Raw genomic sequence first — 144179 nt, 5'->3', positions numbered from 1 at the left:
TAAAATTACAATATTAAGACATAAATCCACAAAAGGGGAATTCTAAATTAAGTCAAGTCTTTGCTTAATGCAATTCTTATAAAAATGACACTTTTCCAGAAAGATACCTTATTCCCAGCATATTTTCTTTCTGTGTACCAGGCCATGGAGTAAGAATGAATAAATGATTATTTCCGCCGTTTAAGTAATGCTCCACCTCTCACATTCACCTATAAATGTGTGGGATTTGAGGCATGCAGCAATACGAACAAGCTACCCGGACTGCATTTCACTACCACTGTGTCTCTTCCCGTCACCCTCCAGAGTCCAAAGTCACTTCTGCAGGGGAATCGGTGACATTTATGCCCCGCTACCCCATGATCCCCCCAAAACCAAAAGCAAATAACAAGCGACAGAAATTGTGTCACCTTTTGTTCCGCTGCTGCCCTTCCACAGGGAGAAGACGGGGGGTTCGTCTCAGCCCCCTCTCCCAGGTGCTCCTCCTTGCCCACCCACGGCAGAGGTTCACGGCTGAGATAGAAAGCCACGTGGACACTGGTCCCTCTGCAAGGCTTGAGGGCACCCATGGGAGATGCACCACGACAGTGTCAGGGGAAACCCTGAAGAGAGAAACAAGTAAGAAGGGGTGAGCCAAAGACCCCAAGCACCATGGTTTCACTGAAACGGAGTTGAAGAGCCATGATGGGTGACATCTCGCCCCTGTTGAGGGCTGAGCACTGGCCTGAGCTACCAGCACTAGTGAAGCTGTGCCTGGCCGTTGACAGAGCAGTGCCTGGCCAGGAGGCGAGGGAGCCCAACCTGAGCTGCAAAGGGAACCTGAAGCACCGTGGGCAAAGGAGCTGGTATCCAGGAGGCCTGGGCATCAAAGCGATGGTGGAGAGGAAAGGGAGAAGAATGGGGATGGAAGTGACAGGGGATGCACACGCCAGGTGCGAAAGGAAACAAAACAGGAGAACAGTGGGAGAAATGTGTGAAAGAGGAAAGGATGGAGGAAGAAAAATTGAGGAAAGGAAGGTGAAATGAAGGAAGGTACTTACTTCATTTGAGGAGGAGGCACTGGACCCTGGAAGACTCCTAGTTAGACAAAACCCTCCTTTTGTTTCCAAATTCCTCATGCAGAAACACAGACAAGAAAAATTTTCCTCCTGCTCTTGACGAAACAAATTGGGACATGCCCTATAACAAAAGCTCCTGAAGCAAATTCAGCACTGGCACAAGAACAAATGGGTCCGAACTGGCCATGAATGTGTTTAAAGGTGGCAGCAAGAAGCGTGGCTCTAGGGCGGCAAAGGGCAGGAGCTTAATTCAGCATGAAATGGAGCTTGATGGATTCACTAAAGGAATTATATAGTGCGATCACCTGCAAAAACACGCAACTTGTTTCAACAGCCCCAAAGACCCCCGTCTCTATTCCCAAATCCCACTGCGCTTTCTGCACCTCACTTTTGCCAAGCTCTCCTGCTTTCACGGACCCAGCAGCACCACGCTTCAAGAATAAAGGACAAAGGCACAAAACAAATTTAGAAGCTATTAATGTAGCGCCATACATATTTATACTCTTACATGGATAAGACCAACTTTTTCACTTAGGAATATAGGGCCAATCAAGGATTGCAAGAGCACATACAGATCCATCCCAGAATAATGCTTTCTGTATATTTCAGGAATGAGCCTTAACTATACTTAGGGTAAGGAATTTGCCTTCATGTGATGAGCCTGACCTCATCATCTACAAAGGGAGAGGTTGTGAGCAAGCAGACACTCCTCTCATCTGCAAGGTCCAAATCACCAGTATATTTCATATATTTAAAGTACTGATCTGGAACCCATTGCCGTAGCGTCTGGGTGCCTCGTAGTCTGCCTAAAAATAAACAAATATCAGTTACCCAAGTGGGTGACTCATAATCATACATGAGCACCTTCCATGAGCGGGTTGGCTGGTTAATTAACTTGAAGTCTGACTAACAGATGATCCTAATACTATCCTTAAACTATCATCAAACCAGTGTGAAAGGGCCACGGTGCACAAAACTAGTAAACTAATCTCCCCCTCCAACATCACATGCTAGAAAAAAATCCCTGTTCTCAGACCAGAATTCATCTCTATTGACAAGAAACGCTCATAGAGCTCTTTCTGTCCCACATTCAAAATACGGGCAGAGGGGCAGGTTTTCATCGTAGCACCAGTGAAAATATACTGGTGTAACCCTTCACCAAACCAGGAACCCCGCATAAAAGTCAATCCGCTCTTCAAATACTTGCCGTGATGCTCACATAGCCTATCGTTGATATTTCTGATAGCTTGACCTTGCCCTCCATCCCCTCCACGCTCCTAAAAAATACAGTCTATTGAGACGATACTTCTGAATCTTAACCTCATAGGAAATTTGTTTTTAAATAACATAAATATTTCAAAATAAAAATATTTTTGAATGAGCAGAGCCCTTTGGGATCTGATAAGCAGTTTATTTCCTTAAGTTCAAGTTTTTTGTTTTTAAAAAAATCTGTCTACATATAGGTATATACGCACACACATGAGAATGTGTGTATGTATATGTGTGTGTGTGTGTGTGTTTATGTGCGCACACACACATACATATAGATGTATGAGACCATATGGAACTCTTTTTGCCAAGCCAGCCCAGGGGAGCTTTGCTGGCAAGCCCAGGAACCTTTGCCGTCCTTTGACTCAGTAGCAGCTCTCTCACTGCCAGCATCATTAGTTTAGTTATCATTCAAAAATGCAGAAAGAGAATCTGGGTTTAATTTCCTTAAAAAGCCACCATACTCAATTGTTCCAAGAAAAATCAAGTTCGCCTTATTTTAAAATAATAATAATAAAATAGATCTTGTGGCATCTCTCTATGAAGTGTTACAACTGGCCACCTTTAAAAGACACTTGAAGTGTAAAGCCATGTCATGGACTATGTGCTGGTTGCTTTCCAGTCCAAGCAACTCCTCTGGGCTGGAGAGGAAAGGAAGGGGGATCCCGACAGACACTCCTCATCTATAATCAGCAGCTATAATTGCACTTTCCTTTAGCTGGCTCTAGCATTTTCCAAGCGAAACCCCACCGTTCTCATGCAGGGAAAGCTCTTTGGAAGTCAATACAGAACTGCTGCTCTGAAGTCAATGAGAATTGACTTTTTCAGCCTGTCTGCAGGTGCTGGCCACGGTCGCTTTCTGACATCCCCGCATTACACCAGCTTTGTGTGTACAAATGAGTGAAGTCGCGTCCCGGTGACTGACTTGAAGAGACTTATTACTACTGACAGCTGCAGGAACTCTTTTTGCTCAAGAGATAAAAATGTGTGTTTTTGAGCCAAAGAACCAGACAGTCAGAGTAAAACACGCTGAAGTTGATGAGAAAACTCCTACCAGCTTCAGTGGGACCAGGAATTCACCGTTCTCCTGGTGGCTAATGGGTATCTGCCGTTGCGCCGCTTGGCTTTGTGGCTTCTCTACAGCTCACACCCCGAGGGTCTGCTCTGCAGCCCCGCAGACACACGCACGGCACCATCAGGGGTAAGGTCAGAGCTCAGATCACAAACTGGTCTCGTAGCTACATCAACCCCAACATTTTTCTGCACAGAAATTCATGCCGGCCAGTGCCATCTAACGAACGAGAAAAACATCTGGTCTCATAACCACTTCTACGGGCTCCGCGGAGCTGAACCGAGATGACTCTTTAGGGCTAAATGCGCACGTACAATACTTCTCTTGGCGCTGCTACTTGAGTTTTCTATCAGCATTCCAAAATGTGTGAAAACAAAGATAATTCAGGTTTTCACCTTACTTTATTGACTGTTTCAAAGCGATGTTCACCAGTGCCTACATAATTATCTAAGTGAGATAATACAACAAACACCTTTCGAGCCCCAGGACTGCATCGGTGGATGAATTGTGCATATTACTCATACCGTGAAAAATACTGTTGGAGTAAGTAGGGTTTTTTTCAAAGTTATCCTTCAAAAGTTATTTTTTGGTAGGAGTTATGAAAATACATGAAAACAAATGGAAAAATGTGCTGTAGAGGCAAATACAATGCTCACCACAAAAGCCAGCCCAAAGGAAAAAAAAAAATTCCCAACATTGTTTTCTGGGGGTTTTGTTTCAGGGAAAATAATTAGCATGAATAGTGCAAATAGGCAGTTCTCTGACCTGACCGGAGTCTGAACAAAGGCAAGAAAATCTTCATGTCATGGGGGTTTTTTCCTTTTATTTTAAAATGCTTGTGAATTTCATGGCATATTTTCAGCCAGATGTTGGGAAAGCGGTAAAAAATACAGACAATTTCACATGCTACACCTGACCCTTTTCTCTCCACTGAATGCTTTTCTGGATATGTAATTGCAGTTTCCTTTTGAGCTTCCCGCTTACTCTAGAAAAGAGTAAGTCACCCAGAGCTACAAGGGAAACAAAATAGCTGATTTTTACATGAGAGTAGCAGCAAAACCACTTATGCAGAGCATATCTTTTAATATATCCAGTGAACACAGGAGAAAAATAGAGACATTTTAATTATTTGGAGTAAAAGTAGCGTGATGCTGAAATTGGTAGCATCCTTTCAGCATTAGCAAAGGCTGCCAGTTTGCACAGGGGGTCAGAGTGTTCTTTATCTCTACGTAATGGGGTTTTCTCGTTGAATGAAGGTACATACACCTCCCTCTGCCTTCGAGCTGGGGGTTTTTTCTATTTCTGTTAAGGAAAGTGGGAGATGAAATAAAAAATGAGAAAACCACTGGTACAAAAACAAGGGATGACTTTATAAGGCATTCAAACTACAAGTTTTATTTCTGTCTAAAATATGTCGTTTGTGCCAATGTACCGTGTGCTGTGACATTACACTGCAGTCAAGTGAATTCTGCCATGAATGTTACTAAAGGAAAATAGTTTCTATTGTAACTTCCACCTTGGGGCTTGTGTCTGGAGTTGTTTTTTGAACGGAGGTTTTTTTCTTACTTTAAAGTTCCTATGTAAAAAATACCTTTAGGGATTTGGTTTTGTTTTTTTTTTTCTTAATTTCAGCATCTAAAAAGGAATTCATCCTTCTTGCTTGGGTGAAGCCCTGTGGTGGGGTAAGAGCCCATGCCTAGGCGACTGCCCATAGCAGCAGCCTCAGGGTGAGCCCTCCCCTTTGGCTCCCTGGCACCACGGGGGAAGAGCTCCCCACTTCTCCCTCACCTTCCCTCTGTTGCCAGGAGCTCAGAAGCGGTGCTCCCATGTGAGTACCTCGTCCATTGCTCATCTGCCAAGCAATTCCTCCAGGATCCAGAGGACATGGACTTGGCCCATCTCTCTATATCCTGAAGCAAGGAGAGAAACGAGTTCTACCTTCAGAGCCTGCAGAAGTGCACTCAGGTAAATGTGGTTACGCTCCATGTAGCACACACATGCTCTGGACTGTTTCAGCTCATGGGGATCAGACTTTGCTCCAAGCAGAAGCACTTACCAGGTGCTACACATTGATGGCTGACCCAGATCAGAAATAGGATCTAAAGTCCATAGAGAGCCCAGAGTCCAGAGAATTTGGCACACATTTTTTTCATTATACCAGTAATAGAGGGGCTTGGAATACCCTGTGATCGTCTGGCCACAAAGAAAGCACTATCCTACACCACTGCTGCTAGCGATAGCACCATTGGTATCACTGATGGCAGGCAGATGGATTTCAAAAATCCCTTCCCAGCCTTGGTCCCTGTGATTCAGTAAGCAGCTGATCCTGGAAGACCCGTGCCAGCCCTGCAAGCCTCAGAGGCACGTCCGCTCCGTGCCAGAAGTACATGTGTCTGCATGAGGCTCGGTCCACGCTGCCCTGCCTCACACTCATGTCACAGCCCTGAAATACCTGCTGAGCACCATCAGCACCAGTGAAACTGTGTCAGTGCCGATGCTGGTTTGTAGCTGGATTGAGAACAATCCTGAGGTATCTTGGTACCTTGGCATGAACCACGTCTCAAGCTCTCGCACTCATCCTCCTTCTGAGATGCAAGAAGGAAAGTACAGGCCGTCATCAGCTCCATCTCCACCAACCTGTCATCATCCAAATTTGACTTTGTTAGGGTCCTTCCCCAGGCACATCCAGGTTGTTGTTACCTTTCTACTTAATGGACTTCTCACCTGATTGTTCATGCTGCAGGCCATCAGCGCTGGTCAGCATCTTCAGGCTACACCACGGGCTCTCTTGAAAGACTTGTCCATAGGGGACATCTGAAGAGCAGCTGCTCCACTGTTCACCCCTCACCTCCCAACACACCATGCCATGATGAAGTCCAACACACACGTCGGCTTGGCTGTCCTACCCTCGGGCTTCAAACAAACCCTGAGTCTCAGCATTGTGGAGCCCTACTTGGGATCTTCATACAGTAAAACAGACAAGGGCAATCAATCAAAGAAACAAGTAAAACCGTGCACAGAAAAATAAATTAAGTTTTGTTTTCTACAAACAACATCTTAAAGGTAAGGCTGGATTCTTCCCAGATGCCCAGGGAAAGATGAGTTGCTGCCCCTTCTCTGTCCTAGGACTGATAACAGGTCTACGTATTCATGGAACTGAAGGAGATTGATACTTCTGAGGTCCCTGAAATTTTGCCTAATTTGGTCACATGAGTTTAAAATCAGAGGCAGACAGAGTGATAATATGAGCACAGAATCTCACTTTCACAGGAACCATTAGCCCAAGTCACATCCCCCTTTCCTGCAGCTGTCCCTCTGCAGGAACTGAGGGCAGGGCAGCAGGACATGTGCTGCTCAGACTTTCTTACTGTGGGAGGTTCTCAACTCCGGCGTGCTGCACAAGAGCACAGCACAGAAAATGCGTGTGTGTCACACACCTCAAATGGAACACCTCTAAGTGGGTGAGTAACCGTTGCTATTTTTTCCTGCTGGCCCACTAATGCCAGGGGGGCTGTTCACAACCGAGATAGGGACTCCCGTTCACTGCTACACAAGCAGTAACATCCAGCAAAGACTGGGGCGGTCAGATAGAGACAAGCAGACTCCAAACTGCCACCATAGGACCTCCTGGAGCTCCTCTGACAAAGCCCTTGGTCTCTGTGACTTAGCCATTCTCGTGAAGATGAAACTACTCCCGCTCTCCTGCTTGCGCTTGTCTGGCTCTCTCAGTAACTGCAGAGGTTCAAAAAGTATGTGGGGGAACACCCCAAAAACCTGGGGTTTGTTTCTTCTTTTTTTTTGGTAACAGAAATGCGTGTAAAATTGCAAGTGGCTGATTCATGTTTTTTAAAAGGATATCTTTTCCTTCCTGAGCATCCCCACCTTCCCCAGCTACAGATCACATCTCCCAGCAAACACCCTTTTGGAAACGCAGCTTATTGCAACGTCCTTCAGTGGAATATCTCAGACTGGCTCTTGAGAGAGAGCAAATAATGCCAGCAAAGTCCTTTTCAAGTGATACGACTGCATCAGCACTGGGACGTTTGCCAGCACAGCTATTTTTTGGCAAGAGAAGGGTAAAAAGCCACTGCTCCAACCAACATAACGAAGCTGGCAAAACAGAAGCACAGGCCGTTGCATCTCTAATAGCATCTGTCTCCTCTGTTCCCCCTTCTCCAGCCCCACTTTCTCCCACCACCACTTACACACAGTCTCGGGTCTGCCCGGGCAGGGATGTACTGCTACCTTCTCATGTGGCTAAAGCCAAAATGTCTCACGTAAACAAGTCCAAAGGACCTGTGGGAGATGCAGACCGTATGCTGCAAGTCAATTCATTCACTCAGTCATTCATCACCTCATTGAGCCCGTAACCTGGCAGCATCTCCTCAGAACTCCTTCCTAACTACAAAGCTTTTGTTTCAAAGGAAAATGGTTTGAATGATCTCTGTGCAAAAAAGATACCGTGCCGGCAATGAGAGCTGCAGCGCTGCCGCTTGGTCTGTGGGGCACTGCTGAAAGAAGCAAACAGCCAAAAGCGTAGCTGCAGCCTGTTCGCTTTAATGAGCAGTGAACTTCATGGGTGAGCTGGGACTGGTTCATCAATAGCCTTCTTAAGCAAAGCTCATTTGCCCTCCCACCTTCCGCCTATGAAAAAAGGAGAGAAGTTCAATACCCAACTCTGAGCTAACACAACTGCAAAATTACAGTTTAAAACAGAGCTCAAAAAGGGGAAGCTCGAGGGCTTTTTTAGCAGCCTTGCTGCAGTGGCCCAGGTGCGTTTCCCTGGGCGAGGGCACGCTGACAGCGTTACAGCTTTAATCACGATGCTTCGGCACAGCAGAGAGCGCAGGGAGACCTGGCGCAGCCCGAATGCAACTTCCAGTGCCTCTGCAGGCTCACACCTTGGCTTTCATTTCAGCAAACTGCGCGTGGTGCAGTCTGCCAGTGCCTGGAAGGAGGCTGTGCCGTAGCTACGCATGCATGCAAGCGAACCGAGCAACAGATAGGAAAAACAAAGTATATGTAGCCACATCTCTGTTGACGTGCAGGTAAATCCTGACGACAGACTCTAATCCTTCTTGTTAACGCACCTAAATTTCTTCCTACAGTTTAGCAAGTTGATGCCATTTGGGCAAAATACGACAATCAACATATAAGTTGGCAGGCACGGCAAATTGAAAAGGCTTTGAATAATGTTGATCCAATTCCTAGCTTGAAAGCTTACAGCTTACAAACAACATAACATGTAACAACACTGTGTATTGATTTCATTAAATAATAGCATTGGGTGGGGGGAAATTGCTCTGAACAGCGGCTTTTAGGAAAATCACTTTATAGTCCATAGTATCTGATAAAAACGTAGTGCTGGCAATCGAGACCAAGGGGAGAAAGAGCTGAATCAGAGGCCCCCGGGATGCAGTGCCAGTCTCTGCTGCAAGGGTGTGGGAATCCTGCAGCAAATTTTAGTAATTCTCCTCCAGCCCTGCAGTAGCAGCATGTGACTGCAATCCCCCGGCCCCCGGGCTGCCGCCGACAGCCCCGCTCTGCCCTGCGTCCCCAGGAACCGCTGCTAAAATCCCTCACGGCAAGACACGGCATCAATCCCTCCAAGCAGCGCTTGTGCTCCGACCGCTCAGGCTGTGCCGCAGAATAAAACGTTGCTGGGGCAGCCAGAAACATTTTGGGTAGGGGCTGGAGCTGCGCTGGCGGGGTTTTACCGGGATAGCTAGGCCAGACTATCCCCAGGCGAAGTGGTCTGGGTGCCCGCACTGGTCATCTGCAAAACTGAATTTCTTCCAGATAAACGTTCCTAACCTCTCCTCTGCTCACCTTACCCCCAACAAGCCCTGGTAGGGAAAAAGCTGCTGGGGGCACATCCAAGGGGCTTTTTCCAACACGATTCTCTCAAGCACCTCCGGCATCTCATCACACCTCTGTGGGGTGAGACCAGAGCTCGGCCTTCAGCCAGATGCGAGGGAAAAGCCTCAAATTCATCAAATTAGCTCTCGCTCCAAGCAGGGCGTACTGCGTCAGGAGCCGGCGGGGCAGCCGTTTAACCTCACCGTGAAGTTTCCATCAGGCGACGCCGCTGCCCCTGCCAGGGTGGAGCCCGGTTAATTGGGCTTGCGACCTCCCCGTTCCCGGGCTCCTCTCATTCAGAGCCGGCTCGTAAAAGCGCAGACGTTGCCAGCCAGAAGCAGGCTATTAGTAGTAATAGTAGTGGCGCTGTTATTATTAGCTAGTCTTTTATTTATTTTTTAGGAAGTTATACTGCTGGACTGCAGACCTGCCTGTAATGCTTTTCTAAGAGGGGGTTGGGGAGGGCAGACTCCCCGGCACCAAACCCATCATTAATCTATTTTGAAAACAAGATCGTATTTTCCAAATATCACTGCATGACTCGCTCCTGTTCTGCCAACACATTTTTATGGTGGTTTCGGATTTTTAGGGAGTTTCTTAGTGGTGGGGGAGGAGGTTAACAGCTGATAAGCGTGCTAGCCTGCTTCGCAGTGAGCCAGGAGAAGAGTCCGTGCCCTCGCCCTAGGTGTGCTGAGCAAGTAAAGCCCTTGTGCACCGGGTGGGGATCGGGCCCCCGGGAAGCCCTCTCCACAGACACTGGCTATAATCCATTCCAGCCTGAGGACGTGCCCGTTTCAATACGCCGCGATAGCTGGAGGCATCACCAGCTACGCATGCAGGAGGTTTGCTCGGTTGCATGCCCCGGGAGGGTGGTTAACCCCTCAAAAAAGCTAGTGTGACTGCAGCCCAGCGAAACACGGGGCTGGATTCTCCGCCGATGCTCTGCAAAGCTGAGCTTTAACTGCCACGTCCCCGCTGGAGCAGCTGCCTCTGCAGCACACAGCCCTGCCAGCCCTGCAAGCCTGTCCCCACAACCCGCGGTGGAGGGGAGCTGAACCCCACAGGAGCAGCTCTGCCCGGTGCCTGGGGTTGGTTCCTGCGGGCCCCAGCTGGGTTTGCCAAGCGGGTCCCGTCTTTGTCACCGCTGTGATTAAAGAGGAGGCTCAGCTACAGGCTCCACGCCAGAGCTGGTCTGAATGGTGTACAGTGCTTGAGTGCAGACGGATGCTCCAAATCCGAATGGATTTGCCCTGCACCTCAGTAAAGACTAGCTCAGGATGGAAAGCTGGTTCAGTCTCTAACTGTTATTTAAGGGAGATGCGTATTTAAGAAATACGCTGGCTGCTGGCAGCCTTTGTGGGCAGGAGCAGCAGGGACAGGCAAGGACCAGCAGCCTTGCTGCGAAGACAGCGAGAAACGCAAAGCACGAGCATTTTAGCTCATAGCTTGGGACCCTGTTTGGGGAATTCCCAGTATGAGAGACGCTGTTTGCTTTCTCCTGCAGTCCCTCAGGAGCTTTTAGGCAATTACAAATGCATGTGGTGGAGCACAAAACCTGGCTTCTCCCTGGGATAGACAAGGCAGCCTCGTCCTGCACCAAGGGCTTTTCTGCAGCTGGAGGAGCCGTGCTTACCATGAGTCCTCTGCACCTCCCCTGCCTCCAGCCGGCACAAACGTGGGTAAAAGGTGTCAGCAAGAAGTAACACAGAGGTGAGAGCACAGACCTACAGCCCAGGAAACACAGTCTCTGCTTCCAGCACCACCTTCGCCTCCCAAAGAGCCTGTGCAAGTGCCTGCCTCTGTGCCTCAGTTTCCCTCTCTGTAAAATGGGCTAGCAGCCACACTTCTGGTCAGCTGTCTGACAGGTAGGGAGGGGAAGCGCTGCAAGTGCTATCACATGGGTGCTGCCCTGGGGAGAGGGCAGGGGTAGGGGGCAGGTAGATGGGCCAGCCGTGTAGCAGGAACAGCAGAAACGGCCTGAGCACCTGGGGTTTCTCAGTTTGAAAAACAGGAATCCTGGGCAAGGGAAAAGAAATTAACGGTGTCAGGTGAGAAGCCAAGTAGCTGGCAAAGTCACACAGCTGGGGAAACTGAGGCAGAGACAAGCTTCAGTTGGGAATCAATTCACTGACACTGAAAAGCCTCTTCAGCAGAGGGTCTCATCCACTCCTGAGACTGGGGCAATCCTGGCAGTGAGAAGTCCATGTGCTACTTCTAAATATTGCAGAAAGTCCCAGCTGCTGCAGGGAAAGGAGTCCTCCCCCTAGGACAGAGCCAGGCTGGCTCAGGAGAATGTGAGTGTGCTGCAAAACAAATCTCACGGAGAGGCCACTGGGTGCTTTCCTCATTTAAAACAGCGTTGTGCTTATTCATCTTTGTGCAATGTCCCCTGCGATTGCACGCGGCTGCATGCAGTACTGGAGAAGTTAGGAGAAATTCAATTATATTGATTTACAGAAGAAAGAGACAATAACGAATGTAATGCGTAGTTGCTATTCCATATTTTATCGTGAGCCATTAAGACTTCGGTTTCTAATATTCTCTACCTTTAGCGTGAGAATGAAATTAAAACAATCATTTTCAGGATGAGGCACTTCTCCACGCAAAGCCTGGAGCTGCCAGCTAACCAAGTGTCGACACACATAAGTCAAGACCTCCTCAAATCTGGGTGCAGTCGGATCCTTGCTGGAAATCAATTGAAGAAGGTTCCTCTCAGAAAAGGTGCTTCTCGGCATAAAATATGCTAAACAGGCGTCCCACTCATTGTGCAAATCTAGTTGTACACTGGATAAATATACAGTAGGAACTGAATCTGAGGAGGCTTCTGTTTAATGTCCATGCTTGGAAGATCCACCTTCTAATTACTAGGTAGGTGACCGCAGCCTACAGCAGGGAAATAGAAAACTCAAGGTATTAAACTAAAGCAAGCGGAGAATTGTACTGGGCTGTAGCATGTTCCAGGTACCAATGACCAAAACTTGATTGATTTGAGGGAAGACTTGAAACAAGACAGATTTTTGAGAGGTCTAACAAAAAACAGTCATCCAGACTTGAGGTTACGAGCTAAGAAATCGCTGGCATCTCCTGCTGCTGGATACACATACCACTAATGACAGCTTAACGTGCTGCTGCTCCGTTGTGGGGTGCACGGCTCCACTTCCACACGGCATGAAGCCCTGAGCCTCTCCTAACCCGGCTTTCCTCCTCTGGCTCACCTTGCACTGGGGGTCGCACGCCATGATGGCCCAGATGGAAAACACAGAGCAACCAATTCTCCAAATCTCTTCCTTTCAGCAAACAAGATCTGAAACTACCTTGTTTATCGGTAGGCTGCTAGCAGAGGAGTTTCCCTCCCCGATATTCAGATTCTGCTGGGAACACCACGGCCAGGCAGCTGCTTTTTCTAACTCAGCCTGAAAATGCCTGCTCTTTAGTACGAGCAATGGTAAAAGGCTGCTGAGGCACATTCCAGCCTTGTACTGTTGCTCTGAATAGAAAAACAATAGGATGCAACTCTGGCTTTTGAGGTAGAGCATTTTTATGTTAATTGTGGTTTAGGAGCCCGTCTCAGTAGTTGAACAAATGACCATTTGTTTGCAGCGTCTTAAGCTACAACTGCATACAGTTTATGGCAATTTAACAGAGTATTTATAGCCCAGGTTAATTTCCCTGCGGTTTTTCTTAGTTCCTTGCAATCATTTGACACCTTGAATGACTCCTCCCTACCCACTGCCTGGACCAAGCAGCGGCGTGCTGCCAAAACAGCAGTGATGCTTCCTTCGGCACGCTCCCACCTCGGCTGAGCGATGGGCGCAACTTTTACCAAGCTAAAACGTTGCCCTCCGTTCCCAGAAATCAGTCTCGGAGTCACACATCTCTCTCCCTGGCTCCATCAATGCCGAAAGCGTCCCAAAAGCCTCCCCTCGGAGACACCAGGGCAGCCTGCATCCCCCCCTGCACAGAGCCTGGTGGGACCCCGGTGTGGCTCCTGGGGGACGTGAGGAAGACTGCCAACCTGCCCAGCCTTCCTCCGGTGAGCAGACCGGGGTGCTGCTTCAGCTTGCAGCTGTCTGGCACTTCTCCAGGTGATGCTTGCTTGCTTTTTTAAAAGCAAGCCACCCACAGCTCTCTCCCCAGCGAGGTGTGATGTGCGGCAGCATCTGCTGAGCCTCCGCCAAAGGTGGTCTCCCAGCCCCTTGATTTCTGCACAAAGCCTGGAGGCACCTCGTGGTCCAAAAGCATCAGTGGGCAGAAAGCAGCTACCTGAGCCCCGGACATTGACCCTACCCAGAGCATTGCCCCTGCAGGAGGCCTCCAAAAGGCTTGTGGTTTCTCCCAGGAAACTCCATTCTACGGGGTGGGAAGAGCCCAGAGAGCAGCTCCATCCATCTGGCTCCTCCCTCTGCCCCAGAGCACAGGTTTCACACTCATTTAGGTGGGTGGATGGATGGATGGATGGATGGATGGATGGATGGATGGATGGATGGATGCTTCAGTGCCTCCACCTCCTCAAGGATGCACAGCTCCTGCAGGGCAGGTCACTGTGTTTTCCCGAGCCCGGAGCTCGTCCCATGGGTTCCTCCAGCACTCTCAGACCATCTTTGGGGACAGAAGGCCTGAGGTTTGGGTGGAGGCCAGGTGGGTGGGAGGGGGCTCCGGGGCATCCCCAGGGTGTGGGACCAGGGTGCGAGGGGAAGCAGCAGCTGCACGCCTTCCCTGGGGAGCAGAGAGCTGAGAGACAAGTTTCAGTGCTAGTTTCAAAGGCACACGCTTCTCAGAATTAACCCTCTGACCTCCCAGCACACCCTGCGCCAGCCTGTTGCCACTGTCCTTGGTGTTTCGAGGGCCCAGGGCGTCCTCCTTGAGCTTTACAACAGCTACAATGCACTAGTTGTGTCTCCAAGCAAGAGGAGCAATGGGACGAGATGATTTGCGATATCAGGATGGCTGAGGCTGTCAGAGACCTCTGGACTCTGTGTGTCCACTCCCTGCCCAGGGCAGGGTCAGCCAGAGCAGGATGGTTGGTCAGGCTTTGTGTATCTCCTTGAGTGGAGATGCTACATCCTCTCTGGGTGACCTGTTCCTGTGTTTGACCACTGGTAACATCCAGGAAGGCTGGGATTTAATCTCAGTCAACATCTGAAAATGTCATCAAAGCTTGGGCAGAGCTGGCCACCTTCACTCTTACCCCAGGTGTCCTCCTTTTCTGTATAAAAGTGGTACCCTCTGCAGGGCCCGTGCTCCAGCTCTGCTCCTTGATGCCTGCGGGAGCCTTCACCACCTCAGAGGTATGACCACATCAGCACAGGAGACTTGGTCTTCCAGCTAAACCTACTCCTCCCTCTGAGTTTACCATCCATGTATTTGATAATTCACAGATTCAAATATTCTACCTTTTGCCATTTAACCTTTGTCAGCAAAGTTAATTTGCAGGCGTGGATTGTGAGCTCTGTGGGACAGAAAACACATTTTTCTAGTGTGTTGTACATAGTAACAGTTTCTATGTAATATTCCATAGAAATAAGAGTCTTTATAGGACAAGCTAAATATAACAGCTCTAATGAAGTTACCTCTGGTCTTAAACATAACATGCCGCCTTCCAGCCCGCAGGGCTTCAGCACACGTATTGTTCCCCTTCATCAAAAATAGGGGAGTGGGATGGCTGTTTTTCTATCCTCAGGCAGCTTTACCTGCCTCCTTTTTAGCCTGGGGGCCGCTTCAATACATCCTTTGCTTTCTAACTATCATACGGTGACTCCTAGGAAACGTGATAGCCCTGCTTTGCCACCTCCTCCCGGCCAGACCACTTCCCAGTTCTGTCCCAGCACTCCGTGGCCTCCTCGACCTCGCCTCTGCCATTGCAAGAGCCCTCTACCCCTGCCTGTCTCGGCACCTCCATCCCTCAGCAATTCCCAGCACGACCCAAATCTCAGCAGCAAACAGGTCTGCCACCTTTTGCTATGCTCATGTTTTTTATTTCCCATTACTATCTCTAAAAACAGAGAGATAAAGCTTATGTGAAAGAAAACAAAATCGTCCCCCAACCTCAGGCTGAACAAAACTGAGCATTGCCTGGTTAGGTAGAGCGGAATTGAAACTTCCCTCTAAAAGCTCACAGCATAGCAGCTTCAAAACCGAGGAAACCTTAATGACCTCAGCTAATCATGCCTATGAATTAGGCTGCTCAGGTTGATTCCTGCTCGTGAATTATACGGCATCACACACAGCGCAGCGACGCAGCCATCCAGGTTAAAAACGTGCACAATCACTTCCAGGGTTGCAGACAGTAATGGCAGACAAGGGATTCCTGCCTGGCCCGAAGAGCGAGTGCCTTGGATCACTGCACCCTAACGTATAAAGTTATTAAATGCATTTATTGGGACCATCTGCTCCGAGAGCTGCAGCGTGAGGGCAGGGGAAGCTGCCTGCAATAGCTTGTTGTCTCTAGCTGCTTATCTGGAACCCGAGTCACAGTTGGCTGGTGGTCCAGAACTGAGAAGCGAAAGACACCCAAATGAAATGTAGTCGGCTCGAGCACCGCTTTAGCATTTCATTAACGAGCCGCCTCGCTTAAAATCACTTAAAACTTCTGTTCCACATGCAGAGGGAAAGAGCACTCCAGAAGTTACAGATACTCTACAGATGCACAAAAATAAACAGTGGCTTAGCTAAAATTGTGTATAGCTAAGGGAGGAAAAAACCCGGTATTTCTATTATGCATTTCAGGCTCACAGATAATAAGAATCTGATTTTCCTTTCCTACCTCCTATCTGCTTTCTCTTCCACTGCAGGCAATATTTGGAGAACCCAAATGAGCAAAGAGCACCTGATGATGTGCCACTGCAGGTGCAGTGGTGGCACTTGTTATTCGCACAGAATTGTCTTTACCGTGCAAGACTGACATTGTGCTTTTATAAGAGCACACTCCCTCCAACCCACGCTCCTTCACTGTACCTACTATAGGTGTACCCATAGAACTCTACCTGTTCTACAGGTAGAATAGGTACGCCTATTCTCCGTACCTGAAGGATGTGCTGGACGAACAAGGGGAGAAGTTCCTTTAAAGCCCCCATTTTGCATTCCCTGCAAAGGCCAGACGCAGCCAATAGCGCTCCGTGCCGCATGCATTGCAACGAGCTGTAGATCATCATTTGGCAGGAGACTTACCCGCAGACTGCCAAGCTGTCCAGGAGCTAGTAACAAGAGATCTCGTTGCCTCCGGCTAACCCTGATGTGCTCAGGACCTGCAGACCACTGTGCACAGCTCTCCCCCATGAAGCAAGCACCGCTCGATCCAGGTCATATGAAGTCACTCTCGTTGGCAACGGTGACCAACGCATCTGGCTGCATCTCAAGTCACAGCTGAAAGCCTCTTGGCTGGGGTTGTTTTGTACAGTCCCTCATGGGCTTCCTTTGCAAAGGGTGACCGGGCAGGGTGGAGGCTAATGCTGCTGGTCAGCTGGCTGGCTCCCGGCTAGTGTTCCAGACAGCAGCAGCGGAATATCTGCCTCAGGGGATCTCAACTTGGGATGTTCAAATTCCAAGTAATAGGTCAATTTACTGAGCTAGACCCAGAGCTCTGTGCTTGCTGGGGCCTGGGATGCTCTTTTGGGCACCATGCTGTTCACCAGGAGCCAGCTGCCTGCCAGCCCCAAGGTCTATAGGTTGGGGCTCAAATTGAATCTGGAAAAAACCCACCAAAATCCATGCAATATTCTCATTTTTTGTTTTACCAGTCTGAAACACTGTGTTTGCTCAAGTGGTTGACAGTGCTCAGCCATCACCACGAACAAAGGCAAAGGCAGCTCGGCAGCTACTTCTACTCTGACACTCATGGCACAAACCCACCACGCAACTGGTAAGAAGAGCTGCACTAGAGGGACAGCAGAAAAGGTAGGAGAGGGGATCTTCCTTCTGCTTTGCTTTCTGTTCTGTCTTTTCTCCTTTTATTACTTCATTCCTGATTTGCTTTTTTCTGCTGTTTTCTTCCTCCTCTCTCCTTGGTCATGAGCCCTCCTTTGGGTCCCACCAAAGTCAGGTGGGTCCAGCCTCTGATATTTGGAGCCCCCAGCACTGAACTAAGCCATGCTTTTTCTCATGGATGGAGCATCATCTCTCCCACCAAGATTGGTCCCGCATCTCTGCGCCTCCATTTCCCTCCACAGCTTCTTCCCCACCAGTTCCAAAGGACATGAGCCATCTGGGCGAAGTTAAGATTTGGAAACTGCAAGCAGGCACCCATAGTGGCGGAGGACAGCCTTTTGCTGGGTCACTGGAGCAGAGCACTGTGGACGTCTGAGCTTAGATGCCAAATCCACATCACCTGTGGGTGCACATGGGCATGGTGCATCCCTCTGCCCAGCTGTGTCTGGACCTGCAGCTCTCCCCTCCCAAGCTGGCATCTCTACTCACATCGTCACCACGTGCTCTGCTTCCAGCACTTGCCAGTAACTCAAAATCAGGGTACTCACAGTGATTCAGTGGGAGGTACCTATCTCCTTCATTCCTAGTGTTTCACCATGCAACAGTGAGCAGGTACTCTTCAGATTCAGTTTATCATAAGAATTTCTTTAATTAAATCCTCTCCAGCAACCCCTCACATTATCCATGCTGCTAATGCAGTGCAAGACTCGGCATCAATCCAACACACAGCTACCAACAAATTCAGTTTTGTTACTAACAAACGTGAGGAAATGCTTGGCTGCTGATGCATCCATGACCTTGTGTCATGGTTTAACCCCAGCTGGCAGCTAAGCCCCACGCAGCCGCTCGCTCACTCCCTGCCCCCCCGGTGGGACAGGGGAGAGAATCAGAAGAGTAAAAGTGAGAAAACTCATGGGTTGAGATAAAGACAGGTTAATAGGTAAAGAAAAAGCTGCGTGCACAAGCAAAACAAAACCAGGAATTCATTCCCCACTTCCCATCAGCAGGGAGGTGTGTTCAGCCATCTCCAGGAAAGCAGGGCTCCATCACGTGTAACAGTGACTTGGGAAGACAAACACCATCACTCTGAACATCCCCTTGTTCCTCCTCCCAGCTCTATATGCTGAGCATGACACCATATGGTATGGAATATCCCTTTGGTCATTGGGGTCAGCTGTCCCGGCTGTGTCCCCTCCCAACTCCTTGTGCACCCCCAGCCTACTCGCTGGTGGGGTGGGGTGAGGAGCAGCAAAGGCCTTGGCTCTGTGTAAGCACTGCTCAGCAGTAACTAAAACATCCCTGTGTTACCAACACTGTTTTCAGCACAAATCCAAACCACAGCTATGGTGAAGAACATGAACTCTGTCCCAGCCAAAACCAGCACACCGTGTCTCCAGCATCACAAGGAATTACTGTTTTCCCCTTACCTGCTGCCTTCTCTTCCATATTCCAGGATGTGAAACAATTAATCGGGGGGGGGGGAAGTGCTCCCCCTTGCTCCTGGAGAGGGGAAGAAAGGAGCAGCAGGACATTTCTAGCCCAAGTAAAAGGCATCGGGATAACAGTCTGGCACCAAGTCATTCTACAGAAAAATTAGTAATGATCACTGCAACACGAACTGGAGCTGGCTGGATATTTGTCAGGGTTTTGGCATGTGTGGGTTGGGGTTGGTTGGGGTTTTTTTGCTTTTATATAAATTAATTTAGAAATGGAATGCAGAGGTGCCTCTTTTATAGTGGCTCAGCTCAGAAAATGTTGATTTGCAGTTTTTGTGAAAGTTTAGGTGATAAGGCTCCTCTTGCTTTCACTGTAGCAGCCCCTTTCTAGACCATGGGCGCACCCATTTGCTTCCTCTTTGCTAGCTTGCAAGGAATATATATCATATATATATATATATATGTTTGTTTGCCATGTTTGTATTTCAGACCTCCTTTTTTTCCTCTCCAGGCATCCTTATTGACAGACTAATAAATATTACAGCTTCTCTTCCCCATGGATTAGGAGGGCAACAACTATCTGTTCAAACGCTCAGAATAATGCATTTTTTCACTGCACATAATAGGGGAGGGGAAGAAAAAGCATCATAACCCACAATGGGCGATCAGACAGGGGAACAGCATCTACACAAAATGCTCCGTAGTGGCTCTGGAATTACACTGTGCCTGTTTTCGAAAGCTTAATTTGTCATTTCAGGATTTTGTATACCAGAGGATCCAGCTGCAGGCTTGAATCATTGTATTCCCATCAGGGCAGCTCACAGAAATCATCTAGGAGGTAAATCATACACCAGCATCGCAAGGTGTATTGTTTTCGGCAGGCCAGGTAGGAATGGGTTTGCTGAAAAAGGGCAGTTTCAAAACAGCAGTGTGCCCACAGTTCTGGAAATGCAAAATCAGGTCTGAGGTTCGTGAGTCAAGAACAATCTTCTGGTCTCCTCAAGCACCTAAATATCTCAGGATGCCACAGGCTCATCTCCCTTCCCAGAGGCAGCATTACCCTTGTAAGTCCCATGCTGCGGTTTGGGACCAGACACAGGAAAGCCACACTAGATTTGCCGGCAGGATTTGCATCACTGATGTATTTTGGCTGCAAAGCTCGATGCTCTAGGCAAGACCAATGCAATGGGACTTACTAAAATCACTGCTTTTCCTCAAAAAAAGTCATCTCTTGCCTTTATCATGGGAAAGTTACCCACTGACACTTGGAGCTTTGAGAGCATGGGGCATTCAAGTGGATAAAACAGACAGGGGTAAAGGAGAAACAAGACATTAAATTACATAATGGATTATAACACTTGCCTGCGAGAATTTGGAAAATAAGAGACAGGAAGGTGCCTAGCACCAGAAATACCATCAAAAAAGGCTCATGCAAGATTTTATTTTTATGAAGACATGCTCAAAAGGAAGACAAGCAAAGCATGGCTCTAAAACAAATATAATTTTTCACAGTCAAAAAGATTAGTCTTGCTCAATAGTCTACAGCTAAATGAGAAGAGCTGGTTATTAGGCGACACTAGAAAAAAAATAGAACACTGCAGTCTTAAAAAAAAAAATTGGAAGGATATCAGTTTCATAAAAAGACAGAAGATTCTGAGGTCTGAGATGGGAGGTTTACGTCAAACCCACAGCCTAGTGAAATGCCTAGTTTAAGGCTAGATTGTAAGGGCTGTCCGAGACACAAAGCTGGAAAAGAGCCTGCTAAAAGAGCCCAGTAAGGATTCTCCATTGCTGTAGATCACAACTGAAAATCCTGGCCAGAAAACCACAGTGGACCAAGCGAGCAAATCCCAGCCCTGGGGACTAGGGGTGCAGAGCCAGAATTGCAAGACCCAAGATTTGCAAAGCCCGGGGTATTTGCACAAAGGTTTTCCATCCAGCGTGGAAGTATGCGTGGGCTTCTGCAACTCCGCTGCGTTTACAAGGACGTGGTGAGAACCCACAGAAACATACCGTGAAAGAAACCCCAAAGGTCCATCCCTGCAGGGAGCAGATGGCCTCGGTACAAAGATGAGGAGGGGAACTGCTCACGGGGATTTCTCAAGAAGCCGAGGCACCCAGCGAGTGAAACATCAGCGTGAGTGTGAAGGTCTCTTATAAATTGAACGCTTGTGTGAGTGGGTTAGATAGAGTTTCAATAAAAGGGTTGGAAAGAAAATGTAATGGTGCTCATTGCTGAACTCAGCTATCACAGTAGGAAAATAATTTCTATCATAGATAGAAGCGAGCTAGATGTCAGAGGAAAACAGAATATTGAAGAGTTTCTTTCAAGTAACAAGTTCCTATTCCAGGGCTGAAAACATCTTAAGCTTCAGCGTATGGGTTTGCCTCCCCCAAACTTTCAGGCTGTCCAGTATGGAAACCTGCATCTGCACTGCCTGTCCAGGGTCCCTCATGGGTTAAGGGAGGAGAACGGGCACCTCTGGCATGCAGTTCATCTCAGCTAGTTTAGACATCTCTCAAGCTTCGGAAAAGATGAAATAGGTGGTATCCCAGAAGCAGGTGTTTTTCTCCATGGGGTAAAAAGGGAGGCTTTACAACACATGAGCTGGTTAGGCATCCCCATCTGAAACGAGGGTGGGATTCATCTTACCTTGCTGAATGAAACTTCGTATCATAGGACACAAGCTTGCAGGGAAAAAAAAGTAAAGAGAAGCAGAACTAAAAAAGGGGGAAAAATCTCCAAAAATAAAAGCCCAATTCCCAGTAGTAGGTGAAGGCAATGCAGAAAGTGATACCTCTGAAGTAAAACAAAAAAGAAACAGAATAAAAAAAACACCTAAGCTAATGATTCTGAACGTACTAAAAGAAGCCAGATTCACAGGCCAAGGCTGGCACAGGCCTGCTTATGCTGGAAAAATATATATTGATTTTGGATCATTGTTCTTAGAATCCAAAAATAGCATTATTAAAGATTACAAAGCAGTAACCATGTGGTCTCCTGTCTAAAAGTCTATCTGCCAGTCATAGCATAACAACTACGGAAACAACGGATAACAAACCACAGCTCGAGTGTTACGAGTTTAAGTGTTTCAAGGGGAAAGACAAACAAATTATTGTGAAGAAACTCCTCTGAGCCCAAAGTGATTTGGCTCGGTCTGGGATCTCCAGCTTATCCACTTCATGGGAAGCGACGCTCATTGTCCCAGCCCAGCATACAAATGTATAATGAGGTGTTATTGTGGGTGCTGGGGGGCAATTCCACCCTTCGAGCCTCCGAAGGGATTACTGGAGGGGACCAGACCTAGGAGAGAAACAAGAAACTCTTCATCGAGTTCATCCAGAAGAAGAGGAGATGGCAGCTCTGGCTCTCCAAGGCAAGGCCGGCTGGGGCTGGGCTCCTTGTGCCACGGAGGGGGCTGAGGAGGTCGGTGCAGGGACACCTGGGACGTACAAGAGCGAGAAGGCCAGCGCTGAGCACAAGCAAGTCCCGCTGATTCGCTGTTTCAATGCTACGCAAGTTCTGCCTGCCTGCCTTCCGTCCTTCCATCTGTCTGTCTGTCCCTCCTTCAGGTGGGGCTGAAGCGCAGTGTCCCAGAGCACCGTCAGAGCAGTTTTGCGAACAGTAAGAGTCTGCAGCCAGAGAAAAGCAGCCGATGCCTTTCTTCAGCTGGCAGGAATATTTTTAAATTTCTCTCTTACGCTAAGAGGCATCCGGGTCATTAGCTCAGCACCTGCACTTACTGCCCATGTGAAGGAGCTGTTCCCACCACCTGGACATCTCCACCCAACGCTGTGGCCGTACCTCCCTGACCGAGGTACCCAGGGGGAGCGGGCTGGTCCCACGGGGGCCAGCGCTGCTGAGGGGCCAAGCAGTCGCTGCCAGAGCTGCAGCCCCATCTGGGTCACCGGCGGCTCCTCTGCGTCCGGAGCGCTGCAACCTCCAGGGTTTGCCACAAGCTTGAAGTTCATGTTCGGAAAATGGGAATTTTTAGCCTTTGGCAGAGGCACAAGAGAGGATGGAGGAGTGAGAGGGGGATGGAGAAAAATTTGATGCTGTTCTGAGCACAGTGAAAACTAGAGAAAGAAAAAATAATCCTGCAGAGGTAGAAAAGCTGATTTACAGCCAAGCTCGTTTCTAGAGTGGCAGCCACCAACATCTGCTAATGGCAGTACAAGTCCTCCCTCTTTGGCTACGTATCAGCTCCTCTATAAACTCATCCCAAGGCTGACAGGCATCCTGGGTTGGCTGTTTCAGTACGTCTTATTGCTTCAGCGCCTGCAAAGGGAATGAATTTGTGTCCCCAGTGGCTAAGAGCCACGTGTAACCTGCAGCCTCACCTCTCACCGGGGTTTAAGGCCCCCTGCATCCCTGGCGATGCTGCCCCAGGCCCCCAGCCCAGCACCCACCTTCACGGCAGCTCCACCAGGCCCCCGCTTCCTCGCAGAGGACGTGCCGCGGCAGCCGACCTGCCTTTTACCCGACCAGGGGCTCCGTCAGGAGGAAGGCTCCAGCCCAGCATTGCCTGGAGCTCGCAGCACGGGGCGAGCCACCCGGAGTGCTTCCAGCAGGGCAGGGGAATAGCTGCAACTTCTGCTAAAACTCCTCTGCAAAGTACTCGAGATGCTAATGGGTTTTAATTTTCCATGAATTTGCAAAAGCTGTATCCTGCAAAGCTGCAGACGATTGTTCATGCTTCCTCACCTAGTCTAACATTTATTATATTTTTCAAACAGACATTAGTATTAATTTAATCTTGATTTTTTTTTTTTCCCCCTGAAGCAGGCTATAATTAAATGTCCTTTTCCTGTGACATTTGCTGGGATACAGTGAGGCCAGGGCATTTTTAAAGACTCATTCAATATAACTAGCATTTCAATTAGTGTAAGTGCATGAAGTAAACATTAAAAAAACTAGCCTAGTCACTTCAACTCATACACATGGGACAGTTTGATTTTTAATTGACCGCATTTTTTTATTTTTTCAAAGGAGAGGAAGTCTGAGTGGTGGAAGTCCTAGCAAAGTATGCATGTTAAAGCATGCTGAATTTCTTTTCATTTTCTCCTCAGAGCTGTAATATATTTTCCTTTCCACAGCTGAAGCTTCACGTCGACACTTCATCTCTGTGCTGCTGCCCTTACTCGGGGAGATTTTCATATAGGAAATTTCCTACTGAGCAACACTGTTTCACTGAAGAAAGCTTCTTCTCTTTTGGTCCATCACATCAACGTGCCCAAGCATGGACTGGCAAGGCATGCACAATATTTTTCAGCAACTCACCATTGCTCTTTAAAAGCAATTACATTCCTATTTTTCAGGGAACATCTCTTAAAAAAAAAAAAAAAAGCCTCCTTTGGGGGTTCACAGATCCCAGCTACATACTGAGGAGGAGGTCATTAAAGCAAGAGTCACATCTTGCTGTATATTAGTGCAGCATTATTAGTGCAGCATCTCACACAACAGACCCCTGACCTTGCTCGGGGTGCTGGGCACGACGCGGCAGTGCTATGCAGCAGCAACTGTAATTGAGCCTTTAATAAGTTGTCTCAAATTACCATAGGAGATATTAAGGAAAGGGACATTTAATTACAGTTCTCTGTTAGAGGAAAAAAGAAAAAAAGCAAGCATCATTTTAATCCATCTCCCACAAGTGCGGAAAAGAAAAGGCATCATCCCCACGCCATTGAAGTCTCCTTTCTGCACCGCTGGCAACCGGAGCCGAGGGCTGGTGGAAGAGGACACCAGCCCACAGGCTGACAGCGGCTCCTGGAGAAGCAAAGCGGAAGGCTTGACTTTTCCAACCCAATATAAAGGCACTTGTAATACAGCACGTGGAGACACGGCCTGCTTCGAGAAAGCTCCCCGTGTTCCCGCAAGCACCTGCTGGTTGCCGAGCCCCAGGGGCGACGTGTCTGTAAGAGGGTTCCAACACTTCTGGGCCTGTTTCAGGAGCCACAGGGAGAAACGATGCGCTGAAAGGGAAGAGGCGGCTTGGGAAAAAGACGAATCCAAGCTTTCCCTGCAGAAAGTGGAGGCCTCGGGGCTCCCACGGTAAGAGGGGCACATCCCCAAAGGGATGGCTCAAAAGCACATGCAGGAGGCTCCCAATGCGGCTGCAGCAGCGGCGAGGAACGCTGGGTGCAGATACCTCATCCTTGAGTAACACAACCAGGCCGCAGTAAATCGGGCAGGTCTTTGGGCACGAATTACCACCAAGACCTGGAGAAACATGGGGACAGTGCTCAAGAAGAAACCCGGCATCCGTACCACTATTTCTCTTCCCAATAATACTGTTGCAACACCAAAATGAAGCATGATTACAAGAGCCAAGAGTATTTCTAAAAATAAATACCAGTAAATGCCTACATATGAAATACAGCGTTTTATCTAACACTACCAACTGAACTAAACGCTGCGCTGTTTGCTCTGGCGTTCCCAGAATAAGCACGGTGCATCTCCAATTGATTTACCCTTATTACTCATTTTGTACCGGGGTTTGCAAATTCCTCTCCCAGCGCAGAACATAATTTTTCTCCGTTGCTGACGGATGGCAGCAGGCTGACTCCGATAAATCCCACTTGGTCAGAATCGAGTATCTACATAATCATTCCTCCTAACCCAACGGCTGAAACACTGCCGGCACTGCATTAGCGAGAGGCAATTTCAGTAGTTGCATTTATCCTTCCTTTAGCCTCTTCCACAGATCCCAGAGCTTTCCCATTATTTCAGACGCTGGAGATGCTTTCCCCAACTTAGGTGCAAAGCAATCCTCTCCAGGAGGAGAGGGGATTTGAATGCTGTCGTCTCTGAGTAGAGTCATCTTTAGGAAGGCTCAACCCAGGACCGTCGGCCGCTCCCGAGGGGAAGCGAGCATCTCGCCACCCTTTTCCTACTTCGACCGATGGCACTTGGCGTGAGCTGGAACCCAACAGACCCCGTGGTCAGAGTAAGATTTACGAGCAATTTAGCAACATGTTTATTTTTGTGCAGACGGTTACTACAGTTACTACAGAGTGGCAAGTGTCCTTAATGTGACACCAGGCTCTCTTCCTGCCCAACGAGTCTACGCGGGGGCTCTTATTAATTAATCCCTGGCCATGCTCAATATTTGCTGATGGGAGGCCTGACCAGGAATCCACACTCCCTTTTCCTGGGCACGGAGAACCTCATCTCCCCCCGCTCCCCCCCAACACTTTTTTTTTTTTTTGATCAAACTCGCAACACGTGGGTACCAGAGATAAACAGGGGAGGAGGAGGAAGACGACAAGTTAAACGCTGAAGCCGACCTGCCCAGCATACTGATGAGGCTCCTCGGTGTGCTGCCACGCTAGCCGGCAGCAAACCATTTCCGTCTCTCCCTACGGCAGTGGAGGAGAGGCGGCACGGAGGAGCACTGCAGGGAATGCAAACCCGTTAGCGGTGCATCTTAGTTAAAGGCAACATCTGGAAAGGTCCTGCCTGCGGGAGGGAGGCAGCACACCTGGCCTGCTGTGCCCCTCAGCATCGTCGGGAAGGGATGCGGGGACTGGAGCCTCCCCCGTGCCCTTACCAGAGGAGCCTAAACCCAGCTCCCCACCTCCCCCGTCGGTTCTGCCTCGAGATCTCGGTGCCCCCCAGACCTTGATAGGAAACCACTCTATTTTTTTTTTTCTCTCAGGGACTTCTTTTAACACCTGAGGCCTCTCTTGCCTAGACTTTGCCAATTAGAGACAGAGTTGCAGAGACTGCGGAATTGTTCTCATTTTGTATTTCTATTTTCAGTTAGATTAGTTCAGGGATCAGAAAATGAATGAGCTTAGCTCGAGTCCCACAAGCGTGCTTTTCCTCCAGGCAGCTAAACACGCTGCTCCGCTCGCTAGACAAACATTTAATCGCTTTCTGCACTCAGCGTCCGCTGCCATGCTGGGAGATGGGCTCTTGCCAGGTTCCTCAAACAGGCAAAACCACCACACACGTACATTTATTTCCCATGCAAGTTGTGGCCAGCGCACACGGACAGACACAAAGAGAGGAAAATGCCTTTTGTAAAAGAGAAACCTTGTAAATAGGATCAGGTTAAACAGGCTCTCTGACTTCCAGAGCATCTTCAATGCAACTGTAAAACAGGAACCTATCTGATAACGTATTTATCAGACAATTTATGCCAGGAAACATAGGGGAAAGGAGATTCACTTCCACGTGTTACCAGTGCCAAACATCATGGATTTCAGAGGAGGGCGACAAGAATGATTTCAGTTCTGTAAAGTTTGCCTTTTCATGAGGACAGCAGAAAACTCATACTACTCAGTTTATCCAAAACGAGACTATGATGTAGGTTACTCATCATCTACAAGTACCAGGTTGGGAAGAGGTGTCTGATAATAGTCTTTAACCTAGCAGAAGGAGATGCAATGAGATATACCGAGTCGAAGAAAAAAAAAAAAGAAAAAAAAAGATGCTGGGCAAATTAAGGCAGCAAAGGTAACTTACTATTGAAGCAACTTGCTTAGGGACCTTGTGAATTCATTGTTGCTTGAAGTCAAACCTGGGCATCTTTCCAAGAGCTACGTTACAGCTCAAGAATAAATTACAGGTGTGACAGAGCTGATGTTCTGGAAGCACAGAGATATGATAAAGGCTGTGGAAACAGTCATATCAAGCAGAAGTCATTATGAATAAATTGGTATTCCTTACCTGATGGGAACTGCTGCAGTGCGTGGGTGAGGAAAGGGGAGAAAGGGATAATTAGGGCAAGCTCCCACAACTGCCTGCAGAGATGGCTTGTCCTCTTGAGACATCGCTCCCTGAAGAAAACACCACCGCTTGGCTCAGGAGGCTGGATGGGGCCCTTGAGCTAAATGCCAACGCTGCTGGACTCGGAGGAACCGTCTCACTCTGGTACGAAATGCCGAACGCATGCCCCACATGCACCACCCGCTCCCACCGCTGTCCTGCTCACCTGAGCACTTGCCCACTTGCTCCGTGGGGGACTCTGCGCCGCTACTGCCCCCGGCAGAGCCGACGTGTGGAAATCGCCATGGTAAATCAGAAGGCAGCTGCAGGTTTAAAACCCATCCCTGGAGAGACATGAGTGTGGGACAGAGACACCAGAAGACCTAGAGGAGACCCCGAGGAGCTACAGAAGAACTGTGACTATGGCCAGCCTGGGGGTCTGAATGGGGTCTCGGTGCAGAGGTCACTGGGCAGGTTCTGAGATGTTTTAGGGCTATTAAAGCCTGAGTGGTGGGATAAGCCACACAAAACATGGCTGTGGGCCTTTCTGGCCTTCAAAACCTACAAGAATTCATCCCACTTGATCATTTATCACTAGATGATGTCCTTCATGCCTTCCAGCACAGCTTGTGCCTCCCCCTCAAATTATACTCATCTAGACTTCTCTTCAGAGAAAACCCCCAAATAAATCATTTGTGATTCATAATTTATTCAAGCAGTTCCCAATCCTTTGGACCAGGGATTGCTTGGGTTGTCATCTGACAAGATTAATCGCTTTTCAGAGCCACTGGGAACACTTTCTCCATCCTCTCCTCCTCAGAGCTTCACCGGCTCTGGCAAAGTACAGGCTGGAGGTGCCACCTGGCACTCCGGCGTTGAACACAGGCTGTCGAGAAACAGTTTGTGTGGAAAGACAACCAAACCCAAAGTTTCACAGCAATAAAGAACGTGGCACATCTGTCACTCAGCTCTGCTAATGATTAATTCCCTTTGCTGCTTCATTTCCAGGACTTCATCAAGAGCTAATTTCTAGCCCTACCACACAGCCTGGGCTGAAGCATCCACCTGTCCACCATCTCCTGCAGAAATGCATCATCAGCTCAGCGCTCTGAGCTGCTCCCTGTGCCCACGGCATAGCCTACACCCAGTGCCACCTTTCCATCTGCCGAGGACTTGCACCGCTTCCCTCCGGCCCGTCGTCGTTCCTGCCATCGCTCTTCTGCAGCCTCAGCTTCACCACCAGACAAGAGGTGGATTTTTTAACAGTAGATTTCAGTATCTTCGAATGGCTGGAGCAATGCGGACTTACACCAAGCTTCCCACACAAAAGATCTTTTTTCTTACAAGGAGGGTAGGAGGGAGCAAAGAAGAAATGTGAGGACACATCCATGCCCCCTCCTCCTATAGGGTCTACAGATTCTTCCCAAGCTTCTGCTGTAGGCAATATTTAAGACAGCAGCAGGCACTGCCCAGCTTCCAGCCACAAACACATGGCTTCCAAAGGCTTCTGCAAGCATTAATCAAACACTTCAGGACACACAGTTTTCACATACTAATTTACTTAAATGACATGTTACTTTGTCTTCACAACTGAGACACCTAAACAGCTGAACAGAAATCACAAACTGAATCTCATAGGAATAATTAGTACATGAAAAATAAACCAAGCCAAGCTAGAGACACCCAGGCAAGTGGCCCTTGGGGTCTGCCTACAAAACAACTCATTTAGGATCAAAAATAGTCACACACTGAAGAAATTTGGACAGCGTTCTCCGAAGCTCCAGTTATTCTAGGAAAACAACTTTCTATAAAAGGCTGTTGTGAAAAATGGGTCTTGTGATGTACAGCCGGACCCAGCATGGAAAACAGACCAACCTGCTCACCTGTTACTCAGGAATGATTGTAGAGGTGGGACCATGGCAGAGGTCCCAAGCCCCACCTTCCCCACAGGCTGTGATGGTGCTCCCACTACTCCCAGTGTAGGTTCAGGGAACCTTTTGTTGATTTCTAAACGCCCACACTAGTCTGTAGCTGGAACAGAGCCCAATCTTGTTGATGTGTATAATATCAGGACATTCTTCTTGTGCTCTCCACAAGAGCTTTGATTATCCCTTGTTAGGAGTTTCCAGAAAAACCTGCTATAAATACCGTAACTGCCAAGAAGCAAGCCAACACCAAGGGCAAAACCCTTCCAGCATCAGAGAACTTCGGCCTTCAGAAAGCCAGCCCACCCAGACATCTCCCTCCAGAAGCTTCTTGCACCCAAGCAAGGACCCACCCCTCCAGTCTGGTACTCAAACACGCAACCTCAGCCTCTGCAACGTTCCTCCAACAGGGTCACACTCACAACTACGCGCAGCTCCTCAAGTCAGCCCCCTTCCCGCCAGCATCGACTTTTCATAGGGCTTGTTTTATACAAGTCAAAAATAACCCTTTGCTACCAGACAACATCTACCACGAATCTCTTGTGCAACACCTTACTTGAGTGCCCTGCCTAAAATGACATTCTGGGGCCTTTGGTGGTCATGTATCACAAGGACTAGGAAATGCCTTCTTCCTTAGGTACATAATTGCTCCTCTACAACCGTGCAACATTAACTAAGGGTTTTACCTCCCAAACACCCACGGGCCGGCAATCCGAACCCTAACTGGGTATTATTCTAGGACTTACTTAGCCATCAGAAGGACACATCCTATCTCTTCCCACCTGCAGACATCAACGCTTTCACACTGACAACACTACTCTCTACCCTGAGCTCACAGGTGAGTTAACGTTGACTTAGTTTTGGCAGAAATTAGCAGAAATTATAGTTTTGCTCCTCCTCCATGAGCACATTAATAACTCTCAGCAGTGCTGTGAGTCCCCCCAAGTGACCAGAAGTTGTTTGAAGCCTTTAGTAGGTTCTGAATTTTTAAACAAAGATGTGTTCTCCTGAGTGTTTACAGGGCATTAAGTAAGCATTAAACTTTTTAGTAAAATGTAAAAACATTGAAAGTCATCTCAATCACTCACCTTTCATTTACACAGCACTGTGACCTCTCTGTCCCAGGAGGCTATAGAAACAAGACTGAGTTACTAAATGAAAAAATGCACCTTTACAAGAAAAGTAGAGATGACTCCACTGCCTTTTGGCAACCTTCAAGCGCAAGAACAGCAACAAAAATAATATAAACCCTCTTCGCTTCATTTTACAGATTACTTTTTCTTTTCATATCAGAGCAAAAGCAAAACATTGCAGGACAGAAAACTGGACCACATCCAGGTTTGAAGGCACTGCCCTCTTGTTAACACATATTACTAGTGAAATCCTTGAGATTAACGAGTTTGATCCAGGAAATAAGCATCTCTAGTGGACAAAGTAAAAAGCAAAGAGTTTCCTGAATGCAACATAATTCCCTCCTCCAAGTCCTTAAAACGGGTTCACGGACCAACAAGGAAGCAATTCAAAGGTGCTAGATGCTCTCTCGAGTCGATAAAGCGTTGCTGAAATCTTGGCTGCTTCTCACAGTGTGCTGATGCTTTCCTTCATTAGCAAGGCACATCTTTCCTTGTCAAGTTTCTGCTTGGCCCCAGACACTAATGAGAGGCTGACGGGTAATCATTTAAAACTGCATTTGCTCTAACGTTATAAAGTTATTTACTATCCGCCTGGTCCAACTCCATACTGCAGACTATGTAAAAGTACCTAACCAGGCTTGGATTAGGCTCCCTACTATTTATTTAATGCCAGTAGCGGGGGCATCCTCATGTGGGGAAGCATTAATACAAACATATATTGGGAAATGCAGCAGATGTTAGGGACTCATGAGTAATTTTTATTTTTTTATATACATATATATGTATGTAAAAATTAAGTTTTCTCCTCTTATTGCAAGAGATTTTCTCTGCACCTTGAGAGACAGGCTGGCAGAAGAGGACTGAGTGTATTTCACATTATGGAGGCACTAGGCAGCGCACATTCAGGGCAGTGAAGATGCAAGTCCGTTCAGAGTTATTTATTATGGCATTTTTTTTCTTGACACTGGATTGTGAACCACAAATCTGGAGCCCTGGGCAGATCTCAGTGCTCACTGCTAACAATGCACAAAAACAAAACCAGGAGGAAGAGAAGTTATCCATCCATGCCTAGGGCAAAAGGCATTGTTCCTAACAAATTGCTTGACTAGTTTATCTTCCTTGCGTGCATAGCACAATTGTCTTAAATTATTTTTCTGCTGCTAAATCCCACTGTGGTTCTGGGTCACTCATTGAAAGTCAAACCGAGAGGCTGCTTGTGATGGAGCACAGACACGGGGTATTGTTTGCTTCCTGAGTATGGCGTGGCGCTCAACCCACGGCCTCCCACGATTAATTGCAGAAACTGGAATCTTTATACAAATACTTTTAAAGGAGAATTTAATTAAGCTTAAAAGTTATCTTCTCAGAATATTTGTACCAGTGAGACTTGATCGTGCAAGGAGGAGAGGACCAACCATGCAGCAAAAGGGAATTAGCTTAAACAGAACATCCAATTAACTGCTTTTATTTGGGGGTTTTTTAATACTTGTTTTGAATTTTTTTTTTTTTTAAGGGAGAACATTAACAGCACAAGACACTGATCGAGGTGCAAAGCTACTTTTAGCATCAGAAAAGCTGCCCCTAAAATTGTATTGGAAATGCAGAAAGGCCAAAAATGACAGGAAATACAAAAGAACAACATTTTTGGCTTTAGTGAATGATGACAGTTCTACCCAGAGCTGTCTCTTCAAGAGAGGTGGGACACAGGGCCCAAAAGAATGGAAATTGGGTCCAGCGAGGTTCCCCCCCCAATACAGGTACGTTTCTCAAGTACTGGAAAGGTACCAAGCCAGAGGGGAGCTAGTGCTGTTACCAGAGGCATATTTCAACAAGTAACTAAATTTGGGACCTTCAGGAGAACATACTTGTTTAAAAGCCCCAGAAGTTTCCAACTCTGTCCCAGATTTCCCGCTATATCTTGTGGCAGGAAGCAGATTTAATCCTCTTCACAAGGAGAGAGCACAGGACAGGCGTAGGGACCCTTCCTACAGGAAAGCAGGACAAGCAATGCAATTATCTGTGATGGGGACAAGCCTACAGGACATGCCACGCTGCAGTTTGGGGAAACTCAACAGCCAGCAGCTACTGAAATTAAAATAAACAGAATCCTTCAAGCCAATCTTTCCTATAGGGAACCCAACTCATCTTACATGAGGAAAAAGAAAACATAAGCCGACAGAGCAGGAATCTCTGGGAATCTGCTGGTGCTCCTGTAAATGCCCTTGCCCAGCCTCCCCGCACCAGCAGCACGGTCCTGGCTCTGGCACTGGGAGAACGAGCCGTTACTGCATCCCAGTGGCAAGTGGCCCGGCTGCTACGGGCTGCGGTCCAAGGCAGGCAAGGCGGCTGGGCAAGTCAAGACTTCTTCAAATCAGCTTCTATACCCAGAATAGCATATGCAAAAATCCAGACCAGAGTGCCACAACACTTTCACTTGGCCAAGGGCATCTCTCTTAGTCTGCTCCTGTCCCAAAGCCATTTATCCCACCCTGCAGGCAGATCACAGCCATGGACCTGACAGGTCCAGGGAGCCCTCCGTTCCCAGCTCTCACCCACACAGCTGTCAGCCAGCAGCTTCATCCTGGTGCAAGCTCGGACTTGAAACCCACAGCCAACACACTCTTGCACACTCACAGCGCCTGTCTTCATTTTTCATACCAGCGATCTGCTTGGCCTCTGCAACGTGCTGGCCAGCTGCAGGCAGCCAGGTGCCCAGAACATAGAAAGACTACAGATACAATCAGAGGTAGGTATGTCTCCTGGACCACCCTTCCACCAGAAGCTGTGGCCCTGCCAACAGTACAAATCCCTGTGATTCAACACCACTGCTCTGCTGGAGGAAGAAAACCAGCTGGCAGTATGGGCGGACCCAACTGGCAAACCAGAGCTTGCCCAATACCCTTCTGTACCGAGAAGCAAGGAGCTGGGTAGAATCTTCTGCCATATGGGGTTCAGCTCAGTAACCACGGCACCTCCTTCGCATACTCTGAGTTTTGGATTAATTAAGAGATTTGTCCCCCAAACCTGGAAGAATCACCTCACTAAGGTTATGGACAGACTAAAATCCAGCCTAGTTTTCCTCCCATCAACGCTGCCTTTATCTTAACCTGTGACCCTGGGGTGCCATTTACAGAGAGCAGGCGCAACCCCCAGCCCTTCTTCTACCTGCCCGAGCAAGCAAAGCTCACTGGGTGCCTTCCTTTCACTTCCATCTGCTTGGGCAGACCTGTCTTCCACTGCATGAACCGAGATTGTCCACAATACCCCAGGGGAGCTTTTCAAAGCATTGGCGCGATAGTGTCAATGCTTCCTCATCTAGCTGGATGTGCAACGCCCAGCGCTGCAGTGAGGGGTCTCAGTCCTTGCCCCCTCCTGGGGTTAAGCCCAGCCAGCCATGGCACCAGCGTGGTTGATGTCCAGCTTCCACATCTGAGAGAGAGCCCTAAGGCTCTGCCTATAATCTATAATAAGGAGAGAAATGAACACTTTCAGGGTGTAATACATTAGATCAGTTTTCAACATCTAATTCAGGATTAAATTAATTACACCCTAGAAAAGCTTATTTCTCTCTGAGGGATTCCGGACAGCCAGCTCAGGCAGTGATACCCGTATCCACTGATGAATCCTGCACCTTGTGATTGACTAGTCAGGCACAAGTCTTTCCCTGGCAAACCCATTGCGCCCATTCTTCTATTTTATTAATTCACCTAATTCTCCTTTCCATCACGACTTATTCTAAACCTTGAATACACAAGGCAGTATCAAGAAGTCTGCAGCTGCCTAGATCTCCTATTCATCTTTTTCTTTTAGAAATCAGTTCAAATTTGTCAGTCACATAGTATCATCTTCCATTTTAAAAGCTTATTCAGGTCTTGCTAAGCCATACAGTTTCATATGCTAGGTGTCAGACAAATTATATCTGCTCCCCCAAAGCGTGCAGATGGGGAAAAGTTCCCCCAGTTCACACATGTACATTTTATTTCCATCATCCCACACATCTCCTCCTGTTCCACCCTACCCTAGTGAAAACTAAGTATCCATCCAGAATCAGAACAAACATCTCGACCTCTCCCTCACCACCGTCTCCGGCTGGAAACAAACAGAAGTCAGTATGGCATGTTTCAGTTCTTCCCTTACTCCCATTCCCTGATCTCCGAGTGTAAACTCCTTGGCTGATCAGTGGCTTTCCCCATCTTCCACATCCCTGCCCTTTGCTGCCCTTGCTAGGCTAGACCTGCAGCCTTCCTCTGTGCAAACTTCTCCCTTTTCAGGAGGGGAAACTTCCAGGTGATTTCTCCATCTTTGGTAAAATTCAGACCTCCTGTACGCTACTGTCCTCAAGATTTCCCTTCCTGATGACTTCAGAAACTAGTTCCCTTAATAGTTTACAGTAATTCTCTCCCCTAGCCCTTCTGCAGCAAAAGCAAACAATTCCTCTACCACCATCAGCAGGCTCTTTGTTGAGTTTTGGGGGTGTTCCTTGTTTTGGGTTTGTTTTTACATACACACATGCACGTTTTGTTTAGTGTTTACTAAAAGCAAGACCAGAAATTACATTTGCTCTTGTTAGTTCAAAGACGATTTGGGTGGATAAGCCAGAGCACAGTTCGGAGCAGAATGAGGCAACAGGTTTGATACCCAGTTCCCTCAAACATCACACTATCTTTCAGACTGGAAGTTGGTTTATGAAATACCACCCACACTTATACTGTTATTTCATAAAGCTGATACTTGGGGATTAGATAAAGATCTCAGCACACACACAGCACCAACACTGAGCCTGAACTCCAGCTCACATCGCATCCTGCAAGGCAGCTCCTATCGTAAGGGAGAAGTGCACGGTGCTGCTCTCCATACTCCACAGCTTCCAGAGACGGGAAAGGTCTAGAAGACACATACATGCATGTGTTCTGGAAACTAAGGTTTCCCCATAGACACGTATTCCCATTCTTAGTTAAGGTCCAAAGCTTAATTAGGGTCAGACCTTAAAGTCTAAACCTCAGTAGTTGCTGGGGTGCTGATGCCTTAACACTTCAACACTGGGAGTTCTCAGACACCAATTTCTTTACGTAGGAAACAGGTGATCAGGAATACTAAGTACGGCATTTTGACTCCATTCAGCATTAATTCCACACTGCATACATTCCCACTTACAGCTAGGTACCATTACTAGGGAGAAATGGAGCACCTGCGTTTTTAAAAACAGTAGCATTACCACTACTTTACCTTTGCTTCTGGAGTCATGAGGAGATTCCTCAGGTATGTTTGGGCAGAGGAAGTCCCAGTTTCCCCACCTCCTTATGCTCCTAATTGAAAGGAGGGGAAGTTCCTTCTTTTGTGTTCATTTCTCTGTGTTTGACTTTGGGCTTGGGGGGGCAGATGGGCAGGAACAGCTGGTTTGTGTTGCAGGTTAAGGGCTGAAAGATCTTCGACTCTGCTAAAAAAGCAGATCACTACCTTCAATACTGGTACCGTATTCTCCACCACCAGAAAAATTAGAAAGATGCTTTCCAGTAAGGAAACACCTCAACTCTTAAAAATGCTGTCTGCACTTCCAAAACCCCAAGCCTGTCTCCCTCCCCACCTCCCTTGCTTTACAATATAGAAAGACATGACTAATTCCTGCCCTCCATACACTGTGACATTGGAAACCACCACAGTATCTTGCTGTATTAGTTCTGCTGCATTTAACACCGGCAAGCAAAGCAGAAAACTCGTCCTTCATCCTGTGGTAACACCCAGACTCACAAAGCACTGCTGGTACCCTACCTGTTCAACGTAACAAGACAGCACAGAGCAGTTTCCACCCAAACTGCCCTATAATACCTTGTCTGTGCTTCTGCACTTAGTGCTTAGTTGCACTCAGCACGTAAAGACAGAAAATGTTACCTTCTGGAAAATCCCAGGGTTCAACCCCAGTGCAAAATTTCGCGCCATTTTGAGCATTTGTGACAGGAACATCTAGACACTGCTAAGCTTCAAAGGTGAGAGTTGCCTTTTCCTGTATATTTTAAATGCCTTTCTTTCATTGCAGGACAAAGATGACAATCTTGTTAACCGGACCAGCCAAGCGCTAGCTCTTTGCATGCGGCAGACAGCTGTTTATTCCTCAGGTCCTCATTATAATAGCGATGACACTGTCAGCTAGTCTCCATCCTACGAGCTAGACTCCGTCTCTACGCCCTCTCCACCAGCCAGCATCCCAGTCCCACCGCTTCCCAAACAGGAAAGCGGTTTCGCGACGGCGCTGCCCGTTGGCTGAGGGCGATGCCCATGCCGGCGGGATCACAGAGCGTGTGGTGGCACAGCCAGGGGAAGGAATATGCCGCACCATCAGAAATGGAGCGGCAGTCTGTCCAGGGGCGCTGGCAGGAATTGCACCGGGCAGCCCCAGCTGCTAGCACCGTACTAAAGGCTGCTCGAGTTTTTACAAGACCAGGACTCTGCCCACTGACTCCAGCAGCAGTTAACCTGTGTTCTGATGACACCTACGCGCAGACGATGCAATACAGCAAGTGGCAAACCCCAGTTGGTTCTCCTGACCAAAACTGGAAAGGTAAGGGGATCAATTACATATCAGAACCACATTTTACATCAATAACATTTTACTACATTTTTTATTACATCAATGGCTTGAAAAATTTTTATTTGATGTCAGCAAACATTGGAAATCATAGAAAAATGAATTATGTAGAATTTCACAAAGGAATTTACCCCACTATAATTCCTCATACAGTAAAATAATTCAAAACCAAATGTTATTTTTCAGTGGCTAAGCGATTTTATAATGCTATGAACATTCATCACAGTAAGTGTGCTGAATAATAGAAAACAGGCAAAAAAGACATTTAAAATATTACTTACAACAGCATTATTACAACATACTTTCTTTAAAATCCCAACGAGTATTTTATCACTTCAAAAGCTATACAGCATTTCCATTATATCTGCAAACTTAACCTTATACATCTTTTAAAATCTTGAAAAAACTTCTTTTAAGCAATCTATAAGCAGTTAACAAAATTGATAAAATCTACATAATGGAATACTATACACTCCAGTATAAATTTTATTTTAGGAGAATATGAATGTAAACACTCATTATTATACAACATGCATAGACTATACTGACCTTCCATCTTCTGAACTGTAACTTTCACTGCAATTGTGCTTTACTATCAACAGGAAAAGCTGCATTAATCCAGGGAGTGGCAGAAAGTATTTGTTTTAGGGGCATTGCACAAGATCACTAGATTTTGACTTGCTGAAGACAAGCTGGAGCTAATAAAAATAATTTTTTTTTTTTAAAGAGTAAGTATCAGGCCACTCATCGTTGAATGGGCTATGCATAATTTTATACAGATTTGAGAAAAACACTTTCAGAAAAATTTCCTACAATATTTTTGCGCTTCATTGACTTGGAAATTTATGTTCACAAATCCAGTGATCAAGTTAGTGTAATGCACTGTGTGGCTCATATTTGGTGTGCAAGAATACCAACAGCATATTAGCGATTTAGAGAATAAAAACTGAAATTTAAAGTGACAATGAGCATATTTTAATACATAATGTTTCAGATGCATTTGTACAGGAAAGAAAAATGTTTGTTAGGACATTGCTTTAAAAGAGTAAGAGTTTTACTCTTAGATTAACTATTAAAAAAGTGTTCTAGTGGACATTTATGGGGTCTTCCTGGTTGCAAACTTGTAAAAATATATTAAGAATTCATTATCCCCATTGGAATTAAATATATCAAGACACAACCATTGTGGTTGCACTACCAGTTATGGCTACTATGATCTTACGCATCTGATTGTACATTGTTGCTATATTGTTAAGCACAACTGAGGCATGTATTTTTTCCCTTAGTTATAAGATATTACAAAAATTGATCACTGTTTCAAACCAGTTAAACACGAATATTCAAGTAACAAGGTTGTTTTAATGGATAAGCGAAAAAAGAAGTTACCTAGCACTTTACACAACTACATAAAAATTAAATAGAACAAATGAAATTTGTTTATGCATATGCAATACACTTTTATATCTTTAAGATTTCTAAAACTAAAAACTTAAACTATCATTTTCTTTAACGATACCATATTTTGCACAATAACTTATACTTAGGAGAAATAATTTCCCATTTTCCACAAAATATATATAATTATGACATTCACATTGATAGTTTAAGAAACAAAATTTAAGTGAATATTCTATCTTATGCAGTTATCTTTGTGGACCCTTCTAATCAGAATGCAACCAGTTGATGTATCTAATGCTTGACCCATTTAAAAAAAGAAAGAGAGGGTCTTCACCTAAACAAGACCAAACCATTTAAACTTTCAAAAGCTAAAATTATTTTATCGCATTTAAAAAGATAGTTGAAGAGAATGTAAAAAACTAAACGTTTAAAATACAGTGCTATTATACTGTATGTATCAGCTACAATAAGATAGCAGTCAACTGAGAAGTAATTAAACAACTTTTTTCTTCCTAATATCGTGAATTATACATGTTTCCCCCTACCCCTTGGGGATGAAGCCAAAACACAACTTTTCTGATTGTAAGATGGACAGATTTGAGGGCAAAAAATGATGAAAAATCCTCACAGGTAACTTAACTCGCCAGCAGAAGCCTCTCCTGATGAGTTTCACCAGCTGGGATGAAAGCTCACATGACCCTCTCACACTGGTGGGGACCTGTCTCTGTGCATTGGTACTAGCAGATTTAATACCAGAGTATTCCTAATGAGCAGCATTGCTTTACACCAGAACTGTCACCTGAATTCACGGAGCTATTTGCCCACCTTTAATCCTAATTCACACTGGCTAACAACTAGTGTCCTTTCCCAGAAGAGACTCCCAACTCCAACTAGCATAGGACTGAAGGAACATCTGCAGGGCCACCATCAGAGCTGCCAGTTCACATCAACAGCTGGAGAGATGCTGCCAGAAACTTGGCATTACAGGTTTCCAATACAGAGGATAGGGAGTATCTCCCTTCCATCCTCCCATCACCTCAAAGGATCTCTCTGGAGCTACCAGAATGAAATGGCTCAAACAGCTGCAAAGTGGCTGGAACAGGCCCTTTTGGGGCTCCACACTCTAGCTTGCCCTAAGCAATGCCTATTTGCTCCTTCACCTGTCTGTTGTTGCTCCATTACTGATGCTGAATTACTTTCCTCACACAAAGCCCAAGGAGACCACCACCTCAGCAGTACATGAGGCTACCTCCCCTGCTTTTCCCTGGGTTGTGTTTACACTGCAGAAGGTGCAGGCACAGCTGGCTCTGGCTCTGTCAGCCGGCTGGCATTAGCCTACCTCATTTAGGTACAGCACACAACGCGGCACAGCCCAGCAGCTCAAACATCAGCACCAAGTTCATGGACTAGTTCATTTCGGGTTGCGTTAAGAGGCTGGCTGGTGCCGTACACTGCTGTGTGCCATCTTGATTTGAGCCCTCTGTAGAGGAAGAGAGGCAAAGGTCCTTTTTTCCACCTGCCAAGACACCTGGTGGTTTCTTCTAACATCATGAAATTAACCATTTTTAAATGCTTTGTGACTAGTGTTATTTTGCAGCTTTCCACTGGACAAGAAGTAATACTGCTGCTTCTAGCTTCTCTGAACACTGTCTGCTCAGCAGTCAGCAACTACTGTGTTCAAGGTGCAAAGTCCCCATACAGGACTTTCAAGAACAGCTCCAGTTCCAGCCAGCTAGACAGGCCACAGCACAGGTCATCCGAGGAGAGGACTGGGGATTTGAAAGCTGCATGCACCAAGTATTTGGAAAAGCACCTCTTAGATTTTAAATTGCATATTTTGGTTCAGAACATGAAAGCGATGTGTGCTTCAGAAGGGTTAAAATGGCCAATGAAATAACCCAGTTGTTGTCCATTAAACTTCCAAGAGACCAAAAACTACCTGAAGGTTGAATTTTGTGCTCCAACCCTTGTCCAGACTTCCAGTGGGAGAAGTAGTTTGATGTCTTTGGCAAACAGCACTCTGAAGAGGAATGAGACACTGGGACAGAAAGTGACCTATGGTAGCCAAATGTAAAAAGGCACATATTCCAAAAGGAGAGGCACCAGAGAAAGTTGTTTTGACTTAATCCCGCAGAGGATCAGGAAAAAGAAAGTTGTGTAGCACTCATTTAACAAGTTACAATGCAAATGCTGAATGCCAGGGGTTAAATAGCGTATCAAACAGTTTCAGTTTATGTATTCCCTTTTGCACTAAATAAAAGCCATTAAAATATACAGGAATAAAACGCTCAATTAGGGAGCTTTCTATGAAGCAAGAACACACAAATACAGTGGAAAGAATTGCACAAACCAGAAGTGTACCGAGTTACGTTTACAACCTTGGACTGACCACACCTTAGAAATAACATTTCCTATCACTTTGCATTATTCAAGATTGCTTGTTAACATGCCCTGTCATTTCAGAACAAACCTGACACCACTGGCATGTGCACAGGCCTCTCCTTTATAGAAAGCTCGCTAATAATAGTGTCATCGTAAGAATACACAGGAAGCGGAGACCACAAGGCCATGCAGCAATACGTACGTATACCCTACGGACCAAGTATTATAAGAACTCCTAATGTGTAGAGTTACTGTGGGGCTGCTAAGGAGCTCCTTGTTTTGCAGGTTGGTCAAAATTTACAGACAGGTGTTACTGGTTCTAGAAATCCCCATGCTTAAGCAGGACGTTGATGAAATGGAGAGCTGAGCTACCTGGGTGCTTTTGAAAGAAAGTGGAGGCAGTATGGAGGAATGAGGGGAGATTAAGGCAGATGTAGCACAGGACTGGAAGCGTTTGCCTTTTTTTGGTAATAGCTGCTTGTCCACAGATATGATGCAGATGGCTGTCTGAGGTTTGCTAATACCTGATATCCTGGATAACACAGTAGTCAACACAAATTGTTCTAGGCTACAGCACCTTCTCACGAAGCAGATGCATATCTGACATCAAGAACAGAAGTAGCCTGGAGGGAAGGGGGAGGAGGGAGAAAAAGGAGACGTTTAGTTTAAAATTGAATACACATAGGCTCTCTTGCATCTCCAAACTTCACCCCAGATCCATGGTACTGAAAGCAACAAAACGGGACAACCCTGGCACATAGGAGGAATTGCAGCGGCTTCCCCTATTCTGAGCCACACTGGGATTTGTTGGGAGTGTAAACATACAAGAATTAAGACTGGAGTTGAGGCTGCTTTATAATCAGCAGCCTCACCTCCCCCCTTCACAAAAAAAAACCCAACCAAACAACCCCAAAAAAAGGAACTGTGACCACTTGCTATGAAAACATACTGAAGGGGAAAGCCCAGAGCAGTCAGAGGGCTGACAAAGCTTTTGCTAGGCTGGCAGCCAGGCAGACAAGGCATGCCAGGGGAGAAAGCACCTGAGGGACTTCAGTATTATGCCGTCAAAGTCTTCTCCTGGCTACTGCTGACTGAGTCCACCTGAATGACCAGCTGCCTGTGCAAGTGCTCTCAAGAGCAGGCACAAGCCGCACAGTACTGCGCAGCTCAGGAGGGACCAGGAACCCCCTCTCCTCGCCCATATAGACCACTTTTGTGATAATCCCAATGACATTTCACTTTGCCCCCAGAACTGCTCAGATGGGCACCCAGTCAGCACTGTGCTTATGTTACCTCTGAAGGCAGGAGAACCGCATTTATAGCTAGGCTGAGAGGCAATGTCTGATGTGCTCAGAGAGCATCCACTGTGCGACACCGTTGTGTGCCTTCCTCATGCATTTTTATAAAAAGCTGCAGACTTGGTAGTTACAATCCCCTCCATGCTGCCAGCACCTTCCTCCTCCCGGCTGTGACACATCAGTTCCTACTGTCCAGAACAGGCTGCATCAAGAACCACAAGCCATGTGGTGCTAGTGTAAGGCATACATGGTATGTCACAGCTAGCAGCTCACTGCCACCCTGCCTGGTTCTTGCCTGTGTCAGCCTGGTGCAGGCAGGCTCTCCCACATCCCTTACTGCACTGCAGGGCACAGCGAACCACCTGACTCGCCATAGCTGCCTTTTCTCTAGGCTTTGCAGCTATTCCCACCAGGCTATTATTTGGGTCCCCTTTCCACCACTCAGCACTTGCTCGGCTCCAGCCTGGGCACTTTCCATCACTAGTTCGGGGATCACGACTGCTACCCCACCAGTCATTTCACCAGATCTTGCTGTCATGCTCCCGGTGTCCCTCCTCCTCCTCCGCTAACTTGTCTGGGATCTTCACTGCTCCAGTATCCACACCCTTGGCCACATCAGCACACTCCAGTTCCTGCTGCAACCATTTTCTTCCTATCTTAAGTGAGACTCCCCTTTTTTGACTGTAACTTTCAGGAGCAAGGGTGTATTTGAAGCCAGGAAGAATCTCAGAGGGCACAGAGAAGAAAAGCTCTGCACTGCCAACAGATATAACTCTACTGGTCTTAGGAAAAGGCAGTGACAAGAGACCCCTTTTCAAATGGATGGCTACTTACTAGTACCATTGCTTCTTTGCTCCACCTCTCAATTCTGCAAGAACGGGACAATTTCACTCACAGCCTTCTGAGAAGGCAAGCTTTTTGAGTTTGGTTTTGTTCATCTGTCATACCAGTGAACCTAGTCCCCAAATATAAGCATCTTTGAATAACACATTATTAGGATTTGTGAATTGATGAAGTTCTGCTCTCTGAATGGAACGTACAAGTGAGCCAACCAGGCTCTTTAGTCCATGTGAGACCAAAATTCGCTTTACGCTGTTGACTGTGCTTGCATTTAGAAGATACAGCTTTTGTGCCAAGCTGTCTTATAAAATTAGGCCAAAGGGAGTCCTAGATCAGACATTTTTAACATACAAACTCTAGCAGGGTTTTCTTTTGCCAGACTGTGTTAATATTACATTTTTGTAACTAACTTTCATATTTAAACACTCTACAGTCTCTTAGTTAACTTTAAACACACATTTTCTTTGGAGAAGTGTTAAGTCCGTGAAGCTCCATCAAGGAGAGGCTGTTTCTAGAATTTCTGTCTTCACAGAAACTGCTATAAAATCAAGGAAACTTTGTCTCTAGGTAATTCCAGAGGGAACAGTTTCACACACTCGCCTTGTTTACAGCTTTCTTCCCTTCCCTCGAGTGAAACCACTCCATTGTCAAGAATGAAAGAGTGAGCTTTGCCTCAGAAGACTGTACAGTCCCACAAAGCCAAACCTAGAACAGCTTGGAGAACTGAGTGCAGGGAAAACATCCAAGTGAGATTAAGATGTATGGGGTTTCGGCAGCAAGAGGCATGAAAATGTCCATGTGCTGATGGGATACACGTACTGTCAGAGGGCTGCAAATTAACTGTTTTCTTTCCACTTTCATGTATGTCTGGAATTCCCAATTCCCAAAATCAGTAAAGGAATCTGTATATCCAGAGGAAGTGAAATATGCTCAGATTAAAGATTGTCAAAAATGGCTTTTGCAAAGAGTATATGTATACACACATCTATCTGAACTGAGCTCAGATTGGGAATTTTACGTGACTTTTAAATTGGATTTACCTCATCTTCCTCTTCGGACATTTTAGTGGAATTATCAGGGGATTTTACAGGCTTCTGGCTATTGGTTCCATTTGTCTCCTCTTTGCCGTGCTCTGCCTCCCACTCCTGTAGAACTTCATCTATGTTGAAACGACGTCGATAATTTACAAAAAAGTTTTTCACTTGCACCACAGATTTGTTTCCAATCACATCAGAGATTGCCTGAAAGTCTCGTCCGTATTTCCTGATTGCTAAAAGCAACAAAAAGAAAACCAAAAGTAATGTGTTATTTCCACAAAGACCACAAATCAGGCTCAAGTCACAGCACAAGGATCTGAAGTTGAACTTGTGTCACGGTTTCAAGCCTTTCACCAGATTAATCCAGGAAAAAAGGAAAAAAAAAAAAGGTCTAAATTGGACAAGAGACACAGTTAAGGCTAGCCCTGGAGAAGAGAAGAAAATAGAAGTGCAGTAAAGATGGGCAGAGCCAATCTAGAAGACCTGTGTAAATCTGCCTGTGCTACTTGAGAAGTTATGCAGGCAAAGAGCATAGCAGTGACTCCAATAGAGTTTCACTTTCTGAAAGCTTGGACAAGCAGAAATTATTTGCAAACATTCATATGGTGCAATTTATATTGCTCAGGGAGGGGAAGGGGGGGTATTGTTTCTTTGTTCAATTCAATTGTTTGTGCATTAGTACATAGCAATGTCAAAATTCTTCATTAGCCACTGAAGGGAAACACAGCTCTGAAATGCAGCGGAGTTTTGATTATCATCAACTGAAGTACAAACAGACTTGTTGTGCCATACCTTGCACAGCAAGAAGCTGCTCATCTGTGGTCCAACGTGCATTAAATTTCTGAACGACCTAGACATCAAAAAAAAAGTTAGGTAACTTCATTTACATAAGCAACAACTTTCACTTGTACCTGAGCTCAGAAAAACCTCACAAAAACTCAAGGAATTAACTGTTAGTCAAACTATATCATTCCTTTTTGCAGCAACAATGTTTTCAACAAAGAACTGCGTCTGGCATCCATTCAGTTAACTGTGACATACACCATGCCTGTAAGTCATGGTAATACAAAAAGATAGGGAATGCCCTGAGCAGATAACCAAGAGCCACACTCTTCCAAAGCACCTACTTGTTTTTATCACAGACACTCTCCGTAATCTTGGTCAAATTATTTCCAGCATGAGGTACCAGAGTTGGAAGGAAAACAGCAAAGGCACCAAGTGCCAAGAGAAAGATGGGCCATTAACATCCTCTCCTACATTTCTCAGTATTTAGAGCAAAGCAACTCTCTCACAAGGGCATACAGATACAACACTGACAAAACATGGTATATCTGGGATACCTCTACTTCTATTAGAAAACACTTTCACATGTTTAACACTGCCCTTACTTTCTTCTCATCTCCCATTTTCATTACACAGCAACAGTGAATATGGTAATGGTCTTGATTCACACCTACAACTAATAGGACATTAGTCCTAGTTTACTGGCAACACCAACAGCCCTGGTATGTAAACACAGATTAGCATCTATGTCTGCAATAAACAAGGGTCAGAAAATGATCCTACCTCTGGAAGTCTGTACTGTTCTATACCACCTTCAAGTTTTTCTTTGAGCGCGCTGTTTGTCTGTTTGATATTCTGAATCTGAAAAGAAAGTTTCATCCCTTTAACAAGGATAAAAAAGTCTTTGGACAAGCCTTCTTCCAGCAGCCCCAGCAGGAATCCCACAAGCTCAGCATTCCAGTTTTTCTCATAACCTCCCTTTTCCAGAAAAAAAATTTGTTATATTGGAATAAAGGAATGCAGGAGCAGCTGGCACATCAGGAGATCCCATTTAATTTATTCTACTCTATCTGCAAGTTATTTGGAGCAAGAACTGCCTCAAGTTCCAGATCTGTATAAAGTCTAGCATAAGAAGAAAGGCCTTGTTCACAGTAAGCAATGAATCAAAGACTGCTAGAGAGCTCTGCTTCTCCCAGAGTGCCAAGAAAAAGGCTTCAGGCCAAAATACCAATTCTATTAAGTTTAATAAAGAGCTTGAGCCAGATCTCTGCTTTAAAAACCGTGAAAATGTTCAGATCTAGGAAACAGACTCATGTAGTAAACCTGTCTTTACTAACAGATATTTGAAAAACATTTGTTTAAAAGGCAGATCCATCAGGGAAGCAAAAGGTACGTAAGAAAGTTGGTATGATGCCTAAGAAAGAATAAAACAAACGTATCTGCCTGTTCCAAAAGTACCATATGAAAAGGCAAAGGAAACTGACTGCCGCAGATGGAAATCAGATACTGCTGAAACCAATGTCATCTGCGGGAAGTTCATAGTTAAAACATAAGCAACTCTGAACTGCAAGAAAAACAAAACGCCAACAAATGTTCCTTCAAGTCAATGCTATGGACTTTTCCTTGCTTCACTTTAGGTATAAAGTAGGCTTGCCCATAGAACTAAAACATAAGAGACATACAACACAGGGCTGCATTAGTTTATAGCATAAGGCTAGCAGCTTGTCAATTAAGCCACATAATGATGTGCGTCATCACTGTCAAGCTACAAATTCCTGTGAGCTTTGCAGACTGTGACAGGCACTACCACCAAAAGTAGCAGTTATTGAACTATCCCATCCATACCTGTCGTTTGATTGAGACTAATTCCATGTCCAGTTGTCTGAGTACAGTGGTAGCAGCTGTCGCGTTGGCAGAAACGGCCTCCACATCTTCTTGGGAAAGGAACATTCCTTTGGGAGGTTTCCTCTTTGCTCTGTTCTTGGCCTGTGTACTGTGCTTCTCCTTCTTCACCTGAGGAACTGTCTCAGTGGGCGGCACCTGGCAAACAGCAATCATTTTACAAAACTAGATGATCTTTAAAGGTCCCCTCCAACTCAAACTATTCTGTGACTGTAGGATGTTTAGCCATTGTCCAAGGTTGGAGAATGAAAAAGGCAGCTTGCAGGCAGGGCATTTTTTGCTTTAAGTGACATGTCATACAAACACCGTCTTATACAAATCTCTCCTTTCTTCTAGGCAGCTTTCAACGTTTACAGAGATACTGGTTGTCTTCTCTGCCTACTCTCAATTTGTGAGACAGATACCCAATTGTCCAGCAGTTAAATATTCTGGTTATTTTTAAACACTCTGAAACCTCTCTTGCTTTCATCACCAGGCCTGCACACACCAGTTTAACTGAACACCAGAAGGAACAAAGTAGAGTTTGGAGATGGGAAGAACTCAACCAGAAGAGTTTACAGAGACTTCTTTTTCTACATGTCAGACAGGAGAAGGAATAAATCAAATTTATTTAAAGGCTAAGGATAAAGGAGTGAGGTGACTACAAAGTAATTCTTAGATCATTATGTGGTTTCTTGGAAGCCAAGTTTTCTTGCATAGCACTGATATATCAACTGTTCAATTCAACCAATGCAGTTTTGTTCACAAAAAGAAGTCTCTCTTAGAAAAGGGAACATTTCACACACCACTAATTATTTTTATGCCTTCTGTCTAAAGCAAAGAATTAGGCACACACCTCTAACAGGTAGATTAGCTAGAACACTGTACGACAGATCCTTCAAGAGCACATCTGATTTTCTAATACAAAATCTATTTCTTCCAGTTATTTTCAACCAGCAACTCATATCCAAGATTTATTACCCAGTGACTGGAGCCTGGCCAAGAACACAGAACAGAAGAAAGGTGGCAGGGAGAGAAAAAGCAGAGAGGGGAGGCCGCACATCTGAAGTCCTCTACTTGATCACTGCCAGCTTTAAACACATTGGCTTCACTCAGTGCCATTGTTTCCCTCCTAATTTGCAGCTACATGTAGTTTCTACACAGTTTGCAGCATCTACTCATTAATGAGCATTAAAACGCTCGCATTCAAACCCACACAAGGCTGAGCACAAAGCCCCACGTAAGCATGAGGCTCTGCCTCCTGAAGACTAGAGGACCCCAAGCACAGCCACCGGCAGATAAAAGCTTGCACCCTCTTCATGGGCTCAATGGCCAGAGTCACATAGGAGCAGTAATGCAGACAATTGCCTGCTCTCAGCTTTTTTCTTCCCTCCTTTAGTGCAAAGGACTCCTTGAGAGATGATGCCTAAGGCAAGTCCAGGAGCAAGAGATAACTATTGCTGTTGCAGGATGGATACCCTCTTTCTTTTTGCAGAAGGGAGTGGTGAGCAGGAGAAACCAGACTGGTTTAGCTATGAACAAGTGAGGTGAGCTCTGCACTTCGCTTCAGAAGCAAGCACTTTATAATTGAGATGGGTAAATTATTCAACATGGATAGACATTTCAGATTTATTCATATTTCACCTACATACAGAATTTCACAGGGTCATGCAGTAATGCCTCACAACAGGTTCAGGCTGTAGGTTGACCAACACACAATGTCTGCAGTGCAAATACTGCAGAAGCCTCAACATTACAAAAAAATGAAAGCAGTTTCAAATTATTGTTTTTACACAGTTCAAAGAATGTGAAGCTCTTTTGTGTTGTGGCCAAGAAGCCAGAGCTCCAGCAGAACAGTTTCTGACAGCTCCAAACGCCTCTAGGCCCTAGTGATATTGCTCAGGCTCTCAGAATTTGAGCATCTACCCTATCTTGGAAACTCTTGCTTTCCTGGCCACACACATCTCTCTGCAGAATTAATTCATGAAAAGCAGAGAGAATTAAAATGCAGGGATTTAGCAGTGCTTCTCTTAACTAGATGAACTTTAAGGTCCCTTCCAACCCAAACCATTCTATGATTCCATATTGCCACTGCTATCCAGCACACTTCAGTCTTACAAACCCCTTAATACAAACAAGGTTCCCTTCCTCACGTTTTACAGTGTAAAAAGAAAAGACCAAGCTATCTCAAGCCATGTAAAAGCAGAGGATGAAATGGGAGGCATTTCCAGGAACAGGGAAGATGTGGAGAAAGCAGACCTAGTTCATGACCTCAGTATTATGGAGTCACTATCTGAGGAAACCTGAACAGTTGCACTAACACTGAAAGTACTTAAAAAAAAAAAAAAAAAAAGAAAAAGGGAAGATTCCCCCTCCAATGATCCCCAAAAGAGGAAACAGATGAGAAATTTCAGATACTCTGAGAAATCCCAGTATTACTCGGCAAGTCATACAGTAACTGACATGTCTCAGAGCTGGAAAAACCATCTCTGCAGGGTTGGGACAAGGAGGTTCTTTACGGTAAGACTCCTGGGCTAGTGGCACATCACCACCCCTGCGTGTCTGACCACGTCATTAAAAGAAATGTAATGATCAAGACAGAACATATCCCCCTCCTGGATACCCGCACTCTCTCAAGGCATTTTTCAATCAGCCTCAGGCTGAGGTACTGCAAAATCAAATCAAATTAACTCTGAACAGGCTATGCAGGTTGTCAGCTTCATTTTACCCACCAGTACAATCCCTGTCCAGAAGAGCACCCACAAGGCTGCCCACCATTGCATACACAGCCAGACTGCATGTGCTCCACGAGTTCTGGTGATCTCTTTCAGATCAGTCAGAGTGCTATGCCCTCTATTAGTGTGACATGGAGGGCAGACAGCCTCCTCCCATACAAGACTTTCTACAAAAATGTCTTGATGGCAGCTATCAGCCATCTGCTCTGGTTTGGCCTTATGGAGGCAGCCAAGCTGGCGAAGAACTACCTTTCCCTCTTCTGCAGCAAGTTCAGAGCATGCCAGCATGGTAGGGAAGGAAGCAGTAATAAAGGGGATTGAAGGGAGTTCTCCTACAGATGCAAGCTTTCAAAGAGCTGACGGAGAAATTGAAACTTGAAAATTTATTAAAATAATGAGAAATGAGATGATAGTGTTAATTATTTACAAGATACACTGGAGCACTGCAGAATGCAGCTGCAACTTAGCCAAGTGAGAACTGTTCCAGTTTGGGTGTTGCTGAGGCTTTTGAGAATTCAGTGTCTTGTAAGGGTGAACATGAGCGGCTTCACACCCACTCTGCTCCTAGGAAGTCATCAGGGATGGAAGTAACAGCTTTTCTGGAAAGTCTAGAAAGCACCCTGGCATGGGTGAAGAAGAGACTAAAATGCCATGATTTTTCAGTTATTTACATTCAAAATAATTTATTAGAGGAATTAATCTCACTAACAGTGACTGACAAAGCAGCTGCTCTAGGCCCATGTTTTTGCCTGCGTGCAATCACATTTTAAAATAATTCTAGTGGGTTTTTTCCCCACATATACCCTTTTAAAAAAAATAATTTAAAAAATTTGAAAGAGAATGACTGTGGGAGAGAGATCAGGCTGTGAGAAATCAGGAAAGGGAGTTACTTCAAGGAGAGAAGGCCTTAGGGTAAGCATCTTCCTGTAGCACTCACTCACACATACAACCCACACTGCTGCTGAATGGCAAAGCTTTTTTTATTTAGTAACAGATAACCAGCAGGTTATACACATGTTAAGCATCACAGAATAGGTTTTCAAAATTATTGTATTTGTGTGGCTCTATCTTTATCTAGAACTGTATGCCCACTTAAAATGAAATATTGAAGTGAGGTCCAAGTACTACTTTTTAAGTAGACAAAATATTCTGTGCACAACAATAGGTTACAGCCCCTCTGCCAGACAAACTGGCCACACAAAAGCTTTCTCCTCTACTGTTGAGCACTGTAGTTGCAATCCCGGTGCCACTGAAGCCCTCAGAACTATTGCTGAGGATTTCAGTACATCAGGAATTTACTTTAGAATCTAAGGTGTAGATAAATACACTCTCAGTAGTCTACCTAGAACAGATTAAAGGACACATTTCCCCTCCACCAAGCCATCTCAGTGGGGACATAAGTGCTTCTACTCCATCTTCATACAGTGTGTTGGGTTTGCATGGCAAGGTTTTGGTGGCGGGGGGGGCTACAGGGGTGGCTTCTGTGAGAAGATGCTAGAAGCTCCCCCTGTGTCTGATAGAGCCAATGCCAGCCGGCTCCAAGACAGACCCACCACTGGCCAAGGCCAAGCCAATCAACGCCTCTGTGATAACATATTTAAGAGGAAGAAAAACACTTAGAGGGAGAGAGCTTTTGCAGCCGGAGAGAGGAGTGAGAAGATGTAAGAAACTCTGCAGACACCAAGGTCAGTGCAGATGGAGGGGGAGGAGGAGCTCCAGGCGCCGGAGCAGAGATCCCCCTGCAGCCCATGGTGAAGACCATGGTGAAGCAGGCTGTCCCCCTGCAGCCCATGGAGGAAGGATGAGGGGGTGTAGAGATTCCACCTGCAGCCCGTGGAGGACCCCACGCCAGAGCAGGTGGAGGCACCTGAAGGAGGCTGCGGCCCGTGGGAAGCCCACGCTGGAGCAAGTTCCTGGCCGGACCGGTGGACCCGTGAAGAGGGGAGCCCACGCCAGAGCAGGTTTGCTGGCAGGACTTGTGACCTCGTGGGGGATCCCACACTGGAGCAGTTTGCTCCTGAAGGTCTGCACGCCGTGAGAGGGACTCCATGCTGGAGCAGGGGAACGATGAGAGGAGTCCTCCCCCTGAGGATGAAGAAGCAGCAGAAACACCATGAGATGAACTGACCGTAACCCCCATTCCCCGTCCCCCTGTGCCGCTGAGGGGGGGAAGGTTGAAGCCGGGAGTGAAGTTGAGCCCAGGAAGATGGGAGGGGTGGGGGGGAAGTGTTTTAAGAGTTGATTTTATTTCTCATTCATCTACTCTGTTTTGCCTAGTAATAAATTAGATGAATTCCCTCTCTAAGTTTGGTCTGTTTTGCTCGTGATGATAATTAGTGAGCGATTGATCTCTCCCTGTCCTTATCTCGACCTACAAGCATTTCGTTATGCCTTTTCTCCCCTGTTTAGTGAATGAGGGGAGTGAGAGAGCGGCTCTGGTGGGCACCTGGCCTCCAGCCAGGGTCAACCCACCACATACAGTTAGGTTGATTTAAACCATCACTGAAGGTGGTTCAAGCTAACACAACCAACCTTGAATCAAAGAGACTAGAAACATTCATATAGTGCCTTATCATGGCATGGTAAAGTCTTAAATTTTTTCCCAGTTCCATCCATAGCAACTCATTTGTCTATACTTGTCTTGATCTAAGAATAATTCTGAAGACTATTCTTCTTTTCTTGTGTGATAACTATACAAAGCACAAATAAAGAAAATTAGATGCTGTCAGCTTCTACATGAAGTAGCTAGTAAGTAAACACTTTCATTTGTACAGTAGTAAGAAAAGAATTATACCTCCTTTTTGCTCTCTTTGTTTTGTTCAACTTCAATATCAATAGGGTTATTTCCATTTGCTTCCTCCATTTCATCCTCACTGGAAAACAAAAGCAAACACTACTGTATTATTGGCTCTTTTCTTCTATAAATAACATGCTAAAAGAAATGCATGGATGCAATAGCAAACCCAACAGCTTTCCACAGTTTTATGCCCAGGATGGTTTTTTAGGGGCTTGGGGTGGTGGTGGTGAAGGGGTGTTTTGGGGTTTTTGTTTATTTGTTTTAAGTCAAGGAATTCTTAGTTGTAAAGGTACTAGGGACTACTTATTGTAAAGAAAGACTTCTCAGTGGTGTACTTCGGCAAAATGAAGGCAAGATACATGAAACTGATTACACGAGTTATCTTTTAAAGAACATGGAACATTCAGCATTTTAACTTTAGGCAAACCAAGACAGAAACAAAGACTTCAAATTACAGCAAATAGCCAAAACACGGATTTCATACAACTCCTTAACATTTAGCAAAACAGACATGCACAAGATGAACTCCCTTGAGAACAAGCATAAAAAATGTTTGGATTTTTTTTTTCCAGTGACAACCTCACATTTCATTCACCCCTGGAAAAGAAAAAGAGGTTACCAGTTACAGAATAATAATAGGCATGAAATTGGGGCCATATTGAAAGTGACCTTGGCACACCTGGCCAGTTTGGCTTCATTGAAATTTTAATCAGACATTAAATCAAATATATTTTCACCATTTAGAATTTTTGTACTGTACACAACTAAAGTTAATTGCACCATTTGGGATGATGCCCAGAAACAGAAGAAATAAGCTGACCTAATCAAAGTGCCTTTTTTTTTTTTTTTTTTTAAATCAGAAGAATAAACCTATTTTGTCCCATCAAACTTTATAGCCTGGGACGAGGAACTTCAGCTGGTGCGGGTATGTCACAGTGCCAGCACCAAGCACGGCTGTGCAGAGAAACTTCAGCAGAAGCTGTGCTATGCTACTGGGGTGCTGTAGCCAGCCGGGGTACATTCGCACAGGAGCAGGGGACATCAAGCACTGCAGGTGCTAGTGAGCATGGCTGCGGTACTGGCACTCGCTCGTGGCCATCCTGCTGCAGCAACATCCTGCACAGACATATCCTAAGGAGGAACGTACTGCTGGGTGGCTTGAGCTAGCATCCATCTCCACAAGAGCAGTCACTTCTACAAGCCATTCCTGCTCTCCCAAGCTGCTTGGCTCACCAGCTGATTCACAAGATATTTAGTTTGTGTAATCATGATTCCAGGGAATAAACTCACAAGCACCCCTTCCCAGAGCTGCATATATAAAGCCCCCTCGCATACAACTAAGAACAGATACCGAAAACCTGGTCCCAAATGCACTGGGAGCTATTTTAGTGACAATCTGAGGGGCTGGGGAATTTCCCTGCCTAGGCACAGAAAAGATATAGTAGTATTCGAGTGAGATACCTGAAACTGCCTCTTCTCTTAACCCCATCTCCAAAAGAGCTTCCTTGTGTTCTCACCTAGCTTCAGATTTCAGCCTTTCTGCAAAGGCCAAACCTCCCCGGGGCTTTGCTGTGCTCGTAGTTTGCTCTTCTATTCCAGCAAGCTCCCTAGACATGAGCTAGATCAAAACCCACCGATTCATTTCTGCAGTTTTAGACACTGATCACTATTAACTGAAGAACATTTCTGAAGTTTTGCCAACACCCAATGGCACAGTACAACCTCAAAATCTGGGCACCCCAAACTCACCCAGCTTTGCTTCCACGCCCCGCAGGGCCACACTGACAAATCCTATGGGGGTGTGGGGGTTTGACTGTTTTGCATAATGGTGGGGAAGGAGGGAAATCAAACATCAAGCTGGTGGCCTGATGCTTAGCTTGCTGCAGATGCAAACCAAATTACGCATTTCCAATCCAGCTGCCTTCCTCAAAGGTTACAAAATTACAGCACATGGCAGCCCATACAGTTCTTTCCCAATCACCAGATGGTCTGAGGTGCTGCTTTTCCCAGCAAACAGGCATAGGTACCAGAGAGGTGTATTTCCAAATTGCAGTAATTTCATTTATGAGCATAGAACAAAAAAATAGATAGTATTAAAAGATCCTAAACTACATAGCACAAGACAAACACATACTCCTTATATTTCCCTCTCCCAATTAGTAGAAAAATAAAAATAAAAAAAAGCAGGATGGGGAGAAGAAAAATCAAGACAGCCTTTGCAGAGAAAGGAAAAGAATAGAATGGAAAAAGAGGCTCAGGTCAGAGAAAGCCAACAAAACACTGGACAAGTTGGCTGGTAGTATTCTCCCTGGCCCTGCCTGTTCAGCAAGTATTGTTGACCTAATGGAGAGATGGGAGAGGTTGAGTGAGTCATTGGTGTAGTACAGCTCAACCCTGGAAATATTTCTTCCCTCTTCCCAAACAGGGCTCGCTCATATGCGCTGGAGCCAGCAAACAGCTCCCGCAAAGTGCTAGAGCAGCAACTCCTTTGAGGGAAAAGCTTTTGCAGAATTTTGCCCAATTACCTTAGGAGTCTTCCAAAGCCAGGCACACCTCAAGTTTGGTCTGCAGAGACATTAACTGCATTTTTGAGCAGTTTGAGAAGGCACCTGCATCAAGCAGATGGAGTTGCTGCTGTTCAGAAGGGTTTTTTCTTTCCCCACAGGCACCTGAGGCCACTGCATTTCTGAGGCGGTCAACTCCAGAGCTAGGCAAAATCACTGAGTGGCAGTTCTAACTATACAGATACTTCTTGCAATACACATAAGGCCACCGGCTGACCTACCTTCAAGGGCTTGCATGGGTATCCAGGAGGGTGAACTTGCAGACAAAGCTGCACAAGCAGGAGTCGAGCTCATCTGCTGAAGCTCAGTGGCTAGTGACCTGCCAAACACCAGCACCCTCACCCAACTCCTAATGCACCCAGCACTCCTCAGGACACTTTTGCCTGAGAACTCATCCTACGTTCCCCTGTGCTACCTTCTTCTCAGTCAAGCAAAAACACAACCTTAAATTCATCTTTCCCAGGGAATAGAGCTTGGCCTGACAGCCTTATACCAGTTACAGTTTTCTAAGTAAAAGGCAGGGGAAGGGTCTGTGTGTGCGTACGCACAGGCTAAGGGGTGCTGCGCTGCAGCCTGTTCACAATCAGGCACACATTCTCACTCTACTGAGCATCACATGGAGAAAATAAAGGCAGATTTCTAGCTCTTTCATGACTTCCGTTTACTGTCTTGCTTATTAGCTTTTCTGGCTCTGCTAACAACAGTGCCAATCAGCTTGTAAACAGTTTTAATTTCATTTTCTCCACCCTCAAGCAGTATCAGAGCAAAAGCTTACAGAGTGATAGGACAGTGACCACTGTACTAGAGGGCAATCAGGAATTGCACAGTGTTGGAAAAGGGAGCGCACCTAATTAAAGCCAACAGAATCTTTTTGGCTTTAAGCAAAGCAAAACATGCAGAGCAGGGAAGAGGGGTGGGGAAAGAAGGTGTGGTACCAGGAAACATTTTGGGGAAAATCCTACATCTAGTTTCTTACAAGCTAACAGGAATCTCTGAGATCGTCTAAAGAAATCAGTGTGCGTCAATACACAGCCTTTCTGCTTGCAAACCTACCTTTCCTCACGTTCCCTTTTTTGTTTACGAGCATGACGGTCCATCACGCTAGTTTTAGTCCTTGTCTTCTTCCAGGAGTAGTAAAATTTCACCAGGCTGGCTATTGATTTGTCAGGAAGCTGTAAATTAAACATGTATCCTTTTATATGTTTATATGTAAAGTATCCCCAGGAGTTCACATACAATAGGTCTGGTTTTGTCAAGGAACATCTGATTTCTCTAGGTTGGATTCTCTCAAAGGCTCAAGGCAGTTCTGCAGCCTTTCCAAAAAATTATCTATGGGGGAGTGTTTCAGGTTAGTACCTACTATTTAGGACTTCAAAATCTCTAAAAAGAACCTCAACAAGCCTCCACTCACCAGCCAGGTAGCTGGTTCCCTTCAGAATAGAGGAACATAGCAAGAGCAAATCCAAAATGGGGCCTTGAAACAGAGATAACAGTTTTAAAAGCCAACACAGGCATGTGTAAGCAACTGCAGGAACTGCTGAATTGCAGGCTATATCTCAAGCATACCTTTGATGTTTGGTTAAAAAGGCTTATTCACACCATTCACATGATGAAGTCTATTCAAAGGTCTCAACAGAAGATGTGTTCAAAAGGTGAAACATTACTGTATGGTGAACTGAGGATATATGAAAACATGAGTCTTGGAATTTTTTTTTTTTTTGTCCTCTTCCACTAATGTCATTGCCCTGTAGCTATGAATGAAAAGTCTGCCTCCAAAACTACATTAAGACTAATTATCTACTTCTGAAGTACTCTACACGGATGTTCTTATGCAGGACTTTTACCTTGTAGAAGTCCAGCCTTACTTGCTGAATAAAACATGATTTAGAAAAGTGTCTGATTCAGCTTGGAGGGCAAGATGGGTGGGGAGGAAAACAAAACTGTGAGCATGAGCCAGATCTCTCTTATTCAGATACCGCAGTTTAAGTCTTCACTTGAGATAAGCCTGGTTCTCAGACTACAGGTTGACTTTAGGTCCTGATAAAGGATCACACCAGAACTACCACCCTGGCTCGCAACTGCACACAGGTATAAATCCATCTGCACTGGCAAAGCACAGGTGCTGTGTTGATGATGTGTTGCCAATAGCCATGCAGCAGGCTGGTACGCTGGAATTAAAGAGTTCCACAGAACAAACTTAGGTACGAGGCTGTTCATGACAAACATCCGCTTGGCTACAAACACATGCTAAGAGTGCCAAAATATCAGAACCAACTCTGGTAAATAACATAACTCACTTTTCATTCTCTGGCTTTGATGATTTTTTCCCCTCAGTTCCAAGTTGCATTGGTGCTAATGGGGCAGCATATATAAACTAACAACTAACATGCTCCCGAGCCATTGATTCCTATCCCCTGCTAAACACAAAGCTTCACATCATTTAATTCCTTTCGTGCAGGATGGCTTTTCTGGGAGCAACAGTAAAAAAATATCATTACCTAGGGAACAGTGCATGAGCTTGGCTTCCCTGTATTGGAATGCACTTCACTCGGGGACAGAGTCATGCTTCTGCACATAAACCAAATTGAGAATTTCTTGCTTTGGTGTTTAACCAAGCAACAGGACAGGCTTTATGTTCTCCTCCTTCGCCCGGGACATTCCCCTTCCCTTTTTTTCCCCTATTTAAAACCAGAGGAATAAAGAAGAAAACAGCTTCACCCTTCAGGAGTCCACAACTCTCCAGACTGTCTGTATCAGCTCTCCATAGTATTTGCAAGTCCCAACATCTGACCCAAGGGAGTGGGAGACCCTAGGACTCCAACAATATTTGGAAATGAACACCAGTGAAGGAACATTCAAGGAGGACACGAGGAGAACAAGCCTCTTCCTGCCACCCTTTTGAAAGGGACCTGGCAGTTTTCCTTCACACCTGGGAGGCAAGCTGCCTTTTGCTTTACAGTGGGATCAGCAACACAGGCCTTCACAGGTGCTTTAAAGAGTCTGAGCAGACTGCAACAGCCTAGGCACACTTCAAAGGGCCACAACCAACTTAACCAGGTCCTGCTGGAACACTTGAGTGGCACTTTACTGAAGGAGAGCAAAGAACGAAGTCTGGTTCCCACCCAGGTGATGAAGCACTTGAAGAAACTCTCAATATATAATTAATAAAAAATTTTACATCCCATCCTCTCCCTCTTTCGAAAAAGAAAACGGCACACACCCCAGCAGTTCCCTTTCAGGCAGAAACCTACCTTTGAAGTTTTCAATCACAGTTTAGAAAAAAAAAATCACTACCAACCAAAAGCAAAGGACTGAATGCTTGCAATGATGTATAAACCTCCACCACAGCATCCACTGACAGTCCCAAATCACATTAAGCACAGACTTCATAATCAAATGAAATTAATTCCTAAAAAGCAGGCTGTAAGAAAGGAAATCAACTTTGCACAGAGATGATCTTTACTCTGTGTGTAGTTGGGCATGTATGTACAGACCATGCCTGAACTCCAGCTGAGACATACACACTACCATAGCGCAGAGGAGTGAAAAGTATATTTTGCAACCAAAAAAATTACACTAAGTTTATCCTGAACCAGTAAAGCACTTCAGGAAAACACTTCTACAGAGACGCTGGAAACAATGTTGTTTCTTTCTATTCACGGTAATATTTTTCCTCTAACAACCCCTTTGGCCTGTTCTCTCCCAAGAGCATTTTCAGGAGTCCAGCACAATCGGCACTGAAGATGACAGTCCAATGGCCCGTTCTGCTTTTCCGTTCCTCTGACACCACTTACCATCTGCTGGATCCTGTGAAAGGTTTTCCCATGGAAACTGAAGGCCTGTTCAAACAAGACCTTGTCTTCCACTGTCCACTCATCTGGGAATGGAGTAAAGTTTGGCAGATCTGCCAAAGACTTCTCGATGTTGTGCTTGTGCCAAAACAGCATCCCAAGGGCCTAGAAATAACAAGGACACCAAGGGGACAATTGTAATCACAAGAAACATTATTATATGCATGCAAAGGGAGAGCACTACAGCATTTTTCTCAGGCAACACATTAGACAATTTTTAATTCTCAGCTACATCAGGCACTTATCTGTGTGCAAGAAACCTGGAATCTGACCCCCCACCCTGCTAGGTTTTGAAGACCAACTTGAAATTTATCCAAGCCACACAGCAGTAATGTAATAAAAGAGGAGCATCAGAAAGGGGGAAGACAAAAATTGAAGAAATTACTCCAACTTTACGGATTGTGGTATGCACAGGAGAGCTAAGCAAAGACTTGGGAAGACTACCTAAAAACTATGCTGGACTAAAGGAAGCTTCTTCCCAGTGCTAAACCACCATCATTTCCCATGCAATCAGGAGGATGGTTTAGCTGACTCAGGAGTTTATGAGTGTTTGGGGGCTCTTTTTTGGTGAAGGGGGGTGGGGGGAATAAGGGAAGAACCCAAGAAGGAAAAGCAGAGAGCATGCACAACCTTGACTTGCTGCTAAGATGTGCCTCCTTCGGGTCAGGGACAAGTCTCACTCATTTTGGGGGCTGCAATTGTTCCCTTCAGAGATGCCTCATTTCACTGTTGCAGTCTCCAGTTCTCAGCTCCAGAGGCAAAATGCATGCACTGCACTTCACCACCTGCAAGCCATCCTCCTCCCACCATCTGAGACATTCGCTCACAGCCACCCCTCTCCCAGGGGTGTGCAGCTCCTGTGCGTTATGACACATCACTACATCTGGCATGCCAGCGACCACCGCAAGTCATTTTGGGAAGGCCTGACTCTGCAGAGCTAGAAACTAGCCTTTCACAATGGCTGTAAAGTGAAAACAATCCCTAACATGCTGAGTAAAACATCAGAGTAACCTGCTTGTCATATGCAAACTCAGCTTGGGTTTCACAGCCACAGTTAACCTCATCTAGTAGTTTCGCCCTGGCTGCTCAGAGCTACAAAATCCCTCCAAATTCGGGGTTTCCCCATTATGCTCTGCTATGCAAAAAGCAGTTCCTTTATGGGATCTTGCTCCCCTGAGATTCTGCAGAGTATGCGTATAAATATTAGTGTTATCCAAGACCTTGTCCTGACCCTACTGTCCTCTCAGTGCTGCCTAAGCACGCTCTGCTCCCTTTTGCCACCATGCAGAACACAAAGTAGGCTTGGTTGCAGCACAGTTACTTGAGATGTCACAGGACCTACACTGCCACTTATCTCCATCCGCTCTGGTCAGCATAGAGCCACAGAAACTACTATGCAGTCAGGAAGAACTGAGTTTTCTCTCCCCTGCCATCCCTTTCAGCTTCAGGTATGAGACATACCAAATATCCCTGTGAGAAAGCAAGGGAAAAACAAGGAGGGGGACATTTTGGGAGGGCAGGGTAGTGTTAAATAGCACTAAGGTACCAACGAGGGCTGAGGGGACAGCAGCTTACACCAAGCAAAAGGCAAACAAAAAGGCTTTCCTTATTTATAGGCTTAACAGGAGAGCAGTATTCTTCCTCCACCATATGCTGCCCTAGGAGACCTCTGCACTCATACACAGGCGAGTACGCAGCTTTACCAGTCATCTTTGTCCCAGGGCGCCTGACAGAGGCTGGCAGGAGAGCACAGCTCACAGCCAGACTTGCTGTAGTGCTCCCAAAAGCCTGTGACTGCTACAGCTCAGCACAACCACCTACTGCAGTTTGCCAAAACCAGCTGAAGCAGACTTGCCCTGCCAGAGCTCCCTTGCCTGCCAGAGCCTGCCCTTTGCCCGCCCTCGAGCTGGCAAGGCTGCAGGGACTCCACCAGCACAGCCCCAAGCCTCTAGCCATCATTCAACAGCGGCAGAGCCAGCAACGGGGCAGTCTGCCACAGGCAAGGGGAGAGAAAGGACAGAGATATGGGAGCCGTGCACGGTGCAGATGCAGCCAGCTGGACGGGAAAGTCACTGGGCAGAGGAGTGCCGGTGCACAGCCCAGCCGCCCTGACAGCTCACCGCTTCCTTCAAACTGGTCTTAGTCTGCAAAGGGAGGTTTTGGGCAGGGGGCACAGATGAAAACAGGAATCTCTGTCAGTGAATCCACCTGAAAAGAAGTCCAAAGAGACTGGCTGCACATGTGGGAAAGGGCTGCCCCGGCCAGCAAAGCCCAGAGACAGTGGCCAAACGCTAAAGCAAGCTCTGACTGGCTTCCAGGGAGTCCGTATCAGCTTGTCCACAGTTATCCAGCCAACAACTTTGATGATACCTGCTGTAGAGAGAGTGTCCCTTGGTGACACAACAAATCATCCTGATTTGAAAGCCTTAATGCTTGTCCCTATAATACAAAATGAGTACATGCCTTCTACAGCAATACAAGATAGAACCTCTCCAGTTACTTCCTGGAAGTTCCTAGCATAGCTGTCTAGGAAATCATAAAGGACCTGGGAAACATGTTTAACTCCAGAGTATCATGCGAGAGTGCTAGGGAAGGAATGAGAAAATTTTTAGGAGGAGGGATGTTTTTTCAAGTTGCTTAGCCACTTTACATCCAGGTGTGGTGAGTCCCGTAACTTCTGTACAGAGAAGAGAGAAATGGGGAGAAAGACTCCAAGGAATGAGTGGGAGGTCTGTATTTCCAGCATTAAAATGAGTGCAAATCTGTTAGCCAAATTTAAGTTTTTCAAAACCCGAGAATTCAGTGGTCTTATTTAAAAAAATCTCACGCTTCATTTTCATCAGTCTTCTGGATCAGTCTATACTCTCCAAACAACACTTCTCCACTAAAATAATTAAATCCATCTTTTTTACCCCGAGATCATATCTTTTGACAAATATTACCCACAATATCCAACACTAGGATATACCCATCTTCACTGAAGTAAGCTACCATCCTTATTTTCATTTAAGTTTGTAGCCTTTTGGTGCCTTTGTGTTCCTTTTATTGCTGTTTTCTGCTCCTAGAAACGTAATTATCAAGTCTGATCATTCCTGGGTTTGCTGGAAATTTTGCTGGCTACCTCAACTTCAATGTTCTTGTTCCACAAGAAGTTTTTTTGAGCATGAGTATCAACCACTGAAAGTCTGACTCAAAGATGACAGCAGTGTCATTTAAACAGAAACCCTTCCCCATCCAAATCATTGGTTTCTATGCTCATGGCTTTTTGCCTGAACAATTTCATAAACTTTCAAGTTTTCATAGAATCCCTTTGTAGAGAGAGTACGTAATTTGCCAATACAGTAAATCACAAGATTCCCCACCTTCCTTTCCGGGCAAGTATGAGTGCATAAGGAAACTCCACAGAATTCAGAAAAGCTTCCCAGGCACAGGTCTACTCATCTTCCCAGATGAGTGTTGAAATCAATGTTAGTTAACATAAGGAAGATTAGTACACAATCCTAGAGCACGTGGAGTAAAGGAGAGGTCTGCTCCTCAGACCACAATTTCCAGCCCTAGAATAAAGGCACTAGCTAACCTCAGGGACAGCTGGTGAAGTTGTCCACCGCTACTGCACTGACATCTGAGGTGCTCATTTATGAAATGCAAAATGATTTGCAGCATAATTTTAAGGTAAATAACTGTGGATATTAGCTTGCCTCTGAAAAGCATACGATGATTCAATAGCTCATTAATAACTGCCAAGACATCCACGAAGCAAAGATGGAGCAGTCAACTGGAAACTGCAGTACAATCAGGCAGCTGTCCAAAGACAAGCCAGTCTAATATCGTTTTGGGGTTCTGAAAGTGTTCAAGAGGTAGTCACCATAGGAAGCATAATACTCATGGCCAACCTCCATTAGAAATTACAATAGTTTTGTTTTTCTTCTTTTGACTCTTGATGTAAAACTAAGGGTGAACTCCATATCCCCAGAGCACAGATTACTATTAGGAACAGTCAGTTTTGGGAGAAGTAGGAGAGGAGAAAACACAGATGGTACAGAAGGGAAGCAGCAGTTCTAGGCAGTCACTTTAAGTCATGATTTAAAATCTGCTGAAAAAGATTTTAAAATAAAGTATTCAAGGGGTTGTTACCTGCTCCATATTGTATCCATGCTTCTCTTTAGCAATGGCAATATATTCATCCACTGAAAAACAAAGAGAAGGCATAAGAGCATTTCATATAATGATCTCATCTTCCCTTCCCCTTTCCAGTCTAAAACCCAGTCCTGCAGCTGTGACTTCAGCCACGGTCATTGCATCTGCCACAGAGAACTCTCATGAATAGCTACTGTTTTCAACAATTCGGGAAAAGAAGGAAACAAAAGAAAAACAACGGTCACCAGACAAACTACTACATATTTTCCTTAACAAGCCTACATGATGCATGATATCCAATCCAGTTCCATATAATATTTTGGAAGTAGTTCACCAAAACTATAGACATGACTGTCTCAGCTACTTTTTGTGGTGGGGGTTTTTTGTTGGGTGGTTTTTTTCTTGTTGGTTTTGTTTTTGTTTTGTTTTTTTAAATTCCCCAGAGCAGTTCTTTTCTTAAGAACAAAAATCCCCAGACACAATCCATATATTCCAATACTGCCAGACTCCTAGTGTTGCACAACCACTGCAGATATCTTGGCAAATTTTTCAGCCCTTATGCCTCAGCAATTTTCATCTTGGACCAAACCCCACCTCTATGTATTAAGCCCCCATGAGCTTTTAACCTTTACGATGTGAAGATGCCCCAAGGAGTTATATTTTGTATAGATGGGACTAAAACCCAAATGTGTCTTTCAGTATGAGTGACTCAGTTTACATTATATCCAACAGCACCTATTTGAGAGGGCTGGATCAAAGTCAGTGCCAGTGGTGGTGTTCTGAAGTGTGCGCCCCTGTGCTTGGTCATTATTAAATGCACTGTAATAACATCATCCTTGGGGGGGGGGGGGGGGAGCTAAAAGGTGAGACTCCTACTTCACCTAATGGAGTGGAAGATGCTCAAAACATTGGCTGTCTACAGGATCCCCAACATGCTAGTACCCTGAAAGACTTAGAACTGATACACACAGCCAGAATTCTCATTCTTCTATAAATTTTGGACTTCAGGACAAGTCACTTAGCAATAAACTCAAAAATTATTTCCCCTTCCTTCTCTGCAGATACCCAGGGAGGGATGCAAGCAAATTCCTGTGCTGAGCATGCGCGACACCTCCAGAAGGAAATGGTTCTGTGTGCGCTGCGGCTAAGGAAGCCACATTTCCCACGGTTTGGGCCTCACAATTAACTTAAGCTCTCAAAGGTGCTTCTCCCATGTTTTCTGCCTTTACGGACTCTCACATGGAGTCTCTGGTGTCTAATAGCACAGCATTTCTTAAAGCCTTTCCTTCAAGCTGGGACACTCCTCAATTATTCCTTCAGCTGAGCAAACTAAGCAATGAACTCAAAAGGTATTGGGAAAACAGAGAGGATAGATCAGAAAATGCACAGCAGGAGAGCACCAGCCTCTTATTTTCAGCTTGTCATCAATACAAAGAAATTAAATCTGGGTACTTAAAGTAGACATCCCTTCTTACTAGACAGTAAGACATGTGATATCAGTGCCATGGAAGAGTCCATGAGAATATTAATACAGCCACATGCTGCGGCAGGAGAAGAGCATGCAGTAAATACAGGCACAGTTCCACGTTAGCAAGGACACTCCATGAGGTTGTTGCTCGTCCAAGCTCCCACCTGCACACAACAGGGACTCCCAAGAGGCTGACGAACCTGTTTGTTGGACAGTGTTCTGGATACATTCAGTAAAAGTTTTATTAGCCCTTAGAGAAAGGTGTAGCTACAACCATTCATTTGCACCTCTGCAGCCCAAATGCATCTGCCTCTCCAAGTCAACAAATTGTTTCTAAGGACCATGCTGAACTGGGATGAAAACTATCCCTTCTTGCTAACAACCTTTTCTTGCATAACAAAATAGTTGCACTGACAGTGGAGGTGACAGGGACAGTGATAGAAATTTCTTGGGCTGAAATCGCTGCATTGGGCTAATAGAACATCCTGAGGGTTACCAAAGGGTAGGAATCTCAGAAATCAGCTTTGCCATGAAAAAACCAAACACTTTCAAAACCACACCCCAAGGGGAGAACATGATCCAGGAGGACCACACAGCGGAACTGGGGACTGAGAAGGGAACTGCCCCCTTCCTACACACCACCCCTTCCCTCCACACAGCAAACAGGACAGGGAACATCAGTAGGATGTGGGCAGAAGAGTGACTTCAGATGTTTCCAGACTTTCTAACCACACCAAAAACAAAGGCTGTCAGGAAACGTTAAGTGCAGCATTTACCTGTACTTCAGCTAAATGCTCTCAGCTTCCTTGGGATAGGTATTGCACATGCAGTGTTATGTATTTTGTCTAAGGGGAAAGTGAAGAAAGGGGGAGGGAAAGGAGTTGAATTCTCTGAAGTCCAAGGCTGAATTAAGCTCTTGAATGCTAAGTACTGCTGCATTAACTAACTTGCTTCACTGTTGAAAAATCTACAGTTCCTGATTTGACTTCAGCATCTTATCCTTTAACATATACAGAGGAGAGATGAGGTTGTTCTCCTTTCCAGCATATTACCTTTCTTACGCCAGATGCTATAAGCGATGAAAACATACTTCCTCACCCTTGCTCTCCACACCCCAAAAATCATTACAGCATTTTCTCTCCTAACTGAGCAAGAACATTAGCAAAGTCTCCACATATCAATATGGTTTCTCTTGAATCAAGTCAATACACCACAAAGCCAAACAGTAGACTGAGTGATAGGACACCATGAAAGGAGGCAGGATGCTTTTCTTGTCATGGTGGGATCTGTAACACCTCAGTGTTACACATCATTGTTACAGTGGAAGAAGAGAAAAGAAGAATAAGAAAGAGGCAATAAAGCAGTAAATTGACCATGAGAATACAGCAATGCTCCTCCTATACAATAAAAGAGTGTGGATGAAGGAAGAACAAGGAGTACACCATCATACTCTACTCTTGGCTTGTTCCCTGCCTGCTTACTGACAATCTAGCCCATTCTACTTGTCATTTCTTGGCTAATTGCGGGCTCGCTTGCTTTGATGCTTGCACCATCTGAGAGGTATGACAGTCCCTTGAGCAATCCTTCTGATTGCTCTTTCTTTACCATCCCCCTCCAAATGAAGTAAGCAAGAAAGAGCATGGCACCAGCTAAGTAACAGGATCCCTTTAGTCTCCCATACCAGTAGAGCCTGGAATTGCCATAAGCTTAATGCTTCACATGCCACACCAGATAAATAAGTGCCCTCTTCCATCTCTGCCTTCCCTACACACCTCTAGCAAGTCCAGGGCAGCAGGCACGTGAAATTCTGCTCCACTGCATTTTAGTGGCATTCAGTCACACTCAGCGTGTAACCGAGCAATCTGTTTAGACATCAGTTCAGAGCCAGAGGAGCCTGGGGCAGAGCCCTGCTTACACCAGAAGAGACAGTTTGCCAGCACAGCTCTTATCTGCTTTCCAGAAGAGAATAAGCAAGAGCAGCAAAGCAATCCCATCCCATTTTCCCCAGCATAAACTACACCACCATGCACTCTTTCTACCAGCACAACTTTTCCCTGAACAGGGCAGACAAGAGCATCCTCCTATCCAACTCATTTCTCTGTAACAGAAAGATATCTCGGCACAGACCAGGCCAAAAAGACAATAATACTTAAACAGAGACAGTCGTGTGACACAGGAGATGCATTGCTCCTGTGAAGGCTCTTGTTGCTACTAGAAACCAGATGGGGGGAAGGACAGAGAAGAAAATCACAAACTGGTATTTCTTTACCTATTTGACTATGTTTCTTCTCTTGCATGCATTTTTAACTCTGTGGGGGTGAGCAGGATCCCCTGTCTGCCCCACACCCAAAATGGAGTGAGCACTGGCCCAAAGAGCCCCTTCCTACAGCCAGTCATGCTCAGGAAGGCAGAAGTAGCACAAAAGGTGGGGATGCAAAGGGAACAGCCCTACATACAAATTGTGACCAGCAAAGAGGAGCACAGAGTGTTCAGATGCTAAAACACACCTCTCCCTAATACAAGTAGTAAGGTCTACAATGAGATGATCAAAGGATCCCAGCACTAACACAGCCAAAGAGACAAGAGAAATGTAAGGGAGTGAGAAAGGAAGCAGAGAAAAATGCTTCCCCACTTGACACCTAGAAAAGAGAGTTTCTGGCCAAAATGGTACTGTCAACCCCCTGAATTTTGTGTTCTTGTTTCCAGTCATCTTTCTCATACACTCTTTTCTTCTGCTAACCATCTTCCTGCACGAATTCTTCACTAGAGGCAAAAGAAACGGGACCCTCTTGGCTGACAGAGGGAAGGAGAGACAAGAGCAAACAACTGCATTGCTGATTTTCAGTCCTGCATCCTAGAACAGTGAATCGAGAGATGTAAAGCAAGAGCATTAATTTCAGGGGGGTGGGAGAACTCTGAAAAGAGAAATGCCTGAAAGCAACTACTCCCCTCATCAGCATTTGATCAGATTAAATGATCTGAGTGGGTCTTTTGGGAGAATTTCTCCCCTCTACCCAAACTGCTTCTTAATGACCCCACAAGCATCCCATCATGGTTAGTGGACTCAGTGACCCCAAGGAGGGTTTGCAGCAGAAGCGAGTGTGCTAAAGCCTATAGAAAGCAACAGGAATGCAGAGGTAGAGCTGTTGCTGCAACCTCAGTTCACCTCTATTACTGGGGTACTGCAGGAGCTCTGAACACTTTGCATATTACGTGATGCAATACCCTGACAGAACGGGGTGAAATGAGGACAAAAGCAGCAGCCTTCACAGCCTCAGTAATGTGCTTCACAGGGTTTGATCAATGCTGGAACTTGTGAGGAATTCTGGATGTTGCTGTACATCTCCCCCTCCCCTCCATCTCCCTCGAGAATGGGGGGGGGGGGAAGTCAAGACCCAGAACAAATCAATGTTATATAAAGAAAATAAGGAGCATGGATTAGACACATACATGTGAAATTCTTCCAGATTTCAAAACACAATTATGATGGTACACAAACAACTAGCACAGTTTTTGCCTTGGCTATAAAAATGAGCAGCTGCATTGCCGTCCCGCCGCCCTTGCAGCATTGGTGGAACAATCCTGCCACCTCGTGGTCCCAGCACAGGAGAGGAAGCTGCAAAAAGCACAAGAGTTTGGACAAGTGCCTCACTAAAGCCAGCTACAACAGGAGGCAGAGGGGAACAGGCAGAGATCAAAGCAAGGTGGCCTGACCACTGTTTCTGGGCAGAATCACTCCAAAGAAAATAAAACCTGCCTATTTAAACGGGTTTTCTGCTTTGGAAAAGCTGTTTCCTCTTCTTGGCAAGACATGATGTGTGTCACAGGCAGGAGAGGAGTGGAGAGCCAGAGTACTGCCATGTTTTATGCCCCATGCTGCACCTACCTGGGCAGGCATACAGCCTCCTTTAACACTCTTTCTAGGAACAGAAAGTGCTAGTTACACAAAGGCTACTTAAAAATCACTTCATGCAACTGGAGGCACAAGAGGATTTAGGTCTCAACTCCATTGCATCTGCAGCAGGTGAGGGGAAGAAGCCTGGATGCAACTGCAAAGCAAAGGAAAACCAACCTAACCTTGAGAAGCTTTCTTGGATGAGGTTACGTGGACTGGGAAACTGTTCTACCTGAAAAAACAACCAATGCTCTCCTACTGCGTTAGCTCCCTCACCCAAGTGGCAGTGAAGCCATACAAGCAGAGTGGTGGTGGCTGGAAGTATGGAGATGCTCTCACCTACCAGGAGGGGCAGTGCCAGACTCCGCTATGGCCAGCCCTGGCTACGCAGGCTGTCCCCTTCTCTTGCACTAGCTCTGGAACCACTTGAGGCACTGAACAGCTGACCACCAAAGCAGCATACTATTTATAAAACAAACAGTTTTATACTTTTTATATGGTTGTATACTACATAAAAATCACTTTGCTGGGAGGCTACACAGCCTGAGAAGAGACAAGCCCTCCTAGTTCCAGCGAGGCACGAGAACAGCTCAGCCAGAAGTACGACTCATTCCTCATCCCGACACAGCACAGAGGCAAGAATAAGCAGGTGGGCAGAACAGGCACGGCTGTGTCAACTAGTGATGGTGATGAAAGAGTTGCTTGCGGAACCACACCTGGATTCTGGAAACGGCAGCCTCAGAGAGCATAAAACAAGAAATAAAACAGAGTGCCCCGTTGCTGGGAGATTTATCCCTTTAAAAGCCCTGATATCTATCAAAAGCTTCCATTCTCATACAAAGGCAACCAGTGCACATTAATAAGCTAGAAAAGACTATTTCCCTCTTCCCCCCCCCCTTTTTTTTTTAAATACTGCTCTTTGCATGGCCTGCATCTAAGGGCAAGTCTAAAGCTGAAACTCAGTGACAAAGACCTAACTCATCTGCCTTTAGATTTTGCTATACCAGCAAGAAGGCTGTACTGCAGACAGAGGTGTACTGACAAATCTAGCATAGTTCTTGTAGCTTGCCAAAACTATTTTAAACTGTTTACCAGGAAAGGCCTTTTGCTAGTAGACATGTGTTGCTTTTAAAGCTTTTACCAATATACACTCATTCTTAAAGTTGTACCCTCAGCTGACAGTATCACATCAAGAAAAGGCTCAAGAAAGGAGCACGCTGTGTATATGGGTGGGGCAGTGTATTAATGAGGATTACCATAAGGAAAGTCAGACAGCTGATGCTAACTTGCCTGTCTTGCTCTCTGATGCTGCTGCTGTTCTCCCTCAGAAAGGCCATGTGGATGCCCATCCACAGAGGACCCTCTGAGAAGAAAGACCACTTCTTACACATCTGTTATGTTTAACATTCAGCCACAAATTTGTTCCACCATAGCAGTGAATGCCACTTTACTGGAGGAGTGGCACAGGTTTCAGTATCTACAGAGCCCTGGGTACCATGAGCCCACTTTGCCCTATGTACCACAGAAGTGAAGGGGACGAGGGAGATCTGACAGGGCAGCAGCAAAGAGGAAACACTACCTCTGGGACCTAGCACAGAATAGGCAAAGCCACATCAGATCACCCATGGACCTCATCAGTGACCACATAGGATCTGAGTATGGCTGGATCATTCATCAGTGCAAACCTAAATCAGACACAGACACTGAACTGTATTAAATGCAATTAGCCAGAGCACTTGATATTGGGTTTGGAGCCCATGTAAGAACATAAAACCAGCACACGGTAGCTTCTGGCAGGGAGGGAATACTTGTTCCCATGTATGACCTTCCAAGACATAGACAGGAAGTTACAGACAGGATAAATGCACAGAGCACAGGCCCGAACAACAAAGTGAGTTTACAGCAGAACAGCTCTTTCCATTATTCAGCACAGTGTTCTCAATTCAGTCCGAGAAGCCCTAAAGCCAGATTTATTCTGCTGTCAGACCATGGCTTGAGTTAAGTCTACTGAGATGTTATAGCCTCGGATTATATACTTCAACTACAGGCAGCAACATGCCCAAGCAATGCAAGTAGTAACATTATCAATACAGTTGTTACAAGGGATAGAATATTAAAAAAATATTTTATGAGATGGTTCACTGCAGGAGATGGTAACTTGGATTAGAAGAAACTTCCTTCATGCAGATTTTCTTATGGAATTTATTAATTTTTTTGCACTCCTTGAGAATGCCTGATCCAGTGCATTCTTTCCAAAAGTCAGATTCACTAATTTGAAAAAATAAAGTTTGATACACACTGATGACAGAGTCAGTGTGGGAGTGCACACATTCAGACTACTAGCAGTTTGATACAAGGCTTCGGTACTCTACCTAGGCACATTCTCAGCTCTCCATCCACATCATGCTATATATGCTGAAATTCTTGGTCTGCAAAATAGTCAGCACAGACTACCATAAAGCTTGGTCAAGCTATCTGCTGTCAACCAGTTTCAGAAACCACCAAGGAATATCCAGACTCAAAGCCCCCTAAAGAGGGTGAAACCTCCCACAAGGTCCATTTTCTACCCTCCATAACATTTTGAAAGTTCCTGTCCAAAACTAGAACTGTTATATTCCCTATTGTAGTAGGAATGCAAACTAATAAAAATACTGTATCAGAGCCAGGCTTCCTAAACAGCATGGGTAACTCTACTACTCCATGACACAAGGGCCTTGTACAGGATGAGGGCGCGCACACACACACAAAGGGGTGTGTGGGAGCAGAATAGCCATCATGTTAAATTACAGCTCATTATTATTGGTAACAATAATAAAGCCTGTGACAAGAGAGTAGAAGCCAAGCTGACCCCCTTTATAATGGATACAAAAGCAAAAGAAATGATCAATTTGTCCCCTAGCTGCCTCCTGGAAGGATGTCACTTTGGCAGAAAAGAAGTATAGGGCAAGCCAGCACGCAGCGAAAGGAAGGAGACAAGTTGGGGGTCACACAGAGGAGCTGCCCTCGGCAGATGTGCCAAAAGCCAGGAGCTGCTTGCAGAGGAGAGTGAGCCTCCAGCTGTAACTGCCCACATCCAGCTCCTCAGCAGCTGCAACAGGAGAATCCTGTGATCCTGAAAGGCAAGTGGTCAGGTCACAAAAGCACCACTTATTATTTCAGTTATTTTTTTGCAGCCAGTCCCCTCACTTCAAAGCCCAGTTATGAGTAACATAATAGTCTCAGCAGCTCAGGTGGCCTCTGCACTCATGAACAAGTTGCACAACACTTGCTTCCAGCAAAATCAGATGAAGAATGATAGGGACTAAGTGAAGGCAGCTTGATGTTGGAGGGGAACTAATCCTTCCGTTGTATTTTCTGAAGCATCGCTGAGATGCTTTTGTTCCTTCTACATCGTTAGTTAATAACCTATTTTCAGATGTTTGGGGTGGGCGCCTTTTGAGAAGTCAAGGGCCTTTCCACAGTGCCACTCAATGCACTACTGCACCCGGCTGCTAAGAATGAAAAAATGAGGTCTCAAACTTGCTTTGAAAGACTTAATTTTCCTCATTTTCACATCAGCTGGATGTGAGCAAGTTAGTGGGAAGGAGAACAGCAGAGACAAGACAAACTCTTCCCATGCACAAAGTGCTGCACAACCTAAAGGGAACAGCTTATCTTGAGAGCTGTCATAGGCTCTGCCCCCCAGCTGTCTGTTCCATCCCTCTCCTCAAAGTTCCTATTCCTGCTTCCTGCAAGAACAGTTCGGCTGCTTGATTAATCGGCTGCTTAATCACTTAAGGCAGGCCATGAACTAAGGCAACATAAACAAGTGCCTACTGCAGGTTAAGGTATAGTTGTTCATGAAATTTCTGGTACCTTACCCCACACAACATGAGAACCTGAAGAATAAACAGAGGTTTAGGTGAAGAGCCCTTTCTCCACCAGAGATCGGAAGCCAACTATGGACAAACTCATTCGGATTGCCCTACTGTAGACAGGCCAGCTTTCAGGAGTCACTAACACTGAATACATCCATTCTTGCACTTCTTTACTTCCTACAGGTCTGAAACCAAAGAGATACAAAGAAATGTTTTTGACTCCTCCCAGAAGTCCATGGAGAAAGACAGAAAACTTACACTGCCAGATCTTGGCCAACGTAATCTTTATAGTAGCCTCTAAATCAAAGTATTAGTGTTACTTTGGCAGATATTAACGTATTCAAAAATACATAAAATTAAGTCAATTTAGAAAAAGTCAAGTTACAGATCCAGACAGCACATGCTGAAACATGGATTACATACAGGCCCTCAGCCTTCAAGGCTGATCCCAAGAGACTAGGCGGAAAAGGCTACAATAAACCAGTGTCACCAACTACAGCCTGGCATATCAGTGGTAGGTGGTCATGGCTTTTAGCCAGGATTCAGAAGCCCAGTCCTTACTAAGAAGTTATTATGCATTGCTACTGATGTTTGCAGTGCTAGAAAATTCACTATTGCCCTATCATAATATGAATCTGCATGAGAAGCACATGCTTGGGAAAGTAACTTAAAGTGGAGTGCAAAAATAAGAGTACAGGAAAAATAACTAGCAGGAGTGGTTCCTAATTAGAGCAAATAATACCACAGCAAACACATTATGGTGAGGGAAGCTCTGACACGTGTCCTTGAGAAAGCCTCACTACTCTGCCTCCTGCACAACCTCTGTAAAGGTCACACTCAGCAGCATATGAACTCATCACAGCAAGCTATTACAACCACGACCTCTTCGAGCATTCCTCAGTGGAGGACATAGCCCACAAAAGCTCCTCCCTGCCTGTGCACAGCTCCCATCACATCCCTATAAATATGCACATGTTGGTGCATCTGCTGACTAACCTTGCTCTAAGGAAGATTAAAAAAAGGCAAAAAAAAAAAAGAAAAGAAAAAAAACAAACAGTTACCCTCCAGTTCCCTGACCCTTCTTATTTTTCCCTCACAGCTACAATAAGGGATAAGTCAGGAAAGAAGGCCTAATCCTCTGAAATGCTCCGAGTCTGCCGTTCCCACAGAGACCAGCAAGACTGGAGTGCACTCAGCCCATCCTAGGGCTAGATCCAAGCAGCATGATGTAGCTGCAGCCTGCTAGCTCTTGTCATACTGGTCCTGCAACTCAGAGAGCGCCTATCGGGCTGGCTAAGACTGCTCCCAAACGTATTTCCGATCAAGGCTTGCTGCCAGCGTAACTCTTAACATGGCTATCATCACTCCATTTCATCCACGTCATCTTGTGTCTAAACTTCTCTTAGGAAAAAAGCTTCTTCCTAGTGCCAGCACTAGTTCAGTCCCTGCAGCAGCAACAGTAGTGGCAGCCGGTGTTTTCCAACTGGGTCATCTCCACACATTTGGAGGCCTGTTCCACACTGCAGTAAAACAGAGGAACAAACAGGTGGCAGGAGAGAACAAGGTACATGAAGAAACTGCTGACTCTCCCCCCCCCCCGCAGCACAGCAGCAAAAATTCCTCCAGGATAACACAGCTACCTTAGACAAGGCATTCTTTTCCTGGACACTCTCCAACACATTCTCTCCTTCAGGTTTTTTGTTTGTGGGTTGTTGTGGGGTTTTTTTAAACAATAAAAAAAAAAACCAACCCCAAACCACAATCCGCTGTAGCTTGGGTGAAATCCATCCCAAACACACACTCTAGTGCTTTCAAACTAAATTGCTTTCCTGGCTCCAATACAAACTACTGCTGTTAAAGGGTTAAAACCTCATCTTAATTTAAATATGCATTCAGGATCCAGAAATATCAACCTGCAACAATAATGATGAAAGAGCTGCTCTGAGATTTCCACACAGCATTGCAACAGCAACTAGCACAGCAGATGACAAACAAAGGGGAAACTGCAGCTAAGTTTGAGGCAACTCAGCCATTTCTGGGATACACCCATAGCCTTTGAAAAGCCTGTTTTCTTCTTTTTGCTGTTCACAATATTGCTACTATAAGCATCAAAAGTTGCCTCAGCTAACATGAACTGCATCCCTTCACCTTCATCTTTTGAGCATTTTCTGAAGTGCAGCAACTGCAGCTACTGGGAGAAGTGGCCGTGACTATTATTTCTACGGCTAAACTCAAGCAAAATCTTAAATTAAACACCAGTTCTCTCATTTCTGAATTCATGGAGTTGTATTCTTCAGCTACTGTATTTGCATCCAAGCTTCACAGCTGCCAGGTTCACTGCATAATACAAAATTTGGATTAGGGATAAACATAAACCCAACTCTGCTTTTTCATTAATCCTTTTTGCTGTCACTGGGACAGCAAACAAATTGATATTTCTAGGGAAGGAACGCAGACAAACAGCAAAATCATAAGTTTAGGGTTTTTGCTATCTTCACTTGAGTGACAAAAGGTAAGCACCTAGCTTCAGGTCAGAATTATAACCCCCCGAAGTCCACCCCTCAGAGACCTGGAAGTCTTGGCTCTTCCTGGGAGCTGTCTTTTAAGGCTAACACTTTTCCTACTACCCAAAAAATCCCACCTCAACAAAAAAACCTCAGACACAAACAAGCAGAAAAACCCTAAACAAGAAAAGCACAATATGTACATTCCATCTTTTGAAACCTCCCACAGCACTTAACCAGCCACCAAAAGAGAAGGGGAGGGGGGAAAAAAAGAGAAAAAAAAAAGGTATAAGCTCAACTTATACTTAATTCAACAATACTTTTGTCTCTGGTGGCAAAGCCTAAGCAGCTCCCACTCTCCCATCCCTGACCAAGGTGGCTGCACTCTCGCTGAGCACCAAGACAACCTTTCGTGGGGTTGTGTTATAAACCAGGTCACAGAAACAATAGAGGTTGGAGGGGAGAGGGGACCAAAAATAAAAACACAATTCCAACTGTTTCAAGGATCCTGTTTACAGCACAATGAAGAGGAAGGACTTAAAAAGCAGCTTTGCTGATGCTGAATACAGACCCAACTACATCCTCTCCTTCACTGCTACTGCCAGGGCAGGGGTGCCTAGGGTAGCTCTCAGGTACCTCAGAAGCATTAATCCCTTCCATTTTAAATGCATCCTGTTAAATAGGGACTTCATTTTTTAAAAGAGAGATTTTAAGATCACTTTTCCCCGTCTCTCCCATTTGTGGTTTTCTGCTCACATTTATTTATTGCTAGGGCACCCCACACCCCAAGAAAAATGAGAACTGATGACAATAGTTGATGGAGTCATATGTCCACAGAATTCAGAGGCCAAAATAAGTGAGCCAAGGGGGAAAGGATATGTCCAAGCAGAAGCCCTTCTTAAAACAGCTGTGGCTCAGTGGCTCAGCTACACAAAGAAAACAGAGACTTGCCACACAAAGCAGATCAGACACACTTGGCAACCTGAAAAGGCAAACATTTTCCTGTCCTCTACTCTGGCAGTCATTTTAAGTTAGAAAATTCATATAAAGGTTATTTTCAAGCTTGTTTAACATCCCCTTTAAAAGAGAAACTGAAGAATAATCATAGCCTGTTCTATGCAAAGATTGCCCCTTGAACTACAGCTAGAGACAGACTGGCCACTTAAACCTACAACCTGCCCTCCGAAATTTTGGGATTCACCTCACCTTCACAACAGAGGACAGCTACCATAACTCACTTTCACCCAAAGGCAGCTGCTGACACACCAATGATCAGGACACGCTTACAGACTTGGTTGGGATATCGGTTTTTGAGATCCTGAATGCCAACTCATAGCATCTTTAGGGTGGAGCACTGCTGCTCCCAAACCGTTACCCAGCCTGTAGCACAGTTAACTAATCCTTGCCCATCCAGACAGCACAGGGTTAATATCCTTAGTAACCATAGCAACCAGCACTTCTTCCTCATCAGAGCCTCAGCTGGCACATTGCTGCCTTCCCAGCATCAGGTTTTGCAGCACATTTAGGGACCCCTCCCTTTTTCCCAGCCACAGGGTTTGGTCAAGCAGATCACAAGGATCTTGTAGCACTCGCTGCTTTACCTAACTCTGGCATTCCCCTGTCCCCAAGTCCCCTGGGCACTTCTACCTCCCCGCCCAGGAGGAGGAAGGCTGTCTAAATTCTCTCCAAGTGCACCAAAGCAGGCATAATGTAAAGCAGGGAGCCAGCTGCAGCTGCGCAGGAAGAGATGGCATGGGGTAACAGAGGGAGGGACTGATGAATGTCCAAAGTTGGCACGTCCATCAACCATCAGGTCAAACAGAAGCAGCACTGCAAGACCAGGGGATTAGGGACAGTGCCTCCTGCCTCTTCAGTGACACCTCATAAATCAACTGGAGACACCCACCAAGACACCAGTGGGAAACCAAAATTCTCATCTAGTGGCACACGTATTCTGTCAGGAAGAGAGCAGAAAAATTACTTTCAAACCAGAATTTATCACTAGCAAAACAATACATCTTTTTCCTCTCGTAGTTCACCTTTGAACTGCAGATGCACAAAAGCAATCATCACATCCTACCCTCCTGCCTGGTTTCCATCCCTCGCTCCTGGGCAGCTGCAGCATGCCAGCACTTGCTCCTTTCTAAACCAACCCAATGTCATTTTTATGGTTCCACCCATTGGCGTACTTGGCACAGAGAGAGACTCTGCTGTTTTATTAATAGCTTCATGCTGGCCCAGCTCTATCCTGTGCAGGACTTCCACAGCATCATTACAATGCATTTTTCACTATTTCCCCCCTCCTTCCCCACATGCCACTCAAGGAGAGCAGATGCCAGTCTTCCACCTAGCTGTTCCCGCTCCTCAATATCACCTTGGTTCAAGATCTCACTCCTCCTCTTCCTCTCTCCTTGACAGCGTCCCAGCAAAGCCAGAACAGTTGCCCTCCGTGGCACCAAGTCGCATTTTGAGAGCAAGCTCTTTGCGAGAGGTGCGACATGAGCCACAGCGCACAGGGTATTTGGAGCAGAGCTGGAAGGGGAGCACAGTTATTTTAAGTTCAAACGTTCAGTTATGGCACAATGACAATTCCTTCTTTCTTCTTCAAAAGAGACAGGACAAACTTCTAGCTCTGGGCTTTGTGAACAACTCACTGAACGGTAGCAACTGCTATGCAAGTGACCCCTCAAAGGGAAGGGTCTGGCAGTACACATGGAACATGCTGGCAGTGTTCCACTTTGGTATTAACATGGGCAAGGCAGTAGGTGGTTTGTACCCAGGATTAATGGTTAACAAGGTACAGGATAAAAAAAAAAATCAATGTGCCAACACACGCTTTTGTTTTGTCTTAATCTTCTCTACCATATCCATCATTTCATGGCATCCAGGCAAAAGGTTTCTCCAACATGATTAAAACATTGCTCCAGCATATAGAGTGCATGGGGCCCAAACAAGCTTTAACTAATTGTGTGAGCTTGAAGCATCAGGTATGCAGATACTCACCAGGTCTTGGCTGACACACTGGTCTTTCCAGGATTCATTTCAGCAGCTTACAGAGGACCCTCCCACAACCTCCGCCAGTTTGGCCAGTCCTCTGCCAAACTCATTAGCGTGCATTGCTCTGAGCATTGTCACAGATCTGCTCACAGTGTTTTGTAGCACAGATTCACCTGTAATGGAGGTGGCTTCCAAGAGTTTTACTGATTGCACCAAACTGCCCTACTCATGACAGCTGTCAGTTCACTCTGAGCAGAGAGCTAACCTGTGCTGCACTAACTTCCATCTTCAAGTTGAGCCCCAGCCACAGGAACAGAGAAAAGTCCTATGACTATTAAAGAGTTCACCACAAGAACAGGCACAGGATGGATTAAAGGCTTTGGAGTACAAATGAAAGTAACTAGACACAGGTACCAACATGCTGCTGATTGGAAGGATTTGTTCACCCACACTTCAACCTGAACAGCAATATTAAGAATGGATGTGCTAGCTAGGATTCCCACTACTTACAGCCCAAGGGGCTACACCAACCTGCTGGAGACCACAGCTCCTTCCACTTGCCATTTCACACTGCCAATGATTTCCCCAACAAGGATAACACACACATGACAAAAATCCATGGTTTAAAAAGGCATCCAAAAATAGAGAATCCATCACTTCCCTGGATAACTTCCAAAAGTCAGCCACAAAAAAACCTACACATACTCAGGCATTTCATTTCAGTCCATGTGGACTTACTTTGCAGTCATTTATTTGTATTATGTACGTCTCTTACTATGTCAAAATTTCCCTTTGAGAAAATAATTGACAATAGTCCCCTTTCAGACTCTTTTCAGTAAGCTAAACAGATGGAGTTTGCTTCATCTTCAGTTTCCATAATGTTTCAGTAATGTTATCTCCATCCTCTTCTCAGTTTTTCAACACTAAAGCCGCTATTCTGAGGTTCATTTTCCTGAACGCTGCTGGGTGCGGAGGCAGCAAACCATTCCAATGACTACCTCACTCTCTTTATACCTACATCATCCATTGGGTCAAGTAGGGAAGTTTTGTCAAATTACCTGTCCACCATGCCCCCAAAATTGCTCTCCAAGCCACTTCTTTCCAAACATCAGCCTTTACGCAGACATTACTGCCAGTGCTTTCAGTACTGAGATTCATAACTCTGCAGTTGGGTCATTAAAAGCCCATTGCATTGGCATCCATTCAAGTCAGAAAAAGACCCAAAGCACTCTACAAGACTATCGGTAGCATTCATTTTATTTACCATCTTGTCAGTCTATGGCTCATCCTCAATTTCTCTCCACAGCAATTCTATATCAATTCCCATATCACTGATAGAAATGTTGATCATCATCAGTCCTCTTACACATCCCCACGGACCCTATTTAATTAGGATTCACTATCAACAATGCCAAGACTTGTCAGTGAACTCAAGAGTAGCTGAAGAGACCTCCTGTCCCCTGATTTTCTTTCTTCATAAACCACAAAACAGATTAGAGAACTCTGCTTGTAATACATTTAGTAAGTGCTCTACAGCCATTGCAGAGCACTGCTGTTTTGGAGGAGGTTCCCATTTTTTGAAAGGAAGGGGGATTGAATCAGACTCTCATGCAGTAGCAAATCAATGCCTAACAGCTGGCTGAATACATTAGAGCAATAAAGTTATTTCTACCGATCAATCCATTTCTAGTCTCAAAAAAACCAAAAGCAGCTACCTTCAGCAGGATTTGTTTTTCACACTTCATTTTTAAGTAATGTCAGGTAGAGACAGGAATAACTGATATCTTTCAGTAGTGTCAGCTCAAATTGACACAAGACAAAGCAATGACCAACCAGCCTGCTCTTGCCCTGTTCTCTCATTCCCTTCACAGCTGCCCTCTCCCCATCTGCTGGAGTTCTCCTACCATCCCAAGGTCCCCTCAGCAACCTCTCCCAGAGCTCCTTTGTTGTTTTTTGCCTTTTTTTTTTTTTTTTTTTACTATTACTAGATGCTGAATTTCACATCTCCATCCCTCTATATCAATTAAGCACCTGGGAGATATTTTGTGTGTTATGTATGGCACAAGAGCATCATACTTCTCTCCTCCAAACACCATATGAAATATTTATTAATTTTTTTCTGTATCTTTTTTGGAAGGTGAAATCACTGATGAGCCTACACTCTTACTAAAATTTTGAGTCTCATGAGAAATTTCTTCTTGCCCTCTTTTTATATTCATATTGTTTCCCCAAACTTTTTCATTGTACCAGCAACAGTCAACTGCTACCTAGTTTTTATTTATCAATGTCATACTACATTTTTAATTACCTCTTAGGTTCATGACATCTATATCATATCCTTTTTATGCTCTATAATATCCTTACATATTTTTGTGCCAACTGCCACAGAATATTCAGGCACAGATTATTTTACTCAATTCTATATATTTTCACTCCTTTTTCTTCTCTGTTATCTCTTCCCTGTCCAAAAAACCTGTTTCCTATTGGGCAGGAGTTAAATTTTCCAAAGCTGAGCTGAGATGCAAAAACCTCTCAGACTTGAGAGGCAGCTACAGGAATCCTGTGTGTCACAGATCACCAAAAGGAACAATGGGTTGAGGCAACAGTTTCTTGCTCTTATACCTTTTTAGAGGTTTCTAGCTGTAGATAACTGTCAAATATCCCTCTCCTCATCAGTCTTATTTAGTTCAGCATCCAACAGCCAGCAGGGAGCAGACAAGACACCACTGGTAAGAGAGAAAGCAGACATGATCCCCACAAAGCCTTTTTTATCTGTAGATCACAGTACCATCATCCTTCTATAATTTAAGGGGCAACTTGCTCAGTGGAACAAATGCCCCAGGGTAGAGCCCAGCCCTTTCATGACAGAGCCAGTTTGTGCACAATTTCTGCTACCTTAATTTGCAAATGCCACTACATCCTCACAAGCGTCTTGTGATGCACCTTAGCCCTTGGGTCTAGGGGAAAACCAGGTATCAACTTAACAGCGCCACCACAAACAACTGCAGAGGAACAGGAATGCAGCATTCTTATTCTTGGTCCCAGAATCAAAAAAGAGAAAAAAAGGTACGAGCACAAAGTCAAAAATAGCTCCTTTCAGCTCCCTCCCGCAAAAGCACTTAGGTTTAGTTACTGCATTCAAACAGCAGCCCTTTAATCAAGGAGTCCTACTTATTCATGAAGAGAACTGTAGCTAGACAAACCTTTCAAACACTAGTTCTGCCATCTGGCAGCAGCAGTGAGACTTGTTCCCAGACACACACAGAGCACTGGTAATTGCCCTCATGTGGAATTCCAAGGCACTGCAATTGTTCTGGCATTTAAACCTCCATGGGCTCCAGATGTGGATTTTATTTGTGTCTTTGTGGGGAAAAAGGTACTGCTAATTACCATATATTTCCCCCCAAATACTCTCTCCAGTTATCTCTGCCACCTTCTACAGCACCAGCAGCAAAAGTGCAGATTGTATAGGCCTGTGGATAAGTATCTTAAAAAATTCATACCAAGGAAGAAAGTGTGTCATTTCTCCTGCTTTCCCTACCTCCGTGGATTTGACGCTCTGAGAAGCTGCCCAGTGGGGAACAAAACTCTTCTGGGGGATTGCTTTGTAGGCTTTTCTTTTTTCCAACGTTCAAATTAATTTTAAATCATAATGGGAAGGTCACAGACATAACCTCTCTACTGAAAGTGGCAACTTCGACTTCTTGACGTGATACACGTAAGGGAAGGGGGAATAAAAGTATTTGAAGAGACTTACATTTCGCTTCAGACAGATTCTGGTTAGGTGACCACACCAGCATGCCGAGATTCTCTCTCTCTTGACTTCGCCTTGCAAGTTTGGCTTAAGAGAAAACAGATACAAATCAAGTTACAGAGAAAGTAATTTCAGATGCAAAATGGATACAGAAGTGACTTATCACACATCTGCAGCTTTTAATCAAGATACAAAACCCATCTGCAGAGTTAAAACCCCATCTTCCCATTCAGACCTGAGGCTTTTCCTTGTTGCTTCAATGCATCACCCCCTATATAACATGACAGATACCGCACACTCACTCTTTCATGCAGTACACTAAGCAGTATACGTTAGATCTAAATTAAAAGTTAATTAATGTTTCTCTTCCAGCATACTTGATTATTTTTCTTCCAGACATCATTAAATGAAAAAGGGAGGAGCTAGGCTCAGGCAGCAGGCTTCAAGCCCTTGATATCATGAGACCATAGTGTGCAGCAAGATTAACACTTCAGGGTAGACACATGCATGAACACCCCAGGTTTCACTTCTGAGCACCTCCTGCCCTGGCCCAGCAGCCCTTCTATGCCTCCACCCCCCTTACAGACAAGAATGCCCACCAAGGTGGCACCAGGTCCCCCCCAGGTCAGAATCAGGTTCTCTGCTCAACCGCTCCAGAGAAATTCTTGTGCATTCACACCCATGCTGTGTACATGCACCCACGCTCAGAAAGCAAGTCCGTTTTTAACCAGCTTAACACCTGGCTGGCCTGAAAGCTCTGAAAGTCTTACATGAAGAACCACAGCTGCATGTAGTTTGAAAGAGCAACCTCAAGCTAAGCTACGTTTCAACAGTGAGTTCTTGTGAATCTGCTGTTGTTCAGTCACAAGCAGCCAAAAGAGGAGGACGACCAGAAGAGAAAGAAACTTGCTCCGTTGAGTCAGCTCGCTCACAGCCAGCTCAACTACCCGCCCCGGCCGAGAGAAACTTGCAGGTCTTGTTATGAACAAGTGCCTACAGTACTACTTCCACTACAGAACGTCACATAACACTGAAGTTTTATTCAATATTTCAACACAATGCTATTTTCTCTGCGCTGGACATATAACCACCACTTCATGATGTATTAAACAAACAGGTCAGAAAAGATCTAGTAACACGAAAGATGCAATGCTGGGGTGCTGTCTCATGGCACAAGGTATGAAATCAGAACATTATCGGCTCACATGTCTCCACTACAGCAGAAAGAGGCCTGCCAGCACCCAGCTCCTGCTCATCTGAAAACGTCAGAAAGTTTAGTAATTACAATGCTATGAACATTCATGGTTTGACTACTTTTTTTAACCTGAAATCTGCTCAGCTAAGAACAGTCAGGGTTTAGATGACAAAAATAGTTTAACATTAAATTTAAAGCACAAATAGCATGTACTAAAAATAACCAGTTGCCAGCAATATATTTACATTGAACTACCATTTTTTTTTACTTAACTGCCCAAACATTAGTTCACCTTATTTCTCACTCCTTGCCACAATAAAACAGAAAGCTTATTTTCATGACTAATTTCTCAATTTTCACGACAAACACAATGATTATCTTTCACATAGGTTTCTTTTTGTTTGTTTGTTTAAAGGTTAGCAACTGCACATACAAGTTTTGTGCACTGTGCATGTTCATTATTTCCTATACTAGGCAGAAACACAGGAGCAAGAAAAGACAACAGCCTCTGGTGGCAAGAGATGGGGGGTGGAGTCCAGATCTATATATACATAGAATATGAAGGGTGTCTGAATTTAAAATTACAACTTCACAAAAGAAGTTTTGAAACATTTGAGATTAAATTTTACTTTCTCCTTCATTTCAAGTCTACGTCAGGAATGCAAAGAAAAAGGCAACTTTAAGCCTTTCCTCTATCAACTTTTGCTCCTCACTCTCCCTACACCACAGTCTGTCCAACTACTTAAACTAGGAACAGAGTTCAAAACATGGAAAGAAAAATGTCTCTCTCCTCACTTTGCATTACACTGAAAAGCACACTCTCATCTCATAAAAATACTCAAAGACAGAAACCATCAGTCAGATCTGCAGGAAGTCAAACACTTTCCACCCAAATCCAAAGCACCTCCCAGTAACCCACTACAGTTCAGGAGCCTGATGCCCAATTCTGCCGGCAACATTTAACACCAGGTAAACCAACAGCCTGGCTTTACCACAGTCTCCCTCACTATAAACTGGCAAAAAACACCTCAGAAAAGAGGAAAGTTTTCTCCTAGTTTAGCAGGTGGAACACACACACACACACACACACACACCCCGACACGAGGAGCATGTCCCACTCAGCTGTTCCTTTCAGGAGCAGAGTGCTGCTCATCCACAGTAAGATGAAGTTTCACCTCCATGGTTAAAACTCCAAGTTACGCTTTGGTGCAAAGGCAGTGCCTCGGGTTAGGAGTTACCTACCTTCCAGCCCCACATCCCCTCTCTATGAGCCAGGGTGAACCACTCCCTGGGCCTCACACCCAGAACAAGAATCCTCTGCAAACGCTGGGCTTCATGCAATCCTCAGGACCTGCTTCTGCCCAATTCTCATAGCCCAGCTTCTTCCCCTCTGCCTCTCAGTAGCAACCACCAGCCAAGTTACACAGTACTTGTAAAGGGGTGTGAAACAGCACCTCTGGTATTCTGGCAACATCTCTCCTGCCCTGCTTCTCCACCCAACCCCTTGCCCATCCACCCTCAAACTTTGATCCTCACCAGAGGTAAAGGCCAGTGCGAGGCACACTGTAAGGTTAAGTTAAAATTCGTGCTTCTCTGCAGGACAGAAGCACCTAGAAAGGCCAACTCACATAGAAGGGTAGGGGTCCCCAAATATCCACAGAGGCAGAGACTCCCTCCTTAATATCGCAGGTGACTTAGCTTGCCACCCAGCTCCTTGACCTTCCAGCACCACACCCTCCCCATCACCCCTTCTCAAGCCCACAGCCCCCACTTTTACTGTCCCCCGCACACAAGGTGGACACGACAGGCATTCTTCCAAGTCCAGTGTCGACCCCATCATAAATACACACAGCATGAGTATTCTTGCTGCATGACGTAGCAAGGAAGAGCTTAAGAGCTTGCTTAGAATATGGAAGCACACTGAAACAGCTATTTCAAGAGGAGAGGAGAGGCTTATAGCAGAGTAGTTATTCATCCCTTTCTTGCATCTTCCCAAGCACAGCTGTAAGGCTCACCAACACAGGGGAATTCCTTCCCCTGTCCTGTGCTTCTGGACAAAGGATACTGGGGTGAATTCAAACACTCTACACTTTAGTGACAAAGGTAAAAAGCTAATTCAATCTAATCCATTATATATTTCATATAAAAATAGCCACATAAGGAGGGCAAGGCTTACTCTTTTTTAGAGGAACAAATCAATTTAGGATCAATGGGGTTTGCTTGTTTAAGCAAGTGCAGTTAAACCAGTGCAACCTGTGCTTAGAGAAGCTGTATATTGGCAGACGACATCATCTGACATTTAAGTTTACCCTGCACTTGTAGAGTCTCTGCCATAGCCATTAGCTCCCTATCACAGTGTCCTGGTTTTGGGAGCAAACACTTTGTAATCACTTACCCACTACTGGCTCTCCTATTTTTCCCAAGTCTGGGAAGAATCACGGATACTTCCTCCCACCCCAAGAGAAAGACTATCTACTACAAACAGCACTCCTGAAACTTTATTCCAGTGCCAGAATTCACAGGGGATGCAAACTCCCCTTCACCCAAGCAGAGATGTACAGCCTCAACCAGGCACAGTATCATGTTGCTTTTTCCACCCATCCCTCTCTCTTCCCTCGTTCCCCAAATGTATCCCTACCCCATGGACCATATGCTGAAACACAGGAGGGAACTGATCCAAGTTAAAACTCACTGTGTAAAGAAAAGGTTAGTTTTAAAGTTGGTCCCATTTACAGATGTAGTTTACTGCACAAGCCCAAACAGTTCAACTGGTACAAGGGAGGAGATAAGGCAGGGCAGAGTATCCACAAGCCAACAGTATTCTAAAACACTGTGGAGGCTTTTTTTTTCCCCTGCAGCTGTGAGAGCACATCTCAACATCAGCATGCAGTTGACCCCATGGTGTGTAGGAATATATTGATTTGCACATCAGAGACAACACCGCCAGTTGGAGTTGCTATCACTTCTGCCCATAGGCCAAGGCTCTCTGTCCCTGGGGGCCCTCTGGGCTGCCCATGCTAAGGCACTGGCCTGGCACATGCAAGAGCAGAGCATTGCGAGGACGTGAAACCCCAACCCACAGCAGCTACGGCTCTTCCCCAACTTTTGTTAAGCTGTTGCAAGAGTGCCCCACAGAAAATCAAGACAGAGGTTTCAACCAGCAGCAGCAGTCAGTTCAGACTCCAAGAGGCATTAGGCTGATTTAAAAAAAAAAAAAATGTTGACTCTTTAAAGCAAATCTTTCCCCTGCCATGAAGTTTACTACATGGGACAGTCTCACTCCCAAGCATCTGTCTGTCCAATTTTCACTTGCATACAGAAAGATGTCAGTCCTGCTCTCCCACCTACCACCCACAAAGTTTAAAGCCTCAGGGGCAAATCCACCTTAGACCCCATACCTGAGTGATCCCAGCTCGGGGGGGAAGGGGGGAGAAGACTGAAGTGAGACCAAAGAGATTTTGTCAGAACACAGACCAGCCCCCCCCCGCCCCCAACCCCAAATCAAAAAACTCTTAAAACCCACTCCCTTTCTCCCAGAGCCACACTTCTCCACTGCATTTAAACCAAGTCAGAGAGCAGAGAGTCAACCCTGCCAGGACCCTCTGCGGAAACAGAAGAAAGGTGGAACTTGCAAGGAACTTAAAGGACACCAAGCCCTAAATACCCCCGCAAGTCCTCTGATGTGTCTATTACCTTAAACCCTAGTTCTGGACCCCCTCCCTACACCAAGAAATACGCATGTATCTCCTTGCTGCTAAGGGGTTTTTCTGCAGATATTGTAGCTTCATATTTTCTCTTAGGCAAACCTAAGTTGTACCGATGCTGGAATCGGGACTGTATGAATAAGCTCAGTGTTGAACATGCTGCAGAGTTTGTCATCATGAATACATTTGTGTTGACATGAAACCACAGATCTTTGTTCAGGCTCTCTCCAGAACATTGCAAGAGAGCCAAGGCAGACGCACGTGCCCTGCAGGCTCCTCAGCCACCGTGCTCGGCAGAGTTGCTGCAAACGGACAACAAAGCGGGGCTGAAAGCAACAAGTGTGCTTCTCTCCCTACCTCTGCCAGGGTGCTGTGAAGTCAGGGCACCAGACAGGGAAAGGAAATGGGCATGTCTCCAAACAGAAACTACCAAAGGCCACTGCACGGCACACATGAAGTCCCCCCTACAGGTCAGGGAGTACTTTCCCTATCCTTTTGACACACACACACCCAGCTTCAAGTTCACCATGGAGCAGCTGGCATCAGTACAGAATAAAGCTGTGCCTGGCAGGAATACCACTCCCTTCATCCCACCTGAATCTCCTTTTGGTGAGATGATCTAAGAGCCTCTGAAGAGCTGTGTCAAAAGGCCAAAGGGTGAAGATTGAACTTCACGGCTTGAATCCATCCAACACCTCACCACTTCTGAAGGGAGAGGAGGTCCTGCTCAGCCAGCATTGCTCTGCTCTCCTGACACATGCTCCCTGCCTCTCCCCCCATCCAGTGTTGACTCTGGCATTTATCCCTCCAAGCCAAGCACATTCGTTAAGAGTAACCTGGCAAAATAGAAAGCAAACACCATTTTCCCCAGTTATTAAATCAAATAAGCTGGCTGCAAGATGAGACAAACAGCCAAGCGAGTGCACAGGGAGCGACAGACCCACATGGACAGGGGCCTCTCTCTGCCTTCACCCCAACACAATGGTTCAGCAGCATCACTGCAAAAGAGGAAGAGTGGGAAGGAGGGAGGCTGTTTCCCCTTCTACCAGCACAAACATCACAAACCAAAGCAGGGAATCTACCTGAACTTAAAAAAAAACCCAATAACTAATCCAATAAAAAAAAGCAGACAGCTTTAACTCATACCAATTCCTAGTTTTCTAGGAGACAAGGAAGGGGAATGAGGAAGCAGGGACAGGCAGGACACCTCCCTCAATCACAGCACCAGTTTAGGCTGTCTTAGGGACCACTGGTGGAAAGACAGCATACATGAAGAGCAGGCAGGAAGGCAGACCCCGCCAGCGAGCAAGAGCCCAGTGCTGCGCAGCTCCAGCCTGACGCATCCCATTTTATTTCTCTTCTCCAAGTTAGAAAAGAAACGTGCCAGAATAAACTCAGTGGGAGCCAAGGCCTCTCAAAAGAGCCACCAATCACTCTGTCGCCTATTATTTTGCTTCTGTGCAAGGCAGCAGTGCCAACTCCCACTTGAGTTCCCGCGCTTGAGGGAGCTGCTCTGTCTTGCAGCTCTCCCCAAAGATGCTGCATGTTCCAGCTGTGGCTGCAAGCTGTTCAAGAGCACTTTGCACTTTGCTTTTGGCACCTGTACTGACCCCTCAGAGAGAAGATCCTCATCTCCTGCACATGCCAAGACACACTTTGCTCCCAGTTCCATCCTGCCCAAGTGGGGGGTGAAGCTCTGCCAGGCGGCCTCCAGCATTCTTACTTGTCCATAACCCTTTCAGTAGTTTCCGATGTGAGTTTTTGCTGTTGTTGTTTGTACAAAGCATTTCAGAGCTACTGAAGCCCTCTGAATTTCAAAGCAAAACACACTAACACATGACTATGGGAGGGCGTGTTCACAAACCATGAAGAGTGGCAATCTGCTGCTAATCAGTTCCTCCGTTATTTAGAAACAGCAAAAGGTAACTCAGAAAAGCACATCCACTGTCAAGTGCTCAATACAGATACACACTTCTGTACCTTCTCTGGAAGGCAAAAATGGGCAAATCAAAGTTTTAAAACTTTGCCACAGAAGTACAAGGAAATCTTTTGCAAGTCAACAGGTAAGAAAAGATTTCCAGATCTAAACAGTTTCGTGAAGTTATTAAAGTTTAAACAACTGAAATCCACGAGGTAAAGGATGGCAAGATTCCCACCTACAAAGGCTATTGCATTACTGCACTTACTGATTCCCCCCATAACTGGTACCAACTCATTTTTAAAATTCACATATTGCAGGTTTAAAAAGAAAGACTAAGAAACACTTCTTCCTTTTAATATTTAACCCTCAGCATTACATACAAAACATTGTATATTTAAATCACTGTATAAGACCCAAAGGTGAATAGATGTTTTTATTGTTTGGGGAAGAGCTGGGGCTGACATGTAACAACTTAGCTGTTGAATGCTGCTTAAAGCAGTTTTGGACAAGTCTAAATGTATTTACTCCTTATGAAGTAAGATTAAACAAGTGCTTCCATTCCCAACTCTGCATTTTATTTATCAATGCAGACCTTATATTTACTGCATAGGGTAAAATCCCTTGTTTACAGTACCCATGATGACTATTAAACAAAATAAGACAAGGGAGGCACTGGTTGCCATAGTTTAAAAAGCTCATTCTCACTGGTTCATTTATATTACTCCAGCTTACAGTGTAATTGTAAATGCACAGCTGTGATACAACAACAATACACCTATGTGGCACAAGAGAATTCAAACAAAATTGAGAGTCAGAAGCTTTTTCCACCTTCCTTCCCCACTGCTGACACTGGTGTTGCAAGCAGCAACTCAAAAGACATTTGAAGAACTCTGCTGCCCATCTCCACTTCTTTCTGCATGTGACTTCTCCCCGAGTCAGCAGATAATGCTTGTGATCCCCTTTCACTGGTGTTTTCTGAGGACTGCCTAGATATGTAGCTGGTACCTCACAGAAATACCATCTTTGTACACACTATAGCAGCATGAAATGCAGCAGAACATTTTAGACTGGAATCCTGCAAGTTGAGGAACGTTTTTTAATTAAAAAGTTATAAATTAAGCAGCGGTTAGCTCTTCCTATACATGACTACACCCAGCTGGCACTATAATCTATATGCAAATAAAGTTCTGAGGGCATTTTTGTATCTGCCTAGGGAAGCAAAGGCAACTATTTGGGTTTCTATACAGAGCAGCAGCACTGGAAACGCAGGCTGAAGGGCTTTATTGCCTCAGAATAACTGAAGGTGCTGTGCTACAAAAACCCACGGTATCACACATTACAACAGTGTGAAAAAATATTGCTTTAAAAATTACCCAGTTAAAGATTAATCATCCAGCAATGATTACAAAGGTCACTTTGCAGTGATAAAAGTTATTACCATTAGAAGAACTGGAAGAGAAAATGAGAAGAAAGCATGCATAGCAATACAGTTTCCTTTTCTGTAAAGTAACCAAGTTCAATCCATCCTAAGTTTGAACTTCATACATTTGGGGTTTTTTTTATTTTAAACTTTTTAGGAACTATATCTGATCCAAGATGTCTTTCCAGTTTAAGAAATAGCAACAAAGCAAAAGCTGTGGCCTATATTTGCCCACAGCCCAAGCCAGATCGAACAATAAAGCCAGAACAGATGTTGAGGCCTCGCCTTGATTTTTTTTTTCTCCTCTGAATAATAGGAGTCCACTCATTCTTTCCTGCAAGCAGGTGGCACCAATGTGCAGCCATAGATGAGGTCTGAATAACTATACAAGCAAACAGCCTTTCAATATACACTCTAAGTGTGTAAAATTATTTTTTCTACATGCATGCAATTCCAATGCGAGCTCTGCAGCGAGTTCTGCATACACAAGCCCTGCACCTCATACAGGAGCAGGAAATACATTAACATAAAATCAGAAGCATGAATATACCCCCACATACACGCAATATTGAGAAGCACACCTCTGCTAATCACAACAGGCTTTTGTCTAGACATGGCCAGGGTTTTGTACTGAAATGTGGAAGGGTTGGAGTTTGTTTAAAGAGAGAGTTAAGTATAAAATTAAGAGGAGAAAATGCACATTTGATTAAGATTTTACCATAGGTCTCTTGCAAGCCTTTTTAAGAATGTAAAAATTTTCACCATCCACTTTTTTTTTTTAAAGGAGGTGGGCCAGTAACTATACTACAGTGATCCCGAATGCAGAACCAAAAGCAGGCAACCAGAACAAAGCAAAAGCCTGCAGCACACACATCAGCTCAGAGCTATGAGGCTCACCTGCCCTCCCAAGCACACTTCTCCCCCTCAACACCACAAAGAGCTTCCCAGGCCTCCAGGCTGCGGTTTTGAGCCACAGCAGCTCCAAAGCTCCATCAGGAGGGATGGGACTGGACCTGTGCCACCCCACCAGTCAGTAGCAACAAAAGCAAGCAGCACACATGGGACTTCACGGGCCCTGCGCACACTATGACTACCACCCCACAACACATGGCTGCCACTGGACCCCATATCCTGCCACCAGCCCTGGGAACCCCTGCACACTCACAACTCTACAAAAATCATCAATGTAGGACCTCCACAGAGTCACACAGTGAACCATTTTAAAGTTTGTTAAAAATAGGTAAATGCACGCACACAATTAGTTATGAGAGCCAAGCTACAAGCTGAGCCAAGCTACAACGAGCCAACTACTGTTGGTTTCTGTTCAATCTCCCTGAACACTGCCCCAGTGAGAAGTTTTCTTCCTTCCTTCCCTCCACGCTATTTCTCTTCCACTTTCATTTAGGTGACCAAAAAGTCACACAAGCACGCCTACATGTATGCATGTAAGATCCACGTATTGAATTTAATATACAGAAAAGGAACAACAATAACATTGCGCAGTTCCCTCAAGTGCCAGGTCTCATGCTGCCGACAAATATCTAGGCACTGCCAAATCTATCTGAAGCCAAACAGTCTACTGATGAGGAAGCAAAGATAAGGCTTTATCTTCCTCTCTTTCCATCATAGATCTTGATTCTGCTGCCTCCCCTGTTCCTTGACAATCAGCAACTCCTACACACACAGCTCCACATTCACATGGTCTCCCACTTCTTTACTAAGCCAGCCCTGAGCTCCTTCTACCCATTGAACAGTGTCCTCTGTTGTGTTCCCTTACCCCCAGCAAGAGCAGCTGTTTTAGGCCCAGTCCTGCCCATTATACGCAGGCAGCCCTTAGGAATAACAGGACCAGGACCAGCAGAGAGACTTCCTGAGCCTGGCACTGTATCAGCATCACTGGATTTAATGGCCCTTCATGGGAGGAGGGGAAAAAAGAAAAAGAAAAAAAGTCCATCAAATAGTCTAATCCTTTTTGAACCCATTTGTAATTCTGGCATCTACAACATCCTGTGGCAGAGTGCTACAATTTAATTATATGTTTATTGTCTGAAGGAGAACAAAGAAAGCTCATGCACACACTCTCTTCTCAGCTCTGAAGCTGCTACCCAGTCATTTCATTTGGTGGCCCCATTTCCTGCCTTATGAGAGGCAGAGAATAACTGCGCCCTGTTCACCACCTCCATGTCTCTTGCTGTTTTACAGACCCTCTACCACACTCCTCTTGGTCATCTGTTTCCCAAGATAGACAGTCTGGGCTTTTCTGCTTCTCCCTCATACAGAGACAGGGAACAATTCCTGTGCTTTATCTAGTTATCTTACAGCTCTGAAAGCCATATATGCATGGGGGAGGGATAGAAACAGGGCACAAGCAGAACTGTACGCAGTGTTCGAGAAGAGGGTACACCATAGGATTTATAAAACATGCCATAATGAGGTTCTGTTTTGTTCTTAGATGCTTTCATAACAGCTTTTAACAATACACTTGCCTTTTCACTATTACTATTGAGTTGATGAAAAAACCACTATGACTCCCAAGATCTTTATCTGGAAAGGCAACAACTAATTCAGAGACCACTACTATACACATACAGTTAAGGGCTGTTCCACCCTACCCTACCCCACCCCCTCCCCAAATATTACTTAGCACATAACAACCTGTCATTTCTACAGCCATGCTGTCACAAGACTAAACAGGTTACCCGTTCCCCCCATTCAGCAGATATCCACACTCCCTCTGCTGCTCCCTTCTCCCATTCACATATTGTCTTTCACACACTGACAAAAGGACAATCCAGCTGTTAGTAATAAAAATAAAAAGTGAGAAACAAAAATAACAAGATATGTAATTTGAAATGGAGAATACAAAATTGTCACTTTATTCAGAGAGTGAGAAGTGCACGTTGGCTCCTCTCCAGCCCCTAGCTCCAGGACACCTCTGGCTTCCCAAGGCTTCCTCCCTCAGGAGATACAACACAGCAGCAAGAAGCCAACGGAGGGTTTCTCAGACATTGTGGCTCCCCTCATTCCCTTTCCCATCAAGGTAGCGATACTGTTTAGACCACTGACCCAAGCACTTTCCACTCCCCACCTCCAGTCACCCTTTCCCCTTCCCCAGCACCCTTTGAGAAATGAGGGGAAGGACCAGAAACAGAAGAGAGGGAAAAGGTGCTTTTGCCTCTGCTCAGAAGCAACACTCCCACTACTCCAGCTTTAGAAAGCACTGAACCTCTTTAATCATAGAGGAGACCCAGTTTCCCCTGTAAAACTTTAAACTTGACCTTCATCGGCCTGCACAAGCACTGGCAACCCAAACAAGCAGCATTTTACTCATCTTTCCCACATACTAAGGACCAGCTGGCCTATTTCTATTGCCCAATGCAAGAGGGAAAAAAGTCAGTCTCAAGTGTTCGCCAAGCGGAGAGATTACTTTTTGATATTTTTAGCAACACCTCTTCCCTTCCCACCCATCCAAAGTTCACATGACAGCATCCTTTTGAGATAGCTTATGCTGATCAGTGGAAGTAATGAATCCCTAGAAAGCACCAGTGATATAAAATGTAGATTCTTGGTTAACATAAAATAACTGGTTTATTTTTTCCACCACACTTCAAAAACCCTTGCCAAGAGATAGTCAGGAACAGATCTGACTAACTAGAACCTGGTCTCCAAAGAGTATGGGATGTGGGCACTTCTCCTCCTCCTCCCTCTACATCTCAGGAGCTCGGGGGGGGGGGGGGGGGGGGGCGGGAATCACAACCAGCTATGCTCAATGGCTTATGAACTAAGTCTGCTGGGCAAACCTGTTACTACTTGGCAAGACAGCAGTGTGAAGGGCATGCAGACAGGGCACACTGGTGGCTCCATCCAGACAAGATTCCACTCAAAAAAGGTCAAAAAAGAGAGAGAAATTCCACGTTACTGTACTATTGCAATACCAAATCATTTTACACAGCAGAATGAATCAATCAGTACAGTCAGCTCTTAAAGACAGTAAAGATTTCTCACATTATTATTATTCTTTAAAACCTGGGTCAAACACCAAGACTTTTTAAGGCTGTAAGCAGACAAGCCCATCACATTACAGCAGCAGACACACATCTTCCAAACCCAGCTGGGTGCTGTGGAGAGGCTGAACATCCAGGAAGGCATCATCACTGGAGGTGGTGCCCTCCAAGAGCAGCAGAATGGGCCCTACAAGCACACCCAGGGGAGACCTGACCTCCATGCTGAAGTCACCTAAATAACCCAGTCACTTCTACCTGAAGCTCGTTTTGTAGAGGTTACGCGAGTGGCCCAGCTGGCAGAGCGGCAGAGATAGCAACCTCTGAAAACGGGGGGCACAGCTTCCTCTCCCGACGCAGCCATCTCCAGAAGCAGACACCTGTCCTCAGGCCAACGTAAGCATATGAGAAGCTTATATATCAAATCCCACCCAGCACTGAGTCATGCACCGATGTGGTGTGCAACTGCAATCAACAGGCTGTGAGCATGCCCAGTTTAACCCACACAAATCCGACTTTTAAACGTCTGCGACTGTTGCATATCCTCCTCTCACCCCCATCCATGACAGTCTTCCAGGTCCTTATCCTCACAGCACCCCTACCAGCAGATGAGAGCTTTTATCAACAGACACACACGCAAAGCGCCGAGTGCCAGGCTTGCAGGAGTTGAGGCAGGTTTCCCAGGCCCCATGTTAGAGCCCCAATTGTGGGTCATCCTTCCTCTTCATCCCACTCTCAGAAATGCCCAAATCAAATAGAAGCCCATAAATAACACATTTGTAATATTTCAAAGCAGATCTTGAAAATTCAGTCTGCTTCCAGCTCTCCTGGGAGGTGACTGTTGTATTCATTAACTCACAAGCTTCCCCAAGGCACAGACAGTCCCTCTCCTTCTGTCTGCATGGGGCCTGGCTCAACAGGGTGCTGTAAGGATAATATTCATACCCAACAGAGTCAGATTTTACATGCCCTTGAAATGCAGACAGCTCCTGGATCACATTTTTCTGACAGATTTCACAAGTCTGTTTGTTTTTTCCCATTTTGCCAAACTCAGAGGCACAATAAGAACTATATTTAAAGTGTAGCTAACAATCACAGCAAGTCTTAAAATTTTGTTTTTAACATTCAACTTTTAGTAAAAGGCTATCCAAAACAAGTTATCTGGTTCCTCTCCTTCTCCTGCCTCCAAAAGAGTTCAGAACTAGTTTGTTTTGCATCTACTTTCATTATTTCAGAGCAAGAAAGCAGTACAAGAAATACGAGAGAGGCTAAACAATTCCTCATTGCTCCACACCGAGCACTGCCTTGCATTCATTCTGCACTGCTGTTCTGCCCACACTCCCACTTTACGCCGAACGTAACTGATTCTAAAAGGTGCAAAGTAACAGCGAACCAAACTGTGGAGAGGCAAGCACTCAGCAATAGGCAGCAGCAAATACACTTGCAGCCCAGAGGGCCAAAATGGGGGCACAGCCCTGCAAAGATGTTGGATTTTCCTGAGCTGCCTCCACTTTGGGATTACGAACGCTCTTTCTGCAGTGCCAGCATTTGCATACCACAGCACATTTACAAAGAAATCAATCAGGACACAAGCATGAAGGTGAGCACAGAGATGAGGCCCATAGTGCTTGGGGCACCCCACAGAAAAGCACGCAGCTTTCTGCTCTGCTTAGATGCTTCAGGGAAAAGCAAACCAGTTTCAACCTATCCACATCTAAAGCATGATCCCCTTCCCCACCCCGTTTAACAAAGAGGACAGAAGTTTGCAGGCACAAGGCTTTACAAGCTCTCTAAAACGCAACCACCACGTGGTGAGCGTCAGGAGCAGAGCTCACACAAAGAGCCGAGAGGCAGAAGGAGACTGAGGAGAGAGGGCTGGGAAAGGCTCTGCAGCCAGGAGACGAGGGAAGGGGGGACTGAGTCTTATTCTCCAGCCATCGCCACAAGGAAGAGAACACAAAGCGGACAGGGATGCTAAGCAGATAAGTAGAAGCCAGTCGAACACCAGCCTGGCAGTGTTGATGAACGAAGGAGCCAAGACCCTGCTGGAAGGAGAAGAGTGTGGTTTGGTAGAGAGCTGAGGGAGGAACCCAGCTTGGCACTGCCCAGGGAGGGAAAGGAGGAGACACTTCCCAGCAAGACCGAGGAAAGCTGTTTGCACAGCACTTACCTGCCCTGTAGCACGTTCCTCGTACCGCACATGCTGCGGCATGGTGGTCCTCACACACACACAGATACACAGCTACAAAATTAACTTAATTTTACTGTGTTCAGGGCCATTAGTCTTTCCAATCTGAGGACTGAGATCCTATTCAGCACTTAAATGCCTCTTTACTGAGGCTGAAAATTCTTCCGTTTTCTCCAATTTCAAAAGAAAACCAAAAAAATCCCTTTTAGATATAATTCATGCTCAGGGCAAAACATCCCCTCTTTCCCTTCTTTCCAAAAACCATCATCATAGTGAAAGCTGCCAGAGTGTCCCTGCCTGTATTAAGAGTCCAGAGGTCTCTCTTTCCCTTCCCACAAATTATATAATGGAAAAAAATGCAGTGGCCATCCCCCAGCAGCTGTTTGACAGGATTACAGCTGTGCCTCCTCGCACATCAATTATGCTGCCCCGCACTGCACAAATTCAAAACGTGGCTGCCAAGCTCATCTTCTTTACCCATTGACCACTGGATAACTCCTCAAAAGCAACCAGCGGCTCTCGGCAAGGCACCATATTGAGCTCCAGCCACGTAAGGAGGCATTAAACAATCATCCCTGTCCTCCTACATCCAGTGCTACCACCCTGGCCACTCTGCAGCAGCCTCCACACTATCACCTCAGCGTCAGTGACCCAATGCAGCATCTCATTCTGCCACCAGGTCACTTCAAATCCAAACCTCCAAACCTCAGCTCCCCAGCTTGTAGAAAAGTGCTTAATGGGGCTTATACACAGCTGTACAGAAGGGAAAAAAAAAGTAAAAAAAAAAAAAAAGAGCAGCAGCAGGAACAAGACAGCAAGGGAGACAAAACACACAGGGACATAAAGAGGACAGAGAGCCTCAGGGGAGGGACAGTATTTAGAAGAGCAGAGTTATTACAGACTGAGAAGCTAAACCATGCTAAGGTTGCTGGGGCTTCAAAGGGAAAAAAAAAAGTCTGTGCAGAGCATCTTGGAGAACACAACAGCCTTACAGGTGCATATGTGGGCTGCAACAGAGAAAAGCTGAGACACATTGGCACCAGAGAGGAAAGCAGACTGTCAAAGAAAACTACAAGGCAAGGCAGGCCAGGGAATCCACACCATTTACCCATAGTGAGGGGCTCTGCCAAGCATTTTGAGACACTTGCATCTTCCTCAGCAGAAAAGCTACACGTTCTCTTCATTTCCATCCTGGCCTGCACTTTCTCCATAACTTTTCCAGCACAATTTATTGCATTTAGTGAAAGACAATCATTTTCCCCAACGTCTGGATTTTCATAGGCAGCTATTTCAACAGAAGTGTGCTGCCTTAAATGCTATACTACAAGACAGATAACCATGGAACAGGGACTAACAACCACCATTCTTAGTGCAACTGAGTTCTGATCTGCAACTGGGAGCTGTAGGTACTACTGCAACACTGATTTCACCCTGTGCATTTCAAAGTCTTGAGTCTCCTGCTCTGTGCCACCACTCAAATAAAATTGCTACACATCCAGTTATACTTACATTGAAAAGAAATAATGAGTGTCAAAGTAATTCAGGGTAAGCTGACTCCAGACTTCTCTCCTACTCCTCCTCCTCCCCCAGAAAACCCCTCAGCCTCACCACCCCACCCCACCCCCCTTGCATGCACACAGCCCCTCGGCAGAAGCTTTGCACACATTAAAGCAGTACTTGTTAGCACAGCTAGGGACACTGCTGAAAGCCTCAGCTCCCTTTAAGGCACACTCTGATTGATCCAACTTTCTAGCAATAAAACTATTTGTAGGCAGATATTCATGATACTGGCAGTAATTCTTGGTATGATTTCATTCATTAATACCTAGCTTGAATGTACAACAGCAAAGGAGGAAGAATCCACAGCCTGTAAAAGATACCAAGCAAGCTCCAGTTAAAAATAAAATAAAAACAACACTTAAGAGTAAGTCAGCTTCATCAAACAAGACTACTAAAGATCTTTTCCTTTGGCAGTTTTCTGCAGCATGCATTTACTGTGCAGAATGACAAGAGCATCTTATTCTACTTGTTCATAAGATTCCACCTGAGCCATGCCCACAGAAGGCGCTGGCTGTCTGTACTGGGCCCAAACGCAAGCAAAACTCCAAGCTCTCTCTTGTCAACACTTCCTACATCTCCACTTAGAGAGCCCTGTGTGAGGGCATCCAGCTGCAGCACCGTGACACGCTCACCCTCCCACACCTCCGCAGAGAGCTCTCCACTATCCTGCAACAGCTGCAGAGCTTCCTTCAGGAGCAGTCACGACATGTGCCACTGCACAAAACACAGAAGCAGCAGAGAAGTGGGACTCCCTGTAGCACCAGACAAAGCCCATCTGAAAACTGGCATTCTTCAGGAATATGGCCCAGGCTTTCTCAACAGCTAGATGCTAGATCTTTGCACCCAGGTATTTTATGTGGTATAACCAGCATAAGATACAAACGCCAGCTCTTCTGCTCCAGCAAGGCCTGAACACCAGCAATGCTTGCAAGACCTTGGCACAAGGCAGAGAGACAGAAATACCTCTGATGAGTCCCAAGAAATTTGGGATGTTCACTTCCTCAAGGTCATGATTACTATAGATACCAGCATTGTGTCCGGGCTGGTAAGCCACATGCTAGATCAACTCACATGGCCTCCAGCAACACAGTCCTAACAACATCAGTCTTAGACCTGTAGCCACCCTTTGCGTGGTACTTCAGACTGCCAAGCTGCTGACTGCATGGCCTTACTTGTTTCCATGCCCCTCCCTCCCCCGAGAAGGGAAAAGTGCTTAACACACTCCTTAAAAGACCACTTTCTCATAGCAGTGTTCCAGACCCACTGCCAGCTGTTCCAGGCTTGCAGAAACAAGACCACCCCATTGCATCTGGTGCTGTCCTGAACCAAAGGCACCAAATTACATGTAGGAGAGTTTTGATGCCTGTTGCTGCTGACTTGGTCTAAATTTGCGGAGTCCCCTCCAAAAGCCTCCATTTCCCCCCTCTCACAGAACACAACAGTTCAGCCACAAGTATGAACAGGTTCATCAAAAGGCATTATCAGTACAAGAGCAGTTCAATGACGAGTCCCAGAGCCCTAGCATGTCCCCCCACAACCTCAGCACCTCCTTATGCAACTGCCCAGTCAGTATGTAGAAGAGTCACATGAGACTAGCACAGATGCTGGGAGAGCGGGTTTTAAGTTATTCCTGCACAAGAAAAAGGAGTAATAATTAAGCAATGCCTAATAGATGCCTGTGCTCTATCTATTTGAGAATCCTTGCACCCTTGACTATAGCAATACACCAAGAAAACAGCACTGCCTCTGTGCAGTTTGTTTCAATATCTGCGCTACCTCCAGTAGAAAATTCTGCAGCGTTTTCTAGGAAAGATGACACCAGTGCACCACAGTTTCCACATCTCTGGCTTACTGCCCTTGTATAGTTCTTTTTGTGCAGAGTAGGTAAGGCTGGAAAACTTGTTACATCTCACACTGGTTCGTGATGCAATCTCCCTCCCCCACATCCTAACAGAGCAAAGCCCTTCTGAAGGTCCCACCCAGTGGTCTACAGGAACAGAATGACTACACCTTTTTCTTCCAAAGCCCCACTTTGCTGGGGAAATGCTACTGGAAAGCAAAAGCTTCTAGGTTGCTTCTCAATTCCTGAAACAGAACATCACATGCCAGCAGGCTCAGCTAGTGCCCTGCAGTAACACTTCATGTAAGGCAAGGGCACTGTGCCTTTGCTCTACTGCACCACCTGCAAGAAAGAATTTCCCCTGTAGGAGTAGAGGAGAGACAAAAGGGACAGGGAACACACCAGGCTATGGTACGTAGAAACAAAATGTAAGCATTTGTCTCTTATAGACATCTCCTGTCAGAAGGATATTGCCAAGTAGATTCCCCCACAAGCTGTATGCAGACTTGCTAGGTGGGCCAGTTGTTGCTCCCTTACCAAGTTTAGGATTGGTCATGTCCAACTTTACCCTGTGATGCTGGCACCTTCCTGAACAGAGGTTTCAATTTAAATGTATAGGGCAAGGACTTGCTACCAACACCACTAAAAAACCACATTTTTCTGCTTTCAAAAGCCCTTCCTCTGCTGTTCCTGTAGAACCATCAATTTTGGCCACTAGAAACCATGCCGGGGGGGGGGGGGATATTTTTTTTTTTTTTTTTTTAATTCTTTTCTAGAAGCAGCAATTACCATCCCTGGGTTTGCCATTTAGCTATACTAACAATCTTTGCCCTGTCTCCCTTGGCTGTACTGTAGAAAACTCACTTGAAGACATCACACAACCATATATATCACTTTTACCGTTGTTCAAAAAAAAAACATGGTGAGTTTCCCTCGTTCCTCCTGTTTCTTTGTTCAGGTGACTTCAAGGCCATGTACAATAGCATAATTCTCAGCACTGCCGCTAAAACTAACACTTGTGAATTAGAAAGGGAAATTCCCTAGCCACCTGAATCCTTGGTGGAACAAGGTACACACACAGAGGACAGAGGGAAAGGTCCATGCCATGCCCCATGTTCTCATGGGTTAGACACTGTCCTATCTCGTTACATCCTAACATAAAGATGATCAGTCTTGTTCACCTCATGCATCACCCAGAAGTGTAATGGTTCCTGAAGTTTTGAAACAGAGTGAGTGAAAACTAGTTCTCTTTTCTTTCTACCTGCCCTCTCCCAAAAGTTTTCAAAGAAGTCAGCTGTAGGAACTTGGAACTTCATTTGCTCATCTAGGAATGAGAAACACATCATGCCTAATTGACTTAGCCCAGAAATTTCCATCAGATACGCTGTCAAATAAAGCTCTTTAATACAAGGTACATTTATCACCATTCAGAAGTGAGACTAGAACCTCACAGCACACTATGGTAATAAGTGTATTTGTTGCCAGTTGGTGTATCTCTAAAATGAGAGAAAGGAGGAAGAGTGTCAGAAATAGAAAGTATCAATATTATTAACTCAAACAGAAGGTTATGTATCCTGGGGGCTCTGAAATGGTACATAAATAAAGGCCTAGGGTCATAATGCAAATGTAAAGAAACAAGTACAACATCCCAGTCTACATAAAAGTGTCCTTCATTGTGACATGGAAACAGCAAGGACAAAAAGTAAATCTGATCCCACATTATCACTAATTAAATTCATATATACCAATTTTCTTTTTTTAAATGAAGGAAACATATTTGAATTCATTAGTGAGAGAATACATTCTGAATAACTTAAGTGCAGCAGTCATCTCCATTTAAAGCGTTTCGCTTTTAATCCTAAATATATCTCAAGAATATCCCTTCTGATTTTTTCACGCTGGACTTGAGGAGGGGAAAGTGCATTGTAAGAGCTAATGACTTACTCCTTTTCCCTATCGAGTCCTCACATCAAGTACATCACATCTGTGACCTTTCCATAGAGATTAAGTGTTGTTTCATGTACTGAATCTTGCCCTAGAGAACTATCTGGCCTTCATGAAACAACGCTATCATCCATGAACCAGTCCCAGGTATCATTTACTTCTGGTTATGAGGATCTGTGTTAAGTCTGACCTTCTGACTTTGAGCCCAAAGTTCACAAGACACCCATAAAACCACTTTATTCATTTATTAAAACAAACAAAAAACCTGAGAGAATTATTTTCTTCTCATAGACCTAAAAGATCTGATCCTTAGAATAGGAGTCCCTGCATTTCATTACTGATTCATTAAGACCTTACCCTGCAAAGTTGCTTTGCAGCCAGAAGCCCCATGTTTTCTTATCTCAAGCACTGTTACTGGTACAACAAAGCTTAGATCATCTGCTAGAATGCTTATGTGCTGCAGTTCTGAAGAAAATGCTGTATGAAAATGGATTTCTGTCTGCCACAGAAAGCGACTGAACATGGAATGGGGATACTACGTGGGAAACCAGGTTTTGTTCCCTGGAGCAGAAGCAAGTCATTTTACCTCAGTGCCTTGATTTCCTCCTGCCTTCAACTCGCAGCAATATTCAGCACTTTGCAGACACATATGCAGAGGGCTAGAAAGTCTAAAGGCCGTTATCAGAACAGCATTCCAGGCTCCACGGCAGAAAGCATCACTGCACACGCACCAGCCAGGCAGAGACAGACCTTGGGGGGATTTTTACTACCACAGTGCACTTCAAAGTGAGAAGACCACAATTCAAGTCACCTCCTGGAGGTAACAGTGGTCCATAGGAGGCTTCTATCCATCATCACGTCCAAAGAATGAATCTCCCGTATTAACGGCTTACCAACACTGGCAAATCACCATGCCTGCTGAAGAACAACTTCCACAGTAGACTGAACTACAAAAATGCCCCTTCGGGGGGGGGGGGGGGGGGGGAGTGGAGTTCCTAAGGGGAGGTACTGTGCTTTGCAGTCACACCCTCAATTATTTCGTAACTTTTCCAGTGTAGGCACCAACAGCACTTGCACATCCAGTTCCAGTGCTAATGGGAGCAGACACCAGTGTCAAGCAAGTTACCTGAGCAAGTCTCTTAGCAGCTGTGTCCCTTTTGCTTGAGACAGAGGCCTTTCCAGGGACCTAGATATCAGAGATCTCCATAAAATGGTTCCTGGTCTGAAGGGGCAAAGCAAGAGCAGAAACCATTCACTTAGCAGGACAACAGGAAGGTGTCCTTGGGCTCACAGCCTCAGAGTGGTGTCTGGTAGGATGTGAAATGCCTTGCCTACCTAGGAAAGTCTGCAGCTTCCCAAACATCATTTAAGGTTTCACAAAATCCCTTTCTAAATAGGAGACCCTACTGGGAAGGGGAAGAAAAGAAGGGGAAAGCAAGCCATTCACAACTGACTGGAGTTCCCCCATAAGGGTTATACAGCCTTAACTACAGCAGATTAAATTCACACTCTAGCTCATACAGGAAAAGCTTTTTAGTATAGACAAAGAATAAGTCAGAACCCTACGTCCCTGCAGATCTGTAGCCAGAGTTGTGCTACACAGCTTAAGCTTTACTTAAAACAAATTACTAAAAGAACATAGCAGGAGGATGATACCCATATACCTGAACTATCAAAAGAGTTCCTGAAGTTCTTATATCCAGGAATCTCACTGCAGACTACAGTTAGCCTACCTATAGCTGCTACCCCAAGCAGGGACAGTCATGACATAACTCAAATCTCTGTACAGATATGGAAGATGAGAGGAAGTTAAACTGAGCATTGTCATGGTTTAACCCCAACCGGCAGCTAAGCCCCACACAGCAGCTTGCTCACTCACCCCCGGTGGGATCGGGGAGAGAATCAGAAGGGTAAAAGTGAGAAAACTCATGGGTTGAGATAAAGACAGGTTAATAGGTAAAGCAAAAGCCGCGTGCACAAGCAAAGCAAAACCAGGAATTCATTCCCCACTTCCCATCAGCAGGGAGGTGTGTTCAGCCATCTCCAGGAAAGCAGGGCTCCATCACGTGTAACAGTGACTTGGGAAGACAAACACCATCACTCTGAATGTTCCCACCTTCCTCCTTCTCCCCCCAGCTTTATATGCTGAGCATGACACCATATGGTGTGGAATATCCTTTTGGTCAGTTGGGGTCAGCTGTCCTGGCTGTGTCCCCTCCCAACTCCTTGTGCACCCCCAGCCTACTCACTGGTGGGGTGAGGAGCAGAAAAGGCCTTGGCTCTGTGTAAGCACTGCTCAGCAGTAACTAAAACATCCTTGTGTTACCGACACTGTTTTCAGCACAAATCCAAACCACAGCCCCATACCAGCTATGGTGAAGAACATGAACTCTGTCCCAGTCAAAACCAGCACAGCAGCTGTTATCAGTGAAAAAGTAGTCACACTACATGCACTCCTGCAGTAGAAGGAGGCTGCTCCATGGTTATACTGCTACGATTGAGTCAATTCAGCAGAACAACTTCACCAGGAAGCCAAAATCCTCTGTGACCACCCTGTGTGCTCCTCCTCAGAGGCTGCTGAATTAAGCCTTCTTTTCCTACAGTCAGGTTCAGACAGACAGCAGTCTTCAGGTCAAGTCCAAGGATGGTCTGACATTCTGCAATGTCTTCACATACAGTACCTTTGTAGGGAATATTGCCAAAATACAACAGAAGGGCAAGGCGGGACCAACCCCACTCTCCCTCAAATCCCACATGCTTCTCCATAATGAAACTTGATAGGTTATGTGCTGAGAGAAAGTCTAGCCCTAGCTCAGGATGACTGATGCCAGTAAAAAGCAATTTTAACTCTGGCTGGTAAAGTGTTGGATGGAAAAAATCAGTCTGAACCACCCAGTTATTTACAGCACTGCAGACTTCCTGTTTTGATGCAAGTCAGCAAGATCTTCTGGAAAACCCAGGAACAAAAAGCAGGAGTTAAGGAAGATAAGTTAGTTACAGAGAAGCTAATGATCTATCTGTTATACTTCAGAGCAGAGGAGACTACATCTATGTCTATCCTTTTCTAGCAGTATTTCAAAGACTAATGCACAGGAAAATGAAGGAATAAATTAGTGAACTAGAAAGAAAAGCAAGCTACTAGCCATAAGAAAGGAGGCTATCTATGCCTTTCCAGTTTCAGATACACGTCTTCTCCCCTACTTCCCTAGTCCATCCTTCTTCATGTGCCACATTAGTTTATTCTAACTAGGTGCTGCAACAGCTAGTACAGAGTACAGAGCCTTTAGAAGGCAGGCGGGCAGAAGTGATTCTGAAAAGTTCAGAACAGCAAGTCTTACCTCTGCACCAGGTGAACTGCCTGAAAAAGATCACTGGAGACAGCTATTAAAACGAAAAGCTAAACAAATGAGGACAAGACAGTTTGGTTCTGGAAATAATGTTGTTATCCTAAAAGCTCCTACAATACTAAAAAAGATTTTAACATATTGCTAAGCTTTAATCAAGTCTCTTGGCAATTTACAGTTTTGGAGAATCACAGGTGATAGGATAAGACAATACTGTGGGTTAAAACCAGCTACATAAAAACAAAAGGGAGAGGACAAAAAACCCCACAATTCTGGTTCATGGCATTTGTGCTCTGAAGTTCATGGATTCACTCCATAGCACTTAAGTACAAAACCATCCCCAGAGCATTCCCAGTATGTATCCTGCTATACTAGCAGAGCTGTGCTTTGTACGGCTATAGCAAACCACCTCTTAGCAAGTTTTGCTGGTAGAAGGGTGGGGTTTGCCAGCCACACAGCACCTACATTAAGGATTTCTGCTTGCCAGCAGCTGACCCACATCTCTACCTCAAAGATGATCTAACAGCATATCCCACCATCACAAGCCTGCACACAGCCAATAATTCCAAGTTTATTTTTAAAGCTGTAATTGATAAAGCCACAAGGAAAGAGCTTTGCAAACTAGTGACAGAGCCACCCTGCAAGCCCTCCATCAGAGCTAGTTACAGCGTACTGAAGAATGATGGGCCTTGAGGACTGCTCTCAAAATACCAGCAACATTGCTCTCTGCTCCCCTACAAACAGTTCTACAGCAGAACATGGTGCTGCACATCTCTTTCTTCCAAGGCCCTGGACCAATTACTGAGAAAGATCATTCACTTAAAAGCATAAAACTTCACAGAGCTGAGAAGACACAAGCAGCAGGCAGCCTGGCTTCCAGCAACTGCTCCTGAATCTGGGGGCTCCATCCGGATCCCCTTGCACATAGGGCACCAAGCAGGGACCAAGCCAGCACCACACACTTCAGACTTACTGCTTAGCCCACCAGAGTGCTCACACACTGACAATTCAAAAGCAAGTTTCCAGGAATAAGTAGCGGGGATTTTTGTCGCTAGATGGATAGATGATTTATATTAGTGTGATAGTCATACCCTGCAAGAAGTCTTATGATAATCAAGGTACAGATCAATTTGTCTGACACATGAAATGCTCTGCATAGCTGGTAATGCACCTTAAAGAAACACATTTTCAAGACACTTGGGTGCACACTAGCAAGCAGGTTGCTGAGCCAGTGTGTTTCATTCTTCTCGCCACAAGCCATTCCCACAAGGTGCCAAATAGGACAATGGTTGTTTGGCTGCTAGATCCAGAAGAAGCTCTTCTAGCTACTCTGACCTCTTACCGTCTTCTCGGCTCACCTGTGTACTCATCTGTCATAACACACGTCAAACTATAGCAAGGCATACTTGGTCATAGCCTTGGATCAGCTTCTGCTTGTCCATGTCATGATAGCATCTCTTCACAGTAAAGCAGGTCACCAGGAGGCCTTGAACCCTGAGAGGGGCCTCCTTAAATTATGCCTCTACATCAGAGCAACAAGAGCTTATTCCCCTCAGGGTACCCTAAGGCTCTGTTATAACTGAGCCCAGGAAGATAATTTCACCATCCAATAGACAGTGGTTTTCACAGACCACAGCAGACACATTTAGGACCTGCTTTTAATCTCTCCCTTCCAAGAGCCAACTGAACATGAGTTCTGTTAAGATTTCCAACCAACCAGCACTCACATGTTGTACAGACGCACCTTGCACAGAGCGGGCAGGAACAAACCTGAGCTCCACTGCCAAGGACTTCTGATGGATGTGGCAGGCACTCAGCACCCTCTGGCTACCTTGCACGTGGCCGAGTGACAAATGCTGTGGTGTCTCCATAGACGAGCTGTCCTCTCATCATTTAGCAAGGGATAGAGCTGGAGTTGTCATTTAATAAAGATTTGGAATTCATTTCCTGTTTTACACCATTGTGGAGAAAATTAGCTTAGCTCAGAGGCATGAGACAACGGTGTGACTGATGCAGAGAGTGTTTATCTAGGCAGGCAACTAGAAAGGAGTCCGGGAGAACTGAACATGCTTCTATTAGCATCACTTGGCACTCACTTCTCCAGCTTTTGCAGTAGATGAGGCCTTTGAGTGTGGGAAATTTTGGGCTTCAGGCACTTGCTTGAATCCAGCATGCCAGAACACACTGCCTCAAGAGTTTCCCCACCTTCTCCAATATCTTGTATTCCCCTCCCAGATTTTCAGGGGACAGGCCTCCAGATTTTCAGAAACCCTCTGCTAAAATAGTCACAGAAAAAAGCACAGAACAGAATCTGCTGTTTAAGGTGGAAGAGGGTTTCTCTTAAGCCAGTGAAATCCCCCTGTTCCAGGGCAGTGGCTGTTCCACCATGCCAGGCTTCACCCACAGAAGTGAAACAGTGTCCCTGTTCAGAAATGGGGACAAGATCAAAGCAGTCAGAGCGAAGAACTCCCCAGCTGCAGTGATCTCTGAGAGCAGTTTTTCTTGCATGAGCAGGCAAGAGAGGCAGCATCATGAACTAGAAGTTAAGGTAACCCAGAGAAATATACCCTTACATGAGCAGCACCGGACAGTCTGGGAAACCTTCCAGTCCCTCATCACTCCATCATAGGCAGAGGGAAGGAATTAAACTTTGAGACACATCAACACTGCTCAGAAGGCACAGCACAGGTCTGGTACAACAGAGTCTAACCCCAACACACTTTTATTTGCTATGTATTTCTCTTCCTTCCAAGCAGCCTGAAAGGGAAATGTATAAATTTAGCTTCTGCCTTCCCTGCTAGAGACATCTCCCTCCCCCCACAGTGCGCAAATGCAGACTCCTCCCTGAGATGGCCAGGCAAGCCAAGCACTGGCTGCACCTGCTTTACTTTGCAGTAAAGCTACAGCAAGCACGCTGTCTCCATGAGGAATTCACAGTGGAATAGTTAATGCACCTTAGTTACTCTGCAGACAGAAACACTTTTGACTTTTGGAAGACAGATTACAAAGGAAAATTTCTTCTTGTTTTACCTTCAGAGTCTGCTGTGGTCAGATCAGACTTCAGATGCATCAATTCTGTTAATAAGACAGACCACAAACACCAACACCTCCTCTCCCCATCTTAATTTTCACAGACGGGGGATTCCAGCCCTGCCTCATAAAGCACTAGCTCTGCTCAGGCTGCTGGTTTCTGCTCTAATGTCTCTAGATACACACATGCTTGTCCACTCCGCTCTCATCCACATACTGAGCAACACAGGTAGCTTTAACATAAAACAGAGAAAGCTAAAAGGTTCAGCTTTCTGCCCAAGGTCACGCTGGAAGTCAAGCGATGAGTTTCCTATGGTGAAACACCTGTCACAGTCTATGCCAAGTGGAAATGTCAAGATTTTAGGTGACTTTGCTTAATGAAACCAAGCTCTTTTTAGAGTCTTCTCCCCACCACCACCTCTTACCTTCAGATGTCAGTGTTCTTTGCTGCAGGGCAAAGTTACCTAAACCAAGCTTACCTTCCCTGATTAGAAGAAGCCTTGCCTGTTTCCCCATTTGAAAAATCGACTGCAGGATACTTTTTCAGAACAAGGTTTTAAGCCACTGGGCCAAAAAGGGGAGGAAGGGGAAGAAATACCATCACGTCATCTACATACTAAGCTAGCTCACTTCCCAACTGGTGTCTCATTTATTCAACTCCAGCCTCCATTGTTCAAAGAGAGGTGACCCAGCTGGGGGCTAACAGGGTAAGAAACACAAGAACATGATGAAGGCTTAGCTATGGAGAACACATATGCAGAGCAGAGGTGCCCATTACTCATCTTAGAACCTGGATTAACTGTGCACTGAAAGTCCTGTCCTAAACAGGAACAGCGGCTACTTTCCCTGTGGCACACAAACGTCCCAACCTCCTCCATGTGGAGAGAAGTAATGAGAGCCATGAACACTGCAGGTGGCAGCATTCATTTTCCCCAGTCCCAGCATGAGCTTGTACTCTTACAGTCCAAATGACTGAAGGAGGGGAACAAGTTATTTTTCTTCCCTTGCCAATGCCACCTTCTCGTTACTACACAACTGGAAGGAACCTATCAGCCAGCTTCAGAAGACACCTCCAGCAATCAGATATGTCCCAGAGAGCCCTTCAGGGGCTACTGTCAAATCCCAGCATCCTACGTGCTCTTTCCCCCATCACTGCCAATTAGTCAGACATCTACACAGAAGGGCCATTTTTGGTGTCCTGACAGTTTCCCTCATCCAATTCATTCCAGGGTCTGTCCGTGATCATTACTTCATTCCCTCGCTCGCTTCACTAACGCTCTAGCTGTGCTTGGCCGCAACCAAACACTATTTATTTATGGCTATTTGGAGGCAGTATTCCCACCACCCCCAATGTTAGCCCACACTCCTACTCTGCTAAATTACAGCTGCATGGAGATAGTTCGCTACAATGCAAGTTAAACAGCCACTTCAACATCTGCTTTGATAAGAAGATCTTTGTCACCCTACAGTTGTGTGACATGGACACATCTGTGAAACAACAGTATTGTGATCCAAGCACAGCTGGGATCTCACGCCTAACAACAGCACCAGCACACAGTGCCTGCTCTTACTGAACAGGGTCCTGGGCATGCCTGGCCAAATTCAGTGCCAGAGTAACCACCTGCTGCAGCAAGGACACCCCAACGGTACAGGAGGGTCCTGCTCTGAACACATGGAACAGTGCAGGAACAGCACATGAGTGACTACAATATTGCTTGTTTTTCAGAGGGGGAGGTTGAGCTGTTGCATGGCACAAGAAACAGGAATTGGCATGACCTGGGAGATCTGAGTTAGGCAAGGCCCGTCCCAGCCTCAGAGAGGTCTATGAATGCAGGTAGTTACAGTATTTCCACCACAGAGAGATATGGTGCTTTGCGCAGCTCAGCGATGAAACAAGGAGTCTGGAAAGAAAGGAGGTTAGACGTAGAAAGAGAAAGCCATAAGCGCCCCTTAACCCAAGCAAATATTTAGCCAAGAATTTGTATGAAGTAAAACAGAGAGAGAGAGAGGAACAAGACCTGTACTGTAAAACTCAAGCCTGAAAAGAACTAACAAGACTTGAGAAGATCCACTCAGAGGTGAATTCAGACTCTAGACCCTGCAAAGCACGTGTCTTGCAACTTTACTCAGCTGAATAGTGTGCCAAGAGCCAGCCTGCATGGTGACTTAGAGTGTTTGGCTCTTCCTGCATCTGGCTCGGGCACACTCCCCAGAGCCAGCAGTTCATTTGGCTTGCTCACACTTCCAGCAGCCTGCTACAGTCCAGCAGAAGGTAATCACACGTGAGGTCCCCATGCCCTGACAGCAGTACAAAGGGATGCTGCCTGGCTTCAAAGGACAGGCAAGACAGCCAATGGGAGAGTAAAATATACCAACAGGATAGCTCAAACATTTGCAGTCCCCTGCACACCTTTATGGCAGGTTATGGCAAGCAAGTCATTAACTCCATGGTGACCAAGCTTCACCAAGCCCAACACAGCAGGGCCAAGTAAACAGTATGCTGTGGGGACATCACACTTTGCCACTTGTGATTTCCTGTGACCACTGGCAAAGCAGTAAGAGCAGGTGCCCAAATATAGTGGGATGCAAGTTCTGCAAGTCCTCAATTTCTGAGCAAGCTGCTTTTGGGTAAGGTAGAGCAAACATCACAGCAAAGAAGAGTTTCAGCAGAATTGCCTGAGAAACGGGGGGGCTGGCAGAGGGTATGTGAGCAGAGAAAGCCACAGCTCTCCTTCCCTGGGAGGAGAGAAAGCAAGGGCAGGCCTGCTCTTGCTCTCCCAATGCCAGGCAAGCTGCGTATTTGGCCAGGTTGCCAAAGCAATACCCAGCCATGTATGTAAAGCCCCTAACACAGACAAGAACAGCTGCTGTAGCTCAGCTCAATGTGGATGTGTCAGGCCTCCAGATACTAGCCAAAGGCTGCTGTAAGATACTGCCATGAATGTAGCTTCCCTTTCACCATCCCTCCACCAGCCTGGTTGCCTCCTGGTCTCATGAATTCAATTCAAGACCATATTCTCCAAAGCATAGGAAAAGTGGATTTGCACTCACCTGAACTGACAACTGTATGTTTAATCTATCAAATGATCAAACAACAGAAAGAATAGCCAAACACCTTTAGAAGAGGACACTAACAGCATGAGGTTTTTTGGTTTTTTAATTAAGATTTTCCCTGTTGCCACTTTTCAGCCCTTCTTGGTTGGTTCTTTTCCTATTCCCCCAACCATCTAAGACACTTAGCTTCCAGCTCTGCTGACCTCACAAGTCCTCCTCTCATCATTCTTACATCTTCACCGATTTCTCTCTCCTTACAGTTGCCCTCCAAGACTACAGAGTCTTGCCAAAATGCAGAAGATAAAATACATTCCTGTTGTCAAGTTGGCTTGTCCTTTTAACATATGGCACACAGAGTTTTGTTTCATCTTAAACTCAAAGCAACAAAGTTTAGCAGCCAGCTCTCGTTATAGTATTACAGAAATTGAAATTTTAGGCTCATTAAAAAAATAGTGTATTTAAAATTCTACATAGATTCAAGAGCACTGGAAGCTACTTGAAAAAAAAAATTAAAGGCAAAAGAAAGACACAAGTTTCATACAGCCTGGAAGCAATTCTGCCATTTGTTTTAAGCTTTCCAGTAACATAACATGGCCTTTGAGTTAACATTTCATTTCAAACCACTTTTAAAAAAATATATGATTGCTCTGTGATTGTTCTGTTCCTGTGGACATTTTTGTTGGAAAACAAGAAGTCTGGATATGTATGTCCTCCAGTCAGTGGTCACTGATTCCCTAAAACAAAGGAGAAAAAACCAAGGGCATCAAAAGATGTTTCTAATTACTTTTACAGTATTGATGAGAAGCAGATACTTACTCCATGCTGCATAATCCCCATGTGCCAGGTATGGTACAACTCACCAGGACATTCTCTTCCAAACTTGCTTAAAACAAGCTTTTGCATTTTGACCATGCTCTCTACAAACCTGTACAATAGTTATTAACCAAACAGGGAGAAAGCGACACATAATAGTTCTGTCAAAATTCATTACAACCATTACGCCTAAAACTTCCAGATACTTTCTGAAAACATCCTCCCTTCTCCATTCTTATCAGATGCATAGAGATTGATGAGATACACCTCTGCTAAGGAAACTTCAAAGGTAAGCCTTACCCAGGTCTCGATTATAACTTCACTTAGTCAGGGAAGAGAATTTTACTTAGAATGATTACGCCCAGAAAGATATGGAAAGATGGATTTCTTTTGAAGGCAGTATCCCATATCAAATCCATTTCCACCTAGAGAACAGCTACTTAGAACATTTTGTTCAAACTGAAAAATTTCCAGCCCTTTGATTACAAAGGCAACCTGCCAAGTGAGAGTATAAAATTAGCACATTAGTGCAGTAGTGTCTTCCTTAGTCTGAAGACAGCTTCAGTGCCTCAATTGCGTGCCATAGTTTTACGGGGGCAAAACCAAGCTAAGACTAACTAGATTCATTTTTTCCTACTCCATAGGCTCAGAAACACTTGAACAGCAGTGAAACACAGATATCAAGCCAAATTACATCTACTGATGAAAGAGCAAGAACCAAGTAGCACTAAGCGCAAAGGCAACCCAAGCACACAAGGAGAACCCCGCTGCAACAGCTAACAAACACCACAGTAAGTGAGCAGCACCCAACCATTTTATCCCTTCCTGCTGCAGGGTGTATTGCAGCACAGGTGTTTCCCACTGTGGCTTGCAAGCGCCAAGTCAATTTTTCAAACTCTGGTTGTAACTGCTGCTCACTTTAGAAGTGTAAGTTATTTTTAAAATGCATCATCAAAAAAAAGGTTAAATACAACCCTTTTCCTTTTATTCTCATGTTTGATAAACATTTCAGCAGGCATCTATCCAACTTAAGCAAGCTCTGGGTGTGCACCTGCTCCAAGCTTTGTCCCAGCTCTGGCAGCATGAATTAAATCTGCTGTCTTTATTTATATAGGCACTATATAGTCACTGGAAAGGCTTCTCCTACCCATCTCTTTCAGAGACCCCATTGCATCTCCTCCCACCCCCTCCCCCAGCAGACACTGAAATAATTTTGCCAGGAAAGCTACTGTACCCAGTAGTTTCCTTCTCTTGAGCTGAAACAAAAGGACACACTGCTGCTCAGGAGGTATTGCTCTGGGCAACACAGCAGCCACTGCTGAGCGAGTGATAACCAGACAGGGCAGCATTCCACCGAACTGAGCTGGAGACGGTTGGTTTCAAGAGGAGACCAGCATCTGCTCCCAGAGCCTCTTTGCAAGGGCTCAGGTAAGAGGACATGAAACAGTTCCTTTCCCAGCAAGTTTCACAGCAATAAGGACAGCTTCCAAGCTTAATTCCCCTAACACCTAATTTATTTATTTTTATGACCTCTAAAAATATTCTTATTAGGGGTTTAAGAAGTTCTGTCTTTATTCATCCTCCATCTTCCAAAATATCTTCACCAAATGGGTACAATAAAGGACATCAATTTGCCTAATATAACTACTTGCACACATGCTTTAAACAGCTTAAACATTTATAAAGGTCCTCCTAATATACATCCATCCTTTCAAACCAGTAGAAGCTAGTCTCATATTGTCAGGCAAAATGAGTGCTGCCCACCTCTGCTCCTGGACCAGCATGTGGATGTTCCTCAGTCACTAGCTGCACCACAGCAAACTGCAACACCTCTCAACTCCAACCACCTTTGCTTCTGCTCCAGCAGAAGTAGTCATTTTTCACACAAATCTACAAATATATGCCTAGATACCCTTGCCAATTTTCAGATTGTTGGCAGGATGGCTGGATTTGTGCTTGCCCTGTTTGCACTACAAGGACAGCATCTGACCTGCACAAGGAGAGCTTGCTGTTTCACCTGAAGTTGCCTGAGAAAATAAACTGATGCTGTGCACTCACACTCCCAACCAAATCTGAGGGGATAACCATCTTAAGAACCAAAAGACTGAAAACCCACCCAAAATGTACAAGGAGCTAGAGCACAATGCAGCAGTTTCCCAGAGAGCAGACCGCTTCTCAGAGCCAGTACACACAGGAGGAAACAATTTGCCAAGCAACTCAGATCTTGGGCTGAAAGCCAGAGGACAGCTCTGAAAAATCTTCTCTCTGCCACCACGTTCCCACCAGCAAGCCTCTCCCCCAAGTTATTCAATACTCATATAAAACCTAAGAGGAGAAGAGAGGCAATGAGAACTTCAGATGAGATCCAGCTGTACCCTCCCAGCTCCCCTCAGCACCAGCCAACTCAGTGCACACAACGATGAGCCCGAGGCTGAGTCTGCAGCAAAAAGAGGAAAAGCTCTTCAGAGCGCTTGCCTGTCCTCACTGCATCACAACTCGCTGCTTGCAGATCTGAATCAGCCAGCAAGTCCAAGGTTTGATTTATTCAAAAAACAGGAGAGATGGCCTGGCCTCCCCTCCCTCCTCTCCCAACTCACCAGACAGACTTCAGAGCTACTCATGGCAACTCAGCCCCAGCGCCCAGCAGGCAGGGGCCATCCCCAGAGCAGCCCTGGCTGCAGGAGAGATCAGCTTTCTCACCTTTCTCACACACCTGTTTGCTCACAGCAGCAACAGTTCATAAGAGTAACACTACTGGCCAAAGAGACAGATGCTCTGCCAGGCTAAAGTGGGGGGGAAGCATTTGCTCCAGCAAGAGCAAACAGCGCCTTGAGGCTTCCACAGGAGAAGCCTAGGCAGAAATTCTTCAGCAATGCAAAAAAGCCTTAAGAGCCTGAAAAGGCAAAAACATCACTGCCATTTAAATACTTGAAATGCAGGCAGACTCCATAACCTATTTTACAACACCTCTCTGGTTAAGGGGAAGAGTTCTGCTACATTTTCCCCTCTTTTAGAGCAAAATTATAACAAAGTAAAAATCACAACCACTTTCTTTCACCCTCAGAGGGAACTTGGGAGAACAACTACAATGTAGCTCAGGCACAGAGAAGGTGTCCCTCCTGGAGAGACAAAGCACAGGGAAAGAGGGCTCAGGAGCATAGAGAAGGGCACAGAAATCGGAGCAGGGCTGGGTTAGCGAGAGGGTGGACAGATAGGATCTAGAAGCTGTACACAAATTATAATGGAAGTGGGAGAACCACAAATAGCAACTTAGGAAACGAAAAAGGGCTGAGGCATATTAAGGGAAAGAAATCTTTTCTTATAAGAGTTGACTATAAAAACATTTGGGGCAAACCAAGCAAGCAGCTTTTCCCCCCAGAAGCAGGTAATTTCTGGAAGGACAAGCAAGGACAACTGCAGTTTGTTACGGTCAGAGGGGAAAGGGGTAGCAGTGAGCCAAGGTGCAAAGAAAAAACATCTTCAAAGCATTGTTGTGGGAGGTTAAATTAGGTAAGAGTGTACTTTGCTAAGAAAGAAAAAGAGCAGGTGGTAATTGGGAGCATCTCTATAAATGGCCTTATTCCAACAGGAATGACAGTTACCGCACAGCGAATGTTTATAAAATAAAAAAGATCCATTTAAACCAGTGGCCAGAGCATAACCAATTACTACTGTGATACAGGAAGCCAACAGCTGCAGAGACAAAGGCATGCTGCAGCTCAGCCCTCAAGAAGCACATGGGGCCCATCACTCCCTTAACGTTTGGATCCCCAGTTCCCTTCAGGCCCCTATGATCTGCCATACATCCTTTGTCAGGCATCAATGACAAAAATAACAAGGGAACAGGCCGCCCTTATTTCTTGAACAACAAGGGCCGAAACACAAGCTTGGGACAAAGCAACTTACCAAGAGATTGCCCAAGTTAAAAGGTCTAAGCCAGCTCATCCAGCACATACCAGCATCTGCACTAACACTGTGCAAAAGCAGTGTAAGTTTTGAAGGTGTTTACCTTGCCTTAGTCATAATTTTAAGTTTTTACAGCCAGAGTTTAGAAGCGATCTTGCGATATTTTAAGCCCATGACCTTTGTTTAGAGTGTATGTCACTTTTAGCAGTATCTATTTTAACGCAGGCTACAACTTTTAGAGCATATGAGCAGTGCAACGGCTTTGCATTAGATGGCACATTGCTTTACTTCGCAGCACTTTGTTTTTAAGAAAAGGTTGCGTCAAAATCTACCTGCTGAAACACCCACTCACCCAGCCACCACATACTCATTATTCAGATGTAGAAGAGGGGTTTCCCCCAAGGTTGGCTGGTGTCTGGGGAGCCTTTTGGGGCTGGTTTCATACTGTCAGCCTAAAGACAAAGACCCAGAATTTGGGGTGAGCTGTCTTCCCCCATGAAAGAGGCAGAATGGCAGAACAGGGGGTGGTGGTGGGGTGTGTTGTAAAGATTAGTTAATCTACGCATTGAGCTGGGTCTGCCTAGCAACAAGTTGGAGTTTTAAACTTGTATCATCCTACTTGTGTTCCCATGGCTACTGTCATGAACAGTGCGGTGGCAGCTGCACAAATCAGCACCAGGGTCCCAGGAGGGACATCTTTAAGATTCCCAGACAGAAAACAATACCAAGAAAGTACGAACACTACACCTGGTACGCATGCCTGCCTTTACAGCCCTTCACCACCACCCCACCCCCAAAAGCATCCAGAGCAGCCCCCTCCTAGGGATGGAGAGATGTCAGCCAGGGGAATAGGCATGCACACTGGTATCTATAGATCATTTGCACTGTTCAGCTCAAAAAAAGCTTGGATTACAGATGCAGCACTTTTAGCTTCTCACACAGCTGTTAGCAACCTAAAGGCAGAACCATATACAACTTCAGCCAACAGCGCCTGCTACATGGGGCAGCTAGTGCTCAACACAGGGTGGGGAGGAGGTGAAAAATACGCCTCCTATCCCCATTCACACCTGGTAGAGACTCAAACTCATGTTTTCGATGAGAACAGAGGGATGAGTTTAGACCCCCAAAGAAGGTGGGATGAGAAAAAACTCCACATTTCAATGCAAGCTGCAAGTAAAGAGCTGTTTCAAAAGCAACGCTGTTATGTAAACCAGACTTTCCCAGTCTGATGCTTCAGTTCTTCAAGAGGAGAGGCCATTTCCTACTCAGGATAAGTTTTTCTTAGCCTTTATCCATTCCTAGTCCCCATGCGGAATAAGAATTTCTCTGTGCCCTCTCCAGGGACCAGTTAAGAGGTGAGGGCAGGCATCATGCCCCTGCGTGCAAGCCTTGTTTCTACGTATTCCTTAGGGACTTCTGAACCCAGAAGCCACAACTATGATTATACATTTGTTACACGGTACTTTCATACTACAGTTACAAAGTCTAGAAGGACACCAATTCAAGGTCATGTACACTAATAATTATTTTTAATACCCAACTTTCAAATCAAAGTGTCTATATGAACTCAACCCCAACCTGATAAAACATCTAGTCATCTAAAAGTACGTGCACATGCTATCATGACAGGTTATCACAGATACCTACAGACAGCAGAACTGAAAAGCTGCAATAGACAGCAACATGGTTAGACTCCTCTACTTAGACAACTACACTACAAAAACAAGCTGTTGGCGCTCTCAGATTATTATTTGTGAAATCCATCCAGGTTAGAACACAGAGATAAGGGATGTGGCAAGGAAGATGAAATAACTTTATGGACAAAATCTCACCACCTTATCCTCCTACCCCTAATGGGGCAGGGGAATATTTTTCCAGAGATACACCTAGTTACATACACACACAGAGAATACATACAAGACCCTGCTGATGTCCCCTAGAGGTACTCACAGGATAGAAGGACAGGGCTGAAGGGGGAAACAGACTAGAATTTCCTCCTGAGAGGGGATTTTTGCAATTTTATCACACTGCTGCAGCCTCCTCCTCCCCCCAGAGAGGCAACATTTACCAATACTTCCTTTATGAAGTTCAAAGAGCAAGCTGCTGCATACAGAGCTGAATTTTTGAAGATACTTGGAAAGGCAGGTTAAACTAACTTGTTTAGTCTCAAAACCTTACACGAGAAGTGAAGCAAATTCATTGAGTTTGACCTAGAATACTTAGAGGCAGTCACATCACATCTGTTGCATTTAAAAACAGACAGTGAGAGGAGCACAAAAAGCAGCCCAATTCTAGAATATGCTGGAGAAACTTTCACTGCCTTCACTAAGGCTGAGCACATCCTCTTGCACTTTCGAAAAGCACAAAGAAGTCAAAACTTTCATATGGAACTATAAATTAAAAGCTTGTAAAGTTTAAAGAAAGAGACATCTAACATTCCTTACAAAAACATTTAAGACCAAGTTTAGTTTACAAATCAACTTTGTATTTTCAAGAACTGAATTTCAAACTGTTCTTTCAAGTTTAAACACTCAAGAACGTGGGATTGCTCGTCTTGTTATACCGTCAAGTCAAAGCCTCAAAAGACAAGGTCACCAAGTGCAGAAAGAGGTACAGACTTCCTAGGAGAGGAGCACATTAACTACCCCAAAGTTTTCTTTTTTTATTTGGTCCGTAGACTCAATCAGCCACTAGTCACCATGTCTCACTCTTACCTTACACTTGGAATGGGTAAGGCAAGCCTTGGCCACAACCAGAAATTGTTACATTTGAGGAAAATGGGGACTAGCACTAACCACAAGCTTCTGAGGAGCCAGTTACTTCAGATTTACCTGCCTGGCACATATTAAAAAATTGTATAGCAAAGTTACAACACGGTTAAAAAAATACATATGGATGTCCAACAAAGCATTGTCACTTATACTACTTTGAAGGTATGTGACAGGACTAGGGCCCACTATAAGCCGCATTATACAGTGCACCTTGATCAGAGGCAAAGATTTCCGAGCTAATTATAATGACTAATCACAGGGAGCTCTAAGCCTTCACTTGGCCAAGTCACAGACCTAACTAGGGCTGAAAACAAGAGTTTTAAGAGCAACTCATTAAGCAGCAGGAACCAGCTATGAAGAACAAAGCATTCACTCTACCTAGTATTAATTCCAGTCCAGCCATTAATATATTTGTCAGTACATGAGACAGCTATTACCTCCACATACAAACACTGCATGTGCCAGGCAGGGAAGGAAGCCACAGGCTTTGGCTGCACCAAGACTTGTTTGTTTACTACAGCATTCAGGTTTGAGAAGAATGTTCTCTGTACTATTTGACTAACGAGAAAGCTCTGAAGCCATTCCTTGGAATAAGGTGGAGCAGAAGCTCTGCTCATCACCAGCAGCCTCTGCACCCCTTCACAGGACAAGTGAAAAGACTGGATGAAAGCTAACTACTGAGCCACACAGGCTTAAAAATGCTCTCCCTCAGGTGAGCAGCCCAAAGGTAAGAAAGGTACAGCACCAAATCAACAGCTGTGCTCCTGCTGAGGTGCTGGAGATATGGATAATAATGTCTCCAACTTGAGCACTACTCTTCTTTTTTTCCAGGGTAGATTTAAAAAACAGAGGATAAGCCAAAGTGTCAGCATCTACAAGTCAGCTTCATTCTCCTAATGTAGGAATAGCAGGAATGGACCCTCTCCTGCTGTGGTGACTGGACAGCAGTACGTACTGGCGGCGGAACAAGAGGAGGCAGACTCACCCATGCACCAGCAGAGTTGCCAGCACAGTAAGGAGGCAGCAGGAGTTATCTCCCCCTTCCCCAGGGCTGCTGGGGACCAGCCTGACCCTGAGAACCCCTTTTGCTTGTACCTAAATGCCTATGGGGTTGAGACAGCTGAAAAAACAAGGTTTCAGCAACAACTTTTGGTGGAGCGCCTGTTGAGGAACTTCTCATCTGCTCTGCAGTACCACATGTCCAGAAAGGCTGTGATTTGTGAAAGAAGGATGGCAAGACAAATATAGCCCATGAGGGAGTAAAAGGCTGAGCGGACTACAACTAGGGAGAAAAGCTCCTCTTCTCCCACCAGAAAGTTTAACAGAAAAGCTGGAGTACCTAAATTTTCCACCACCTAATTAGGAAAACACACTCTTGTTGGGGATGATGCATCTCAGACTACAGTGAAAGAACCAAGGCATGCCTGGTTTATCAAGATACTAGGCAGCCTCTGTCAGCCCAAACACACTGGGCATTAATACATTATGGTTTGGTATTTCTGATTAGATCAAACATCCTCATAACTCTCCCTCCTTTTCCAAAGAGACTGTTGCACTAAGGGAGTTCCTGCCTGTAGCGTTTATGGCAAAGTCATTTGAGACGAGATAGCTTTCCAGGATACCAGTATTTCCAGTTTCAGGAGCTTGGTTTTGATTTTTCCACTTGCTTAGATGGAGAACCCAAAGTCTCAGCTGAAGAGCACACTTTTTTCCCCCACCCCTTTCTGATGAGTCCATTCATCTAAACACCATTTTCTCCTACAGTCATTGGATACTCAGACAATTTGCAAACTATTAGGACTGTTAGGAGCAGGACTATTTGCAAACAAAGAACTAGAACAAGCTGGCTGGGAGTTGGACTTGCCCAGTGCAAGTCATAAGAGGACTTTTAACAACCTCTTGTTAAAGGGTTACAGGCCCTATTGTGTAGGCCAATGGGTGCTTCTGCATGTGAAGAAGCTGGAGACACAACCTAATGAAATCTGGCCTTTACAACTACCAGAGAAATACAGCTATTCTAGAGGTATCAGCCACCCAGGGGACGTCCCATTATTATACTTTCACCTTTAATCCTAAATAGACAGAGGGTGGGCACATTTTAACAGCCAGAGTTGGATGGATGGATGCACCAGCTTCCTCCCGTAGGACACAGCCACCCCACCACTTCCCTATCAGACATTTCAGATCAGAGACAGCAGAGACTTTTTTTTTTTTTTTTACCCTTCTCAGACACAACTACAGTGACAGTTTCTGACTATATTAAAAAGGGTTGTTGGTTTCTTTTTCTCCCCTCCTCCCCCTTCATTTTTGGTAACACGGAAATAACACAGCCTTGGCCATGAAAGAAGGCCAGGGACTATCAAGTGTTTGTGCAGGAGCATGCAGAGTGCAGCTAACAGTGTGGACCAGAGGAGGAGCTCCTCAAGGATTAGTGACGTTCTGGCAGTAAGCACGTTCCAGTAGACTTTTCTGCACCTAGAGGTGAAAGCACGACAGAGTATTTCCTTCCACCATTTTTACTTTAACTGTTACAGTACAACAAAAAACTGGGGAGAGCAGCATTGCAAACAAGGGATTGAAGTCTCCCAACTGACACACATCACAACTTTGGATCTCTACAAGACACTATTTAGTTAAACCAGCTTCTGTTCATCTGTTTCCACTGGAAATAGCCCCAGAAGCTGCTTTCCAGAATGACCAACACAACTCACGTCCAAAGGTACAAGATGAGGCTTGTGCTTTTACTGCCATCATAACAAATGAGGGAATCTAAAGTTGTAGTGCTACAAAGGAGAAAGAAATGCTCATCAGCCTTCAACACATGTCAAAATTCAGGAGAGACCATTCTCTTCAGGGAGCTATTTAACACTCCTCAAAATTACGGAAGCTTTAATCTTTACTTAAATTCACTGGCTGTGTTAAAGTGCTCACTAATGTTTTCTTCCTCCTATTTTCAATGTTCCAATAGCATAAATTAATAAGCAACAAGTAAAATGATCAAGTACAATATCTGTGCTTCTCCATACGAAAGATTTTTATTTAGCTTTAGGATATGCAATGTTTCCTTCCACCAAGTTTTTCCATTAACAGGACATGTGGGTTTCATTTGTATGGATTAAAAGAACCATAACAGTTTTCCCTCTTCAAAACCTTCAATGTCTCAGACCGAGAACTCACAAGAAATGCTGACCTACCAATACCAGCCTTTGTTTAACCCACAGATTTTTGGGTGGCAAGTATTTGAGTCTGAGCTCTAATAATAGAAGAAATAGGAGAGACAATAGCAATTTTTCACATCACATCTGTGAAATCAAGGCCAAACAGGGAAACACAGCTGAAGTGCAAGTTTTACTGATTCTAGTGAGCTCTGGCATGGGGTTTTCAGCCAAAAAAATTTTGCCTGTTCTCCCTAGTTGAACAGACTTGTTTAATAAACACATTGCCTCTGCAAAAGCCTTGCCTTTACTGTATAACTAGTCTTATTACACAAATAATAATAGAGGTGTAAGTACTATACCAATAATAAGAGATGTACCTTTTTGAGAGAATAAAAGAAGTGGGATCAATGCAGTGAGAACTTACTTTCCCAAAGTAAGGGGAAACTGAGATAGGTAAAAGAGGTAGCATCATTAATTTCGTCAAAGGATCTATAGGCTCTGCCAGCACATGGAATAGGCCTTGCCAGCATAAAGAGATTGACTAAAGGAGCTGTGAGTGAGGACCACCTTCTACAGAGGATTCCAGCCACAAGCATTTTTACAGTCAAAGAATCACATCAGGCCCTTCCTTGGCCACTGCCACAGCAAGTTTTAGCCACAAGTAGTATCAAAAACTTGCACCAAGATATTTTAATATAGAATGAGAACTTGTTATTTTCTGGTTCTAAGGATGAAGCAAAAACAAAGAAGTACAGCCCTTAACCATTTTCCTCATACCCTGCTCAAACAAGGGAGACACAAGCACCCTTCTACCCTCCTCCATGCTAACAAAAAGGTGCTGAGGTCCCTTCCCTCCCTAAACCTAGACAGTCATTGAGGAGATACTCTTCACTTTCAGGCCATACCATTTGGTACTTTTTTGCTCCTCTCTGGCTATTTAATTCACAAAACAGACCCACATCCCACCACTGCCTTGCTCTACCTCTCTTTTCTCCTGTAGTCTCACAGATAAGGATTTCAGAAAAGCTTTCCTAATTTTATTGCTCTCTGCTACAGCTCACGTGTGGCTGAGAAATGAAACAAAATTAAATGCTCTCTCTGCCCCTATGCACAGGGACAGAGGAACACCCACTTAAAAATGCTGATGTAACAATCAGCAGTTACAGATATACCTCAGCCAAACCCGAGGTATAATTGAGCATTACATTAAAAAAATAATAATACACAAAAGGCCTAGTCTGTGCCATTTTCCCCTCAGACACAGCCAGAGCAGCATGAGCCCTCTGCATTTTACCAGCCAGCTAATCTGAAGGTGAAAGCCTCCGCAACTCGACACCAAACAAGCTTCAAGCTTTAGGATCCTTTGGTCAGCCAGTCCCTACAATTTCTAGTGAGAAACAGACAGAGCATCTGTGAGCTCTGATAACACTATTCCATCGATTTAACTTTGAAATTACCAGTGAGGTGGGACAATTTAACAGTTTCAGTCTAAATGTCTTAGAGCAGTGTGTTAGGCTTATTTAGGGTTTTCTTTCTTAAACAGGGAAACAAAGGCATAACAAATAAACACAACATGGCTATTTAGCCTTCAGGACAGAGAAGAGATCACAAAATTCAGGGAAAAAAAACATTGCATTGCAAAATTATTCCTGCATAATTCCGCAGGCCAGGAAACCAACTCTTCAATACGCAAGCAGACAAAAGTTCACCTCAAACTTGTTAACTAAAAAGTATACTTTTAAGAAGAAAAAAAAAAAAGAGACCAGTAAAGGGGGATTCGATGCCCACTCTGGTCATCAGAAGACCGATCATTTACTTTGGGTAAATCTACTAAGAGCTTGCTATCTTACACTGTGTACTCAAACAGGAACGCCTGCTGATGCTGTTTTAGGGTATATATTACTCAGAAAAAAAATTTGTTTCTCCACATCACACACTTCCCCCTCCCTTCCACTCCACACAGCACAGAAAGCAGTAACCTTTGTATAGGTCACTATATTTCTGTAAGTTAAAATCCGAACAATGTATAGCTGAGCATGTAATAGTGAGGAAGGGGCACATAGTATTTTTTTCCCCTCAATCTATTATGTTAGAGAAAGGAATTGCACAAAAGAGTGTAATTCACAGGGGTGACCGAAAAGCCCAAGTATTGTTGTGATACCTGGCTAATAGCCAGTGTGATGCGCGTTGTGTGTTACAGAAACGTTGCGTTTGACCTACAGATTGAAAAACAGTGTCAACTGCTGCCTAACTAACAGCTTCCCCTCCCTCCCCCCCCACTTTTTCTCCTCCTCCTTCCCCCCTCTCCTCCCTTCCCCCTCCTGGTCAACCAAGAAATGGAGTTCCCATGTGCCAAGACCTGGTATCTTATTTTGTCAAGAAAATGAAGGGGGGAAAATTCTTCTGTAAATAAATACAAGTAATATTGAACTTAAGAAAAAAAATCCTCGTTGCCCCTCCCCCCCGAGACCTTAGCAGTTAAGAACATATATATATTTAATAATAAAAAAGGCATCCAACATATTAGTACACAGTCTGAGGACGATCCACGAGAAACCTTTTTCCTGAATCCACACAATAGTAACTCTCCGGATTATTCGATAAGGAGACACCGTTGCTTTCCACACCATTCTTTTTGTTTTAAGGCAAGAGGTACAGAGGATTCAATTAAGTTTGGGCTGGGCAAAGGGACAACTCCAAACCCTAGGATCTCCAGACAGGAGGAGGGTTTTCATTAGCTCCAACCTCCACTTACAAAGGAACAATTAAAAAAAAAATTGCTTACATTTCAAACTAAGGAGGTCAACAGCCTGTCTTTCTATACACGGAGATACATCAGTACTAACGTGCTTCCAGCACCTGCCTTTCAGCACAGCCCCAATTCCTTTGTTTGCTCAAAATTTGCTTCTATACCACTTTAAATTAGCTTACAAAGAACCGCAGCAGAATAGCAGGAATGTGAAACATTTTTTTTTTTTTGAGGGGGGAGGCGAGCAGCTTCTCAGGAGGAGAGAAAATTAAAATACAGACCCAAGTCGCTTCTAAATACCTTCGAAGAAATTACATTTACAACTTGATGCCTTCTAGTTCCACCCCTACCACCGAGCCTACAGACACACGAGTCCAGGAGGGGGAAAAAAAGAAAGAAGAAAAAAAAAAAGAAAAAAAAAACCACCCAACTGCCATCTCCTGCCTGCTCTAGCCCTGCCAGCTTCCCTGTTCCTCCCTGCCTGCAAAGCGCCCTCTGGAAAGCATTGAGACTTCTTTTATCAACCGTGTGTGTTGGGGGGGGGGTGTTCCTTGTTCTGAGTGTTTGGGACTGGAATTAGGGGGGATTATTTTTGTATCCCTCTCGATAAGCGGAGCTCCATCGGGGGGGTACCCCCCCCCCGGGGGGGGGGGTCCGCTCATCGAGAGGGGTCCAAAGCAATAGATGAGGGGAGGAAGTCACCCCCCTTAAGAAATAATAAAGACTTACCAGGGTCGAAATCGGGGACCACCGCCTGGTACTGCGGCCCGACCCTCATACCGCCGCCAGCTGAGGGAGGCAGAGGGAGAAGCGTTACCCGCGTGGGCCCGCCCGGCCCCTACCCCCCCTCCAGTTACCACACATCGCCCCCCCCCCCCCCCCCCGCACGCTTCTCACCGTGCTCCTCATCGCTGGAGGACCCCGAGCTACCCTCCTCCCAGGAGTTGCCGCTGCTGTTGCCGTTGGGGGCGGCGGATAAACTTTTGCTACCGCCGTTGTTGTTATTATTCGCGCCGGCGGCGTTGTGGTTCCTGCCCCGCCGTTTCCCCGAGACCTCCGGGCCCTTCTCGATCATGGCTGGCATTTAGGGGAGGAAGGGGGGGGCAGGGGAGGGGGGTGTGGAGAAAAAGGGAAGGGGTGGGCGGGGGGGATCAGAGTTTAAAAACTGCGGGGGGGGGGCTGGGGGAGGCGCCGAGGGCGGGCGGGAGCCGGGGCGGGCCGGTGCGCGGCGGCGCTGCTACATCCCCCACCACGATCGCCCCGAAGTTTGAGGCTCATCCCAGCCTTGCGCTGGGACTCCGTTCAACCTGCGCTGCTGCCTGCGATCAGCCCCGCCTCTCCCCGCTCCCACCCCTTTCCATTGGCTAAACCTACATTTTGGGAGGCCAGCCCGCCTGCCCATTGGACGGTGTTTCCTGTCCATCGTGGCAGCTCGGCGCTTCCGTTTGCTGGGTTAGGTGGAGGCGTATCGCCGGGTCGTACGTGTGAGGGCTCCGCGATCTCTCCGCCCAGCGATACCTCTCCTCTGAGGGCTGTGCCGGAGCGGAGGGGGGGAGAGGCGGGTTCGCACGCCCCCGCCAGAGCGGCGCTCCCCAGGCTCCTGGCCTGCGGAGGGGGCCGCAGCGGGGTCCTCCGCCCCGCTGTGAACTCAGCTCCGGGAGGAGGGTGGCGAGGGACTACTTTCCCACCCTCCCCCCCCCCCGTGGCGGAAGGTTACGGCGTGATTTGAATGAGATTTTATACAAAGCCGCCGTTGCCCGGGGGCTGTGGTTCGGGGGCGCCTGGTCAGGTGGGGGTTGGCGCTGGGGTTCTGCGCCCGATCCAGTCGGGGTGGCCTCTGCCCACAGGGGCGGCTGCTCCGCGCGGGGGAAGGAGTCCTCCGAGGGGTTGCGGGACCCAGCGGCCGGGAGTGCCCTGAAGGGAATGGGGGGGGCGGCCGGGGGGAGAGCGGTGCTGAGGGTATAGGACAGCGGCGGGGGCGGGGGGTGAGTTCACTGTTCCCGGGAGCGGAGCCCTGAGGGGATGAGAGCAGCTAGCCGGGAAACAGGCACCACACGGACGGGGCCCCGGGCCGCAGCCCAAAGCAGGATCGGGCCCCGTCAGCAGGGTGCTGCCGGCTTCCCCCAGAGGCAGAGTCGCCCGGCGGGGTGTGTCACAGTCCCAGGGACCCGCCGAAGCCCTTGCCCCAGGCTGCGGCGGCAGTCGTCCCGAGGTCCTCTCAAGTAACTCCCGCCTTCCCCCCCCTTCCCCCCGAGGGGCTCTCCTGCCAGGTCAAGACCCGCTCTTAGGGCCTGGCGGGAGAAGCCGCCCCCACACCCCAAATTTCCACGGCCCGATGAGGCACCTGGCTCCCCAGGCGACTGTCAGCGGGGCTCGGGCCGCCGAGGAGCCCCTTCAGCCCGCGGCGGCCTGGCCCGGCGCAGAAACGCTCCCCACATGGCTGCCGTCCTAAGATCAGGCTTTCGGCGTCGGGGACCGCATCTTCCTTCCCCGAGCCTAACGCGGGAGGCGGCGTGCTGCCCCAGCGCCAGCCTCACACGGCAGCGCTCCCAAAACTGGGAAGGAGCCGGGGCGAGGGGCGGAAACAAAAGGGGAAGTGAGACCGCTTTTCCTTTCCTTGTCACACGAGGCTCTTGCCGGCAAACGCTGAACGTGTCGGGGGGGGAAGAGGACGGGCCGGGGGGTCCAGATCCGGCCTGGCAAAAATGGGCAACAAAAGTGTACAAACTCTTCGCTTTTATTTGCGACCTGGACTGTACAGCAGGGTGAAGGAAAACAATACATAATCATGGAAAGCAGCCTGTGGGGTGTGTCTTCTATTTTCATTCAAATTAACTTCTGCAGCAAGTTTGGTGGTTCGTTTTTTTTTTTTATTGACCCGTGCAATTAAAAGTGCAATTCGACTAGCAGCGGTTATCTCATATCAGCCAAACTGTCCCCAGCCGCTCCCCTCCTCCCTCTGCCATTTTAATCCAAGAGAATTTGCACAGGGGGAGGGGGAAAGAGCTGCTGAGGGAGAGCTACCGTCTCTAGTACCGGGCTTATGGTTCCTTTTCTATATTGCGCTTAGGATTATCAAAATTATTTCACTTTTAAGCAGTTGGAAAGGGTCCTCGTTAATTTTCACACACTACTTGCTCCATTAAAATTAGAGAAGGAAATACCTTTTTGAAATGCATCTTAGTTTCTTTCAGTCCAGGGACCTCTTTTCAATATTTACTTTCCCCTCCATACTCACTACATGTGTTGTGTGTGTGTACTGACAGATGCATAATCAGTTTCCTTCATGCACACATGCATATACCTGTGAATATTTATCCACCACAAGCTATTTATTTATGGCACAAAAAATAAGTTTATTTACACTACATAAAAATAACTTTTTCCAGCTCACAAAATTAAATTTTATGACAGCGATTCTTGATCCCACACTCTTTTAAAATATCAGTTCTAAATCAGGGGAATAATTAGCGATGCTCTTAAACCCTGGCACTGACAGCCACAAATATTTCCCCGTGCAAAGTGTATTTGTTCTTTAGTGCAGAATACATTTTCATGATAGATGGGAATGCAAACGTGGCAGAGTGTTCATTATCCTTCTCTGCACTCCAGTGTTTCTACTCCAGAAATGCAAGGGGCAGGAAGGGAACACCCGATTTTTCATTTAAAAATGAGCTCAAGTAAAATGCAAAAGGTTTTGCACTCTGCTTTGCAAGTCCCAGCCCTGAAAAAAAAAAAAAGCTCACCCAAGAATTAGACCGAAGCACACCTGAGTATTCAACTTGAACTTGAACCTGAGACCACAGATGTGCTTACACCAACTTGTGTGTATGGCTTTGCAAATTGGGGCCTAATTTTGGTCTTCCTTCACTTCCTCCTTCCCCCCCCTCCTCTCTTCGTAGCCGTTACCCGCTTAGGCCCCAGGATTAAAATCTAAGTCAATCATCTAAAATATTTATAACACAATTTCACTCTTTTGAGCTGTTGAAACCACATTTACTGCCGGCACTTCACAACTGTTCGCCTTTCCTGGAGCTGTGGCCCCAGCCCTGCCTCCTCCCAGGAGTGGGGTTGAGCAGCACCGAACCGCAGGAGCAGGCTGGGGGAGCAGCAGCGCACGCCCCACGGCCTCACCTCTGCCTGGCAGCACCCTGACGGATGCCACCCGTGCCGAAGCCATCCCCTGGGACAGCAGGGCACCCTCTGACACTCCCGCGTGCTCGCCAGGCCGCTCCATGTCCCCGGGAGAAGATGAGGAGATGCCCAGCAACAGGAGCAGATCCTTCTCCCTGGGGTGCCAAGGGGGGTGTGCACACTGTGCACGTGTGTGTGTCCCCAGAGCAGGAACTGTCTGGGCTCTCACCGTCACCGCCAATTTGCACCTGTCACAGCTGTTGTCCCAGGCCAGCACCAGCCTCTTCATCCCCAGCAGGGCTGCTTTTCTTTTTCAAACCTTTCTGCAGAAACTCATGAGCCACAAATGTAACATCTCTGATGCCAATGGAGCTTTTAATCTCTAACCATTGAGAAAATTCTTCGTGTTTGTTTTTGCTTCCTTAACAGTGATGTTGGGTTTCTTTCTGCTTTGGCTAAAAGCCTGAAGTTTTGAGACTGTCCCAACACAGCACCACAGATTTTGGTGTTGTTCTTGAAGGAAACTTTGAAAAATTCTTTCCTGGCCATAAAGAAAACTCTTCACAGAGTGTAGGCGAGTATGTACACAGAGACTACGAAAAATACAGAATTGTATTTTATTTTTCAGCAGCACCAGTGAATGCACTTTTTGCAGCCTCTGACTGCTGCAAACACCAAAAGAGCAACAGATTCTACTCCTCCAGCTCATGCCACTTGCTCTGGAGAAACCTGACGTTAAAAATTATTTTTGAGTTCTGCAAGGTGGGACAGATGAGGAGGAAAGCCTGTGAGCACTGAGAGACTCTCGCGGGCATGGGGTCTTGTTTCTCTGGATCAATACTTATTTAGACACGTTAGGCCATGATCCTACATGTGACTGCGCACACCCGTATGTCCTGCTGAGGCTCCTCAGGCTGTGTGTAGGATCAGGAGGAGTTTATATACAACCTGTAGCAGACTGAGTCACACAAAGCAAGGATGGCATTTTTTTCCCTAGCCCCTGAGCTTGACTGCAACTTCTGGACATTACTGTAATGTAATAATCTATTCAGCTGTCGAGTTATCAGAGCAAAAGGGGGGGGGAAAAGTCTTTTCCTTATGAAGATGGTGTCACTGTTGTGTGTTTGCTGTAGCCTAACAGGTTGGACCAGACAGGACTGTTGTTTTAAATAATTTCTTGAAATTTGGTTATCTTTGTCAGGGGAAAAGCACCTCTCCTTGCCAGCTTTTACATGAAAACTTTTTTTGTCATTAACCCTGTCAGTCCCACAAGTAAAATCCAGGTGAAGTAGAAACGCAACAGTGATGCCCGACATCTGAGCAGACTTCATTCCCTGTACAAAAAGCAAAGCATCTTCTGCCTCTTTCTTGGGCTCCTGCCTGCCCGGGTGAGTGTTTCATGCCTTTCGGCAGGACGGCAATGCTCGCTGTGCATCCCTGGGGCTGCCAGTTCTTGCAACAAAGGGTTACAAGAGCTAAAACCCTTCCCATTTGCCTGAGTTGTAAAAAGCAGCTCTCACCTCCTGCATATTATATTTTCCTTGAAAACAGACACACTAAAAATGCTTACCCCAGTGAGAATGTGCCTGTGTGTTTACACGAGTGTGTGTATATATATATGTATGTATGTATATACACACACATATATTTGGTTACTAGTAGTAGAAGGGACAATTAATCACCCTCTAGAGTGATTGTTTTTAATACTGAAAGGCTATTAATCAGGAAAATGTCACCCTTTGAACAAGATGTTTATACAGTCAACATTATGGGTTGGTTTTTTTCCCCTGGCGCTAAGCTGCCTGCTAAAGCAGAGCGGAAATCGCGTTTATAATCTCTTACATTGGAACTTCATTCTCCAAGTTGGACAACAATTTTGGCTGGAATTTGGAAGGAATGTATGGGAGTTATTGCCTGGCTCTCTTTGGTTTCAAGGGTACTTAGGTGTTCAAAACCCAAATCTCTGGAAGCATTTAGATGCCTAAAAGACATAAACAGACATCATGTACAAATTTCAGAAACCCCACCTTCTGCTGAAAAAATCCCAAGGGGCACCTAATTTCATTTTAATGTAACTAAAAGACCTTCAAAATCTGTCCCTAAATCTCCTGCGCTCCTTTGGAAATTTGTCCTTGGAGCCTTTCAGCTTGAAAACTGCTTTTAGAGAAGGAATAATACAGCAAATTTTAATCCAAACTTTTATTTCCCACTGGAGAGAATGGCTCATATCCTGTAGCGAGTGGGAGGCCAGTGGAAAAAATATGGGGAGGACCTTGGTGGGAGTGCGAGGGTGCAGTGAAGCAGCTGGGGTTGGGTCAGTGGTGGGGGGAGGCAGGAGAAGGGCTGCTGGCAGTTGCGGGGTGAGCATGGCGGGACCAGGGAGCTGCAGCAGCAGGGGAAACCCCGGCTTGGCCTGGAGCAGGGCTCCTGACTGGCCCAGGCAGGAGACACTAAGAGGTGGCCTTGGGAGAAAGGAGAGGATGGGATTGAAATCCTGCGCAGGCAGAGGCTGGCGATGGCAGGGGAGAGCAGTGGGACAAACACACAGCCTCTTGGTGCAGGCAGAGTTGCAGAGAGCACCCCGTCTATCCTAGCGAAGTGTGAACGCAGACCCCAGTGGGTTTGTTTCAGCATCCGCATTAGGAGCTATTTCACAGCTTGTGAAGCCGATGGGAACAGGCATCACCCATCTGTATGCGCTACTATCAGCATCCCCTTAGCAGGGATGTGGCTCCTGGGGCACAGAGCCTTCCCCGCCACCCCGTGTTGCTCCCACAGGACTCCCTTCTCTCCTTTTCCTCCTGGGAACTTCTCTCAGCTAATTACATTCCAGGCTGTTGAGGAGCCCCGTTTCCCCTCAGCTCCCCCACCTCCCCAGCCAGTGGGGCTCTGGAGCAGGGGCACCCCTTGGCAGGCAGCACCCAGGGCGGGCAGCCCCTCTCTGCCCCCCACCCTGCACCCCTGAGCAGCTCTGAAGAAGAGCTCAGGAGGAGAAAGTGGGAAGGCACAGCAGTGAGAGGGGGTGAGACAGGAGCTGGGCTCTGGTGTTATTAACCCCTCCGTAGCTGGTGCCTTCTCACAGAAACCAAGCCTCCTATGAGATGGGACAGGCACCTTTCCCTTCCTGAGGAGGAGGAGGAGGCACGTAGCAAAAATAGAGTAGAAAGCCTCAGATAGCTGTTGTGTTTGCTCCACTCAGTTCTGTGTTTAAGTAGAAAATCTCCACATCAGAAGGGAAACACAAGGTGTGAAGAGAAGCATCACGCCTTAAAAAGACAAATGGGGGAAAATATTTCCTTTTTGTGAGCAATTGCATCACAGGGATGATTGCAGCTAGCACAGCGCTTACCCGGGAAGGTACTTCATAAACTTCTTTCATTTCACTTCTCTCCGTCATCGCCATCTCAGCAGTGAGGCAGCCAGCACGCGCTGCTAAAGCCTGTGAGGGGAGATGGGGTTGCAAGGGATGGCTGGCATCATTTTCAGGGTGACTGGGAGTCCAATAACTTAATTTTTCTTACAGGACATTTCAAACAAGAAATGCACACAATCCCTTCAGGGAGTTCTTTTTCACAAGACCTAATGGGACAAAGGTTGGATGCTGTACATCCAGAGATCCAGGGGTTTAACAACAGATATTAATTTTTAGAGTTTGCAAGGAATACAATCCCTTGCACTTCAATGTTTAAATCAAGCTCGCTTTTTTTTTTTTTTTTTTTTGAATGAGGGAAGAAGCTTTCCCCGGGAGCAGCTGCTCACACAGTGCTGTGGCGTTATCTTTGAAGGACGCTGCTAGTGGCAAGGCTAACGGACTAAAAGAACCACTGGCCGGATCCAGCAGGACAACTCCTCCATGTGAGACCCTCCATGGTGGCAGCTTTCCAGTGGCCCATGCCATTGGGGCCCACTGGTGGGAGCAGAAAAGGCCGCCCAGAGAGAGGTGTCCCACCTTTGCAGGCCTGCAGGCAGCCCTCTGTGCCCTCCCATGGAGGTGCATTGGTGTCCAGGGCTCCAACAGAAATGCTGCAGCGAAGTCCCTCAGCCAGGCGGTCTCCTGCCTCGCTGGGGGTCCTCTTCACTTGGTTTGCTGCTATTGTGGTAATCCCAGCAACAGGGGAGAGAGGTCCAGCTGAGAGGCAGCTGCTTGCTCCTGAAATCCTACCAAAAAATCCTTGGGTTGACTTTCTGCCAACGCAGGCCCCTTTACTCCACCATTCAGCCCAATCCCTTCCCGTGACATAGGATGATCTTATTCAGCCTGGGGTATCCTACAGGGCCTCTGACCACTGCCATTCCCACGGGAAGGGGAACTGTTAGAAATTCATCTGAAATTGCCCTCAAAACACGTAGTCGTAGGTCCAAGCAAATTTCTGTAAGAGTAAAAATGTATAGATTGGTATGTCCATACACACATGTGGGAGTGGAGAAAATCATCTTATTCACATCCTTCTGACGTACATGGTGATCACTCTGCTGAAATCCCTGGAAATTCCCTTTGTTGTAAAACCGGTACAAGAAGGCTCAGGCCCAGTGCTTCTGTCAGCACACCCCTAAGGCATAGCACAACTCATCAGGACTCTAGTGCCAACCTTTGATTTTATGCTGTCTCTTCCATTCATTCCAAATATAATCTGGAAATCTCAAATGCTAGTGCTCTCAGGGGGAGGAGAAATCAAAGTTAGTTCCTCACTATTATTTGTCTAAAGAAAACCTGCAACACATGAAAACCTGGAAAAGAAAAAAATCAATGAAACCTCAATTTGGTGTCAAGTGAGGGATTAATCACCAACTAAAAGAAACAATTTTAGAAAACGCCATGACCTAGTACCTCTTAAAATCACAATTAAAAAAAAAAAAAAGCTACGTTCCTGTCTGCCTCGGGCTTTTCCCTTATTAAACACCAAAAACATCAAATAGAGATGCATTTTCCCTACACCCCCCAGCCAGCACTGAGCACAGGGGATGGATGGTGCTTCTCAACAGACAACTTGTTGGTACCCTCTCACAGCCACTGCTGAAACCTTGCACCAAATTCTCAGTCATTGAACCAAATCTTTATACTGTGGACATTGTCTTCTCAGTTACTTTGGTGTAAATCTAGAGTTTACACTGATCCAAACCTGCTCAGAGGCACTGGAAGGTTCTGGATTAATATCAAGCACAGGCATCTGCTTCCTGCTGTTTCTGTGCCTGTGGTATCAATAGGGATTTTGAAAATTATTATTTCTGTACAGGCTATGATGACTTAGAAGGAACAGTTATAGCCTGTTGTGCAAATGTGAACAATACTTGCTTTTTTAAAAAGTGGATTTTTCATATGACAGGAACTAATGGCCCTTTCAGAGCAGTTACAGTCTATCTTGTCAATTTGGTTTCTATTCATGCATGCTAAGTGAATTTTTATAGCCGAACTAGGAGTCCTTAAAAATGGGCCTTATATTGGAAATGCAGATGTGACTTACTGTGAGTTGTGCTAGGAGAGCATCCCTGCCCCTGGGGAGCGAGAGCCGGTAAATCAGAATTCCCTTTCTCCGTGCACATAACGTGACTCCCAGGCACTCTTTCATCTGCGCTGAGAGGCAGGAAGGAGAGGCAGAATTAGCCCCTCATTACAATAATGTTTCTCACACTTTCTCCAGCTACTCTCTGCAGGCATTAGTAGAGGGGCCCTGGCTGCCAGAAATGCTGAACACCTCCAGTTAAAAGAAATCAGAGAGCAGGGTGCTCAGCAGCTCTGAAAATCAGACTCACAGAGCTTTAAGCAAAGGCTTTTATACTAAAAAAAAAAAAAAAAAACCAAAAAAACAAAAAACCAAACAAACTCACCTTAACTTTACTCTTTGCTGTGAGAGCTTTGTTGTGAAAGAAAATTGTATATTTTTCCAGACTACCTATCTGATTTCTCTTACTGCTTCCCCACTATAAACTGTACTGCATATATACTCACATCAATACATTTACCTGCCTGCTTCACAGCGGGAAAGAAAATGAAGCCATCTCAATCATTTTCACATTCACTAATAGAGAAAACTGACGCTCTTCCCATTCAGCGCCAATTAAAATGTGAAATGTGGATAATCTGATCTCCACTAAATATTCCAATCACCTACATTGTCCAGAGTGGATACATCTCCATACTCAGTGGCAACCTGAACCTTTTCTAAGACTGGAAAAAGCAAGAGAATAGAAGCTATACGATCTCATTACTTATTTATTGAAAATGTTGTAGCCGTACCTCCCTTCATCTCTTGGCTCCTTACCCAAAACCTGTGTAATGAGCAACATCACAGGACCTGACCATCAGCAGGCACGACAGCTCCACTAAAATGAAAGCATTTATACTGATTTACAGCAGCTGAGGATCTGCCACAGCACATCCAGGGAATACCTACCTCTCCAGAAAAAAGATACACCTCTGACAATGTCTTCCCAAGGTACTTCTCACAGATCCCATGCCGTAGTGGAGCAGGAGCCATCCCCACCCCAGCTTCTCCTTCTGTCTCCGTTGCTGCACTGGGTGCCTAACCACCTTGTCCTCATCAGAGAGGCTCTCGTCTGAAAAGGCATGGAGCCAAACCTGGCACGAACCGATCAGATTTGTACAAAGGAAAATCTTGACAGCATCTGTGAATAGAGTTTAAGAGAAAGGAACAAAATAATACCACATATGTTAACAGATTGAAATGGTAGCTATGGTGACCACGGACAGACAAAGAACAAACCATTTTGACTGAATTCAACCAATTCTTTCTGACAACAAACTGCAAGTATAAAGCAAACTTTTTAAAATCTCTAATGAAATCATTATAACAAATCCATTTGGCTCTGTTTGGCTTGTTTGCTTTTTAAATTTCAGTTTCAGCTATTACATTAAACCTATTAATCATTGATGTAGTCAAATACTTTCCACCAACTAAAAATGGGGATTTTCTCACTGTAAAAAAAATTATTTTTCATTGTTTACATTTAAAAAAAAAGGCAAGGAATAGTTATTGTAAAATGACAGGCATTCATAATTCAGAGCATTTTCTTGTGCATGAGAGAGTGTCTGGGTTTTGTAGAATTAAAGGCTTGTTTATAAAAGTTGGATTACTTTCCCTATCCTGATATGCAGCATAGCTATGAAAAATTACTGTCCTGTTTATTGTGTATTACAGTCTCAAACGTCTCAGAGTCTCTTTTCTCCAGTGTGCCAGCCATTTTTTCCAGGAGCTGACGCTCAGTGCTCTCCCATCGAGGGCTGGCCAGTTGTGCCTTGGGGAACGACGCAGGAGAGCATGGAGCTGAGCTATCGAGGGACGGTAAAGCTGCCTGCTGAGAACCAGCGCTGGAAATACGCAGGCAGGAGACAAGGAGGGTTAATCCAGTGCCAGCACAGCATAAGGCTGCTTGAAGGGATGCGGAGCTGCTTGCTTGCTTGCAAACTCCCACCCCAAGAGGCTCGAAGAGGCTGGAGGAGGCTCCACAGCAAATGTCACGATGAAGACTGGCATATCGCCTGCTGTGGAGGATCCCGAGCACACCCCGATGGAGACCTCGCTGCCTGCGGCCACTCGGATTTAGCCCGGAGACCACTTCGGTACAACCAAAACAAGTGATGCTGCCCCTGCGCACCCTCCCTCCACCCAGCCACGCTCTCTGGGTATAGTTTCAGAGCACAACACAAAATCTTACTTCTGTGCTGTAGAAAAGCTGCTGTCATTTCCCTGACTGAGTGCTTAATATTTAACTCGGCTTGTTCAGTACCTTCTGCAGACTGTAAAATTCATAACAATATAGACTTGCAATGTAGCTATGCTTTTGATGCTCCAAAAGCAATAACTTCAAATTTCTGAAGTGCACGAACATTCTCAGCTCTACTCTCTCATTTTCATCTGCTGAAGTTCATCATTCTTTTAAGAAAAACAACAACAAAAAAAACCCCTATATCACAGAAGTGTCCCCCATAAAGAAGCCGCTCCCTTTATCTGTCTGCTGACTGGGGCTCTGCCTTAGCCTTGTGTAAATTGAATTAAGTTCCTGGCTATGCCTTCACTGCCTGCGTGACGAGGGGCACTTCACCGTCCATCTCTGTTCTTCCGTTCCCCGTACGCTAAAACGGGACCAGCTTTAACGCCTTTCACTTCTGCCTAGCGTGGCCCTTCCCTGTGTTCTCCACCCACTCACTTTGCTTTCGCTCTTGCCAGTGCAGAGGGCAGGTCCTTCGGGACTCCTCCTTACTCCGTGTGGGTACCCCAAGAGTAGAGCTGAGCGAGGGCGAGCACGTGTGTTCCCTGTCTTTTGTAAAGGGTTGGCCAGAGGAATAAGCATTCGGCCCCGCGCAGCCTCACCTGCTCAAGCTGTTTGCTTTAGCTGTGGCTCAAATGCAGCAGGAGCACATGGAGGGAGGGAAGAGGGAAAAAGAAATAGCACTTTTTCTTTTGGTATTGCCTAGAAGCAGTAAAGAAATGGTTACTTTGATTTTACGTGCAGTAAACCCTCACTAGATGGCTCCTTACAGCAAGTAAATATATTCCCCGCAGAAAGAACACTGATGTGCATAATCTGTGCAAGAGCAGAGATAGCGTGATGCTGACTGGGCTTTATCGCTGGCTGGGCTTTTTACAGGGAAAAGCAGTATATAACACGGCTGTGGGTGGGTGAGCGAGTGAGCATTTACACGAATTACGAATGACACCGCTCTGTGAGTTGTCAACTGAATCAGACGGGCACGGGCGTCTCAGGGACACCAAAAATGCCTCTTGCCCTTTTCTGTAGGTTTTTAAGTTAATCCGTTTCATATTCAACTTTCTAATTCAGAAAGCGGAACCGGGATGCGGTCAAGGGTACCAGCAGTGGAGATCCTGGGGGGAAACAGCTGATGCCAGCAGCTGAGGTGATAGATGGTATTAAGGCTGAAACCCCAAATGTCATGCAATCACTCCTAAACCAAAGAAGTGACACTCACTTCTGAAATGCTGCCCCCTTACCATCACAAGAAGACATTATTTATAATGTGTGTATTGGCAGGATGTTCAGGGCAGAAGAACAAAAAGAAATGAGCTGTCATCTGCAGTTAACCTCTCGTTCATACATCACCGTGTGCACTCGGTGGTTCAAGGTTATGCAAGTTGATTGTGCCCTCATTAACGAGCAGTGTTAATTGGTGTCTATCCCGCATTGAGATAAACATGTACATTATGTGTTAAAAGTACTGCAGGCTGTGAAGGAGCTGTACGATATACAAATGTATACGGGCCCTGCATAAGGAACTACAGGGAGAGATTGCGTTGTGAAATGAGACGTCTGATTTCAATCCATGAGCGATTTCAATCTGGGCAGCCCACATCCCTGCAAGATGGCCTGGCGCTGACTCTGCTGGCAGAGCTCTGCCGCTGTCCCTCCGGCTCCCCACGCCGGCTCTTGCCGCACCCCCAAGCGCTCTGCTACAGCCCACCCTTCAAGGTGGATCAGCAGTGATTTCAGTTTCCCTTAAACCACCAGGCTGTAAGCTCTGGCCATCAGCAGCTCGCACGCGATTTCGCCATCTGTGTGGCAGGGCAAGCAGATGCAGCAGGAGATGTTGTCCATCCCCATATAAAATGTCCCTGCTCAGGAGTCAGTGGCAGGGGAGCTGGGTCTGCTCCTGGTCTCCCTGTCAGCTGCCCTAACGGCTTTATCCAGCCTCTTCCCTCCAGAGTTCCCCTCTGCCCACGTACCGGCGTGGCACTCACTCAGGATGAGCTCAAGTGCACAGATCTACCAGCCTCATCTCTCCTGGTGAGGGACAGAAGACAAGGTCTGAAATAGTGGCAAACTTGCACATAGTGAAAAGACCTTTTTTTTTTCCCCCCAACAACTGCTGAAAATCAGCACCGATAAATACCCTGAACCAGGTCATAATCAACACACAACATTAATGCAAATATATGGATTAGAGAATTATGGCAATTACATTAAATAACTTACTGGAAAATTTTCATTATAAGTGCTCAAAAGAAGAGAGTCACATCTCTCATAAACAAGTGTAAGCCATGCCAGACCAATGCAAGAATTTATTAATAAAGTAATATTTGATCATCTAATTAATGTAGCTGTTATCTCCCCGTAACAACTCGGGGCTTAGAGCTTTTAGACTCTAAAACATTTTGTCTCATGGTTTAAAAAAGACTAGCACTCGACAGACTTTTCTTTTCTTAGTAGCGTTCCCTTGAAATGTGGTTGTTTACTTCAGGCCTTGAAAGCTGGATTAAGAGAGGAGATTGTTTGCTTTAGATTATACACACAAATTTTATTGTTGTTGCTTCTGCCACTAACAAGCTATTTAATAAATGTCAAAGTGGCAAAGCTCACCGATTGCAAAAGTGAAAGGGTCAAACCAGTGAATCCAGAACTAATATTGAGATTTTTCTCTCTTTTCATGAAAAGTACTTGCAGCAGGCAGCATTAAAGTGCTTCCAACTTTCATAGCAACCAGGAGGAGCAGCTCATGAGTCAACCCAAAGAGGAAATATGTCATCACCCAGTGAGTCTTTGAGATATGCAAAACCGTCCATGTGTCTACGGCATCCAGGGAGGAACTTTTATATTGGTTGTAGTCAGCAGTTTATTGACACAGTCCTGGGTGTGGGCAAGTATCTCAATGACTGAGGCTGTGATTTCCCCCGACACCACTGAGCGTTTCACGCCATGGCTCTCATGCTCCTCCTTTCCAAAACAGGAAAGAGATGAGATGTCTTTTTTGATAGATGCTAGAAAGACCCAACTAAGTCCTCATGGTTATACCTTGAGTTCTAGCGTTCCCCTCCATCCTCCCTACTGTGCTCACTACACCAAGGAAAGGGTAGGGCTCTTATCTCAGCTTTCTGGAGTTCCAGCCCTTCTGCAACTGAATGAAAACAAACAAAGGAAAAAATAATCAGCTTCATATGTTTTCTTGCCTGTGTAAATTATGCATCACACTCATTATAGGAAAAAGGAAGACACAGATTTGGAAATCAGTTGTGGGTCCCTCCGTTTTTCTTACAATCATGCAAGTGTTACAGCTATATACACAGGGGACTTTCTTTTTTCATGCAGCTTTACGCCAAAATAAAGGCCTCAGTTGTTCTAGTTGGTGATTAGACTCAATGTTATGCCTCTGGGAATGGGAAGCACAGGGACTCAGAGGAACAGAAAACTTAATGAGTTCTTTATTTGAAGAAGGGAAAATTTTTCAAAACGTTTTCCAGAGCTTACAGGAGGGATTTGGAGACTCTTCCCTCTTTGGGAAGATGCAGCTCTTCCAGGTGAAAAAATTATATCCCTTTTCTGCTGAGCAGCAGCCCCTCACCAAAGGTTGCCTGCCCTCCGAGCCCATGGCTGAGCTGCGATGCACATACTCTTCTCACTGGCTAAAATGAAGTCGTTTAGCCTTATGTAGTTTACTAGATCTTTTTATTACTATGGCTCATACTGGCATGTCTCCCTGCAGGAATTGGGTTGCACAGTAGGATCACTCAGAAACCAATTTTCAGTTGCACAACAAGCTCCAAAGACAAGGAATACGGCCAGTGAATTTGTATGCACTTGCCTTGGAGTGGAGCTAGCAAGTGGCCCGTGAATCAGGCTCAGGAGGCCCCTGTTTTGGGCAGGCTCCTGTAGCCAGGACTGACCCAGGAACAACGGAGCTCAAAGTGGAAACTGCTGCACCATGGGCTGAAGGGCCAGGGACCCTGCCCAGCAGGAGCAAACAGAAAATACTGTTCTCTGGAAATATCTTCAGGTGTTGTGGGGTTTTGGATTTTTTTCAAATTGGAATATTTTATGTAATGGAGTAAATAAAAATGAAACCCAACCTCAGAACTGCTTACAGAGCAACTGGGCAGCTGGCAGAATATCAGCAAGGCTGGTCAGTGGCTCCCCACTGTCACCCCGAGGCAGAACCTCCCGGTGCTGCCAGGTCTGTGACACCTACCCAGGGAAAACACCTCAGAGGCCACGAACCCCAGAGCCAACTTACCCGGTGCAGAGGCCATGGGTCAGCCCCAGCTACGAAGCAGCGCACCTTACAGCATCCCCTGCATCCTGGGACCCTGCCATCGCTGCTGCTGGGACACAGCACTTCCAGCCCTGAGGCATCTTTTTTGGTAGGACCACCCATGGGCATCTACTGAAGATGACCACACTGCCAGCTCTGTCTACTCTAGGAGGTAAAGGCGTGATGGTAAAAGCTACTGGATATCTTATTTTATCCCAGTTCAGATGTCCCTAAAGGAGCGAGCTCTGCCTGGTGCTTCCAAGTGCACTCAAGTCTGCCCATAAAAGAGGACAGGCAAAATAATAATGTTGCACAACACTAAGAATAATAGAAGTGATCACCCACTGTATCTGGGCTGCTAAGAAGCTCTTTTGAGTAAATGAAACACAGAGCACAAGAAAAATGCACCCACCATACATGATAGTGTCTCCTGGGCTGCCTTATACCAAGATGAAAAAGAAAAAATAACCCATGTGAAGCTCACATCATCTATAATCTGCAACGCATTTGGGCAGGGGGAGGCCAGCCTTAACCCACACCATGTGCGTTCGCCTTTAAAACCAGCATCATCGGGGCTCAGCCAGCCTGTGTGCCATCCTGCCTGTCCTGGATTCCGCACTTCTCTCCCGGATTCGGTGTTTCTCTCCGCGTTCGCAGCTGAATCACTCTTGCATGAGCAGCATCGCTGTGGGTAGTGTTCCCTCTCTGGAGCGGGCAAGCGGCGAGACCCCCAACCCAGCTCCGCTCGAGCCGGCAGCGGTGCAGGATCTATTCCAGGATGCCGTGTCAGACTTCTGCAGGGCATTTTTTTTTTTAATCCTGAATTAAAACTTAAGCTTCAAAGGCATAGATCTAGGGGGGTCTCTTCATGCGGATACTGTATTTCCTGGAACAGATCCTTTAATTTTGTAGTGAGCCAGAGTTGAAGACATTTGTATTCAAATCCTTATTTAGGCTCTAATGCTTTTTAGTATTGGATATAGGGATTTTAGACTGGAAATGGCACTCTTGACTTTACTATCACCCCAAACAGACAATCAAAATTTAAGCTGCTATTTCTTTTCCAGCCTTCTTATGCTGCTCCCAACACTCTCCCAGAAATTGCAATTATTCTGCTGCATCTACTCTACTAATAAAATTTATTCTGCTCTGTGTTTTCTCCCCCATTTTCTTCTCCAGTCTTACGCCATCAAATAAAATCAAGTTTTTCATTTGTGAAGTGGTTATCAGCAGCTCAGGTTCTACTTACAGTTCTTTGAACAGGCTACAGTGACACAAGATGGGTAGAAATGTAACATAATATCATATACAGTGGCGCAACCTCCAAGCATCATCTTGTATGGGATGTCCCATAGTAGCCCTGTGCTTTTAGGGGTTTTTTATCCTTGCTGATGATAAAGTAGTGGTTGTAATAATTTTGCTGGATGTTAAAAACAGACATGATCTAGTCGAAATTCATGTCACTCATGGCAGCTCACCTCATCATTTGCAATCCTCTCTGAACACAACAGGACTTCGTCATCTCAAAGGGCCCTTGTAGAACGGCCCTCACTTAGGGCTCTCTCAGGGCTTTACAAGCTCACGTTACACTGTTGTGTGCCAGCTTTTGGTATGAAATAGCTAAAAACCACAGAGACGTACATCCCTGGGCTCTTACAGAGGCAAGGGCAGAAGGCACCTGCAAATTCCAGTCCCGGCACAAGACCCCATCCCTCTAAAAATGCACCAACTGAAACTTCCTACAAAGGGTCAAGTGCATTTAAATTCTTAACTGTGCACAAAAGGTATGTTGAATAAGCACAAGGGATGTGTTTGAATCTGAGTTTATTTCCCAATTTGCTCATCTGGTTTTTTTTGCTGGTGGCTTAGGAGCAGCAGCTTTTGTAAGCTATCCAGCAAAGGATTTGTTCTCAAGCATACTTCCACACAGGGGTCCCTTTGGTGTCCATGGGATGCTGTGCACCTCCTCCGCTCCCAGCTGTGCAGGTTTTTTCCCAAAATGTTCATATCTGTGCTAGGATGCATAGGTAGAGCATCAACAAACACTTCATTTGCAGGCCTGGGGGAGTTTTGTTTCATAGGCTGGCATTGGCCTTAAAAAAAGAAAACAACCCACATCATTAAGGCTGAGCTGGAAACTGGCTGTATGGTCCCTTTGCAGAAAACAGGGACTCCAAAAAACTGGGGAGTGGGGAGGAAATCAAATATCATTCCCAAAAGGCAACAGACATCAGCCATTTACATGGTCTCACATTTCCTTATCTAAAAAGAGTAACAAACACCCTCAAATAAATAAAACACACGATCCCGTTCAATGCTTTTAGATCTGAGGAAAACTGCGAATAGTAGTTAGGAATAATATTTCATACTCTCAGCATGTGGATGCTCACTGCTTTGGTAGCAGCTTTCCACAAGTGCTCCAGCTAACAAGCTTGCCACAGAATGGTCTTTGAGCAGCAAATTTTAAAAGGAGCCCTAGAAAATATTCCTCAGAAGACAATTTGGAATAACTAATCATTAAAAAAACCCCTACACTGGACACCTAATTTAGGAGCTCTGATCATCCCTTCAGCAGCTAGAAATATAACACTTCATCTGCTTGTCCAGTCAGAACAAATGTGTGTAACTCACAGCAACCGCTCAGTAAGTTATTGCTCACCAATATCATGTGCTGCAAGTCGGGGTTTGCTTGCAGAAAAGTCATGAGTGAGAAAAAGCGTGTGTGTGTGTGTGTCGGGGGGGTTCCCTCGAGTAAATTATTTACTATGAATTACTTACCCAGCCCTAGATTTTAATTGATAATTTTTCCCTTGATGTGCTCCATAGAAAGGAAATGTTAGCATTAACCAAAGCTAATCCACGGCACAGTTGGGAAGGGGATTATTTTGCCAATGATTGCTTCCTTTAAACATGGAATTGTGATCAAAGCAATATGGTTCTGATTTTTTCCTCTATTTTTAGCTTTGTAGTATGGTTTTTCTTAATAGCAAGTTACTGCTATAAGCATGCTGTGAATTTCCAATATAGCAAAGCTTTAATAATTTGCAGCCATAATTGTTCCTGCTTCAGTCTCCAATTCAATTTGGTGTGGAATTCCCATCTCCCAACGCAAAGCTTAACTCGACGGTATCTGTGTGAGACAGACTATGAAACTAGTCTGGTATAATGGACTTCATTAAGGGATAGTCAAATTATTTTCATCTGTAATCTATTTCAAATGGAAAAAAGGGCTTTTGAATAAATACTTTTCCTTCAAAAGTTATTAATTTCTGTGGGAAAGAGGGGGTGGTTGTCACTCGTTTCTTTCCTTTCTTTTTATAAAAGGTTTGAAAATTATTTTCTGGTTGAGTTATTTCTTTGGTTGAAATAACAAATATTTAAGCCAGGATGGAAACAGCATCTTTTTCTTTTACTGAAGAGTCAAACTGTGCTAGGAGCTTTCCCCTTTTTTGCCTGCCCGGCTGTAGCCTCTTCTGATGCTAAAAGCTGAGCTCCTGGGCTGACACGAGGAGCATCACCCACCTCCAGACCTCAGTGGCCATTTGTTTGCCCAAGTGCAGATTTGGTGGCCTCAAACCATTTTTTAGTCAAGCCTCAAAGTCGCAAGCTATTTGATGCTAGCACAGAGATCTGGTTTGAAGAGGCAGCCTGCATTGGCACAAGACCCGTTAACCCTAACCTGAACTGCGTACACGCATAGACTAATAACAGGTTGGTGGAGAGTCTTATTCAAGCCCTGCACATGAGAGTAAATTACTCCCTTGATGAATAAAAGCCATTACTTAGTATTTAGCATCATAGCAAGAAGCCTCTTCGGCCTGTTCCTAACAGAGATGTTACAGTTAATTTAGTGTAAAATTATCACCTGCTGTACAATATAACAACAAACTGCAGTCAAATAATCTCTTAATAAATGAAAATGTGTAATAAACTGTGTCAGCACCGCCGAGACTTGGCAAGGCTGAATACCCTAAAGGTACCAATCCAAACAAATTCACCATACAATATATGGCCTGTGTCATTCCTGGTTCCTATCAGAGATGATTCATCTGGGAATCCTTGGCACGGAGTTTTACCTCTAAAGGCCAGGCAGTTGTTACAATGATATAATTTCTGCCACATTAATTAAATATAATGCCTGTAAGCCCCTTTACAGGGGTCTATAAATTCATTGTAAACATGTGCTGTAGATGGGAATACGTAAGCTACGAAACGTAATAAACATTCAGTCAACTTCCTCTCCGTTGCAGAGCAGGGAGAGAGGTCAAACAATCACCGTGCCAAAAAACCCACAAACACCCAA

General features: G+C 45.6%; 1 protein-coding gene across 2 annotated transcripts; it reads right to left on the bottom strand.

The window, feature by feature from the left end:
* Positions 1 to 36998: 36998 nt before the first annotated feature.
* RCOR1 (REST corepressor 1) lies at positions 36999 to 125293 on the bottom strand. Of its 2 annotated transcripts, XM_054827320.1 has the most exons (13): positions 125119 to 125293; positions 124642 to 124821; positions 124474 to 124533; positions 81150 to 81233; positions 62669 to 62721; positions 58478 to 58639; positions 55737 to 55855; positions 52117 to 52195; positions 46552 to 46746; positions 45490 to 45567; positions 44716 to 44773; positions 43927 to 44156; positions 36999 to 41371 (listed from the first exon to the last, which is right to left on the bottom strand). In XM_054827320.1, the coding sequence occupies exons 1-13, from the start codon at positions 125165 to 125167 to the stop codon at positions 41330 to 41332; spliced, it is 1389 nt and encodes a 462-aa protein (XP_054683295.1). In that variant the 5' UTR covers positions 125168 to 125293; the 3' UTR covers positions 36999 to 41329. The 2 variants fall into 2 exon arrangements, with proteins under 2 accessions (XP_054683295.1, XP_054683296.1); XM_054827321.1 differs by lacking the exon at positions 125119 to 125293 and having other exon boundaries at positions 124642 to 125065.
* Positions 125294 to 144179: the final 18886 nt, after the last annotated feature.

The sequence above is a fragment of the Grus americana genome, chromosome 5 (assembly GCF_028858705.1).
Source record: "Grus americana isolate bGruAme1 chromosome 5, bGruAme1.mat, whole genome shotgun sequence".
Lineage (NCBI taxonomy): Eukaryota > Metazoa > Chordata > Aves > Gruiformes > Gruidae > Grus > Grus americana.
The sequence above is the reverse complement of the archived record's forward strand: the minus strand, read 5'-3'. Positions and strand labels throughout refer to the sequence as shown.

Bases quoted from the DNA above. Each gene is read 5' to 3' on its own strand.
- RCOR1 (XM_054827320.1), bottom strand. From the start codon at position 125,167: ATGGACAGGAAACACCGTCCAATGGGCAGGCGGGCTGGCCTCCCAAAA. The intron at 58,640-62,668 runs GTAACAACCCCT...TGTTATTTCTAG, and splicing joins ATGGATACAATATGGAGCAG to GCCCTTGGGATGCTGTTTTG. The intron at 52,196-55,736 runs GTAGGTTTGCAA...TTTGTTTTCCAG, and splicing joins AAAAGGGAACGTGAGGAAAG to TGAGGATGAAATGGAGGAAG.